At 43.5% G+C, this 144,179-nt stretch overlaps 7 protein-coding genes across 11 annotated transcripts; 4 read left to right on the top strand and 3 right to left on the bottom strand.

The window, feature by feature from the left end:
* Positions 1–2,669: 2,669 nt before the first annotated feature.
* On the top strand, positions 2,670–3,377 carry LOC311063391 (NAD(P)H-hydrate epimerase-like; the record flags this gene model as incomplete). The annotated part of the gene is made up of 1 exon (XM_084082813.1): positions 2,670–3,377. The coding sequence occupies exon 1, from the start codon at positions 2,673–2,675 to the stop codon at positions 3,375–3,377; it is 705 nt and encodes a 234-aa protein (XP_083938939.1). The 5' UTR covers positions 2,670–2,672.
* Positions 3,378–23,014: 19,637 nt separating this feature from the next.
* Positions 23,015–44,144, bottom strand: gpr176 (G protein-coupled receptor 176; the record flags this gene model as incomplete). Its single annotated transcript, XM_084082164.1, has 3 exons — positions 23,015–24,242; positions 30,208–30,460; positions 43,913–44,144. 3 exons carry the CDS (start codon positions 44,142–44,144, stop codon positions 23,015–23,017), a joined length of 1,713 nt encoding a protein of 570 aa, XP_083938290.1.
* An 8,195-nt stretch (positions 44,145–52,339) lies between these two features.
* susd6 (sushi domain containing 6) lies at positions 52,340–87,866 on the top strand. Its single transcript, XM_084082452.1, has 7 exons — positions 52,340–52,516; positions 60,886–61,062; positions 81,006–81,194; positions 82,248–82,442; positions 83,150–83,288; positions 84,331–84,794; positions 85,045–87,866. Exons 2-7 carry the CDS (start codon positions 60,927–60,929, stop codon positions 85,068–85,070), a joined length of 1,149 nt encoding a protein of 382 aa, XP_083938578.1. The 5' UTR covers positions 52,340–52,516; positions 60,886–60,926; the 3' UTR covers positions 85,071–87,866.
* An 882-nt stretch (positions 87,867–88,748) lies between these two features.
* Positions 88,749–97,070, top strand: srsf5b (serine and arginine rich splicing factor 5b). The gene is made up of 8 exons (XM_084082671.1): positions 88,749–88,855; positions 89,188–89,319; positions 91,399–91,469; positions 92,995–93,147; positions 93,763–93,835; positions 95,387–95,460; positions 95,699–95,806; positions 95,979–97,070. The coding sequence occupies exons 2-8, from the start codon at positions 89,188–89,190 to the stop codon at positions 96,295–96,297; spliced, it is 930 nt and encodes a 309-aa protein (XP_083938797.1). The 5' UTR covers positions 88,749–88,855; the 3' UTR covers positions 96,298–97,070.
* Positions 97,071–98,684: 1,614 nt separating this feature from the next.
* Positions 98,685–105,466, bottom strand: slc10a1 (solute carrier family 10 member 1; the record flags this gene model as incomplete). Its single annotated transcript, XM_084082672.1, has 7 exons — positions 98,685–99,096; positions 99,422–99,621; positions 100,019–100,197; positions 100,493–100,697; positions 103,672–103,784; positions 104,377–104,463; positions 105,425–105,466. 7 exons carry the CDS (start codon positions 105,464–105,466, stop codon positions 99,029–99,031), a joined length of 894 nt encoding a protein of 297 aa, XP_083938798.1. The 3' UTR covers positions 98,685–99,028.
* Positions 105,467–111,127: 5,661 nt separating this feature from the next.
* Positions 111,128–125,113, top strand: max (myc associated factor X). 4 transcript variants are annotated; one of them, XM_084083501.1, is made up of 5 exons: positions 111,129–111,293; positions 111,877–111,903; positions 121,163–121,270; positions 123,282–123,432; positions 123,612–125,113. In XM_084083501.1, the coding sequence occupies exons 1-5, from the start codon at positions 111,258–111,260 to the stop codon at positions 123,797–123,799; spliced, it is 510 nt and encodes a 169-aa protein (XP_083939627.1). In that variant the 5' UTR covers positions 111,129–111,257; the 3' UTR covers positions 123,800–125,113. The 4 variants fall into 4 exon arrangements, with proteins under 4 accessions (XP_083939629.1, XP_083939627.1, XP_083939628.1 ...); XM_084083502.1 differs by having other exon boundaries at positions 111,130–111,293; positions 123,282–123,420; XM_084083503.1 differs by lacking the exon at positions 111,877–111,903 and having other exon boundaries at positions 111,128–111,293.
* A 2,140-nt stretch (positions 125,114–127,253) lies between these two features.
* On the bottom strand, positions 127,254–142,350 carry fntb (farnesyltransferase, CAAX box, subunit beta). Of its 2 annotated transcripts, none has more exons than XM_084083370.1 (12): positions 142,120–142,350; positions 140,958–141,022; positions 137,798–137,870; positions 136,729–136,820; positions 134,971–135,117; positions 133,755–133,838; positions 132,720–132,806; positions 132,431–132,560; positions 129,844–129,979; positions 129,365–129,476; positions 128,645–128,759; positions 127,254–127,770 (listed from the first exon to the last, which is right to left on the bottom strand). In XM_084083370.1, exons 1-12 carry the CDS (start codon positions 142,216–142,218, stop codon positions 127,603–127,605), a joined length of 1,308 nt encoding a protein of 435 aa, XP_083939496.1. In that variant the 5' UTR covers positions 142,219–142,350; the 3' UTR covers positions 127,254–127,602. The 2 variants fall into 2 exon arrangements, 1 of the variants encoding a protein (XP_083939496.1); XR_014602646.1 differs by having other exon boundaries at positions 127,631–127,770; positions 129,369–129,476.
* Between the last annotated feature and the right edge of the window lie 1,829 nt (positions 142,351–144,179).

Here is a 144,179-nt window from a genome sequence, read left to right as displayed (position 1 = left end):
CCCTCGCTGCGGTTGCAGCCAATAGCATTAATTTCCATTAGCATTTCGGACCAGATGTAGAAAGATGGCGGGTTTGAAATCGCTGAAAAACAGACTTCAAAACGGGTCTGCAGAAACCAATGGCATCACTTTATCCATATTTTTTTTTACGGTGTATGGAATAAGCCCACTCGTCTCTCCACCTGTCAGATCGCCTGCGTCTCCATACCTGCCTGCCCACTTCTCATTGAAAATGAATTGCAAGGCACGTCAATTGCTCATGTTCACATGGCCTCCCACCTTGCCTCCCTCCTTTATGCCAATTCAGCAGAAATGTAACAGCCAATCCCTCGTGACACAAAGTGTTAATTTATCCATTTGTAACACACAGCATACAAATGTTACATTTGTACAATCTCATAATTAAATTAAAGCTGCAATCCTTTATTTTAGTGAAATAGACTTTTATTCTAACAGATCTGTATGGTAGATGTATAGTACAATGTGCAATATAACTAGCGGTGGTTGGAGGTGGTCTCCCTTTACATCCTGTGGTTGGCTCACACAGGGGACCTGGGTTTGTATCCCGACGTAGGACATAAATCTTACTTGATTGCAGTTTAACACTGAGGATTTTACTGTGTACCTATAGTCTACCTATAGTGCGGGCAGGTATGAAAACAACCATGGCACTTAACAGGCTCTGACAGCGAGACTTGTTGTTACGCCAGCTGTGCCCAGACATTTCCTCTATCCTCAGACCCAATAGCACGTGCAGTGGAAAAAACATCACCGTGCACTTCCAACATCAAGTGCACTTCCCTTTACCAACCTCCCAAAGAATGTCAGTGACGCATTACACGTCGCAGAATGAAACGTTAACTCTATATGAAAAGACAGGTACCTGACAGCAAATGGAAAACTAATAAAAGAGATTAAGTGAGAGATGTTTTTAATTTGGCTGACTGCTCACATGACTGATGACCTCTATGGAAATAGATAGGACAATTCCATAAACTCTGGCTCTGCAGTTTTGTTTTATGTAACCACAGAGTTTCATTTAGATTATGATTGTTTTTTTTCACAAAGGCCAGGGCTCTATCATTTCAATATTAAAATTGTTTGGTGTGCATAAGCAGAAATACAATTAGAAAAATATCTCTCATGTGCAAAGTCAAAACTGACTACACACTGCCCTCACACACACGTTGATGTGGGGAAGAACAGATGTGTGCGCATGCTGTTTGTGGATTACAGTTCAGCATTCAACACTATAGTACCTGCCAGACTGGACATGAAGCTCAGAGACCTAAGCCTGCACCCGACGATGTGCAGCTGGATACTGGACTTTCTGTTCTGAATATCAAGTCAGACCCTCTGACCCTCAATACAGGAGCTGTGTGCTGAGTTCTGAGTCCTCTACTCCATGTATACGCACGACTGCGTGGCCAGACACAGCTCCAATGTCGTCATCAAGTACGCTGACGACATGACAGCGATGGGCTTGATTGACAGCGACGACAAGACAGAGACGAGGTCAGAACACTTACACGATGGTGTCAGGAAAATAACCTCTCTCTCTTACGTCACCAAAACCAAGGAGCTGATAGTGGATTTCAGGGGGCTGAAGAGAGAGCACGGCCCAATTCAGTTGAGGTGGAACGGGTCAGTGACTTTAATTTCCTGGGAATACTGTACACATCTCAGAGGATCTGAAATGGTCCACGCACACAACGGCTCAGCAGCGGCAGAGTTTTTGTCTATCAGCTGTCAGGACCACTTAAGTTGGGAGCGATGTAAATCGGAAGCGGGGCAAGTAGGGAATGCATGCTGCACCCGGTTATCCAATACCCATTGTACCTATTGTCAGAGTACACTGTACCCGTTGTTAGAGTACCCAGTGCGATACCCATTACCAGTTATAAATGGGCACCGGCCTACTCTGGAACGATGCAAGTTGGGAACGATGCAAGTTGGGAATGTATGCCCCACCCGTTTATGCAATACCCCATGTACTTGTTGTACTTGCTGTATCCATCGTACGCATTCTCAGAGAACTCACTAACATAGTACGACCTATCGCCTAAATATGGAGATACAGGAATCTCTGATGTTGTCAGAAATTGCTGACGTGCGTTGATGATGCACATGGGCATGTACACGCTGCAACTTATATTGGCACAGCGGCACAAACAACACAGCTGGTCCGCAAAGTTGATGGGTCATGCCTTGTTTTAAGGTGATTTGTAAAGCATTGTACATACACAGGACAAAGAGTTGCTTACTTGCCATGGGAAAAACTAAAACACAAATGGTAATACATACATAGAACGTAACAGTAAATATTGTAAACAAGCTGTTGGCGCAGTGATACAGATGCATGCGGTCCTAGGTGTGTGTTTATAGAGCATTTTACAACAAGACTCATACAATCAGAATCAAGGACTAACTATCCGTTTTAGAAATACTACATAAACTGAACCCCCCTCGAAAGCACTTACATACATAAACAGTGCAAGTGCTAATGCTGCATGCTACACAAGCTGTATTTACTTTATTTATGCGGGGTAAGGCATTTGAAATTGTTATAAGAGAAAAAGACAACTAGGTGCAACTTGAGTTCCTGGTGATGTCACAGACACCCACAGTCCTTGCCCAGCTTGGGACGTGTCCATTGGCCATTAGCCTCTAATATGGCCCAGTCGATCAAATACCTTGGGCAGGAGGAGGCCCAGCACATTGATGAGGAGCTCTTCACTGAATATGGCTTCAGTGTGGACCAGCTAATGGAACTGGCTGGCCTAAGCTGTGCCACAGCAGTTACAAGGGCCTACCCACTCAGTTCTTTGGTCAAAGCCAGACCTTCACTGTTGGTGATCTGTGGGCCTGGTAACAATGGAGGCGATGGTCTGGTCTGCGCAAGACATCTTAAACTTTTTGGCTATGAGCCTACCATACTGTACCCCAAAAGGCCAAACAAGCCACTCTTCCAGGGCCTGACCACACAGTGTGAGAAAATGGAGATCCCCTTCCTTGCTGAAATGCCTGAGGCCAAATTGATTCATGAGGCCTACAACCTGGTGATAGACGCCATATTTGGTTTCAGCTTCAAAGGGTCTGTGAGAGAGCCATTTGGTTCCATCCTTGACGTACTGAAGAAGACCACCGTGCCTGTAGCTAGCATCGACATCCCCTCAGGTTGGGACGTGGAGCAGGGCAGTGCAGGTGGACTACAGCCTGACATGCTCATCTCTCTCACTGCACCCAAGAAATCAGCCACCCTGTTCAGAGGACAGTATCACTTCCTGGGAGGGAGGTTTGTGCCCCCTGGTTTGGAGCAGAAGTACCAGCTTAACCTTCCTCAGTACCCAGGCACTGACTGTGTTGTACAGCTGTAGGAGTACAATCTGTTTAGTGGATGGTAATAACAGGACACAATAGATAATATAATGGGCTTTGACCCTGGTACTCAATTGGTTTCTTGCAATGATGTTATTCCAAGAACGCCTGGATCGCCTTGCTGATGCCATGACACATTGAGATTAGACAACACACTCCATATTTGGGCGTAGCTGCATTGGGAACTCCTTATATGGTCCCCTGAGTCACACTAATTACACACCAACTTCAAGACACTGCATCAAGCTAATCAATGCTGCACACAGGATGAGGATACAGTCACAATTGCATGACTGAAACTGAAATCGAAACTGAAACTGGCACGTCCCTTTCACTTTCATTCTATGCAAGCAAAGGGGTGAAACTTCTGCATCACATGCAGTTGCGTTGCATCACATGCTGCTACTGTCCTACAATTGAGCCTGTCACAATGTCCTAAAGAAAGATTCATTTTAATCTGACCACACACCTCATATGGGTCTATTGATCTGTGTGTCTTGTTGTGTCCTGCCTGTCAGAATCTTGGCACCAACCTTGTAGAAAGAAGAGAGATGAGCCTCCTCCCCTGCTTCACAACAGCAGGAGGGCTGACTGACTGAAGGGTTTTAATTAGCTAAAGTTACACCAGCAGCGCACACAGCAAACACTTTCACATTATGGCCAGTCACTGACCAGTTGGTGCAACTAGAATTAGTTTATTGATGTAGCAGTTGACCTTTTCTGCATTTGGGGACATGTGGGCTTCAAGTTGAGAGCAAAGAAGGTGAAATCAGATTTATTGCCATGTTGGTTTAAATTATATTGATGGCTTTTTAATGACTAGGCTTTGTTGGGGCATGTGCACCACACATGACAGCTAAAACTAACTGATGGTTCTTCTGTCACTGAGTTGAGTTCCAACTTAATGTACCCCATCTCATGTTTCAAAGCCAACCTTGTGCTGAAAGACCCCATGCATCCTTGTACTATAGATACACACTGAAACAGTTTGTGAACGGCAATCTTTTTTTTTTCTCTCCTTTCTTTCATTAAGCATTCATACATTAAATCCCGGCCCATATAGAGGGCACTGTGAGGCACTGTATTTCACAGGATCACAAATGAGTCTTTGTTCAATTGGCTTCTGTGCCTTACATCATACTTAGGTTCCAATGCAAAGGGCCCACCACACTGGAGGGATCAGTCTCTGTTCCCAATGGTACACGTGAACCCGTAGTGAAACAGTCCACGCTTCACGTTCTCACGGAATGTGCTGTTTATTCCATCGGAACATGCAGTATTCCCATGGAAGGCGCTCCCAGCTCTGTCAGTATTTTTCAGCAGAAATGTCACCTCCCTCGATCTCGTCGCACCCTCCCAGCGTAGCTGCTTTGGATCAGGGGCTGTCAGGGATCTGGGACCCACTAGCACTGGGGTTCCTAAACTTTTCCATGCCAAGGACCCCCAAACAGCCATATCCTCTGGCTTCGGCTCCTATTGCGTGTCGCAATGAGTCACATTGTGATCTTGTAGATCTGGTATTTTCGCTAAATATTTTCTTTTTCCTCTCCTTTCCTTCCTTCCTTTGAATATCTGTGCGCTGCCTGTGTGACTTCTAAGCTTGCCTGTAGCTGCTGCTGCTTCTACATCTCACCCTGCCTGAGCTCAGCTATTCCAGCAGCAAGCTGGTCATAATTAAGTCAAGGGCTCTCGCCCATCCGTGATGGAACCACTTTCACATGGGAAGCGTCCTCCTTGTTTCCACCCCCTGGTGCCCAAGCAACAGTTAGTGATGCTATTAGACAAGTCACCGACTGAGAAAAACACAGACAAGCTATAAAAAATAATAATAATCTGCTCTTCCCGCAGGTCACTTTCAGTCTATGAAAGACACATGAACTCAGCTTAGCCACATATGTGAATGTGAACATAAACAATTGATGGAAATACTGAGGTGGTACTCATCTTTCATACAACAAATTAATCTGACTTGACACAGAGAAAAAGCAAAATATACTATATAAATATTGTGTCTGTCGACGTGCCTTTGCCTGGTTTTCCTAGACGAAACCCCTCTCAACAAAGTTCCATTGATCAAACCCTAAACACATTATTAATGATCTTTCAAGTTGACATTTTGGCTGTGACATCAGTGATTCAAAAGTTCCAAAGCTGCCTGCACTCATTCATTTGACTGAATGGCAAACTCACTGGTTGTAGGAAAACATTTAGATGCCCTTCAAATACCCTCCATTCATGCTCTTGTACTGTTCAGTTACATTGTGCTGAAATGTGGCCTTGACCTTTGCTCTTGTTACTGTTGATAATGTTGGCTATACCTGCTTTAAGTCAAGAAACAGTTTCTTCGGGTGGATTCATTAGAAGATTATTTTTGTAGATCAACTTCACAGTGAATGGGACACAATGCAGCAACACAATGCAGCGAGAAGTCTGGAATAGTGTTTAAATCTGTCCCTTTGGGACATTTCAGTTCATTGTGTACCAAACACACTCTTAGAAACAGAGAATACTCAGGACATTTTGCCCTTGAACATACAAAATTTGCTATGAGTATAATAGTATCAATATAAATGCATTATTGCGACACTGTGCCCACAAGCATTATATACATGCTTGCTTTTTGGCTGCATTTAGTAAACTGTCTGTCTTTATCATACACACAATATCCAAAGACAAGAACAACAACATCGTAAATTCACATCTTTTTTTTACTATGCCCCACTTTGGCCAGCTTTACCAGGCTCTAAAACCGTGTCCTGGTAGCAACAACAATCAGACCCTGGAATAAGACACCAAGAAGTGGACAGCTATGGGGTTCATCCATTGTGCAAGGTTTTAAATGAAACACAGTCAAGGCACTATTTCCTTGAGAAGAGGGGACTGATAGAATTTAATGAGGGGGAACACATAGTCCTAGACTCCGAGTTACCGTGGGATGGGACCCAGTTAAAGAGGATACCAGTAAAGCAGAATCTTTTCTTTAGTCTTAAAATGGGTGGAAGGATGAGAGAAAGAGATAGAGCAAGAGAGAGAGAGGGGACAGAGACTTGAAGAAACTGGAGTACACAGAACATCCCCACAAAATACATATTTTTCAAGATGTTACTTCATTGTTGAAATTAACCATCTGAACCCTAGCGTCCCTATTCTGGGCATGCCATAATAGGAGAGCATTCCAGAAAAATAGCCAATATCTAAAATCTACAAGCTCACCACTTGCCGTGTTTCAATACAATGTGAGCTTGTAGCTCGGTCAGCTAAGTACTGTATATCCTGTAGTGTTTAAGTTGTTAAGAGAATCTTCAGTGAACGTCTGAAATAGGGAATGCCTGCTGCGCGGTCTGGTATTAAAAACATTATAGTGCTCTGCTGGCTCCATAGTTTTTCTATAAAACCTAGCAGTATTTATGTCTTAGTTATGTCAAAAGAGCAAAGGCATGTGCCAACAGACTTCCCCTGGCAGAGTTGGTCAAAAACGTTCAGAGATATTGTTAATGTAGGTAATGTGTGTAATTTGCCATATGCACTATTTTAGAATTCCAAATACTATGCTGACCACCAATTTTTCTCTTTCCTAAATTGTGCTAAATGTGCGAAATCTCTGTCAATCGAATTCAAACTTGGCATGCATATCACTGAAGACCCGAGGGAGTGATGTGCAGAATGTGAAGTCGGATCAACAGTTGTCCACAACAGCCGTTGGACAATGGAATCACATTGTGAACTGTCCCGACCCATGTCAATACTATGACTTGATGACTTCAGAGATTTCCATAGGGGCAGACAGACAGACAGACAGATCTCCATACAACGGGTACTCTGACAGCAGGTACAATACTGCATAACTGGAGGGGCATGCGTTCCCAACGGATATCGGCCTAGTTATGTCAATACAGAGAACACACACACATATTATACCGTATGTGATTTGGGCGGCTGTAGCCTTAGTGGATAGAGAGGCCGTGTGGTTATAAGAAGGTCACCAGTTCACCTCCTGAGTCCTGCAAGACACCAGCCACCAGCTGGGTGAAGCTGAAACAGAATTTTCCCTGCAGGACTAACAAAGATCTCCCCTTCCCTTCCTTTCTTCCTTCCCCATTGGCTGGTAAATCAAAAATTGGCTCTGAAATCTTGCAAATACCATGTTTAATCATGCTGTTTTTTCAACAATGACCCAGTTAATTTAAACAAATTGTTGGGTTTAAATTGGTTATGTGATGGAAAAGGGTTGTCGGTTTGGCTACTGAGTGCCTGTTATAAGTCCTGCATGCTCCTACTTTAGTGCAGCTCCTTATTTAAAAGAAAAAGAAAAAAAAAGTCAATTTGCACTTGGCAGCAGCTTTTGGAGCTGAGGTGAGAGTCTGTTCCCTGGTAGTCACACATGTCCATTGTGACTCCAGCCTTTCTTCCAGGAGCACTTGCAAGCTGATGTCATGTCGTAAAACGACACAATGTGGCCTCGAAGCCAGGACAGTCATAAACCAGTAAATCTTAGTTTGTTTTTAAACATGCTTCAAGAATCAGAAGTGCCACATACCAGTGGTGGAAAGTAACTTAGTACATTCACTCAAGTACTGTACTTAAGTACAATTTTGAGGTATTTCCAATAGTATTTCCAATTTTCAATACTTTTACTTCTACTCCACTGCATCTCAGGCAAATATTGTACTTTTACTCCACTACAACTATTTGACAACTTTAGTTACTAGTTACTTTGTAGATTTTGAATATTATTACATGAAGTACTTAGATGAAAATGAAATGAAATAGAAGATTTCTGCATAATGGATACTTTTACTTTTGGTACTTTTTCATGCCAATACTTTTGTACTTTTACTCAAGTAAATTCTGAATACCAGACTTGTAGTTGTAACAGAGTATTTAAATGCATTGTGGTATTGAGACTTTTACTTAAGTAAAGAATGTGAGTACTTCTTCCACCACTGCCACATACAGTAGTTTTAGCATTTGCGACTGACCTTTATTTATTACTTCTCTGTGATTAACAACTTACCTGACACCGTGTGAACGGCAGGGTAACCTCCTCCCATCTGGGTTTTATGGTTGCCGTTACTTGATCCAGGTCTGGTACTCGAAACATGCACAGATCTTTTTTACTGCAAAGACACATGGGGCAACATTTCGATAAAGTGGTTGGGCAGTTTCCCCCCAAAATATGAATAACTTATTTTTCCTGTGCAGTTGAGCATTACCTACTAATTATGTGGTCCATTTGCCTTCCCTACTGAAGACAACATTGTCCTTCCACATTGCCGAAGGGAATCGTCAATGTCTCAAATATTTTCTGGCTCCATTGTGTTGGCCAACATGTGTACCGTAGATGTTCCCGTATATTATTGGTTGCAAGTAGCTATGAGACGTGCTAATAATCAGCAGTAGGCTACATGCTGTGTAATTCCTGTGGCATATTAGTGCATGAGGATACCTTAGTTGTTTGTGTCCAGCAGGTGGAGCTGGAACTCTAATGAGCAAGTGTGGGGAAAAAAGAAGCATACTGATTATCAGTCGCAACATGATGGAATAGTGTAATTGGCATGATAAAACATAAGTTTACATTGCCAAAGCAAGTGTCGAAACATAATAAAACAATTTAGGAATAAAATGGGGAAAGTATGTAGAGTTGGGGGGGGGGGGGGGTACAGCAACAGAGATATACCCTTAACTGATTGATTGATTGATTGATTGATTGATTGATTGATTGATTGATTGATTGATTGATTGATTGATTGATTGATTGATTGATTGATTGATGTACTTTATTTAGTAAGACCTGAGAACAGTACATGACAGTACATAACAGTACATGGAAGTACAAATTCACAATACAAGGTCTACTAAACTGGAAAACTCATTAAGCACTAAGCTTGTTTAAGATGAGATCCCCATGCACACAAATCATGATGACATATAAGAGACAGACAGATATACACACAACTATACAGAATGTCGTACAATCAGTTCACAGGTTACTGGTATGAAGAGTGAAGAATATGTAAAAGAAGAAAGAGAGAGGAGGGGGGGGGGTAGGGGGGTAGGTTAGGACTTGGACAGGGGCCATTTTTGAATTGCAGCCTAAGGTGTATCTTTAGGGCAGTTTTGAAAGTGAGTAGGGTTTTACACTCCTTTACTCCTTTTGGTAGGGCATTCCACATTTTTGATGAATAGCATGAGAACGAGTTCATTCCCTTTGTTGAGCTAAATCTGGGTTGAACATGATTTGTGGAGCTGCCTCTGGTGTTATGATCATGGACTTCATTAACATTTTGGAAGTATTTTGACAAATACAGGGGGATCCCAATGTTGTGGTGTATCTTGAAGACCAGGCCCATAGCAAGTTGCTGTACTCTGTCCTCAACCCTAAGCCATCCAATCCTAGCAAAATGAGCAGGGGTTAGATGGGTTTTGTGATTGAGGCCAAGAAGTAGCCTTACAAGTTTGTTTTGGGATGTTTGGAGCCTTGTTTTTAAGGCCTTGGAGGTGTTGTGATACCATGAAGTGCATGCATAATCATAATGACCTTGTATGAGGGCCCCTGCAAGAATCTTCAGAGTATTCTTACTGACTAGACGATCAATCCTCCACAAATAGCATGTTGTTTTGTTGACCTTTTAGATCGTTCTAACAGGTATAACGTTGCAATGTGACATATTATGTCACATAAACTGTTAAGGGTATAAAGCTTTTTGAAACAAGTAGCAGCAATCTTTCAGGACTTTGCAATAACCTTTTGAACAATTTGCACCATTTTCCACAAAACTATTCAAACTATACAAAAAGCCTCAGATTTCAAATGTGTTTAACTCATATGTGCAGTAGACCAGAGTTCCATCCAGTACAGAGGGTTAGGGTGCAGGAAACATGTGGAAATATGTATAGGTACATAATAATATAATACACTCTCTGCATAAACCAGAGGGAAGTTATTTCAAAGGATTTCAAACCAGACTTGATCCAAACCCAAACTGAGTGCAAGTGGTATTCTTGTGACCACAAACCCTAAACTGCGAAGGACAGAACCCCCTCAACACATTCTTTTTTAAATTGAGGCCACCCCTGAGAAATCCAGCCCGGTTGTATCTGAGTTCATCAGGCTGAGGTGGGTGCTGTTGTCTTTGGGTATAAATATCCATGTGTAAATTACACCTTTGGTGGAACAGTACCTGTGTTTCTCTGTGTTACTAGTACGGCTCATATGTTGATAGAAAATAAATCACAGTGTTTCAATCAGCTGAAGCTCAGGCCACACGTGAGGGGCCTCTGCTTCATGTAAGCCCATCTTTGTTCACACATACCGTCAGTGTTCACTTCACAGCACAGCACAGTAATTTCTTGCCGGCTAAGAATAGCATTGGTGGTCCATTGGTTTAGTGGTCTTGTCTATGGAGTGCAGATTCTGTAGATTTATGTGCCTGTCAGCACCTTCATAAGCCAAAACGATAACATTATAACACTGGCGTGTGTGTGTGTGTGTGTGTGTGTGTGTGTGTGTGTGTGTGTGTGTGTGTGTGTGTGTGTGTGTGTGTGTGTGTGTGTGTGTGTGTGTGTGTGTGTGTGTGTGTGTGTGTGTGTGCATGTGCATGTGTGTGTTTTTTTTTTCTTTCTCAGAAACGTACAAACATAGAGAGAGACAGTACAGAGAGATCAGACACCATGTAACTGGGTGCGCATCCAGGTGCCATATGAATCGGGAGGCATTCACCCACGCATGCACGCACGCACGCACGCACACACACACACACACACACACACACACACACACACACACACACACACACACACACACACACACACACACACACACACACACACACACACACACACACGCACAGTTATGTGCAGCCACTGATGTTGAGCTTGAGCCAAGCTGAATGAAAACCTTGTCCCCAGTGAGCCTGTGATTCGCTATTTTCGCAGCAAAGTATAGAGCTTGTAGAGGTTAACACTTGACCCCTATAACCATATTCTGGGCATTTCATGATAGGCGGACATACATTTTGGCAAAAATAAACAATTTACAAGTTTGTTGTTATATCTTTGCTATTTTTGGCAAAGACATTTGGTGTAGAGGGGAAAAAAAGGAATGGGCCTATAAGTGGTTTGTTAATGTGCATGTGTCTACTTATTTAATTTTCTTTCGCTCTACTCTATTCTTCTCTCTCGCTCTCTGTATTTGCTGCTCTTCCATTCTCTCTACAACTCAAGAATTGCTTGGATCTCTGTGGTGACAATGGTCTGTACAGGCCTGTGCGGGGGCTGTCAGCCTGTCTCCTTTTTGTAAACCGATCTATAATACAACGGCCCTGGCCTGGGTGCCCATGTTAATTACTCTCCCATCGATTTGATTGATCTAAGCCACTTCATACATTAGCTGGCGGGTGATTGAGGGTACTTATAGATTTCTTTCTCCAAAAATGACTTCACAGTCAGTGAGCCCAAGGCCTTAGTACTGTATGCTACTGTATAGCCAAGGTTGTCTCTATAAGGGCAGAGGCACTACATGGCTATGACAATGAGAAAGGACCATATGTGACATGAGCCTTGAGCCTCTGTATTGCTGTGACTCCACTGTGAAATCAAACAAAACGTGTCAGTCTTACGTGTGACAGCTGCTCTCTGGTGGTGGGTTGCTGTTTTTGTTCTCTTTTTAACTGTCAGGAATGGAGAGCAGCCAAGGGACAAGGTGAAGGACTCATTGTTACAACCAGTCATCAGGACAACTTGACCCTACGTACGCATCGCTCACATCTGTTAGTCACGCTCCTGTCTTACCTCTGACCACATACTACAAATCTACGTTTTTGTTGTTGTTGTCAGTTGGGTTATTGTGGGTTCTAACCAGTGGTGGAAGGTAACTAAGTACATTTACTTAAGTATTGTACTTGAGTACAATTTTGAGGTATTTGTACTTTACTTGAGTATTTCCAATTTCCAATACTTTTACTTCTACTCCACTACATCTCAGAGGCAAATATTGTACTTTTACTCCACTACAATTATTTGACAACTTTAGTTACTAGTTACTTTGCAGATATAAATGATTACATTTTAAAACATACATTAACCACTTTAGCCCTGTTTTATACTTGGGCTATTTGAAAATAGCCGATCTACAAGCTCACAACGCGTTGTGAGCTTGTAGATCTGCTATTTCTATTTTTTAGATCTGCTATTTTTTTTGGGTACTTTTACTTTTGGTACTGTAAGTACATTTTGATACCAATACTTTTCTACTTTTACTCAAGTAAATTTTGAATTTCAGACTTTTACTTGTAACAGAGTACTTCTACGTTGCAGTATTGATACTTTTACTTAAGTAAAACATTTGAGTACTTTTTACACCACTAGTAATAACATTGATGAACATAATGTGTGATTGACAGCATGCTGCATGTAGTGAGCTCCAACTAAGCAAATCCAGTGTCACATTGCTGCTTCTCAGAACACATTATTTTGACCATTAATCTATGCATTTTGTTTTCATTTATGTCAAACGGAGAATATGTGACATTTCCTTTCTGATGTATCATTAAAAAGAAACTAGCCTAACTGGTGAAAAAGTCCCTTATGCCCTTGCAAATGTAATCTATGAGACTCTAACGCCCCCTATTGTCAGCACACCATTTAGGACATAGGGTCACGCAGGTCCTGACTTATTTGGAGAGGCAAGCAAATATATCTTGGGCCCCTCTGTGTAAACAAAACAAATGATAGACGCTATGTAAGTTAGTATTTTATATAGTGCTTTATAGTGTTCAATAGCCTACAAAATGTTATCCTGTAGGTCTACTCACTAATAATACAGTAGCCACTGTAGATTCATCATACTATCTTCATCATTGGTGCTCGATCTAATAATCCTCTCCTGAGAATGCGATGAATCCTAAACAGTGCTAAGTCTTCAAACCTTGTCGCCTCCAATAAACTTGTCCATTTCCCTGTCCCATATTCCATATATCGGCATATACTGACGACATCAGGGATCTCCATATATAGACAAATGTGCATTAAAAGGAACAAGGACTAAATGGACACAGACAGGTACTCTGACAAGGCCCCCGACACTATATGACTCAGACATATCGGTCGGATCGGCGGTGTGAGTGCCTATATTTGTTAAATATTGGCCTTACCTTATTGAATGAGAGGTTATATATAATATTCAACAGAAAAACTCCTAGCTCGGATTGAAATGTCACACAGCGCAGTGCCATCTGTGCCAAATGTCTTTGAGGAACATAATTGCAAATTAAAGTAATGTCTAGGTCTAGGACCTCTTCTTCAGTGTCACGGCACAAAATGTCAACTCTCTTTGGCTTGGCAAGCAATAAGATGGCAAAATATCAAGCCCAGTACACCACATTAAAATGAAATGATTTGAAACATGCACAGGAAAATGTTCACAGCACACATTGTGTGGGTTTATTTTTGAATGACTTTTAATACTCCTGAATACAGGCAGTTCTCTATTGAATGAAATAACCCTGTGCAGAGCTGATATTCAACCTTGTCATCATTGTCTCGGAAAAGAAGTCTCATAACTTGCGGCATATGAATCCAGGCATACTTTCAGAATTTAGCCTTGTATTTGGTCCCAACTGTATATTAAATATGACACAACCACACAGTCTGCAAAGTAAGCAGTGTTCCACAATAATTTACTACATGAATTATATATCATCACCTCTGATACGGCAACAGCTGTATGACATCTCTGGTCCTATAATTTACGGCTTTGATCACGCATGGACCATAGCAGGAGGCTTCCCAGGGCTCTGACACCAGCTCTCCTAAACATCTCTGACAGGCCTGGACATTCTGGTCTTGGCTACAGTCATGCACTCTTTCTTTTCTGTGTGTGTGTGTGTGTGTGTGTGTGTGTGTGTGTGTGTGTGTGTGTGTGTGTGTGTGTGTGTGTGTGTGTGTGTGTGTGTGTGTGTGTGTGTGTGTGTGTGTGTGTGTGTGTGTGTGTGTGTGTGTGTGTGTGTGTGTGTGTGTGTGTGTGTGTGGTTGCTGTCTATAATGCTGTGTGCATCACCACCCTCCTCTACAGCTGTGAAGCATGGACCACATACAGCCGTCACATCAAGTCCCTGGATTGGATGCCTACAGCGCATCCTGGGCCTCACCTGGCGTGATCTTGTGCCACATACTGACATACTGGCAAAGACAAACTGGCGGAGTATCGAAGCTACAACCACCCGGCACCAAGTGTGCTGGCTTGGACATGTGATCTGGATGCCTCAAGGCCGACTGCCCCGCAGAGTACTGTATGGCCAGTTACACCATGGCCGGCGCTGAAGAAGTGGTAAAAGGACCAGCTGAAGACTTCACTGAAGAAGTGCAAGATCAGGCCTGGGGACCTTGAGGCTGCTGCTGCTGACCGTGACTCCTGGTGGCAGCGCTGCCATAAAGGAACTCACAGGCTAGAGGAGGACAGGACTGCCAGAAGACAACAACAGAGACTCAGGAGGAACACACCCATGACTGCCAGAACCACTACCACCACCACTACAACATACACATGCCCTACCTGCAATAGAACATGTGACTCCAGGATAGGACTCTTTAGCCACGTAAGAAGAAATCCCTCGCTGTACGCGTCTCAATGTCAGTGGGTAAAATGATAAGTGATGTGCCCTCCTGCCCTTACACTGCAGCACAACAATGAGTTACACCAATTAAGTGAATATGTTAGAGAAAAGAAACGAAAGAATACTGCATTGCGGTTGTATGCCTCCACCAACAGCCGTTTTCATCTGTCTGTCCAGACTAATATTGTATATGTATAGTGACTGAAGACATTGAAGGAATTTAATGAACCTTTTGTGAGGTCACAGTGACATTGAACTTTGACTGCCTACTTCTAATCTATTCATCCTCGAGTCCATGAAATTCCCTCAAAGAATTCCTGAGACATCGCATTCACAATAATGGGACAGACAAAGGGTCACAGTGTGAGTGACCTTGACCTTTAACCACCCTCATGGCGTTCCTGAGACATTGTGTTCACATGGTTGAGACGGACAGACGGAAGGACGGATGTACTTACGGAAGCATGGACAGACACAATTACTCCGGCCACAGCTGTCGCCGGTGGAGGCATACATTTTTTTTGATCAGAGACATTATTGCAACCCAGATCTTCATGGGGATAAGTGGTGAGGGTTACCATAGCATTTTCAGTTACCATTCACCTGCAAAGATAATTGTTCCTCTTCAGTATGTTTCGCTCTCTCTGTCTGTCTGACACTCTGAGGCCCGTTCCATTGTTCCCCGCTTTAGTCTCATCATTATGCCTCCGCTGGCGACAGCCTAGACTAGAAGCATTGTGTTACCTGATGATTGTCTGTCCATCCATCCGCCTTTCTGTGCATACGTACATCCATACAGTACGTCCATCTGTCCATCCATCGCAACCTTTTGAATGTCAGAATGTCTCAGGAACGCATTTCTTTTTAAATCATTTAAAATAGCAGGAAACGTTTAAAAAAAGAGACGTTTACTTGCGACCCACAAAAATGTGTCTGTGGCCCAATTTGGGTCACCCAAACATGGGTCGCGACCCAGTGTTTTGGAAACTCTGCTCTAGCAGTCTACTAAACTGTCACCATGCTGTTAGGAGACGCTGTAGAAGCATTCCTTTGTAAACGTGAGAAATTGCAGATGGGTTTGGCCACACACTACAGCTGTGAGCATGCATAAGCAGGCTGTTCGCCAAGTAGCCTTCTATGGTCCCCAATGTATTGGGATATTTTTGACACTGTACATTTGCACATACGGTAAACTTTTCCTCTGCATTTACCCATCAGAAGAGACGATGGGTGGGGCCCACTGCTCCAAATTAGGAGCAATGGGCTATTGCCATTAATACAACGCAATACAAGGGAAGGGATACTTCAACACTGGGGCCGGGGAGGGCGAACCGGGAACCTGTTGTTTCCCAGGTGGCCTTTCCCATTCAGGTATTGGCTACCTCCTTTTAGGAGATTGTTTTTTCCTGAAGGGGGCTGAAAAAGCATTTCTAGCTCCTGCCAAGACTTTTGCACACCTCCAAGGCGACAGTTGCGTAAGAAAAGCCTGAGAGACAATCAATGTAGAAGAAAAACTCCTGTATGTTTTCAACTGCAAAAAAGTTAATTTTCAAGCCTTTTATTTGACAGCGGATATAGACAGGAAATAGCAGGACAGAGAGATGGGGAAGGACATGCCGCAAAGGGCCTTGGGTCGGATTCGAACCCAGGTCGGCTGCACAAGGACTAAGCCTTAATGGTATGCATGGCATTCCCCCTGGTGAGCCACTAGGGTGCTAGCGAAAAAAAATGTTTTAATGGGAAACATGACATTTCGGACCAAAGACCATGATCAGGTTATCTACTATCTACTATCAAGATAACCCGATGAAGGCCTTTGAACCGAAACCATTACAACTTTTTTTTACCATTGACGGTGTGCAGGAGTTTTTCTTCTTACACCATCATACCACATCTCATCAGCCCAAGACCTATACTGTGATTATGCATAGAACTGGCTCCAAACATCTGTTGCCTGGCAACCACACAAATTAAATATGCCCCCACCTCCCAGTTAACAGAAGTAGTAGCAACCAAAAATAATCAGGTTGTTAAAAAGTAATTAATCTGTTCAGCATCTATTCATGGTCCTGATAAGTGGAGTTGTTGCTAATGAGGAGTCGGCGTGGTGCTGATAACAGCACTGTTGACTGCTGATAGATTTGATCATAATGAACATCAGGAGGATGCTGTCAATTTGACATCTTTGTATTGCATGTGAAATGTTATCCTCATTTGTTACACAAGCGGTTCTCAAACATTTTCATGTCTATAGGCCACCCTACTTGATATGCATTTGACCGCGGAAACCCATTAGAAAATGTTTTGTGGCAGGGACCCCCATAAGAGAAGATTCGTCAAGATGTTTCAACATTTCTTCAAAATAACCGATCATCAAGCTCACAACCCAATGCATGGCAACGTATTGTGAGCTTGTAGATCGGCTATTTTCGAATAGTACAATAGCACAATAGAATTTTAAGTTTAAACTGTTCCTCATTTTGCCTGGGACCCCTGGAACCCCCTCAAAGACCACTGGGGGTCCCCGGATCCCACTTTGAGAACCAATGAGTTACACAATGAGGAAAGGCACATGCTTATCTTTTCTCTGACTCTCTTACTGTACAGCTTTTAAGCATCTTCAGCTGATAGCTGCCTGGAATTACAAATGACCAGGAAGGATATCTATTTGACTAATTATAATTGGCAATATTTATAGAAGGTATACTTTAGTGTCAGGAGAGGTCGCAGCCATGACGCACGCCTACTATGCTGTCTGGAGTGCAATTATGGACCAAGAGCTTCCATTTGAACAATGGATCTATAGAATAATCACAAACACTCTTCCATTCCTTTTCCATATAGGGAAGTTGTGTTCTAGTGCAGTGCAGGTTCTCAACCTGTGAATATGATTTTGGGGCGGGGGGGGGGGTCCCAAGATGACAGTGAAGTGACAATTTAAGGACTTGTAAGACATTTTTAATACTTAAAAGAAAAAGAAAAAGAACCACAGAAAAGAAGACCATAACTGCATAAAAAGTGATCAACAAAATATGTATTTTTAAAAACTGGTAAAACATTGGCCAAATTGTGAAATAATAAAAGAAAGAGGCAAAAGATTTGAAAATAGCCGATCTACAAGCTCATCTGCTATTTTCACAACATTCATCTGTGGAACTGAGTCAAACAAAATGCCTCAACTCAATGCCAAGTGCTTATCAGGGTGGGGGTCCCCAGTTCAAATATGATTATTTTGGGGGGTCACGGCCTGAAAAGGTTGAGAACCACTGTTCTAGTGTAGTTGTTCCTTGAAAACTGAGATTATGAAACAACCAGTGACGACTGTGATGATAACAATGACGCCAGGAATAATACTCTTGACGACAATGGCTGCTCAGATTAAAAATAAACCAAAGCCAATAACAAATAAAGACATTGTTCCCTTGTTTCTATATGCCTCAAAAGCTCCTCATGTGCTCCCTCTAACACCTTCTTTGGGAGTTTTACCCAGACCGTAAAAGAAGATTAAACCATACTTTTGCAGTCTGGGCTGATGGCAATTTGTCACAACATTACATTACATTTTTTTATCCAAAGCGACATACAATAAGTGCATTCAACATAGGTAGGCAAGAAAACTACTAATCACCGAAAGTCTTAAGTGCATTCTCTTCTAAAACAAGCAACTAAGAGTATACCTAGCGCTAAGGTAAAATGCAATATATCAGCTACCTACTTTCTTAAACAGATGAGGCAAATAGGAAGCAAATAGGGAGCAAGAGCTAAAACAAATAAGTGTATCAAAATAAACAAGATCCAATAAAACAAGAGCTTGTACAAATAATTGAATAGGCAAGTGTTTCCTGAAGAAGTTGGTTTTCAGATTGCGGCGAAAGATGGGCAACTGTACGATTTTACAAGAGTGTGCTCTTGTAAAAAACTATTAACTGTTTACAATGACAAAAGGCTCTCTCCTTGTCTAAAACATGCTTCAAAATCACGGTTACAAGTTCTGAAAATCTTACAGAACTTTTATGAGTATGGGATAATTTATGCCTTATTTACTGTATCGGATGACAAAACTGTATTTTCAACTGAAAAAATGTCACCACAATTGCATCTTTGAAATGCAGCCACAGCAGTGCATCTCTGAGAGTGTATTAAGACAGCTGCAAGCCAGGCTCTGATCGCTCATTTACATCTGTAGACTTTCACCTCTGCAACAATGGCATCACTCACGGCAACAACAACCATGGCAACAAAATAAAGAAATAAATAGAAAAAAAGCTACGCAACATTTCAAGCTCAAGTGCTTTGGGCTCTCCAAAGACCACCAGACTCTCATGTTGACTCCAATACAGTTCTTTTGTACAATGACTATTGAAGAATGCCATGTCTGACAAATTATAAAATGAAAATCCAGTGTCAACCAGCAATTATTCACCAGTCCTGTTACATTTCACTGATCACTTACAAGAACAGTAAGTGATCATTTAATGTGCAAAGCAGTCTCCTTTCCTGTTCGTGCACGGGCTACCATAGAAAGAGCATAATATTGCTTTCGGGCAGAAACCTCCATATTTCACCCCACCCCCCTATAAATGAATGCCCTCCTTTGTCATACAAGGTAGTAAAAATTGCCGATCTACAAGCTCACAACATGTCGCATCGCAATTTTTGAGGTCTGTCTGTGGGTTTTATAAATCATTTATTTATCCAATGAAAAGTTTTAACAATAGCTTGTGATTGAACAACTACACTGGATTTAATGGAACAGTTTATTTTTTTTCATCTTCTGAAAAGCAACAGTTTTTCGACATACAAGGTTTCCACCGACAGCGACGTTAAGATGAATAGATATTCATCGGTTTTGTTCTTCAGCTGACCTTGCCACAGATGTACAGTACATTACCATACCCTTGAGCAATTGCAGGGGCAGCAAGTTATCGTGCAATGGTTATAGCAAATGTGAATAAAAGTAACTGCTTTGTATTGCATATATGCTGGTCTAAACTGGAATACTGGATGAACATTGGACCAAAGAAATCAACCATAGTCCCATGTAAGCCAACACTTTGAATCCCCCATGGCATTTCAGGCTTAACAGTCAATCAATGATGGCTACTGTGTACTGGCTGAAATACTCTAGAGAATTGCTCTTTGAGGTAGAAATGTCAGGATAAACTATCTTCTTCTCACCTTTGAATAATAGAGATAGATTTTTTTTCCATTCAGGCATGAGTGCACAATGTTGGCTGATAATGCTTTGTGGAGAGAATGCAGTATAGCTTCTGTTTCTTTGTGGACAAAGCAGGGGATTGTGGGTAGCCCTGAGGGGGTTGATGGCTTGACAAATATTTGAGGTGTGACCTGGCTGTGTTTACTTCAACCAAAGCATTGGTCAGGGCCTGTTGCTATCATCACGACATACATCGGCAGGAAATGGCCATAATACAGTATCAGAATCAGTTGAGATAGATTTTTCTTTTGAACGGAAAATGTCAAATGATTATAAACTGAGACATTTCAGAACTGAGGCTTGTACATTTAAATTCATGGATAAATGATGATGTTTGTATAGCACATTCATATATATTTATAATTTGTTCCGGTTTACAAACAGGTACATGCTAAATGACCCATTGATTTTTAAACTGGGTGGAATCAATAGGATGGATTAACTTCACATCAGGAGATCCCCAACCAGGAAGAAGGTAGTACTTCCTTATAGTCAAGAGAAAGAGAAAAAGAGAGAGAGAAATAAAAGGTTGATATGTTTATATAACGTTATCGGCTTCCCTGGTGTTGCTGGGGTTATTGTGCTGACAATACGCCAAGAAGAGACGAGTCGATCAGCGTGTTCAGGTTTCAGTACCCAGTTGGGATATTGCATGGGTCAAAAATTACTCCCTCTCCCTCCCTCTCCCATCCCTCCCAATCTCTCTCTGTCTCTCTATCTTTCTCTCGCTCTCTCTCTGATCATGTTCTGGTCTCATGTCACACACAACAGAAACTGCCTAACAATAATTTTTTTGATTTGCGCTGACGTCAGTCACGTCAGGGATCTCCATAATAGTATGGGCATTATCTGTGTGTGTGTGTGTGTGTGTGTGTGTGTGTGTGTGTGTGTGTGTGTGTGTGTGTGTGTGTGTGTGTGTGTGTGTGTGTGTGTGTGTGTGTGTGTGTGTGTGTGTGTGTGTGTGTGTGTGGTATAGACTAGATAAAACTGTTTTCCCAGGGCTCTCTTGGAAAACAGATTTTCAATCTCAATAGGATTTTTACCTCTGGTTAAATAAAGGTCAAATATACATAGATTGTTTTAAATGTATATCTTTCAGAGGACAAGTAACTTCACATTTTTATACAATACATATTTGTGTAATCTCAAATTTCAGTTTATCAAATTCACATACTCAGTCTGTACAAATGACAAGAAACCACATCTACTACAGAAAATGTATACACTGTACGGATGAGAATTGAGAGAACTACTAACAAGTATCTGGCCAGCAAAAGACCAATCCACTTCCAAATATGAAATTTATATTTATATATTTAAGAATCAAGTAACACTTCAAGTTAAAATATAGCTACCAGAAAATAAAACCCATATAGGGTCAGTGAATGAACAGTGTAGGGTGGGTGATGGCTTACTTAAGAAGTCACACCTGGCCTGACTAATTGGACAAACAAATTGGACTCAGATCTAGGTGTGACCACACACCTATGGAGTCCACAGGTGTTACATCCAGAACTGTTGAAAGAGAGAGTTACAACTTCATCTTCATTAACAGCCATTATGAGGATTCAATGTTTGGAACGATACCCAGTAGTGGTTGGAACTATTGGTTACTTCTACCTTCTTCTTGCTCTTGTTGTTATCTCTAAGCACAGCCGAAACAAATTCCAAATCAGCTGTAAGTTGGTTTTGGGAATGAATTATTTAAAATTGAATATGATTTGAATATTCCTAATTTACAAAGTAAGTCTATGGAAGTGTTGTCACTCTTTCAATAGCTCGCACACCTAGCTCTGCATTCAATTCGTTTGACTCAGGCTAGCTGTGACTGCTTAAATCAATCATCACCCACCCTACAAAATGATACAGAATGTATACATTTGTAGACCATCAGATCACAGTATCAAAATCTATTCAGTGAGGATTCATAATAATTAAATAGTGAGGATTCATAATAGCCTTCAATCATTCAATCTTGTGGTAATGTGTCGAGCTTCAGTGCATCTCTCTGTATTATTGGATTTGTACAATACAGTAACCACATGAACTCTAGCGTCCCTATTCTGCGCATGTGATAATAAGAAAATATTCAGCAAAAATAGCTCATCTACAAACTTACAACGTATCACATTGTGAGTTGCGACGCGTTGTGATCTTGTAGATCGTCTGTTTTCGGCGAAAGTATATAAAAAATAGGGCACTGAGTATAGATCCCTGGGAGACCCCTGTCAACAAATGTATATATAGTTTAAGTGTTTAAAGTGAATAAGTGATGCTAGCTCGCCAATCAAATAGCACAAGTATTAAAGTTTTAAAAAGGTATACCTTGTGTATTTACTGTACGTTTGTGGTGCAGTAGCTATCATGTCTCTATCTCAAAAATGTGTACTGCCACTGCCTGTTCTGCTTTGAAGGTCATAATAGAGGCATGTCATAACACAAGACGTCTCTCAGGGAACTGAACACAACTGAAATGTTGTTTCCCACAGAAAAACAAGTAGAATTTGATGTCCACTCTATCAAGAAACTACTTTCAAGCAAGTGCTTACAGTAGGGCAGAAAAACTGCAAAATAGGACTACTGCACAGCAAAAGTCTGAGTGTTATTTTAACTCTTAAGAGTGTAAACCTGGACGCTTACTAATTATTACTTAAACCCTGAGGGTACATGGACCCTTAGGATTTTGTCTGTACCAGCGAAAATCAGTACAGTTTGTTTTTGCTTAGAAAGGAAACACAGTAAGTCACTAAACACCAGTGACTGGTGTGCACTGTGCCCTCCAGGTGAGGCCTCAAGGGTTCCGTTTTCAGAGGTCCACAGTGGGGATGGTGCTGACCTTGTTGTTCCTGCTGATGCGGCGCTCCGGCCGAGGCCGGGTCTGCTTTGTCTGGATCAGTTCCTCTGGTGTGTTCCCCAGCGGCGGCAGCAGCCTCTTCTTACTGTTCCTGGTCTCGGGGAGCCACTGGGGCGGAAGTTCAAACGGACCGAACCCGAACTGTGTGACGTCCTCAGCCTCCGTCGGCGTAGCTGGGGCAACTTGTGACGAGGAGGTATAAGCACAGGCATGGGCCGGAGAGATCCTGGGCGCCGTGGGCGGAGGGGGAACGCCCTCCTTGGTCATTACCAGCGTGTCCCCCGCCCCCTGCTCAGGGTCCTTCTTCGGGATCCCCTCGGCTCGGAGACTGCCTAGTCGCGACTCGCCCTGGTTGTCCTCCATGGATTGAGCGCATGCTCCTGAACGCAGAGACGGGACCCCGTTCTCCTCCTCCTCCTCTTCAGAGGGCCTGAAGATCTGCTGCTGGCCAATGTTGAACATTTCTAGGAGCTGACTTCCAGAGCGGCCCGCCATCTCCAGGCCGCCTGACCCCCCCACCCCACCCTCCCCTCCCAGGGATGCCAAGCCCCCCGTGCTGACCACATTGCGGCGGCTGTAGCGTCTGTGGACCCTGGCCAGCAGGTCCATCAGGCTGCGGCGCGCCGAGCGGTTGACGGTCAGAAACAGTAGCGGGTTGGTGAGCAGCGACATCTTGGGCAGCCAGACGGCTGTGAGGTACAGGGACAGAGGCAGCTCCTCGCCCTCCACCAGAACGGTGCGGTAGACCACCAGGGCCCCGTAGGGGGCACTGCAGGCAGAGAAGGCTAGCACCATGGCCAGCAGCGTGGCATGAAGCTCGGCCTCTCTCTGCGACACATAGGGGATGGAGATGCTGCTCTGTGGCGTCCTCAGCGCGGCAATGATGACCTTCTTCTTCTGGCTGGCACTGAGCGCTCGGCGAATCAGTACCATGAAGACGAAGACCAGGGCGAGAGGAAGGATCACCGTCGTGACGTTGTAGACCAGCACGTACACCAGGTGGCCGAGGGATTGGGCGTGGGCGTCCGAGCAGGACGAGGTGACATACACGTCGGTGACATTGGTCACGGCGAACACAGGTACACTGACCACCACCGCATGGACCCAAATGTAGATGACCAGGTCTCGGGATCTTGCATCCGAGATCTTCCTCTCTAGCGGGTACAGCACAGAGTAGTATCTAGATACAAGCGAGGGAAAAAAACAAAGCATTATTACAGTGTAATGACCAGCAGAGGCATGGACATAACTAGAAAAGTGCGCTCCTCTGAGCGCAGATCTCCGCTCATCTGGGTTGCTAGTCTGAGGAGACTGCGGGGGATATGGGGTTTGTATGATTGTGGAACCCCCTATGGACAGAAGTGAAATTGTTCAATTATACATTGTGACCAGGTCATCTAAATTGTTTATTAGAAGGATTTGTTGAATATAATAATATGTTTTAGTCAATCAAGGCATTCTGCAATCTGTTATTTCAAAAGAACAATGTTGTGACCTTAAAAAACAACATATTAACACGGTGGCGCCAGAATAGGGGGGACTTTTGTTCCCCCCACTTTCTCCATTGATTACGGTCATTTGAATTATTATTACTCCCGCGGCCGACTGGCCGTGTCTATTAGCATCATTACGGTAACAAACACGGCCGCTTTCAGCTCACAATGCGATCTGAAGTCTGTTTCAATCAATACCTTTATCAAAAAGGCTGCGCTCACTGACTGAACGAACTGTTACTCATAACATTCCTCTCCCATCAACCCAATTCCCTATTTGTCTCTGTTCCAATCAGATCAGTCCAGCTCATGACAGTGTTCCTCTAAAACATGCCTCCTCCTTCCCAAACTCTCTCATGCTATCTGTTCAGATCACCCGCCATCTCCCCGACACCACCCAGCAGCAGGCACCAAAAGGAGTGGCCCTATCTACAGGGGCGGGCTCCGGAGCCCCCTGCCTTTCACCAGGCAGGATCTGATCTGAGGCTTCAGATCGATTCTCCTTCGATGGGGCCCGCCGCGCCAAAGTGTTAATTCATCTTGTCTCTTTAATGCTTACCAAATTACTTGTAAACATTTTTGTAATAAACATCATTGCATTCATTCTGTGTGGTGAAGTCTCTCTTAAGTTGAATGTGTTCTATCCTAGTTATAACTATGCTTAGATATCATGTAGTAGACTTCTAGTAGACCATGATATCAAGCATTGATCTTTCTGACACACCCATGAGTACCCATAATAATATTGATTGAATACTTTATTAGTCAGCAATGGAAACAGCACGTGGTACAGTGTGTGTGTGAGTGTGTGTGTGTGTGTGTGTGTGTGTGTGTGTGTGTGTGTGTGTGTGTGTGTGTGTGTGTGTGTGTGTGTGTGTGTGTGTGTGTGTGTGTGTGTGTGTGTGTGTGTGTGTGTGTGTGTGTGTGTGTGTGTGTGTGAGTGTGTGTGTGAGAAAGAGAGAGAATGAGAGACAGAGAAGAAGGAGAGATACAGACAGAGAGAGCGCGCACGCGTGAGAGAGAACAGTCTAGTGTATTTGTCTTTGCAGAGATAAATACGATTTTGAGATTTTCAAGTGGGCTCTGATCTAGAAAAGGTTGAGAATCACTGACATACACAATGCATTAAACACATTAAATTCCTACTGGTCTGAATTCAGTGTTAAAGCATGTGGGAGGTGTGCACAGTACAGATGCCTCAGCGTTCAAATAACCTTACAATTTATGTGAATAATAATAGCCAAATTGAATATTGATTATGAGTTATGTGATGAAAACTAGATGCCCACAGCAGTATCACAACATCAAGGTAGCTATTCACTAGTGGATTGTATACTAGTAGTATTGACCTTTTCCTATCCACAAGTTTCCTAGGGCGTTGTGGGCATCACTTCCTGTCGATTTGATCAGGTATCAGCATATGAAATCGACAGGAAGTTATGCCCACAACACCCTAGGAAACTTGTGGATATAATTATTTGTACTGAGTGAGTAAGTACAGGTTACAACAAAGGCATGTTTGACAAATCAAACGATAAGCGTTTCTTCAAACAAACATTTCAAGGGCAACAAGGGTTTTGTTTCCCAACATAATTGTGCAAATATAGTGCACAGTCAATAGACTCTAGTATTAACCAACATAGAGTGTGAGGGAGAGGGCAAGACAGGTAGAGAGAGAGCGGCAGAGAGAGAGAGGCAGAAAGAGAGAGGCAGAAAGAGAGCGAGAGAGAGGAACGCCAATTCTTGCTACATGTCCTTAACACCATATTGACGATGCCTCATCAATTCATCTAGCCAGTTTGTATCAGTAGGTGGAGATCGTCGATTGTCTGGCTGTGTAAGACTACACTGTAATTGGTAAAATCCTGAGTGTTAATTCAACTTGAGAGTGTAGAAATAGACCCGTCAGAGTTACCGGTAATCACTTAAACCCTATACGTATGGCTCTTTTCCACTACAAGAATTAAGTGAGCATGAAACATTTCAGAGGTTCTGGATTTGTTTCCATATTATGCTATGGCTCGCTTTCAGATACGGTTCTCAGAGCCTAATTTGGGTCCTGCTCGGGAGAGTAGCCTACTAACCCTGAGTTCTAGGAACCCTGATGTCAGAAATAACAAAATGATTGTGTGTGTGTGTGCGTGCGCGCGTGCGTGCGTGCGTGACTCTCCCAGAGGGTTCTGTGTGCTTTTGACTGCAGCTCTGAACACAAGTCTTGGAACATGTCTTCCCAGCATGGGTATACACATGCTCCATTGATCTCCTCCCATCTCACCTCCATGGGGGGTAGATGAATGTAGCAAAAAAGACTTTCTCTGTTTTTTGTACAAAAACTGGTTCGAAGAGCAGAGCTCTTGTTTGTTGCTGGTCCTACTGTGTAGCATCGATTTCTCTTGTACTTCTGAGTCTCAGGTTCTACAAATGAATTGCTCCAGCTGACTTGGCCGGGCAATATTGATTCATTGATTGGGCCATTGATGCAAAACATCCACTTCTTTTAAGAGGTGCTTCCAAGTAGAGCAAACTAAGCTAATGGGCAGTGGTAAAAGTACTATTTTTTTTTACTTAAATAAAAGTAGTAATACCATAATGTAAAAATAATCTGTTACAATTAAAAGTTCGATATAAAAAATGTACTTGAGTAAAAGTTTAAAAGTATTGGCAATTTGGCATCAAAATATACTTAAAGTACCAAAGGTACTCATTATGCAGAAATGTTCCATTTCAAGTTTTCAAACTGTATAAAAATAATTTGAAAATAGTAGATCTACAAGCACACAACGTGTTGCATCGCGATGTGTTGTGAGCTTGTAGATTGGCTATTCAATTAGCAAAAGTTTAAATAGGGCTGTTGTGGTTAATGTATGTTTTGTAATAACTAGAAGCTCGGCCCTGCTACGCAGGGCCTCGCGTCTAGCCCGCCGCCACGCCCACGTAGCGCCCGCGGCCACTTGGCAGCGCATATAAGTGGCATAGCGTCATGAGGGCCAGTGGGGCCGTGGCTCGGTCAGTGAAGACCCTGTAGCGCGGATGATATGTGGCATAGAGGGGCAGATTTTAAATCTCCAGAGGAAACATCCGTGGGCTACCATTGGTTCAGCGATGTGTGCGGGCGCCCTGCGGGCCCTCCTCCTCCACCAATGTGCAGTATTGAGAGCCCTGACGTCACAACATTTGGAGCGATGGGCACTGCACTCTGGTTGGTTAGGGTACACCTAGGGCCCAGGTAGAACCCAGTTAAAGCCTGCATGGGCAAACCCAGTTAGGACCCGCCTTGGTCCCACATAAACGTGGCTAGTTGGGGCCCACCTAAGGGCCAGGTAGAAGCGACTTATAGCCCGCATGGGCATCGCAGTTAAGACCCACCTCGGCCCCACATAGAATTGCCTAGGTGGGGCCCACCTAAGGGCCAGGTAGAGTCGGTGGGGACCCCCACAGGCTAATGTTAAAATGGTAGCACTTGTTCCTCAACATAGTGTGAATGTGCGTGCAAAGTTGACCACAATCGGACGCTGCATTCATGATTTGCGGCATTTTGTGCAAACTTTAGATGTGAATCTTAGCCAATCGGGATGGAATATGAAAGATTAAACAGATCGGTCTTGATCACATGACTATAGAGATCATGTGTACCGATTTGCGTGAAATGTAGATAAAATCGGATGGAGTAATGTAAAGAAATATGTTGTACATAAGGCGGCCTCCTGGTAGAGCTATAAAAGGTAGATGTGAGAAATGCAGGGGAAAGGTTTTTCCTTGACCTCTAGAGAGTGCACATACAAAGTTTTACACAGATTGGTGCAGGTATAGGTAAAAACACAAATCGGACTGTTATAGCGCCACCATGAGGCTGATTAGAAAAATCTCAAGTGGAATTTCTTGCTCGGCATAGTGGGAATGTGGGTGCAAATTTGCACGGAAAGTGCATGCTGTGGTCATAATTTGAGGCATTTTGGTCAAAACGGAGCAGTCCTGGAAACTTTGGAAGCCATTTTTAGTCAATCAGGATGGAAAATGAGAAATCTGAAATACCGTGTTTTTTTTTATGACTATAGAGATACTGTGTATCGATGTGCGTGATGTTAGGACAAAATATGTAGCAGTACTGTGAGAAAATGTGTTTTGCAAAAAGCGGCCTCCTGGTGGCACTATAACAGGGCCATGTGAAAGAAATGGGGCAGAGGTTCTGAATTGGCATCCAGGGAGTGTGTGTGCACAGTTGCGCTGCGATCAAGCCAACGATGCGGGAGATTAGCTATCCACAGACCGTCGGACGGACAGGGGGTAAAACATACTCTCGCGCCATCCCTTTCGGCCTGGCGGAGACAATAAAAAAGCTAAAGTAAAGGAAAATAGCATTACTGCAACAAAAGTAGTCAACAAACTATACTATAAAACATTGGCCACATTGTCAAAAAATTTAAGAAAGAGGCAAACATGTTGAAAATAGACGATCTACAAGCTTACAACGCCTCTCAACGTGAGGCGTTGTGAGCTTGTAGATCTGCTATTTTCACAATATTGACTTGTGGAACGGAGTCAAACAAAATTGGGGGGGTCCCCAGTTCAAATATGATTATTTGGGGGGGGGGGGGGTAGCCACTGCCCTAATCGGACCGAAATGATCTGAAATTACTACATGACCATAATGCAGCCTAAACGTGCGTTGCACGGGGCGGTCCTGCCATTACGTTAGTTACTGGAGTAAGTTGCTGTGGAGCTACACCAGAAGACACACACAACATACACCATCTACAATGGACTAACGGAGCAGCAATAATAACAGTTACCGCACGAACGTGCATTGTTGACAAAGTGATTGCACAGCCGCTGCAGGCATGACAACCACGTTAGCGTTAGCTACGGCAACTATCACAGCGCCCTGTCCGTCGTCGCTGCGACTGAGTCTGGTGGCTACAGCCATAGATATATAAACACTACAGCAAGCTCTCTGAGATGCCATTGTCTGGGAACTGCTCTTAGCGTGACACGACCAATGAGAGTGAGCGCTTTCGTTGTTGCTAAGATACGGTGCATGGCACACGGCGTCTCTGCCCCATAGCTTGTAGATCTCACACATGATTGGCGTAGGCTGCGTTGCCGTCGACGCTGATTGGCTGCATTTTGCTGTGACGTTGAAATGGGGTGCCAGGTCTGCTTTGTGTGTAAGCGATTTTGGGCTCATTTGGGCGCGCTTTTGGACTGTTTTCCATAGAGCACGGCAGGGCTTGTTTCTGTCCCGTGACGGATGTGGCAAAGAAGGTGCAAAACGAACCATCCGGAAGTAAAGTGCGAGATGAAATATATAGCACTTTTTGATTATTAGAGAAGGAGACAGATGTGAAGGTGGAAAATGGAATGTAGGAGGTTATATATTTTTTCATGAGCGATTTTTGTAGCAAGTTGTGAGTGAATTGGGCCACTCCTGTGGGCGGGGGGCTGATTAGAACCATTGGGGTTTGGGAAGGAGACGCTCTCTGTTTGAGTAGTAGAGATACAAAGTAACTAGTAACTAAAGTTTTCAAATAATTGTAGTGGAGTAAAAGTACAATATGTCTGAAGTAGTGGAGTAGAAGTAAAAGTATAGAAAATTAAAAACGTAAGGCAATTGGAGCTTTCATTTTTCTCTGTAGTTAAAGAAGATGAACTGACCTGTCGAGAGCGATAGCGGCAAAACTGAGCACGGTGACGGAGCAGAAGAGCTTATGAAGGAACTTGATGGCCTTGCAGAGGAACAGCGTGTGCAGCCACCAGCAGCAGCGCGGACTAGCACCTAATGCCACGTCGAAGGGCACGCACGCTAGGCTGGCACAGAGTCCAGAGCATGCCAGGTTCTTGATGAAGCGGCTGGTCACCGATTTAAACACGTTGGTGCAACAGGTGCACCACAGCACCGTAGCATTGCCTATAAAAGAGAGAGACACCAAGAGTTTCAATTCTCCATTGATTTCATTTTAGAGCAGTTAAACAGTCCTGAGTGTTCATTTTTTGACTCTGAGAGTGTACAAATGTAACCAAACGGACCTGTTTATGAGGATTTTAATGTGTATGTCTGGTGCAACTTTACAAAGAAATATCATCATTGTAAATTAGCAGAGCAAGTGTGAGTACAGAACGGTATGTATATCGAAATCACTTAAGCCCTATATACTGCACTTGGTTGTGCCATACATGCATACATGCATCTTATCTTATATTAAAAGATACAACCACGTGGTCACGCTCATGTCACTATGACACAGCCATAGCCATATGTGGGCACAAAAGGGGGCATGCCCATATGGGCATAATACTGACGTCATCAACAATCTCCATACAGTATATGGTCATAAAAGGGGCAAGGACTGACAGATACAGAGATCAGGTTGTCTAGAGCCACAGATCCAACCACTATGCCCATATATGGGCATGTGCATAGTAATTTACGGTAGTTAAATATTTATTTGATAACCATATATCCGCAATTTCGAAATGTATCCATAAAGCAGAAACAGAAGAAAACATCCAACATACGCCCCTGTGATGGATCGTACTTACTTACTCCTAAACATTGAGTTCTTTGTATTGTATATGTCACCTTGTCTAAGCTAACATTCAAGTCTGTCTTCTGTTTATTCTCTTCTTGTTCTTTTCACTCTCTCTCTCTCTCTCTCTCTCTCTCTCTCTCTCTCTCTCTCTCTCTAGTTTGAAAATAGACAACTAAACTGTCTCTGTACCTTTGTTCAGAGTCATGTATACAGTATGTGGTATTTATTTAAATTATTGTGTTTATTATTCTGGTGTCAGCATGTTGCAAGTGGAAACATTGTGTTCTTTAAAATGTGTCTGAATAATCCCGTAAGGGATGGTCTGTGTTGAGGCAGCCAGATACGAAAAAAAAAATTCCTTCATGATTCATTCATGCATATATGGGACCGATGACTTCAAACTCGGTGCACAGCGGCAAGGACTCGAGGGAGTGCGGTGCCCGACGTCGAGTAGGTAGGATATCCAGTATAGTCCAGAATCACCAATCCAACCATATGGGCATATACTGATGACATCAGGGATCTCCATATATGGGAATTAAAGGGATACGGACAGACAGATGCAAAGATCTCCACAAATGGGAATAAAAGGGACACCGGTAGACAGACAGAAACAGACATCTCCATATATGGGCAGAAAAGACAGACGGGTACACAGACAGACGGGTACAACGGTTACTCTGACAAAGCCTCTGACAGTAGACTCAGACATATTGGTCGGATCGGCGGAGCGACGTAGGTGTGAGGGCCCGAACCTCTAGTAGAGTAAATATCCGATCTACAAGCTCGCGATGCACTGAGATACCATGCGTTGTAAGCTTGTAGATCAGGGATTTTCACTATTTTTTACATTTTGAAAATCACATGCTCAAAATCGGGACTCCAGGGTGAAAGAGATAAAAAGTCAAAAGAAACTCGAGGTTACGAATGTAACCCCGGTTTCTTTAGAATTCGGAGTAACATACTCACTATGGGATATCAGCGCCTCCTGGCGATGAACAGAGCTACATACCATAAACTCCCGGGCCATTCATTGGCTGAGAAGGGTATGTCACGTGTCCGGTAACCCGGAACCGGCTTAAAGCCGCTCTCGTGACGTGGCTCATCCTCTTTAACAACCGCTCTCTGCATGCAGATGTACACAAACAGGGGTGTTAGGTGAGTATGTTACTCCGAATTCTAAAGAAACCGGGGTTACATTCGTAACCTCGAGTTTCTTGTCAAATTCTCCGTAACATACTCACTATGGGATACATAAACCCCCCTGGGGCTTATAGCCATACAGAACCCTCCCAGCCCCGCACGCCCCCTAGCCGCAAGGCCCCGCCCCCATGGGCGTGACCTTTGGCCTCACGGGCGCCCCGGCCCCAAGGGCCGGGGTGCGGGATATTAGGAATAAAGAAGACCCTGACAGACCAAGTCTGCCTTATTCAGCTAATGAACAGACACGAGTCTGTCCCATAAGTGAAAACAAGGAAACAGGGCCCTCTCCCCTAGAAACCTACCAACGGTGGTTCCGAGGGGACTAGAGAGAAAGGAAGGAAGGGAAGAGAACAAAGGCAGGCTAACACAAAAACCCTGCCTAACCTCCCCCACCTTAACTAGAGGCAGCTGCTACGCCCAGAACAGCGTGCGCCACTGACGCCGCCGCCACATCCAGGCTGTAGAAGGCCGCAAAAGTCGAAGGAGACGACCAATTAGCGGCCGTGCACACCTCCTGGACCGAAACTCCTCTGGAGAGGGCCCAGGACGTAGACACACCTCTAGTAGAGTGAGCCTTCAGTCCTTCTGGAACTGGAACGCCACCACTGACATAGGCCAGCCTAATGGCATCCAAAATCCAACGACAAAGCGATGCCTTAGCCACTGCCTTCCGCCTACCACCTGGGCCGTAGGAGACAAAAAGCTGCGACGACGACCGGCCGACAGCCGTCTTCTGGCAGTAGAGCTTCAGAGCCCTCACTGGACAGAGACAGTGCAACCGCTCATCTTCCGCCGAGGCGAAAGGAGGCGGATGAAAAGCTACCAGCTCAACCGGTGTCTGAGTCACCACTCCGTTCTTGGGAACAAACGCCATGTTGGGTTTAAGCAAGACCCTGCTGCCGTCTCCCGAGAACCTCATGCACTCCGAGCTCACTGAGAGCGCATGCATGTCGCTGACCCGTTTAGCTGTAGTCAAAGCCACCAAAAGAACCGTTTTGAGACTAACGATCTTCAGATCCACAGACTCAAAAGGCTCAAACGGTGGGAGGCAAAGTGCCTCCAACACCACCGTCAGGTCCCAGGCCGGGAAAAGGGGCCTAGAGACCGGCCTGGCTCGCCTGGCACCGTTCATAAAACGGCGCACCAGATGATGTCGGCCAACCGTTATGCCATCGAAACCTTCGTGACAAGCGGAAATGGCCGCCAGGTACACCTTCACCGTCGAGAAAGCCAGGCCCTGATCCAACTTGCCTTGCAAGAAAATGAGGATGCTGCGCACTGGTGCCTGGAAGGCCACCACCGGCGGTGACTGCTCCAGACCCCATGCCACGAACATGTTCCACCTGTCGTCGTACGCAGCCATCGTGGAGACGGCCCTCGCACCCTGGATGGTAGCCACCACCTCAGGGGGCAGGCCATACGAAGTCAAGGTCTCCCTCTCACGGGCCAAACCCACAGGTCTAGGTCCTGAGGCCGTTCGTGGTAGATGTCGCCCCCTCCCTGCTGTAGCAGGCTCCTGTACAACGGGAGGGGCCAAGGATCGGCGTAGAGGAGAGGCGTTATTTCCGACCTCCACACGCCCCACGCCGGAGCCACCAGCAGCACTGACCGACCCTGACGCCTCACCCGCTCTAAAGTCGGGGGAATCAGGTCCAGTGGCGGGAAAGCATACAGCAGCTCGTCCGGCCAGTCGTGCGCCAGGGCATCCAGGCCCAGGGAAGGGTCCCCCACCTTCACAGAGAAAAAGCGAGAGCACTTCGCGTTCTCTTTGGAGGCAAACAAGTCGACCTGTGCCCGACCGAACCTGGTCCAAATCAGGTCCGTCACCCACTGGTCGAGGGACCAATTCTCGTACCGAAGTCTGCCCCTGGACAGCAGGTCCGCCCCGCTGTTCAAGAGACCCGGTACATGCGAAGCTCGTATTGACACGAGGCGCGAGTGGCACCAATGCGTCAATCTGCACGCCAGGCTGTCCAACACCCGGGAGCGCAAGCCCCCCTGTCTGTTGATATAGCACATGGTCGTGGTGTTGTCTGTCCTGACCATGACATGACAACCGCGGATGCGAGCCTCGAAGTATTTGAGAGCAAGATAGACCGCCATCAGCTCCAGGTAGTTGATGTGGGCCTCCCGTAGACTGAGGTCCCACACTCCCCTGGTCGAGCGGCCCTCGTGAACCGCGCCCCAGCCCGACAAGCTGGCGTCCGTGGTGATGACTTTTCGTGACGTCACAACACCTACACTGACCCCCTCGGACAGAAAAGCTGCTTGTGACCACGGTCTGAGTGCTTCCACGCACCGTGGAGGTACCAAAACCTTCAGAGAACCCATGGTGGACGGGATCCCGAGAGCCAGCATCCACCTCTGGAAAGGTCTCATGTGGAGCCTGCCCAAACGGACCAGGTGTATAGCCGAGGCCATGAGACCTGCCGCTTGCATGCACAACTTGTAGCTGACTTGACGCCCCACTTGAAAGGACCTCACACAGGCCAAAAAGCTGTCTATCCTGTCCTGGGATAGGCGTGCCATGAGCGTGTTTGAGTCCAGTAGGATCCCTATGAAAGTGGTCCGCTGGGACGGGACCAACACGCTCTTCTGGGCGTTGATGGTGAAACCCAGCGACTGCAGGTGGGAGATGGCCACCTTCGTATGTTGCGTCACCTCCTCCCTCGAGCCCGCCGCCAAAAGCCAGTCGTCGATGTAAGTCGACAGACGGATCCCCTGCTGCCTCAGTGGAGCCACCGCCGCGTCGGTGCATTTCACGAACACCCGGGGGCTCAGAGACATTCCAAAAGGGAGGACAGTGTACTCGTACACCCTCCCCTCGAAGCCGAAGCGCAGGAACTTCCTGTGCGGTGGGTAAATCGGGATGTGGAAGTAGGCATCCTTGAGATCGATGCTGGTCCACCAGTCGCCCTGGCGGACCGTCCGCAACAGCGCTGCCGTTGTCAACATTCGAAAGTTGAAAACCGTCAGATATTTGTTGAGACCCTTCAGGTTCAGAATGGGTCGTACACCCCCCCCCTTCTTTTTCACCAGAAAATATTTCGAATAAAAACCCAAACGGTTCTGGTTCGGAAGCACTTCCCTGACAGCGCCTTTGCTCAAGAGGGAGGCCACCTCCTCTCTCAAAGTGTTGGCTGCTGGACCTTTGGCCTGGGAAAACAGCACTTTGTCTGTCATTGGGGGTTTTTTGGAAAATTGCAGCCTGTAACCCTTTTGTATTGTGCGCAGCACCCAAGGATTCGGCTTGCATAATTTCCATTGCTCTACACACTGAGCGAGCGGATTGGTCGATGACGTCATCGGCCGCTCGGAATGTGTGTGCGTTGTCATGGGAACCATTGACGCTGCTACTGGTGACAGCGGTGCTAACCCAGAGGGTCCCGCTAGAGACAGTAGGGGTACTAACGGTCTGTGCTGAGGACTCGGAAGAGTCAAGTGACTGGACACGGGGACCTTCCCTGACGTCAACATTCGGTTCGTCCGTCGTCGCCGCTCGCCTGTTCCCACGGAAAACAACGGCGCCGCCGATTGGACAGGCGGGGCTGTGCGCGTTAGTAACGCTGGCCTGCCTGAGGGACTCGGAGGAGTCACGTGACCGGCCACGGGAAAATTTCCCGACGTCAGAAATAAGCCTACCTCGGCCGTCGTCTCTGCGCGGAGCGTCGACAAAGTTATCCTCTCTGTAGGAGGCGCCCTGTCGTATTCCAGCGGCAGACGAGGCCTTCTGTTTCCATGGAAACCTGTGAGGTGTGACAGCTGAGGGGTCGTCTTTCCTTCCAAAATGGCGGAGACAGAGGTCCGCTCTTTCTGACTCAAGCACTTCCGGTTCACAGTGACGTTTGATCGCTTCCTGTGAGACGGAAGGCAAAACCGCCGTGACCCTGTTCCACTGGCGCTTCGGCGCCCTCTGGCGGACAAGGGTGGCGTCGGTTTTTCTATTACCTCCAAATGATTTATTCCCTTCATATGATTCAAAACATGCACAGATGTTGTCCCAGCGATGTCTGCCGCACCGGAATTCGGGCGCCGCAGACATCGTGGGCTCATGGGATGATGACACTGATCCATTGCATGCACAGATGTTATCCCAGCAACGTCTGCCGCACCGGAATTCGGGTGCCGCAGACGTTGTGGGCTTATTGGATAACAACATTGATTCATTGCATGCACAGAGGTTACCCCAGCAATATCTGAAACACCGGGGTTCGGGCGATCCAGATATTGTGGGTTTATGTAATGAGAGCGTTGGGGCAGAGATGTCTCGGGAACGGGGACACCACTGCTCCTCTGCTCTAGGCCACGTGAAATAATGAGCGGGTTTGTAGCATTCAGCACATTTATTTTCTCCAGAAAAAAGGGTTTCACATAAACCGTGTTTTGAACACACATGTTTAGAACACACACATCTTTTTGCACACAAAAGTCCACATTTTGCACACAAAGTTTTTTCGCGCTCGTGGAGCCGTCCACGACTCTGTCCACCGAGGCCTGTAAAGCCACTGTCCTCTTCCCCAGCATGAACGGCCGAGGGGGGGGCTGAGCCGGTCTGTGCACCGGCGATAGAGTGTCACTTACCCCGCCCGCCACGGCGAGGCTTCCCGCTGTCGCGACGTGGAGGCCTGTTGGTGTTGGGTGCGGGTTGTTGGCGGGGTGGAGGTCTGGCCCGCCTGTTCCCTACCTCGCGAGCACCTTCCTTTGAGCTCGGCCGAGCTGAGGAGGAGGACCGGGAGGTGTTGGCCTGTCCACGGCGGGAAGAGGAGGAACGTCCTCTGGCCACTGGCCTTTCGTTGCGGGGCCGGGAAGATGGTGGGGGGGCTGGTACCAGCACGCCGGCCGCTGCTTCCCGCTGTGCCTTCCTGGACTCCGTCGAGACGCGGAGGAACTCTGAGGCGCCCGCAAACAGATTATCTGGACATAAAGGGAGCGCCATAACGCTCTTTTTTGCATCGGTCACTTCTGCTCGAAACTCAGTGAGCTCGAGCCACCGAGCCCGTTCAATCGCTGCGCTGTCCGCCATGGATTTTCCGGTCCATGCTGTAGCGTGGCGAGTCACTTTTATGGTGAGCTGCTGAAGGGCTTCCAGCTCCTCAGCGTCCTCGCCCCACTTCTCCTTCAGCTCGGTCAGGCGCCGCGCGGTCGAGCCCTGGAGGATGGCCACCATGTTTAGCGCGCGAGCCGCCAGCGCCGATGACTTGTAGGCTTTTTTCACCGCCACGGAAAGTGCTTTTTCCTTCGGCACGGTGAAATGAGGCTCAGGGGTGAGGGCCACTGCCTGTCGCTGGTCCACAATGCCCTGGGCCAACACGCGGTCCATGGGGGGGCAGGCGATCAGACCCATCGCGGGAGCTCCCACTACGTCGAGAGGAAAACCCAGCCTCTTAGGCTCGGAGTGGTTCGCCCAGGTGGACATGAGGACCCTCGCGAAGCCCTTGGCGGGCGGAACCTTCCTGGACCTGGGCGCGCGCTCGTCTTGTTGGGTCAGACCCTGGTACTCATCATCAGGAGCGCTGGAGGATGCCTGCTCCTCCAGCGGACGTTCGAGGCCACATCTGGCTAAAGCCCTGTCAATAATGGCTGAAACTGGTTCCTCGCGCTTGGCGGGGTCGGATTCCAGTTCCTGCGCGGCCGGCCAGCTAGGCGCCAGGATACTGCCTGAAGACTCCATGTCGCCGTCCCGACGTGGAGTGGAGACGGCGGCCTCCTCGGGAGCCTCCTGGTAGGAGGGTAGTTCGCCCTCCTCCTCCCCCTCCTCCATGCTGCGAGCATCGTCGTCGTCGGAGTCCTCGCTGAGGTTTGCCGACGCACCGCTGTCCCGGTACGCCTGCTGTAGCAGCGGAGTCGACGGCTGGGAGGAGGGGGAGGAAGGGCCGCTGGTTGGCTGTACCTGAGTGGACCCCCCAGGCACAGCATTCGCGGCCGCTGTCGCGCTGCGTAGCACGGCTGGTGTAGCAGGCTGGTGCTGCGGGCGGCTGCTCGCGCCGCTCTGGAGCCCCGGGGCTGCTGGAGGACCCATGGTGACGCTGGGACGCACGAGGATGCCTGCACCGCTCACATTCCCCGGGCCGGAGTCGGTTGGAACCCTGGTCGGGGACGGGGCGTCGCCTCTCCCCTCATGGAACTCTTGCGCCCTGGCTAGGCGGCAGTCGAGATGGAGCCTTGAGAAGAGGGCGCAGTCCTCACAGCGTCCCTGTGCCTTCGGATAATGCCTCGCTGCATAGGCATGGTGTAGGCCGAGGCAGGCGATGCAGAAGCCATGGGGGTCATCTCCGGCGATGAGACGACGGCAGACCTGCAAACCGCAGGCGCGTGGAGTCTCCATCGTTGGTGCTAGCGTCGAGTGGAGAGAAGCTAACGCTAAGCTAGTTAGCCTGTAGCTAAGCTAGTTAGCCTGTAGCTAGGCTAAAAGCCGGCCGGCTTGTCACCGTGCGAGAAATAACTTTTTTTTTTTTTTTTTTACACACGGAGGAAACCCGTAGGTCGGTACAGGTACCACCTTGGTGGGCTAGAGTTGTATTCTGTCCGTTTTTAAGGTAATTCAAAAGATATCGTTCTGGTATGTCTGTTAAGCTGTATTCATCTGCCATGCAGAGAAGCGAAAGAGGATGAGCCACGTCACGAGAGCGGCTTTAAGCCGGTTCCGGGTTACCGGACACGTGACATACCCTTCTCAGCCAATGAATGGCCCGGGAGTTTATGGTATGTAGCTCTGTTCATCGCCAGGAGGCGCTGATATCCCATAGTGAGTATGTTACGGAGAATTTGACAAGAAACAGATCATTTTAGGTGAAATCCTCCATCCAACATCATCATTGATTTCCTGTGAGGCTTCTAATCATGATTTGACAGATAAACTTTCAGGGCATGTACATGTATCACATACATGTTATACATTTACACAGATTTTATTGATATATTATGTTTTTATCTATATTTTACATGTACCTCACGTACATATATGTTATTTCAACTGCTGCAATTTTAACTGCCTCATCGCACTGCTATTTTAAAAGATGCACCTTATGTACCATGCACCGTATGTATGTATATATGTCACACTGCCCTTATTGATATCTGAGTCTGACCTGTTTTTCAGTTTCTTACTTTCTCTATCTCTTTCCACCTTTCTGCAAATGCAGCATCACAAAGAATTTCACCCGAGAAAACTATCCTCATGAACTGGAAATCAAAGGGAAACATAAATATCGCTCACTGGAAAAACTTAATAATAGACTACATTTCCCTGGACACTAACAAAATAGAGACACATCTGGTCTGGATTCATCAAGTATCTTCAATCGTAAGTTCATAACCCAGTGATTCTCCTTGCCTGGTCATTGTCAAGTCAAGACTCAGATCCATAAGCCTTACTCCAGTTAGACCTATCCAGAGGCAATAGAATTGCTCACACACACACACACACACACACACACACACACACACACACACACACACACACACACACACACACACACACACACACACACACACACACACACACACACACACACACACACACACACCCCTTACCCCCTTATGGTTGTCCATCGAATCCGATGATGACGTCCACTTCTATCGGTGAGTTCTTTGGTGGCTGAATAGCCCTATCCTAGACCCACAAATCCTATTGCAGGTAGGACAAGTGTATGTGGTGGTAGTAGCAACGGCAACTGTAGGTGTGTTCCTCCTGAGTCTCCTCTCCTGTCTCCTGGCTGTCCTTTCCTCCTCCAGCATTTGGGTCCCATCCCGGCACAGCTGGCGCCAGGTGTTACGGTCAGCAGCAACATCCTCCAGGGCCTCAGGTCTGATTTTGCATTTCTTTAACGCAGTCTTCAGCTGGTCTTTATAACGCTTCTTCTGCCCTCCAGCAGAGCGTCGACCATGGTGTAGCTGGCCATATAGCACTCTGCGAGGCAGGCGGTTTGAGGGCATCCTTACTACATGGCCCAGCCATCGTAGCTGGTGCTGAGTAATTGTGGCCTCAATACTCCTGCAGTTGGTCTTCGAGAGTACTTCAGAGTGAGGCACACGATCACGCCAGGTAATTCCCAGGATGCGCTGAAGGCAGCGTATGTGGAACTGCTCTAGGGCCCTGATGTGGCGGCTGTAAGTTACCCAGGCTTCGCAGCTGTAAAGGAGGGTAGTGATGCAGATGGCTTGGTAGACACAGACCTTCGTGCGGAGATGGAGGTTCTTGTTTTGAAACACCCTACGCCGGAGTCTCCCAAAAGCAGCTGATGCCTGCTTTATCCTGTTTTGGACCTCATTGTCGATGGTGTTGTCTTCAGAGAGAATGCTCCCCAGGTATCTGAAGGATGGTACAACAGACAGTTGTTCACCAGCAGCAGTGAAGGTAGGTGGTGTAGATGGGATGTTGGCACTCCACTGGCAAACTACTTCCGTCTTGATGGTGTTGACGGTCAGTCCCATCCTGCTGTACGCTCTCACCGCAGCAGTAAGAACAGACTGGAGGTCTTGTGGACTGTGAGATACAAGAGCACAGTCGTCTGCATACTGTAGCTCAATGACTCTCTCCCTTTGCAGTTCACACACACACACACACACACACACACACACACACACACACACAGTTGTCATTTTTTGTTTTGTTTTGTTTTTCCTTTCATGTGTTTTTTTTTTCCTGTTGTGAATGTATCATTCCATTTATATATCTGTGAGATTTTGGAAATCTTCTTATCTAATTATTATTATTATTTTGTCATTTATGTCACCTGTGTTCTGTTATGTCTTTTCACCCAAAAAACAACAACAACAAAATAATTTCACCTGCTATATACACCAGTAAACCTGTGATGTGACAATAAAGTTTACATAGGGTACATGTCATGGAATCTAAATGATCCAATAGAATTGTAAATCCATGACATGGATATACAATTATACTGGATCATTTGAAGGGCTTTGTCATGCCTTTGATTAATCTCAATTATGTACACACCAAATCAGCACAACTGATTTAGTATTTCTATTTTTAAATATAATAACCACTTCCATCAACAACCTTCCATACAGACACACATCACGTTGATTCAAACCATTGTGCTTACAGTTGAATAGAGCATTCAGGCCTCTCAATCAGACGCAGCATGTGAGGCCACACAGCAATCAAACAGGCTAATATTGCACACAGGTTAAGCATTATACCGTTAAGTCATGAAAGAATAGGCCAATAGGCAGCATGGCCTATATGTTACGTCAAGAACCAAGGAATTCAGTGGAAAATAAGATTTTAAGTCTTTGCTATACGGTTCGAGACTTATAGGCCAAAATGTCATGTGGACTGGTATAGCAATACCATCCTTGGCCTATTGGCAGGATGCACAAGAAATTTGGCACTGATCGGTCAAGTAATTTGCAAGATTAGCCTGCTGTCTTTTATAGTCACTGCCTGTTTTGAATGTAAAAATCCGCCTTTATGTTTCAAATTCTAACCTGGGAGTTGAGGAGCACCTTGCCACCTTTTATCACCTACAAAATGTCAGTCCAGCAATAAACAACAACACGATAACACCCGAAAGTCTTTGACCTTATGCTGATTCAGGTACCATACAAAAAGAATGATGAACTTGTCATATCACAAATGGAGCCAGGTGTTATCTACCTCACTGGGTGCTTTAAAAAAAAGGACAAAAAAAGAAAAGAAAATGATGCATCCAAGTGTTTCAACACCACATTTTGTTACATGTGTGAAACAACACATTCAACACACTTATTAGCAGCTGTAGAAGAACCTCACATAGCTTCACAGTGCTGTAGTGTACTTCACTCTGATTCTTACTACATGTTTACATTCTTACTACATTTTTTTTTCTTTCCATACCTTTTCCATTCTGTAGCTACTGCATAATAATAATACATGCAATTTATATAGTGCTTTTCTAAGTACTCAAAGTCGCTTTACAAAACCAAAAACAAAGTGAAGTATGCTACCAAACATTGCAAGCACTGCAAGGGTAGGCATGTGACAAATAAAACCATGAACCTTTTTAAGCTTTTCAAAAAACATTACTTGCTTTGCAGCTGAGCCATTTTCTGTTTTAAAAGAGTGAACACTTGAACACTCGAATGGCATTAATAATAAAATGACAATCCATTTGAATTCCCTCTTACATAAGTCCAATTCTGAATGGATAAAAATGGCACAACATCTTTGGTGAAGGCCAATTTCATACCGATCAACACAAATACTCCTTTCAAGTATCTCAAAAGTGTCTGGATGGATCATTGATGGGTGGATGACTTTATTTTGTCATTGAACACAAGTGCACAATGACATTTTGTTGATGGCATCAATCCAATGCAAAAGGAGCGACATAATGCATAGGTGTCAGTGTATGTACAGCAGTGGTTCTCAAACCTTTTCATGTCAAGGACCCCCAAAGTAGTACGGAGTACTATCACTTGGGTTAAGATCTGGTGGTTGAGGTCTTCAGACATCAGTAGCCCTTTCACCTCTGTGAGCGGAGGAAGATAACTTCATCTTCATATAATTGATCATTACTAATGTTTATAATAAGATGGTACCATTTCCATCTACTCACCCTGTGTCTCATTGGTGGGCTGTGGACAGTTCAGAAACCTGCCTTCCAATGACATCATCGATGGAGAATCCAAGCTAATAGTTTCTATTAGCTACAGACTCATGCTATATTAGAAGCCATTATTCTTGCATTAACAATGATAATAAAAAAAGATTTAACGCTTGTTTGAAATCAGCAACCCTGGCTATCTATGATGTCAGTTTCTGAACTGTCCACAATCCTCCTCTGAGACATAGACACCGTCAGACAGAGTAGACACAAATTGGTCCTTGCCAATTACATGAAGATAGGTTGAAAATGGGTGAAGTGCTCCTTTAAGGCCCTCACCCTCTTTATTCCTTGGTCTAATATCTCATAGACTCATACAGCTCAACAACCAATGGGCAGCTCATAATATATTATTAACAACAACTGATTTTCATTTGCTCAGATTGGAGATGGGAGCAGATTATGTCAGCTAAAGGCAAGTGGGGGGTGCTGGGCACTTTGGGCAGCAAATGCACCTATCTGGGAGACATAGGGGCAGTTGCTTCAGTAATTTCATTAGCCTATTGTGTTTACTTGAAGGAAACTGATAAATAGGCTACGACCAGCTGTAGGCTATATGGCTTGATTACACAAGCTATAGCCTTCTTCTATTAGGTCAGTTGTTTTCTCACCAAGTTATTGTCTGGCATATACAGGCTTATTTATCACATGCATTTCTGTTTATGACCGGGCCCATGGCCAAGTCAAACTGTGAATCAAATAAATACTTGATTCGGTCTTAAGTGAGTTGACATTTTCGCCAGAAATTCATTATCCATGTCCCGAAGAGGAATTATGCCACTGAACATATCATATAATAATATGTGGTGCCTGCCATGGTGAGTGCCACCTCTTCTCCCAAGATTGTATCGTATTTTGTGGGACAACTCAAGACAGCAAATACCCCAAATCGGGTGCACCATCACATCATCCATCAATCAAGTGAAATGCGACCCCCCCCCCGGGGACATGTGGGGCTGGGCCTGGGTGTGAAGTGAGTGCATGTGTAGGAGGATGTGCAGTCTAGTCTCTCACCAATGAGCGATCCTATGAGGATGAAAACTTGTATGGTGGTGGTGAAGTCCCTGTAGGCTCGGTCTTCGATGAGTCGCTGTTGGTGAATGTGATCCAATCGAGTCACCTCGTTGGATGGCCCGCTGTCCCACTGCGTTGGGCTGGAAGAGTTGAGGAGGAGGAGGAGGTTGGCCGGCGTGACATTCGCTGCACCTCCATCCCCGACCGTCGGAGGCCAGCTCCCAATATCCATGTTCGTTCACAAGACTGTTATGTGTTAGCCTACATGTTTTAGAAACATGGCGTGATTATTTAAGAGCCCACACTGCAACGGCACACACACACACATCCCCCCAACCCAACTGACTGCGCTCGGGAGCGCGCTGCCCAAGGAGGTGATGCTAGATGCCTTCCTCCCAAAAACATAATAACTCATGTCAACACATGTCAGGTGGTCTATCTGAGATACGAAGAAACGAACGAATACTCACAGCAGTGGCTGGTTAAAATCATATCAAATATAAAATAAATAGGTAAAAATGTTTTAAAAAGAGAGAAACTAATACCACAGCTTAAGCTTGGTGTCTAACCATTAGTAGTATTTCCATCTACGGATTTTCTTTTCCAGGCTATAGATGCTCAGGTCAGGGCAGCATCCGTGCGCAGCGGGTGTATCACACACACAGAGCATGCGATCGGACGGTGGACGATGTTGAGGACCGATTATGCTGTCCGCGAGTCTCGCAGTAAACGGATTATAGCCTATATTGTCGCTCAGCGTCGAATAAATCGCTGTGTCCACTGTCCAGGCTCCAGACGAGCTGACAAACCGCTGCTGCCCATCGCTCTGTCCATTTTATTGGTGGACTCAGTCACTGGTGGACTCGCTGGTGTTGGTAGGCTATTATTTCAATGCATGATGAGGTGAGAGACTGGAGAGACGGCTCCTCCTCTTATTAACGACCAAGAAATGCTTCAGAACCTTATGAATGACACCGGCTGAATGAATTTTAAATTAAATAATAGCCTACCAAAAAAAGAAGAGGACAGAGGAGTCATTAAGTGTCAATTCCACCATGTAAGTCATCTTTGTAATTTTGGAGGCAAAACTTGCAACTGAAGTGTGTTATTTCTCGCAGACCTTTGAGACATTCCTCTTGGGTGAGCTGAATTCTCTCCTGAAAATACCCAAACATGGCAGTACATTCCATGGTCATGCCAAACAATTTAAGTTTAGCTACTGTGAAGACAAGTTGAAGTTGTTGTAGTGGACCGAGAGTAGGCCTAATGCATGCTCATCCAAATTACAAATGGCCAGTGGAAATTTATAGTGATCGATCAATCAATCAATCAATCAATCAATCAATCAATCAATCAATCTGCCAGCCAGCCAGACAGCCAGGTCAGTCAGTCAGTCAACATGTTATTTATATAGTCATACTGTATTACTGTATGTCAGATGCAACTCTTATGCTGATGAACATAAACAGTGTAATAAGACCAGTCTAAATCATGGTCAAAACAACACATCATCATTTCAGCACCTTTTCCCCATGTGATAAATGCTTTAGCTAACTGTTACAACTTACCTATAGCTTACATTGAAGTTTTTGACTTACTGTGTAAATATCTACGAATCGTTGCTGTTGGGCAGAAACCTTGTATCTCCATATTCAACCTTTTATATATTTTTCGTAAATGAATGCCCTACTTCATCATACAAGTGTCGCACAAAAGTAATGAAAATAGCAGATCGGCTATTTTCTTTATTTACAAAACAAAATATTTTAAAAAGGAACGGTTTTGGACATACAAGGTTTCCACCCGACAACAACGAAATGTTGCTTAGTTGCTCTATAGCATGCAGCAGACAGTAACCCATGAGGCTCTATATGCTTCAAAATATCCATGTTAAAATACATATATGCTATGTATTTTCCTGTCTGCTTCTCCTTCCTACACCCTTCTGTTTATATTCTGGTTTGGTTCCCTCTTTGAGCAAGCACCTCAGACAGTGACAGTGAGTGACAGGATACTTGACCTGACAGCATGAGAGCCGTCTGTATACTGCAGGCTGTCAAGCACATCTAATGTACAGAGACATGCACCATATCCAACATGGTCAATACAAAGAATTTCCTGTGAAATGCTTTGTCTACATCGAAAGAAGCCACAATCATGTTACATAACAGAGTTTTGGGGGGAAATCTTAATGTTGACTCAGAACTCTGGACCAAGCGAGAGCCTGATCTCATGACTACTAAAATTAATTACCAAAATACCAGCAGAGAAAATGAGACTGTGTCTCTCTGAGACCTTAACGGAAAACGAAAATGTACATTTATTCTACATTCATTTGTCATAATTGACACACTCACATCAGCAATTCAGTCAGTAGTACAAAGCCACAATCTTTAATAATGTATGGCCTACCCAAGATAGCTGTGAAGGGCTCAGAGCTCATTTGATCAGATCAGAGCTCTGTTCCTGACAGGGGCTACAGCTTATTAATAATGTGTACTTACTGATCAGGATGAAAATTGCCTTTACCTTCACTTGGCAGATATGGCATAGAGAACATCAGTAAATCAAGTCAGTAAACATTTTCGACTGAAATAATATATTTAGAAACGGAAATCTGCCACTGGTGGCAGCGCTTCCTAGTGGATGTGACATGAGTCCAGTGTTCATGTCTCGAGGTGAGGAGGCTAATTGGTATAAATGTTTTTTATAGATGTTCTTTGTTGCCATTGGTACCCTGTAGCACCTCCCAGAGCATAGCCTCTCAAACTGTGAAACAAGGGATTTGTAGAATCATCCATTATACTCAGAGATGTGTGTTGTGTTGTGTTGTTATGAGTGCATACATGCCTCACAATGTCTTTGAGACGTTTAATTATAATGCTTGAACATGGTTCACATATCCTTTTTCACCTCTCCCTTCAGCAGAAGACGAACTGATGCCATATCATCTGCTTATTTATACATAACATTAATACAAACCGTTGAATTCTACTCTAGTAAAAAACGTAGTAACATGGCGACAGCCACTGCAAACACGCTTTGTGACAGTCATTCTTGTCTATGCCATGGTGTGGAACAGGACTATGAGCTACAGTCTGATTATAGCTGCCCACTGGAGAGCAGCACATTCTAGCCATGTTATCATCATTGAAAACAATTCCCTCAGCTGTCTACAAGTTTAGACATCAGCTCATTCTAAGTCTACTTGCAGTTATCAAAGCTGTATGATGAACCAGCTATACAATGTCTTAAACATTTAAGCCCAAATCTAACTGTCCAGAATGAGTAAAAAGTGCAGAACACAACAACTTTGCCTTCACTTCCATTAAGTTGCATAAAGTCAAAAACATCAGGATGGCCTTCAGTATTTGTAACTTTTTTGTGTCTTCCTCCATTTCTTTTCCTTATTACTTTGAGACTACCACACCAGCAACACCACCACTGTGTAATTAATCATCATAGTTAGGTCATATGTTATATTATTACTAATTTATCTGGTGCACACGTTCAGTGTTTATCTCTCAAGTAGGCCTACCTACTAAACTGTGTGGGGGAAAATACACAAATAGACACATTTGTGCAATTGAGTGAAGTAGCCACTAGATGGCAATGTCAACACAAAAGTTAAAGATCAAAATCTTGGAGCGTTTACATGTAAGAATTAAGCAAACACAGCAACATTTCATACATTTTAGTCACAATAACACCAACACAATCCTAGTAAATGGACAAATAGCAAGAAAATGACAGGGAGCAGGAAGGGACGATCGGGATATATGATGAGGCTTAATAATAAGTAAAATATAAAAGTGCATAATTGGGTATTGGAAATATGCTATGTTATTTGCAGTGGTGGACAGTAACTATTGAGTACTAACTTGAGTACTGTACTTAACCACTGTACTTAACCACGGGACTACTTTTGAATACTTGAGTATTTCCTTGAGTATATACTTTGTCCACCACTGGTAACTGGTAACCAAACAGAATAGTCTCAGTCATAATTCAGTATGTTGATACTCTGTTACCTTGTCTTTCATTCCAGTGTCTACAGTATCAAAACAAAAGTCAGTATTAGTCAGCAAACAAAGGGTATCCTTACAGACTAGTACTTTTATAAATTACTAAATATCGTCATCCGTAGGCATCATAATGTTACTGCAGCATCATAGTGGATTGAAGAATTCCAGTAAGAAGCTGAGAAACTGGCAAAAGCAAGTTTATTTTGATGCAGTCAGTCATGATTGGCACGCACACACACACACACGCACGCACGCACGCACGCACGCACGCACGCACACGCACACGCACACACACACACACACACACACACACACACACACACACACACACACACACACACACACACACACACACACAGGCTACCCACTGTCATCTGAGTCATTTGTAATAAGTTACCAGAAATGTATTGAAATGTTGACTGAACTTGACTTGCAAAAATAGTAATTACTAGGGACTCCGCACGGACCCTAGCGGAGTCCCATCCGTGTACATCTGGACTATGAATTGGCCTTTAGTCAACATGCGTGCCACACTACCTTTCAATGTGTTCTCTGTCCCTACTTGTCTCTACTTGTACCATATTGACATAATTATTCTATTCTTCCCACCACTGCCCAATGCCTTTTCCAATTTAATTACATCTCTGATATCTCCACGCAGTGATGCCAGCATTGGTGGCAGCGGTGGCCTAGTGGTTAGAGGGGCGGCCTTGATACCGGAAGGTCCCTAGTTCGATTCCCCAATTCATCACATCAATCATGAATCACCGCTGAATAGCCCTTGAGCAAGGCTTCCATGCAGGGTCCGGCTGGAAACAAGCTTCGTGCTTAGTCCGACACCCTGGGTAAACAACAAACTTTGCTTTGCTTTGCTTAGCATCTCTCGTCTGAAGACTTCGGTAGCTAGCCCTGTATCTGCGTTGTTTTGGCTTGGCTCGTCATGTTGGTCGAGCTGGGTGCATTAGGCCTCAGAGTAGATGTAGTTGTGGTATGCTTCTTATTGACTTGCCTACCACGTCTTCTCACTTATCTGATATATAAATGTTTAATGAAACATAAATTAAATAACAGCAAATTCAGCAAGAAAGTGCTACTGCGTAGCTTGCTCTCTGTCTCCCCTCAGTCGCCCCACGCATTTTCATACATGCGCACAATGCCAAAACATTGTCATCACATAGACCAGATAGACAGAAGGATGGAGAGAGGTGGGGCACGCCTCCTGGCGGAGATTTGCACTCTACTGAGTGCATCTCTCTAGTTGGAGATGTGTACTCTGGTATACAATTCTCTTTCTCTTCCAGCACACACAATCTCTCTCACCCACACAATAACTCACACACACACACACCACACACACGCATGCGCACGCACGCACGCACGCACGCACGCACGCACGCACGCACGCACGCACGCACACACGCACACACCATCAAACCATGACAGCTTTCCCTGACATTTTGCCAATATCATCCCAACAACACCATACAAAAATTGAACTTTCTATTTCAGCACTGATGGCAAATAACATTGCCGATATTGTATTTCAGAGCACCCACCCAACACAACAGTAGTAGGCCTATCTTGTGATACGTCTGGGCGATCATGTAGCTAGCCAGCCTCCGACCTTCAACATAACAACAGTACATTGGGCAGATGATATGTACAGTATGTGTGCTGTCTGGCAAACAAACGCACGCACGCACGCACGCACGCACGCACACACACACACACACACACACACACACACACACACACACACACACACACACACACACACACACACACACACACACACACAGAGAGAGAGAGAGAGAAAGAGAGAGAGAGAGAGAGAGAGAGAGAGAGAGAGAGAGATCCATAGAAGAAAGTAAATTCCTATACACTTATCAAGGTCAACATTTTGGTCTCAAAGACATTTCTCAAGACACACACAGAGGCAGAACCGCAATTGCCTCTGCTTGCCCTCATCATTAGGCCTATGGTTTCTGCTTGGTTCAACAGTGGCGAGAATGGCCGCTAACAAACCTAAGTCCACTGCTTTGAAAACAAATCATATCACCATTCCAATTTGTTCTGCAGCGCAGTTACTGTACATTTTTCATTTCCTAATTATTTCTACACAGTTTTAGCCCTTACATTAAATGTAGATATCACAAGACATATTGAATACAGGAACGTGGGCACTAGGGAAATCTGGGCACAATTTTTTTTTTTTTAACTGGGCACTAGAGAAGAGTGGGCGGCGAGAAAGGTGGGCACACGGAAGAGTGGACACTTTGGGGGTATAAGAGTGGGCACAAGAGATGAGTGTGCACCAGGAAGAGTGGGACCTTATGGGGGAAGACTGAGCACCTTTAAGTACAACTATGCTTAAACCTAACCTTAACCCTATATCAGACAGGGAATCCGGCACTGGCATTGCAACCAGCAACCACTAGTCTACAATGTTGCTGGGATCCCCCAAAAGAAGAGACTGATGTAGCAAATTCAGCTCCCTTATTAAATCACTGATGGCAGAATCTTTGATCTAAGAGAAGAGGTATTACTATACTCCAGTGATAACACGTATAAAACATTCCATGCACATACATACATACATAGTATGTATTCATACATACAGTACATACAGTACATACATACATACATACATACATACGTACGTACGTACATACATACGTACATACATACATACATACATACATACATACATACATACATACATACATACATACATACATACATACAGTACATCATACATAGGAAAATATGTGTGGAAGGCAAATAGCCACTAGAGGGCAGAATATGAACAGCTAATACAAATCTACTTTTTTATTTTCTAATTTTATATATATATATATATATATATATATATATATATATATATATATATATATATATATATATATATATATATATATATATATATATATATATATAGACTGGCTCTGGCTTACATATTTCTAACAAAAGTGTATACATCCACAACCAGTGGGAATTTACCCTTTCCTGCCCGGATGAGGCAGAAAAAGGTCAATCAGGGGGCTCAAAAAGGTGACTGTGGAGAAAGTTGTAGAAGGGGTTGAATTAAGAGAACATTTCAAAAACAGCTGTTAACCCAAAGCTTCATGATAAAAGAAGAGTGTTGAATTCAATATCATATTGCACACACGGAATGGATCAACAGGACTCACCTTATCTTAACTGTCCTGTCGCAGAGGTGTCCTCATCATCTCTTCTTCTGTCATGTGCTCTCCCTCATTCTTCTCAGAAGTCTCAGAAGCCAAGCGACTCACCACTGTCACCAGTGTCCCCATTCTGTCCACCAGTGTGTTGGACTCAGCACATTCCTCTTCGTCAGCTTATGTGGGGAGTGGGGACTCTGGGGAGTCTCTGGGGCCATCGCCCAGAACAAACCCATGTGTTGTACTCCAGTGTAGCTTCCTCCCCACATCCACCTGACCGCTTCCATCTGCAGTGCACAGGGCAGCAGATGCCTTGAAAACGACCCCTTTAGACTTAAGCTCCACTCACTGGAGTGGAGTGAGTTATTCCCATAAACTGTTAATGCATTCGTCACAACGATGATGGTTGGGAAACATTTATTTTCTTTCTTTGTTTTTGTTTTGTGTAAGTAAGTATATTGATGTCAAATTCCTTGAGCCCAGAAAAGTGCCCTGGCCTTGATCCCTGGCAAAACCTTCATCTTTTACCTTAAAACCTGGTAAAGATGAAACTGCTGCCTCCTATATCTATTGCCCGGTAGCATTTGTTTCAAACAAATCCATAAACAAATTGTTTATGTGTGTAGGTTACCCCACTGATGTTACCTTAAACCACTCACACATTACACCATGCAAATGTCAATGCACTTAAAGGAGTAGTTCACCCATCCCCCCCCCCCCCCCTTTCTATCAATTACACTCGCCATGAAGCCTTGAGTTCATGGAGATTTTTTTGTTTTTTGTAACATTCCTAAGCCAATAATTTGATAGTCTCCACCCAATTGAGAGTCTCCTATTGACCGGCGACACGGTCATCAAATTATTGGCTCAGGAATGCGACAAAAACTAAAAAATCTCCATAAATTCAAGGCTTCATGAGGTGTGTAATTGATAGAAAATAAGTAATTGTTGGGGTGAACTACTCCTTTAATACGCCATGCACAATTTAAATGCACATAGCCTACTGTAGCTATATAGATTACATAAATTCCGTTGGCTTTTTTATTTATTTTTTACAATAGACCACCTTCTTACTAATATACAATTCCTACAGTGTACTACGAAGCTGCGCCCATTGGTGTGTGTACGTTTACTGTATGGACCCGCCCCTCGGACGTGGTTCCTATGGCGACGAGGCAGCGAGGCTGCTGGTCGGGTTCTCACACAGCGTTTCCGCTTATCTAAATAAAGAACTGGCAAGCAGCGGACGAGGAAGGAACAGCCTTACTCACACAGTCGATCCGCTCGTTTTTTACATTTAATACATTCAATACAACCCCGGATAGTTCCATCTACACCAGAGTTAATGTCGCGGTTGTGAACGACGAGAGGGGGGCTTTGTGTTAACCTTCAAATTGGTGAGTCTTGTCCTTTTTTTCGCCAGCTAAGCAGCATAGGCCATTCTAAAGACCAAGCAGTGTACCGTATGCAGTGTTGCCATGTCGGCTTATTATAAGCGACCTTGGGCTTCTTTTTATGTAAAGTTGCTTGTTAAAAATTGGTAGTTTGTGGGTTGCGTTTTTTTTTGGGCTTGTTTCTAAAGTGTACTTGCTTATTTAGGCTTGCTTCCAATTTTTGTATTTATTATTTAAACCAGTGCTTCAAAAATATTTCCATGAAAATGCTTTGTGGCACAGGGAGGGAGCATTGTGTTAGAATATTTAAAAATAATATTCCAAATATTCCACATTTTATTGCGAGAGTTTTTGAAAATAGCATACATACTCATGTGGCCTAAGTTGCTTCTTTTGGGCTTGTTTTCCTTTTACCTGGTCGCTTATTTCTATCATAGAATATGGCAACACTGACAGTGTATCGTATGCCTGGTTCTCTGTGTGTGTTGCTGTTGTTCCAAACAGGGATAATGTCATTAGGCTGGGCCAGTGTGTAATCATTTGGTCAAATATTGTGTATTTGAAAACTTCTGTCCCCTTATGTTTGTAAACTCAAGGTCTTATTGGGAGTGGTGGATCCGTTTGTTTTTAAGTATTTTCTTTTGCTCTTAGACAGAGCTGGAGTGTATGTATAGAATATTAAAGCATACATACCGGTTATCAGAAGTCATGTCTCCACTTGCCAGTCGCTTATTTGTGGCAGTGAAACTTCAAACCGGGTGTCACAATGTGTCCAGTCTAGTCGTTACAGTGTTGTTGCTGCTAGTAGTACTCTGTTACTGCAACATTGTTATCATTGGGGAAACATTTCCCCCAATACAGCAACAGGCCCGAGGCTGTTCTGAAAGTGATAAAGATTGTTGCCGTTGTTAACTTGTTTCCGAATACTGAATAAAGTGCCGTAGGTACTAGGTAATGTCTTTGGAAGGAGAGATTGAACATACAGGGACTTCGTATCATGCGTTGGGCTGTAAGCCTTTTGTTTTGTCTTTGTTTTTGTCCGACATTGTGCATTGTGTTGCTCCCCGCTGTACAGTCTGGCAGCCCACCGCACTCTTTGTTTAAATAGATCCCTGTACTGTCGCACGTGTCGACGCGTGTGACTCGGCTCTAGTCTCTGGGCTGCTGCTGCTATCAAGGCATTTAACCTCCGAGTTTAGAAACATTCGTAGAGTACGGACGTCATTTTTTCATTACTTTTTTGCCCTCTTTTTCTAAGTCAGTTTTTTGGGACACAGCGTTCCATTTCAGATCTCATGAGTATTTTCTATTATCTCTCTAGTATGTTTATTGATGTCCACACCCATGTTTGATTTGTTCTAAGTAATGATCTGTTATTCTACTGGCTGGTTAGTGTAATCATTTATTGTGGCTTGATTGAAATCGGAACACAATTTCTTATTTAGTCCAAGGGTCACATAATATCTTCTCAATGGACTTTCAAGTGTCTATAGGTATTTTACACATATTCACTTACTTTTGCAAACTAATTACTATTAGGTATAGATAAAAATATTTTCATTAAGGATGCATGGCGTTTGTCTGTCTGTCTGTTCATCCTATCATCCTTAGTTCCAACACAGTTTTGGTCCCTATTAACAATTTATTAGGGACCTCAAACTGCAGGTTGGATTACCATAGAATTAGCTGTACACTTAATGCTACCCGCCCCCGGATGATGAACCCTACTGATTTTGGTTACTCCATGGCCTTTCCTTTAACGCCATCCTTGTCAGACCAATATGTACACTTGCTTACACACACAATATTTCAAAATCGAATGGGAGGATTTGCATGAAACACAGGAGCGCATTTGTGCTCCCTAGAAGATGAACCCTATTGATGTCGGGGACCCCATGGCCTTTCCTCTTCAGCATGTCCTCCTCGGTTCGACTTCCGGCCGGCCGGCCTATTTGCTGTGTGTCTCTCCCCTGCTCTCTGTCTGCCATTCCTGTCTCTCTTGCTGTCACTATCAAAATAAAGCAGAAATGTTGAAAAATAATTCAAAACAACAACAACTAATGTGCAGATTACAATGACACTTGCTGGGTGCTCCCTGAAGGATGAACTCTAACATTTGAGTGACCGTGACCTTTCCTCTGTCATCATCCTCAGGCCAAAGTGTCACCTTTGCACACAAGATATTTCATAGAAAGATTGCAGGATGAACCCTTTTGAACCCTAATGATTTTGGTGACCCCATGGCAGCATGGCCATGCCACCGTTAGGCCATCATTTCAGATTGGGTGCCTCTAGTGGCTACTTGTGGCCGGGGCTTTTAGACTCTAGTCTTGTTTCTATTTGAGAGCATTTGAAGAGATTGCCACCCGATAGGCCCCAGTGCTGCTAATGGCCACCAGAGGCTGGGGCCATTAGCAGCACTGGGGCCTATCGGGTGGCAATCTCTTCACGGCTGTTTCCCTGGCTCACTGAGCCCTCTCTCTTCCTGGACACATGTCTGTGACACAGCTCTACCCAGCTCCCTTTGAGCACCCAGAGCCCCAGGCAGCTGAGAAGCCACGGTAGCAGCCTGGCAGGCTAGCTGGTTGCTTTCTGAAACAGGGTTGCATATTGTTTTCAAAATCTCATAGCTGCCAAGATCAACATGCATCATGCTGAAGCGTGGAGTGCACAAGTGGTGAATAAGATCCTTTTTTGTGGTGAGACTGAGACTTTTAGTTTCATTGACCGTCTTTCTGTATGGCTTTACCTGCACCCTTTGTAATCTGATGGAGCTAAAACGCACAAGACGTCTATCTATGAATTGCAGAAACCTGTGTGTGTGTGTGTTTGTGTGTGTATGTCAGTCTGTCCCTGGCATAACCCCGGCACCGATCAACTTCAAACTTGGCCTGTGTGTTGCCGAAGACCCTGGGATGGTATGTGCTGATTGGGAACTCGTCTGACCGGCTGTTGTCCAGAACTGAAAAAACACAAATGTCTTCCCTGATTGGCCAACCCAACCCATTGGCTTTGTGGATTGGCCAAGCTTTGTGATGTTTTTGTCACTACACCAGTATAAGTGATAGCGTGTACAGCGTGTACAATGGAATCTATCTATACATTCCAGGAATGTGTGTGTGTCTATCTGTCTGTGTGTCTCTCTCGGGTATAACTCGGGCACCGACCCACCGGTCGACTTCAAACTTGCCATGTGTATTCCCCGATGACCCGGGGATGGTTTGATGGGAATGACATGCATTATTCCCAACTTGGATTGTTCCCACGAGCGTGGTACCTGAGTAGGCCGGTGTCCCATGTACAGTAAATGAACCTAAGGTGCATTGAAGATCTGATCACCTAGCCATGTATGGAGATGGTCACAAATAACAAAAGTATGAATGCATTGTTTTTACAATCCACACACGCTCGAACAGCAATAAATGGTGTAACCACAGATCCAACAGCCACACAAACCTGTCTAGTACTGTACATATAACGGTGCACGCTTTCCAAAGCAATTGCCATCTTTCCAAAGGAAATAGCCAACTTATTATTAGAGCACGAGAAAAGCACATTGGCACTCTGCATTTGATATAGTGAAGAAGATCAATGAGAGTTTTGTAAACCAGCTAAATAATATCTCAACATCATATGAGGGTTTGTCAAAATTGACAGATCTTTACCCAAATATTAATCTTGCACTGAAATGATAAAATAATATGACTAAAGTTGGCCTTATTGAAAGAATGGGGCTCAGTTAATTCAATGATATTTAGCTTTTAGAAAATTATTATCACTGTTGAACACATTATGTTATGATGCAGCACCACACAGCCCATCTTTTTACAGTGCTCCCTTTTTTAGAGTGAACAGAGGGCGACTTCAGTCTATGTTTTGGCAGTGGCAGCATTTCTCTCATAAGGACATTCTCTGCAGTCCTGCTGATCCTGTAATCTCACAGAGAGCTGTGATCAGCTGCATCTAGTGTTTTGGACTATGTTTGGACTGAGTTTGCAGCTCCTAGCAGAAGATAAGTCATGATAGGTCACAACTGGGCCATCCGGTTTCCCGGTAAGGCTTGTCGGGTTGTTACTGACAATGGATTCTGCTTCCTTTTTAGGCTATGACTGAGAACAAATACTAGTCTGATGTTGATTATGGTGTCCATTTAAACACCACACCCAGTGATTTTATGATTTCATACTGTCTGTCCTTTTATGCCAGTTGTGTTTTGTTGACATGCTGCTGAATTATAGCGAAACAGTTTTTTGTACCTTGTTCCAGTCAGCATAGCAATTTATGACATATCAAACAAGGAAGTAGGCTTGTTCTTTTGTCTATAACTGGGTAATGGTTAACGTCATTGAAGCAAGCCAGTGCAGTGAGCACACATAGTGTTTCTTGTAATTATACACTACTACACTACATACTGTATGCAACCACCTGGATTCGAACTTCATTGTGCGATTAATAAGTCATGGATGTTTGAATATCCTTGGTAATTCAGTCTTTCGCTAGATTTTTCAAATCAATCTGTTTTGAAATTCATTAAAACATGATAACTTAATTTTGACAAAAAATAACCATACCATATTTAGTGTATCTCTAAAAAAGGGAAGAGGGTTGCTGACAGAGTCTAATTGAAGTGATTAAAGGTGCTCATTAGAAGTTCTAGTAGTAAAAGGCTGGTTCATAATAGAAGATTTAAAAAACTCCAATATCCTTTGGTCATTTATAGAGCAGGGCCTACCTCTCCATGAGAGCCTAGTTATGATTGAAAGTGGAGGAGCAACATTTAGAGTAAAACTATTATGATCAAAAAGTGGGGATTCATAAACACAACTTTACCCCCCCTTTAATAGTGGGGATTGGGCTGCTTTGCTTTTTTCCATTTCACAGGCACCAATGCCTACTACCTAAAGCAACTTTCAAGTTTCAGCAAATTGCTTTTCATTCTTTACTGAAATGAATGGAATCGAATGACTTCCTCGAAAATCAAACAAACCGTGATATGCTTTGGAAACGGTTGGCACTGGCAGTAATATCAAAGTTGTTGTCAATGGGCTAAACATGCCAGACCACCAGTATGATCCTTTAAAAAACAAATGTTGGAAGACCGCAATTACAATCATCTTTGCTATTACTGCTTCACAACATATAGTCTTAAAGCAAATCTGTTTCACCAGAGCCTTGGAATAGCTCCTTTCTCACAATTTTCAAAGGAAGGTCAAATAAAATACTTTGACCTGGAATGACCAAAACCTAGACAAACGCAAACCCAAGCTAAACAGCTGACTTTCAGTTCATGAATACATTTAGGCTAACCCATGCTAATGCTTTTGCACTCTATTTGCCCTCTAAATCATTATCCCATTGACTGCCTCACTTATATGGCAATGCAGTAAAGGACTGCAAATAAAGAGAAGAATACAGAGCTTGTCAACTGAGTTTCTGGCAAATGAAGGAGGTATTAGATGGGGGAAACCAAAAAAAGGGGGGGGGGGGGTCCCGAAGGCACCAAGCCATCTTGTTCTATTTAATTGGACTGCTGTATTTTGCAGAATACCGTAACACACAATTAATGGCTTTCTCCTCTCTCAGACTCTTGTGTGAAAGCAATTAAGCTAATTCTGCTTAAGTTTTCACTTTGCGAATGTCCCGGCCAGTCAATACTCAGATCCCAGCTGCCTCAGGGAGTCAGTTTTACATTTATAAACACTATTCCAAGTGATTATTTACATCCCGACAGGCAGTTTACACAAAGTGTAATTTTTATCTGCATTTAACTTTTGTGTTGTCCTTGTCGCAGTAGGGGCTTGCGTTCTTCAGACTGGAACTCATCTGAGTAATTGTAGAAGCCTTGTGGTGTAACCTTGGCCATAAGCAGCGACGATCTAATGATGCCAACACGGAGAAAGCATCTGTGATCATACTGCCGATGCAGGTCTGGTGCGCGTGTTCTTGACTATCTGCCCTTTGGCAGGATGCAGTAGCCAAGCTGTCCTGCCAAAAGCAACTTGCGTCATTCTCTCCCACCAGCTGGCGCTACATGCAGGTACCCCTCTCCCCTTCCCTGCCAAAAAGAATGGAAAGGTGGCAAGCAGTGTGGTAGCAACGGTGCTGGTTTTGTATTACCGTGTGTGTGTGTGTGTGTGTGTGTAAGCAAGATAAGTGTGTGCACGCGCGCACATGCCGTCTCATCGCAGAAGCCCTGAGTCCCTCTGTGGCAGTGCCAACGGCAATGCAGCAGCTCTGCAATCGAATTGGCGTCTCTCACAGTGCAGCCGTGCCATTACCGTAGCCATTAGCTCAGCAGCCCCGTGTAGCAGTAATGGACCTCCTGGCCTCTCCAGAGGATATTCGCTGCCTTCTCGTCTCCCAACAAGTCCAGCTACTGTTACTGGCTAATTCACTGGAATCTCTCTCACACAACACAACCCACGTGCACCTGGATCTCATTTATGTAATGATTGTGTACTTCCCCTGCACCCCCCTTCCCCATCCCCCACTAATCAAACAACGATTGCTTTTGGGAAGTGAAGTGAGTCTGGTTAGTGGGTGGAGGGGTGTTAATGTTTCTCAGGCCACCAGCACTTTTCAAAGTGGTGTAGCCATAAGCCATAGTATGCTCTTATACCCTTTCAGTTTTCCCGGGAACCCAGCAGACGATTTACATTTAACTCATTTGAGCAGATTCTCTTATCTGAAGCTGCTGATAACAAGTACAAAAAACAATGAGCTTGAATTCACACATCACAAAATGTACATTTTGACCATAATGAGCATAGGGGCAAGAGAGTAAAGCTGCAGCTCTGTTATCGCTGAGACTGCAGGGTTTGATTCTCAGCTGAGGTGCTTCCAGCTTGGCCAGGCGCTCCACCAACAAATATAATTTCCAGTGTTCGACAACGGGGAAGCCGACAGGGTATATGTCCTTGTCACTGCACTAGTGAGTCCTATTGGTTGATCGGGACCCCTGTTCAAAGAGATGGCACTAACCTCCACATCATGCATTTCACTCTCCTGGTGAAACTCCTCGCTTTCAGGTGAAAATAAGCGGCTGGTGACTTCATTGGCTTTTTAAACCTGGAACTTTCCACAAAAGTAGCAAAAATAGCCGATCTACAAGCTGTGACGCGTTTTGAGCTTGTAGATCTGCTATTTTTGCTATTTTTGAATTGGAATCCAGAAAAGTAACAATTTAATTTCAAATGCATTCAGTTATGTTAACTTTTTGCACTTAAATACAAATACATTGGACATAAAAAAGACTAGTATTAAATAGAATTTCAATACTAGTCATTAAGCTACTAATATAGACTGAACTAATTAAAGCGGGTCATGTTTGCATGTTTGGAATTGTAACAGCTGAAATCAATAATATATCAGTATTCCCATATTAACCTGCGGGCCGCATTAAGTGAAGGTGGGCGCCGCCAGTTGCCCATGTATGACTTAGTACAACCTCCTCACCAGCAGGGCCGAAATGAAGTGCTGAGAAGAGAACCTTATCTGAAACCGAGCTGCAATGTATGGAACCAAAACCAGAACCTGTGAAAAACATTACACGACATGCCTCGTTGCTTAGTTCTTGTAGCCGAAAAGAGCTACATGTTTATCAGAGGAGGCATGCGGTTGTCTACACCCTCCACAGGACAACAGTCACCACAGTACACATGGGGGGAATTGACAGCAACTAAATTGGGAGAAAAATCTGGAGAAAACGTACAGAAACTGCTGCTCTCTCTCTCAGCTGTTGTCCCTGTAATCCTACCTTTTTTAATACTTGTCTTGTACAGTATCTTGTACATCTTTGGCAGCCCGTTACATCATCCACAGTGGAGTAGTATCCACATAATGCCTGATTTATACTTTGTTGCTGCCATGCATTGTCAGCTTGTAGATCTGCTATTTTCAGTGCGCGACACTGGCGTTCGACCAAGTGTACTGTAAATCAGGCGCAATGTCTGGTTGATTCAATCATGAGAGGGATGCTGATGTTATGACAGAACGGCGAGATCAGAGCGAGCCTCCAGCTGCTACTGCCGCTGCTGAGAGGCAGAGAGAAAGACACAAAGTCAGAGAGACGGGAAGGGACAGCGAGCTGGAGAATGTTTATTGTTGGCTGTCTAGGGGGCTTGCTGTGGGAGGGAACAGGCCTCTGTCTGCTGAACCCCAGCATGAGAACAGGAAATGCGCGAGCACAAGCGCAACCATCCACTCAGTCGTGCATTCACTGTAACAATAATCCGACTACTACATCATGAGCAGGCCCTATTTCTCACTCTCTCTCGGTTGCTCTGGGTTATGTAATCCCCACTGTACACTGATAGTAATCCACCTCCTCTCTCTCTCTCTCGCTCCATCCCTCCCTCCCTTCCTCGTGACAGGTTACGACGAAGAGCACTCGCCGGTCGCCTGGAGGGAAAAGATGTGCGATGGAATGGTAGCGTTTCTGACGAGATCCCCGTCCTCCACCTTCTATCACTCCTCCTCACTAGCCCACAGGCTGGCTGCCTCCGTGCTCTTCCTCATCCTCGCCCTGCTCCCTCATGGTCACACATCAGGTAAGATAAGATGTAGCCTACACACACACACACACACACACACACACACACACACACACACACACACACAAACACACGCTTACTCTCTCACACAAACCCACTGCGCACAAACAAACGACTCTACCACAGCTCCTCTCCGCACATCGACCTACCCTCTGTTCACGCCTGTCTCTTATGAATTGAGGTTAACGCCGCCCCTCCCACCTCCACCACAACCATCATCTTGCGGGTCAGTCATATTAAATTGGTTTCCTTTACCCTTGGGCCGGTCGAATTTCCTCGCTTCTAAGCACTGGCCGAGAGCAGAGGGCAATTCCAATGCCCCCCCGCCCCCTATCTGACGCGACTCTGTGCGCTCTGTCCCGACTCCTAATGAGTCACGGTTTTTCCTGCCATTTCATTATTGAGTTAAATAGAGGCACTCGGTCTGCGGTCACGCCACTGTCATAAGTTTTTTAATCAGCGGCGACATTCACTGTCCTCAGAGGGCTGTGTAGCTAGCCAGCAGGGTTAGCACACCCGGCCAATCCCCCCATCCCCATCCCCATCCCCCTCGCTTTATCATTTTATCTCACCATGTCACGACGGGCTCCACATTGAATTCAGCACAGTAGGTTTTTTTGTCCTGACATTTGGTTCACAGTCGTTGCAGGAGCCACGACTAGATGCACCATTTTGAAGGCTCGTGCTTGGAGTTTGTATCACATATAGCCTGGTGATGTGCCGCCTGGCTGAACCCCTTCACTTATACCAGTTTTATTTTCCCATCACTCATCTGACTTTAGGCTCCTCCCCCACACTCATTCACTCACACACTCACACACACACACACATACATACACTCACGTGCTGCTCAACCCTTCCCCACACACACTCCCTGCGCACATATCCAGCTTGTGAATGCTGCCAGATGTCCTTGTCACAGCAAGAAGGCGGCGGATTGTGTGTGTGTGTGTGTGTGTGTGTGTGTGTGTGTGTGTGTGTGTGTGTGTGTGTGTGTGTGTGTGTGTGTGTGTGTGTGTGTGTGTGTGTGTGTGTGTGTGTGTGTGTGTGTGTGTATATGTGCGTGTGTCTGTGCGTGTTCAGAGGGCAGTGCAGGGATGTTGTGGCCCCAGGGATATTTTTCAAAGCTTATAAGATTTTTCCGGCAACACTTAACCTAATAGATAGATGATGGAAATACATGACTCTATTGCAGTATAAGCATCATAATTGCATCATAAAATGTCAATACTTTATAAAACTGTGTACCGACTGTATAACCGTGTCATCATCATGGGACATGTACCACAATGCTCAGTATATTTCTTTGTACGATAAGACATTATGAACAAAAGTACCAGGCCAAAAACACTGAAACAGTTCATACAGTATGTACTATGATGGCGGTATTAGAAACACTGGGCAATATAAATGATTTTGGGTCACGTGGAAAGCAATTTGTTTCATGTGTTTTAAGAGGGAAGCTTCAAGCAAGCATGTAAAAGCACTGCATGCACAGAATAAATATTCGGTCATACTTTTTGTCGTTTGTATTTATTCAGTACACACAAGCTGATGATGTGCGTACAATATCATCACGATGACTTATAATGCCTCATAGACGACTATTCAAGCCAGGCACTACTGATTTTCCTGTTCGATGCTGCATCAAGTAATGCTTAAGTAGATAAGTGTACAAGCCTATTATGACCAAGAGAGAGAGAGAGAGAGAGGGGGGAGAGAGAGAGAGAGAGAGAGAGAGATAGAGAGAAATGGGAATTAAGGGAGGGGAAAAGAGCTAAGGGATAGTGACAGAGAGAGGGAGAGCAAATGAGCTCAAGAGGGAGAGAGAACGGAACACTGGTGATCCCATGTGTATCTTCTGTGACGCTCTTATGTAATTCACATGATTCATGGAGCGCCCAGAGGAGCACGTTTCCCACTCACGTTCTGGCTTTCTCACACGCACGCACGCACACACGCACACACACCAAAGCACAAGGCTAGGTATTTGACCCACCTATCATTCTCCACGTGTTGGAAGGTGGTGTGTCTCTCTGTTTGTGTGTGTATATGTGTTAAAATGCTGTGAGGACATTACGCTCTATATGCCCAACACCAGTATGCATGCATTGCACTGCTGCCTTTTTAATTAAATCTCCCTGCTACTCAGCCAGGTGGGCGGTGGCAGCATCACCTGATTCTTTCTTCATAACTCTCATTGATTTTTGAATCCGCGTTGTCTTGTTTTGTTTCCGTTGCCGGCGAACACATCTCTGCTGCTGAGACGGGTCATTATGAGAGATGACGGACTGACGTCTTATTTCACAGGATTCTGTCATCATCTTCTTGGGTCACTAATGGTTCCTCGGTCCAGTGGCACTTAATTTCCATTCTTTCTCTCCCCCTCCATACATAATTCAAGCAGGTAATCCCCCTGACATATAGGCTATACCGGGAATGAAGATTGCCCCGGACGTTTCTATGAATATGAAATTTCATCAGCGCCGTGTGACAGGCTTATTTTCGCGGCCGACGCAAACAGTGTGCACAGTATGAATAGGAATGGATACTGCACAATAGAATCCTCAGTGTTAATTTATCCATTTGTAACTTTGAGAGGGTACAAAATGTAACGAAATGGACCCATGAGGGTTGCATTTGTTTGAGACAAATTGACACTGAGGATTTTACTGTGTGAGAAATTATGGATTTGCATTCAGATAGAAAGGCATAGGCAAGCATAGAACTCATATAGGCTATATTGCATATCGTCGGTGTCCAGCCGGGACCAGCTAACTCCATTTTCAGTTTTTTTTTTCATAAATCAATGCTATTGAACCCCCTTTACATCTGTGTAAAGTTTTTTTTTATAATAACCTATGAAAAGTATTAAAAAGCGCCTCTGACGAAAACTCCCAACTCCATTGGATCCTCAAACTGTCCGTCAAAAACAAACAACTCCACCCTCCTCTCATGATCTCCACTGCTGCATACTATATATACACAGGGTTTTTGCCAATTGTCAAATATAAATACTACAGATTTAAAAAAAAACGTAATTCAGACTTTTTTTTGGACCAATTGTCAGATATAAATTTGGACAGTTTTCACTGTGTAATTTCAGCGTTAAACCAATATGCAGGATGTGACTGAATATCACTCATGTCAGACTGCGTTCATGCTTTACCCTCCACCTTTAGCAGAGACTTTAAGTGAACAGTCATTTGCTCTCGGCTATAGTCACCGTTTTGCGGGGTGTTTTCACCAACCCAGTGACTGGAAGGTTTAGGCAAGACACAACACACAACAGTGTAATAATAAAATGTTGATGGATAGGTAAATGCAACTGTGGTTGTTATTGTTAGTGCAGTAGGTTACAGATTTCATATGCTACAGATTCTATTATTCATGAATGTATTTTTTTTTATTGATATGCCATTTATTTATTGTTGGTGTGCCATGATTGCTTTTGTTAAATACATTTAGTATTGAGGCAGAATTGTTTGTTGTACTCAACTGTAGAAGAACAACAGTGGTAACAGTTAGATCCATGGATGTTTCCAATGCATGTTAAAATAAAAGTTGTTTAAGTACAGTATTCAGCTTGATCTATACTATATGAGGATGGCGCACACCATAAATAGCTGATCCCCAAGCTCACAATGCGTTGTGATGTGTTGTGAGCTTTGAGATTCATTGTCAGCTGTTCTTATCAATGATGGACAAAACCTCCTAACTCCACTCAATGATGGACAAAACCTCCTAACTCCACTTGAGCTGGATTTGGGTAAAGTGGTGATAATATAATGACACATGCAAGTATCTGATAATATATAAAGTCACAATACCAAGTTTGATGAGGCAGTATTGCTTTGTTTTAAAAATATAAGGTTTTCTTCATTTTCTGAAAAATGTATATTTTGTTTTTCATTTCCTGAACAATTACCATTTTGGAGTTAGCTGGTTCCGGCCGGACAGCAGAGATATGTATATTGTGAGTGTGCGTGCGCGTGTGTACACACACTCACACACACAGTTCCGTATAAAATGGTGCTTTTACATCATACACCCTGATAGGGTGGAGCTGTGTTACTTTATCTCCCATTCGTTAACATGAAATTCTACCTTAAATACGTATATTATAGCATGGAGTGGTGGGGAACTTGAGAGAGAGAGAGAGGCAGTGATGGTAACAGAAGGTTGTGAGTCATACTTCTTCCCCCCTACTACTATGGCTTTGCACTCCAGCATGCTGAGCTACAGGGTACATTCGGCTCCCAGGGGGGTAGATGACTTGAACCACTCTCGTATTGGTGGCTTTGTGTTCTTTGTGAAAAGGTCACACCAGAAGACCACCGTTTATAAGCTGAAGCCGCATTAAGATGCTGCCACCCACCACAGTGCCACTTCAAAGCCAGCTTTAGCGTTACCAGACATGCACTGTGAAATCTGTGATAGTTTACCTCTGAGCGTGTGCAAATTGGTTACATTTGGTCCATTTCGGAGAGTGTACAATAATTGTTACATTTGTAACAAAGGTTAATTTATTTTTTTCACTATCCGGTGCTCAGCTGTTCACTGTAAACGCAGGGTTAGCAAAGATAGCATCTGCAGCGTCCCTCGAATTATGCGCTTCTTGCTTTGTTTCATAATAACACAGGCTCCCAAAAGCATGAGAAGCAGCAGCAAAGCTAAACAAATCCTCCTCTGCACTCCCATTTGGGTGCCAGTAAAAACGAACACGCTTGGCATTTGTTTTGTGTTGCTCAGCAGCAAAAAGCAAGGGCCAGCCGGTGGCCGCTGCTGTCCTGCCTGGAAAACGATGGGTGGCTGCACTCAGGTGGCCTTGAGGGGGGCAGGTTGATGTTTTTACCGCTGGCTTGTCTCGTGTCATCTCATGATGTAACAGAATCTCGTCCTTGTATTGTTAGAGTTTCGTCCCCTATGCCACAGCATCACTTAATGAAAAAATGGCCCAACTGAATGTCGCATATCGCCGTTTTCTCTCACGTATGAATGTATAAATGTACCTTATCTGTCTGTTTGTCTATCGGCAGACAAGAGTGATAGTGTAGTAGAGAGACACCGCCGAACCCAGGTCCTCGTAACTCACAAGCAGCAAGTGGTCAGTGCATTAACTGGTTGACCTACCAGGCCCCCGATCTGCCGACATAATTACTCACAGAAGTAGTTCCTTTTTTGTGGTTTAGCCATTCCTGTTACAGAGGATATGGTCGTAGACAGTGAGTCAGAAATGGGAAGCTTTAAGGAGAGCAATGATGACGGGAACTTGGAAGCTGAGCTTTCGTTTTCGACATGCTCACCCGCCAAGATCCTCCATCGCAACAGTGTTATATGACATTAGGCAAGCCGCGTTGGACTGTGATCTATGTAGGTTCCGTCAGTTAGACAAACAATGGCTCTCTGAATTCAGCACCCTTGTGAAGTTGAAGAACGCTGTACAGGAAAATGCCATTGAGGGCCAGAAGTCTCTCACGCACAGGCCTGCTGTGTGCTCTGTGTGGGGCTGACGTTTATGTATGTGCTTGTGTGAGAACGGGAAATGGCTTGCCTCAGGCCCTGAAGAGAACGTGAAGTCACTGTGTACAGACAAAAAGAGAGAGGGCAACGAATGAGAGCAAGAGGGGGAGCTTAAAACTGAGCGCTGCCTTCCTGTTTCCCCTCTGACGTTTGTTTTTCGTTGGCCAATCGATTGTTATCCATTCTGGGGTTGACTTGAATAATATTTTCCCTGTGCCCAAAGAACTCGTCAATGGCTGTTGCACAGACCGATCAGCCTCTGTTTGTATTGGCAACACTCGTCTTGATGTGTATGACGACTGACTGGAAAGGGGTGTCTCAAAAGTCGAGTTGCGAAAGAAAAAGGCTTCGACAACTCCCTTCTCTCTGGTTAATAACAGACTAGGCTTTAGTGGCTAGCATAACGTCACTGCTCTGACCACAGAGGAAAATGTCAAAACGAGCCATGCGCCCCACTTCTGGCATCCTTAAACAGCTATGGTCTCTGGAAGGTTTGTCGCTCTATCTGAAGCACTGCAAAAATTGTTAGATGACTTCTAAAAGCCACAATAATTGCTGTGGTCCTGCCTTCTCATTCTTGGTTCCTCCCAGCCCTCACAGAAAGCTTGCTAGCTTGGTTGGGTTTGCAAGCAATGAAAAGGAAGGGGGGGGGGTGCAATTGGTCCTGTTCAGTTAACTGTTCCAAATGGTCCCCTGAAGACCTGTTAGTAAAGCAGTAAAGCAATATGCTGGCTGCTGGCTAATTTTTTTTCTTTCTTACTTTTTTTGAAACGTGAGAACAAAGAGGGCTTTTAGGAGGGTGTTGGATACCATCGGGCCAAACCACAGAGAGCTGCCTCTCCACAAGAGATCACCAGTTTGCAATTAGGACTGCTGGAACCACGGGCGCTCGTCTTTTGTGCGTGCGTGTACCTCTGTGCACGTGTGTACCGAGCACACAGCACAGCCTCCTTTTCCGTAATGCCCCGTCCTCGTTTTTTTCCCTGCCTTTTCTTTTATTCTCTCTTTCACTCTTTATCTCTCATTCTCTCTCCCCTCTGAGCTGGCAGCCATTAGCCAGGTGAGCCAGAGGCCATTAGAAGCAGCCCGATAGCAGGAGCAATATGTCTTCCTCCACTTCCATTACCTGTGTGTTTATCAGTGGAGAGGGACAAGCACCACTCTTTCTCTTCCAGACGCCCACCCGCCCGCCTTGTCATTTAACCCATTCGATCCGGGAACGCATCTGTGTCATTTTAGATGTCGTTGGCTATTCAAAAATAGCAGATATACAAGCTCATAGCACGGCAATGAGCTTGTAGATCTGCTATTCTTTCGAAAAATCGTGAAATTTGTGCAAATCTTTGAATCTATTTTTAAAGCGAACATTTTTCGAACTCCAATCTTTGCTTCTGGGAAGTCCCTGGAACAAGATATTTTGACTTTTGAGATGGAGGTCCGCGGCCAAATACATACAATTCTGGGGGTCCTTGACATTAAAAACTTGGAGCACGACTGTATTCAAATATTTGCACACATTTTCACAATTTTTCAAAAATAGCGGATATTGCAGATCTGCTATTTTTGAATAGCCAAAGAAATAAAAAATGACACGGATGCGTTCCCGGATTGAATGGTTTAATGGCTCTCTCAACCAATCAAGTCCCATAGTGGAAACTTTACAAACGGCCAGCTACACAAAAGAGACACTCCTCAGGGAAAACAAAGAGATGCTGCAGTGCAGACGGACAGACATCGCAAGTCTTTTTTCCCCCCACTTTTTTTCAAAGGTTTTTGTGGTTTTTTTTCTAGTTCCCAGATGGTGTGGGGGGGTGGCTCAGACAGAGACCTAGCTGAGCATCATCCCATTCACTTCCACTTCTCTACAGCTAAGCTACACAGCTCATCGCAGCGGTGTGAAATGAATCTGGTCTTCCGAGTGAATGTGCATTGTGCAAATTGCACTTGAAGATGCACGGTGCAACATCTGACTTCCTGCCTAATGGTTTGCGGGAGGTAAGAGTGGCCGCTTGGGAATCGGAAGGTTCCCGGTACGATCCACGGCTCTTCCTGGCTGCTTGTCGAAGTGTCCTTGAGAAAGACACTACTTAACCCACTAACTGCTCCCGATGAGCAGGTTGGTGCCTTGCATCGTTTCGTTGTCGGTGTGTGAAATGTGTGTGTAAATGGGCGAGGGTAATGCGCATCGTAAATCGCTTTGAACAGTCGCTAATTTGTCATTTGCCATGTGTCCTTTACCAAATGAAATGCTCTCATCGTCCACACACAGGTGTTGGAAACTCTGCTGTGTAGACTGGTCTCTCTGTGGTGTGTCCAGTCTTAACCCATTCAATCCGGGAACGCATCTCTTGTCATTTTAGATTTCTTTCGGCTATTCAAAAATAGCAGATCTACAAGCTCATAGCGCGGCACCGAGTGCCGCACTATGAGCTTGTAGATCTGCTATTTTTGAAAATAAATCGTGAGAATGTGTGCAAATCTTTGAATATATACAAGTAAGACGCGCGAACGCTGGAAGCGAACGCAGCTCGAAAATATTGTGTGTGTGTGTGAGTGTGTGTTTTGACTGTAGCTGCACTCTGGCGCACTCTGTTGGCCGCACCCAGGCAGTGCACTGCACACAGACACACGCACACACACAAGCCGAGCAGAGTTCGATAGTAGGCTCCACTTGGGCGGAGGCGCCTCCTTCCGCGTTCGCAATATACATTTTTAACTATTTTTTGGTCCTGAGGGTCCCTGGAACCAAGTATTTGGTGTCCGACCCGCGGACACTGACATGACATGAAAGAAGTTTGAGAACCACTGATATTATAGCAGCATACATTTTTTTTCCAAAAAACTGTTCTATTCATTGACATATAAGAAATAAAGGATATAACAAAAAACCCAGCTGCTTCTCGATTATTAGATTAAGCTACATGAGCAAGATTAAGTTGGTTATTGGTTGTAAATATCGTCTTTTATGACTAGCGATGCTAGTGTTCATGTGGTTAAAGGGCGTTTTTATGTGAGGCCAAAGTGAGAGTCACGGAGCTGCACCTAATAACAAACCTGTATTCTAACTTCCTGAATGAATTTTCCCTGACAACACAGATGGACTTTGGGTCAAAACTTGTGACTAAGAATCACGTGTCATGGTTTTCACATACAGTTCAATGTTTGTATTGCACAGTCAAATCCTCAGTGTTTATTTATCCATTATTTTGTGACTCCAAAGTCTTGTGAGTCCAGAAAGTGTACAAATGTAATGGATCAGTTTGGTTACCTTTGTACACAAATTAACACACTTCCGTAAGTAGAGGCTATTTTGCAGCGGCCTGAAGGATGGGGTGAGAGTTGGCATAGAGATCGTTAAAGCAGTGGTTCTCAAACTTTTTGCCACTTTATGCTTTATGCCAAGCACCCCCAAATTGATAATATGTATTTGGCCACAGACCCCCCGCACACGCAGCAAAGGCCGTCGAGATCGGGACTTGAACCTGTGATGCGCTGTCAGGCTACATTGAGCCTAGGTGCCCGGACTGCTACACCAGCCGTCCGGGCCATATCTGCTATTTTTTAAATAGCCACGGTAACACATTTTGCTGGGGACCCCAGTGGAACCCCTCCCAGGACCCCTGGGGGTCCCCGGACCCCACTTTGAGAACCATTGCGTTAAAGGCTTCCCATTGAAACGTGTGGCTGTGGAAAACGCCAGGCCTAATGATTTCTAAAGGGCCTCATCTGAGGGACCAGCCGGCTGAGCAGAGGACGTCTCTCTCTAATGAGCTGCTAAATATATCCCCCAAGTCTTCAGTCTCTCTTTCTTTTACTTTAGTTTAGTTTCTCTGTTCCTGCCCATTTATCCCCTTTCTGTCTTCATTCCTACTGGTGGCTGTCAAATTCTCTCTCCTCATCCTCTTCTTGTTGCAACACGAAAGACCAACATGAAACTGCATGTTTTTTTAGTTTTTCATCGCGATGCGAGTTAACAGTGTCATCCTGTTCAAATAGGATGATAAGCTAACACATACCACACCTCACGCATCCTGCACACAAGCCCTTGTGCTGGGTACTCGATGGAGGTTGATCTAAATTCAATAACCTTCATCTATGCCCTCTAATGATGTTATCCATACTAGTGCTCAATAACGCCTCGCTCACAGCGAAGCGACAGCCAATTGAACTCAGCACACAGACCGTAAGAACTCCTTGCCCTGGCAGCTGACAGTGAGCCAAAGACGAAGGGCTGGGCCTGGGCTGCACACACGTGTTCTGTCCTGCTGTCTCACGTTTGTTGTCCATTGACTGAGGAATGAGGGCTTTTGCTGCAACAGGAGTGTGTCGCTCCTCGTCTAGTCCGTATGTATACACCAGGAGTGTGCTGAATAAACGATCCGAAAATGTGTGAATATTTCACAGGAAACTATTCATTAATGTCTCCTTTTATTCTCTGTGAAAATCACTCCCTGTAATATCACCTGAATAGGCTATATAGGCTACCATTGAAGTGAGGCAGCCCCTTGTCCTGCTGCGTTTACACAAACGCTAGCCAGGATGGTTAACAGTGGGTAAACGTATAATGTAAAATTTCCGCACAGGATATGCTATGTATATATAGCGTTTATTCATGGCCTACACTGCTGTGTACAACATCAGCCAGGGAGAGTACTGTACTGTACTGTAAATCAGTGGTTCCAAACGACATCCAGGTGTGCTGTGCTTTGGGATTATGCATACTAATTTCCCAATACAGAGGCTAATTCTATACCCTAAAAATATTTTTTAACTGCTTTAACCCGGCATCCCTAGCATCCCGGCATCCCCTAGTATCCCTTGAGCATGTACGTCATTGTAGATCTGCTATTTTTGCTATGAATGCAGGTGATTTTTGTCTTCCCCATTGGTAAGTTTGAAAAGCTACTGCTGTAGATATAGGAGCAGTTGTTTCAGAAAAGATTACACGCTGCGTGTTAGAATTAATAATAAAAGAAAAAGTACAACAAAGCTTCGGTCACCTAAATGGAAACGTTCCGCAAATGTTTGACAACATGTCCAGAAAATGCTCAAAAGCATTATGCTCAACCTCTTGGTGACTTGCCAAAGCAGTTGCTCTGTCAAAGTCCAGTCCAACTGTGATCGTAACAACTGCTTTATCCAATTAAGACCTGAGGCTGACATATGCCTTCTAAAGCAGTAGTTCTCAAACCTTTTTGTGCCAAGAAATGATATGTATTTAGCCGCGGACCGCCATCTGAAAACGTTTTGTGCCAGGGACAGAGGGTGTAAAAAAAATATATATATATATTCAACAACACTTTCAAGATGTTTCAAAAATGTTCAAAAATAGCAGATGTACATGCTTACAGCACGGCACGAAGTGACGCGCTGTGAGCTTGTACATCTGCTATTTTTGAGCACCGCTGTTCTAAATCCTAAGCGTTTTCTGAAAAACTTGCTATATAGCTATAAAATCTAAAATGACACGTATGCTTTCCCGTTTATAATGGGTTATTTAGGCTCTGCGGTAAAATTAGGCATTCCACAGGGTTTGGGATTATAGCTACAGTGAACTAATCCCAGGTTTTCGTTTTTTTAAGTTAATTAATTATCAACCTTCCTGCTTTCTGCAACAGTTAATCGATTATAAAAAAGAAGCGACTTAATCTAAATGACAAACTTCCAGTAGGTGCAGTTCTAGATGACTGGCTATAATTGAGCAGCAGGCGTTTGCTTTTCTATTTCTTAGGGTTAGGGTCAACACGAAAGAATTCTATAGAATAGAATATAGGAAGAATTTTATAGAATAAACTAAATCGATTAGTCTTATTAACCACTTAAACTTTTTTACAAAAATTGTGAAAAAATTGTGAAAAAAGCCGATGGACAAGTTCACAACTCGTCTCATCGTGACACTTTGTGAGCTTTTTATTATTATTATTATTATTTTATTGTTCATTAACCGTAATTGAGGCAAAAGTTTGAAATAATCATGATATTGATTTGAAGTCATATCGCCCAGCCCTAACACGGCCCACAGAATCCTGCCTATCAGCCTTTTGGTCGGCAGACAACCTCCATGCCGACAGCAGTGCCAGCTTACACGACATCCTAATCATATTTACCACTGATACCCTTAGAAGGACGTGACCTGCTGCTGTTGAGTCTACGGCTGCAGTACTGCGGTCAGCACCTCCACGTCACTGGCTTTGCCAAGCAGCCTCTGATCTGAGATTTGCTTTAGTGACTTCCACCTTTCACCTTCCGACAAGGAAGCAATGTCCCGGGTAATGGCACTCGTCGTCTACTTCTCTTCCCCCAACAGGCAGGCTGCTGGAGAACACGATCAGCACAGTTGGAGTGACAGATTGTAGGCTGTGGATGTATGTGCGCGTGTGTGAGTGTGTGCGTGTGTGTGTGTGTGCGTGTGTGTATGTGTGTGTCTGTCTGTCTAAGCACATGCACGTGTGTGGGAGGGGTTTCTCAGAGCGTTGTCTCTTTGTCTTGTCCCTGAAAGCTGAGAAGAAGGAATGTCTGCCTCCCAGCTGTCCTCGGGAGTGTGAGCGGGGGGTGTGAAAAGAGAAAAGAGAGAGAGGGGGATTCCTCCTGCCACCCCCCCCCCCTCCCCAATGTATACCCATCTGCTCCTAGAGAGGGGTTGGGGTGGGGGGGGCGGGTGCGCGTGTGTGTGAGTGCGTGAGAAGACCAAGGGGGGTTGCTCATCTCATGCATTATTTAACCCTTCAGTTGCAAAGTTTTCTGTGCTTCCATTCAGAGGCACGCTGCTTAAATCTGTCGCCCCCCCAGTCACTCACACCCACTGAGGTGAAACAATTGGTGTAATAACACCACACGTGGCCTCCAGTTAAATGCGTCAGCGGGGAGGACGGGTGTTTCTTGCCTGTTTTTTAGAGACTTCCTTCAAGCGTGTGTGTGTGTGTGTGTGTGTGTGTGTGTGTGTGTGTGTGTGTGTGTGTGTGTGTGTGTGTGTGTGTGTGTGTGTGTGTGTGTGTGTGTGTGTGTGTGTGTGTGTGTGTGTGTGTGTGTGTGTGTGTGTGTGTGTGTGTGTGTGTGCGCGCGCGCGCGTGTGCGTGTTGGAGAGGTGGGAGGTGAATTGTGCAGCTGCAAGAAGGCTGTATGCTGCACTGACACAGGAGAGTTCCAGGGAACTACATAGTTCAGACAAGGGTTCTGGGAAAGTAGCATGTACTGTTATTCTTTTTCTTTTTTTTCTCTTTTCCGTGGGTGATGCACACCACGTCCTGTTGTTGTACTACTGACATGGCCCCGGACGCTCTTATGCTTGTTGTCGGTAAGCCCTAGTATCACTGCTCTACCATAGTATAGGGCAGGGATGAGGAGAGCATTTTGTGTTTTTGTGTGTGTGGGGGTGTGGACACATGAATCACGCCATACAGTCCTTTACACTGTCATTTATACAGTATGTGTAGGTGAGGCTACATCTACCCAACCCTGACTTTCAATAAGCAGACTTGGCAACACTGAACGCGTGTACCATCCTTCCGCCTATGGAGTGGGAGGTTGCATGATGTACACAGCAGCACATTTGCATACTGTGCAGAGCACACTGTTCTTCCTGTGTGCGTGTGCTGCTCAGGCATGTGGCTTTTGTACAAACGTGCCGGCACCGCCCTCGCGCCGCCTCCACACCCAACAACCCCTCCTGCCCCTCCCCCCGGCCCTCCTCCTCCTCTCCTTAGTCAGGGACCTCCGCCTTCCCCCAGAGGTCCAAGAGATGGAACAGAGTGTCTGGAAAATATACCTCACGCTTTTTAAGAAGGCAACGGTCTCCTCTGTCCTTCTCTTTTTCTCTCTCTCTGTCTGTCCTATAACAGACCTTTCAGAGGCACATGACTCGGTACGCGGTGCATTCCCCTGTGTTCATTCATCCATTTGTTACCCAGAGAATATACAAATGGACCCTTACGGATCCATTTGGTTCCATTTGTATACTCCAAGTTAAATTGACAGAGTAGTTTACTGTGTAGGGCCCCCACAACCGTTATGTGAGCAGAGTGAAGCTGTATTGGTTGCGGCGATGGCGTGCATAGCTGGCCAACATCTCGTGTGTCTCGGTGTCAGACTTGACACACTCACACACACGGTGGAACATTAGATGACTAGTATCACTCTCGCAGACGGCGCGGCCCCCTGTGAACTGTCCCGTGTCTCACACACATACACACACACCTAGCTCAGAGTCAGAGTATCACATTTACGTCACTTTTTGAGTTTTAACACAGTATAGTGTCAACCTCTCTGAACGTGTGAACGAAAAAACAGAGTTAACCGCAAAGCATGTGCACAGAAACTAGGTGTGTCATATTGGGATTTCAGAAAGATTGCAGCTGCAGTAATATCTTGGGACATGACTTCTAACACAGAGATCAGCCTTTTTCGCTTTTAGTTGGAGAGTGTTATAGGGGATAAGGGGAACGCCACTAACTGGACATCCCACCTCTGTTCTCGGTTACATAGCATTCTCGGAACACTCCCCATTCTCTGACTGGTCATTCATATTGCACAAAAGTTATTTTCTTAAAATATGCCCTAATGTGGTTGTGTCTGGGTGGCATAGGTGTGGCCTGGGTTCAATTCCTTGTGTTACGTGGTGCCTCAGGCTTCTCTAGGCGCTCCAACAAACACAAATCTGTAGGATTAGGAGTTTGGATGCAGCACCATGTGGTTGTTGTCAACGTGGGGTCCCTGATGGTCCCCAGCTTAATGATTGATAATTAGGCACAAAATGGACCGTTAAAGGTCCATAACTGTCCCTGAGAAAAGAAAAAAAGGGTATAAAATGGGGGTCTGTGGCCTAATTCATATCAAACTGGCGGTCCTTGAAATGAAACAGGCTGAGAATCAATGTTCTATTGTACTGTATTGCTCTCTAATAATGACAGCTTGGCTGAAAAAAAGGTGCTGGATTAGCACAAGAGATAGAGGAGTGTGACACAAAAACACCCTCTGTCCCCATTTCCCAAAACAACAACAACAGAGGGGTCGGCCCGGTCGGGGATTGACCAACGAAAGGAACAAAAACATATTTACTAGGCCAGAAAGAGTATCATCCTCCTCTTGGTCTTTAGCTTAATCCTCCCACACACACACACGCCCCCCCCCCCCCCTACACACACACACACACACACACACACACACACACACACACACACACACACACACACACACACACACACACACACACACACACACACACACACACACACACACACATCGCTGTCATCTTACAGTGGGACCAAACAGCTGGCTCCAGAATTCATCTGCAAAATAATGTGATCTGCTCTAGAGAGTGCTCCCAGCATGTAATGGAGGATAATTAGAATTTTAATTTGTTCGGGCGGAGAGGGTGAAGGCCCTTGAACCCCCCCCCCCCACACACACACAGACACACACAGACACACACAGACACACACACACACACACACACACACACACACACACAAATACGTTGACACTATCTCTCTTCTCCGTCCCTCCACCCCTAGCAGGCGAGTGGCACTGGTGACAGATGGACAAGGGGAGAGATATTCGCAGCCTAGCCCAGTTGAGTGCATGGCAAGGGGATTTTGACACCCCATGCCCCCCGCCGTGGCCTCCAGTGTCCCCTGGAGAAGTCCCAAGGCAGTGGGTGTCAGAATGAGCAACTGTACTCCCAGCCTAATCCTCCCACAGTTAAATGGAAAATGCTTGTTTTTGTTTTTGCTTTTCTTTTTCAGTATGATCTTTGATCAGTTGGCAGTGCACCCGCTGTACTAAATAGTTATGCATACTAGCGTTTTAACTTTTCTTTACTGTGTGTCCTTGAACACCGCCGATTGTTGCTGTAACTTAAAATACTGCACAATACTATACAAAAATACTTAATATCTTCACACATACGATCCTACAAAACAAGAGAAACGGACACAACCAAACAAAACAAACCTATGGCAATTCCCAAAGGATTTATCTTCCAGTTCACCTCACTAACTGGAATGACAGCAGTCTTGAATTCAGAATCAGTGTTATTGTCACTTCCATAATGCACACTAGGCATACAAGCGAGCAAAATACCGTTCTCCTCAACTCATGGTGCTCGTCACACATAAAAAATAGGCAAAGCCATCTAAAAACATTAAAAGGTAGAGAGAGAGCAGACAACATTGGTTAAAAAAAACAAAGTAAAGAAGTCATCTGTTCTGATGGTGAGGAGCAGCCATTGTTTTCCCGCACATGATTCCATTTTTTTTTGTTTTTTGTACTTAGCAATTCCATCTCCACCCTCACTATTGGAGTTTTCGGTCTTATTAATCATCAGAGGAATCAGTGAGTTTGTAGCAGCTTGTGTTGAACAGTGACTCATTCCAGGCCTCATACTCGACACAGGCACGGGCATGTGCCAATTCCACCACACACCAATCCACATGTAGATTAGGGCTCCAATAATGAAAGTGCACCCTCTTTACGTAATACATACACAGTACATTACAATCCTCAGGGTTTATTCAAATGCATTTGTTGTAACTCGGGAGTGTGTACAAATGTACCCATGCGGGTCCATTTGGTTACATTTGTACACACTCTGAGTTAAATGAACTCTTCCCTCCCTCCCCCCAGTGTGGTATGTGCTGTGGCTGGCTGCCGCCTTCTCCCACCATTGTTATTGTACAGAGTGTTTCCCTCACTTCAGAACTATTGCCGGGCCTGCCACAGCATGCTGCTTCCCTTCGCTCAGGGCCACAGGGCTGTGCCAGTCTCTCTCTCTCTCTCTGTCTGTCTGTGAGTCTGTCTGTCTGTCTGTCTGTCTGTCTGTGAGTCTGTCTGTCTGTCTGTGAGTCTGTCTGTCTGTCATTCTCTTTCTATCACTCACTGCTGCTGTTTTCCCTCTGTGCATTTGTTTTTCTTCTCTTGGCTCTCATTAATCTCTTTGTTTTTTTAGACACACATGTGCACCGCACGCACACACCTCCATATATCCTCTCAGTCTGCTTTACTTTTCCGTGAAATCACTGGAGGGTTTCCACCTCTCCTGTTGACATTTAATAGGACAGATCGTCCCCAAAAGACAAAATCTCCCTTTGCCAACTCACTGTTGGCAGATACGATATGGATTTCTCATCCTCTCTGTCATATACACCACCTCTCTCACTCTTAGGCGTGTGTGACTTGCGGTACCTTTTTTACAAGTGTGTTTTTTACATTTCATTTCATTTCTTTTTTCTTTTCTTTTTTTGCTGAGTTCCGCTACAGATGTCGAATATATTTGCCTCACGGCCTCGATCATCATTAGTGTCTACCCAGCCTGAGACTACTGTATACTTCCATTACTGCCATTTCCCCATGGAAGTGTCATCCCACACAGGGAAGTGGGTTGATGTCAAAATTCCGCGCTGCTCGCAACTTTTCCACTGCAGTCTCTTTTCTCTGACATCGCGTTATCGATGTTTCGCTCCGTCTCCGCCGTTCTTACTGTGAGGTTGTCATGGATTTTGAGTTGTGCAGGTTTTCTTGGATGCGTAGCCTATACACGTGTGTTTTGTGTACAGATCTGCTTATTATTCCCGCAGATCACTGTTACTTACTATTATTATAGACGAGACCATTCAAATCCACAGTGTTAATATTAACTCTGAGAGAGTGTTCATAATGTAACCAAATGGACCTGTACACTCTCAGTTAATGCAAATCTATAGGTTACCACTGAGAATTTCACAGAGTATACTCGCCCCTCCAGCAGAGTGGTCAGGTGCATATACGCATGCCTTTCTCCTATGTGCACATGGTGTGCATATATCTCCATGGCAACCCCATCAGTTGAGTGAGAAAGCTCCCCGATAGCGCAGCGCTTTCCATTAGCACCCATCTGTCACCTATACAGTTCTATTAACCACAATACATCAATGGAAAGGCCAGCAGCTAAAGGCTATTGTCCCCGGCCTGTTCTAAACTGTCCCCCAGGCCTGTTTGTCCCCCTGCTGCCTCGCACCCGGAGACCATCAATTCATCAGCGTGTCCATTATCACCGGGGGGTGAGGGGGATGGGGTCATGGTGATTATGGCCTGAAGCATCTTAAAGGAAGGCCACTTGGGTCACGGAGTCAGATGTCATTCATAGCCGGAATTGGTGTGTGTGTGTGTGTGTGTGTCTGTCCGTCCAAATGCATTAACCACTTAAACCCTATATACTTTGTTGACCAGGGTCCCCCCGGGTCTGTGCACCCCCATCCTTTCCCCTCTACAACAAACCTCTTTGCCAAAAATGGCCAATGTTCAAGCTCACAATGTGCCGCTTGCCTATTTTGTCAGAATGTTCGCCTGTTATGCCCAGAATAGGGTTCATGGGTTTGCGGTTAAAGGAAGGTCACTTGGGTCACGATGTTGTGTGTGTGTGTGTGTGTGTGTGTGTGTGTGTGTGTGTGTGTGTGTGTGTGTGTGTGTGTGTGTGTGTGTGTGTGTGTGTGTGTGTGTGTGTGTGTGTGTGTGTGTGTGTGTGTGTGTGTGTGTGTGTGTGTGTGTGCGTGCGTGCGTGCAGGATAAAGACCTTTGCTGTAACCTTGTGATGGTTTCCAGTGTGGCCACACACCCACACTGAACATCTGTTCCAAACAGAACTCTGACACTGGTGTCACACCAGTCCTTGCTGGGCAGGTCTTTGTTACCGACTGTTGGTTTTAGAGTGTGTGTGCGTGCGTGCGCACATTTAAGAGTGTTTGCTTTTAATCATGAGTCACCAGCTTAACCATATTTCCCCCTTGAGATTAGTTTTGTCAGTGGAGGTTGGTGAAAGTTGTCTCTTCCTGTTTTTCAACAGGAAAAGCTAAATATTATTTCATATAGTCCAATTCTTATGAAGTAAATCTCTAAATATTAATGTTGAAGTTGTTTGTCTGGTTTTAATTGATTGATTACTTTATTAACACGATTGTTAACAGTACAGTTTCCATTGTGGCCCACTGTACTCAATTCATCAGTAATACATAATGCATACAATACAATACAAATACAATACAAAACATATTGGAATATTTGTTAGGACAGATATGCCCGCATTATGGCGATAAGCTACCCAAACGACCCCAAGTTGGTGCGTCATATTTGCCACACTCTTGTGATTATTTCGCCCTCGCAATAACCCAGGCAACGCTGAGTACCCCAGCAAATAATAAATGTTTCACGTCAAATTAAACACTGTCTGAAATGTATTGAAATTGACAGGATGGGGTATAAAATCAAAATGAAAGGATTTTGCAGTGCAATAGAATTCAACCGTTCTGAAGGACTGAACTCCACTCTAGCCCCAATGGTTTCATTACCAACTGTACCCATATGGAAGACAGAACAGTTGGTGTTTTGTACCTTTTTTTTGCTCTCCAAATGATCTGGGTCAGTCTGTAAGATCAGTAGCACTGACAATATATTCAGCCACCTGCATGGTCTTGTCTCTGCGCAGGTGGTGTAACATTACCTCAGACATGCCGGATTTAGGTGTGTGTGTGTGTGTGTGTGTGTGTGTGTGTGTGTGTGTGTGTGTGTGTGTGTGTGTGTGTGTGTGTGTGTGTGTGTGTGTGTGTGTGTGTGTGTGTGTGTGTGTGTGTGTGTGTGTGTGTGTGTGTGTGTGTGTGTGTGTGTGTGTGTGTGTGTGTGTGTGTGCGTGGCACTGTGATAGTTTCCTGGCATGAATTCCTGCAGATAATTTGTCCTTCCATACATGAACCCCCGAACACACACATGTGCACACAGAACCCACCCATCCACATGCATATACGACATTTCAACATCATTAGTTAGGCATGGGAAAATGAATCAAAACACAATTAACTTTGGGGAGCCGAGCTTTGTCCCGTTCCTATTGGCTCAGTACAGAGCTTCGGCTTGTCATTAGTACACAGTAAATGAGCCCATCTAAAACTACTGTCCTCCTCGCCGTCAAATAGAACCAATCTTGGCACACGATGAAGAGCGCTCAATGAGCAGAAGAGAATGGGGAGGCTTAGTTAATTGAGACCTGGATGGTATTAGTTTTGACACTTTAATGCACCATAGTCATTCCAGGAGCCTGTTCTGATCAGCATGTCTATGTATGTTTCCAGGGTGTTTGTGCCAGCGTTTGTGCACGTTTGTGCCAGCTGGACCAGGTGTTGTAATTTGCGTTTGCATACTTGCATGAACTCCGTAAAGTATGTATCAGCCTTCACACTCCGAAATGAGCTGTGTACCATGTATGGTTATACATTTTACAGAATTGTCTAGATTGACTATGAGCTTGTAAGGTCCCACATGACTGGAGTTAAATCTGGTTAAATTAGCCCCGGAGTCAGAGAGACATTAATCAAAATAAAGATAAAGTCTTCCCCACTTCACATGTAGCCCGTTGGTCCGAAGCCACACACTAACCGTGCCCCTTAACTCTGCAGGTTGTCCGCGGCCTCCCGGCATCCAGCATGGGTACCTGGTTAACCAGACGGAAGCCAACAGGGGCTCCTTCCCCCTGGGGACACTGTTGGCTTACAGCTGTGACTCTGGCTACACCCCAGAAGGAGCCACCTCCATCACCTGTACCTCTGGAATATGGTCCCACCAGCCGCTCTGCATCCGCAGCAACGGTGAGGAAAAACACATTCATATACTCAGTAAAATTCTCCGTGTTTATTCAACTCTTAAGTGTGTACAAATGTAACGAAATGGACCTGTTGGGGTGCATTTCGTTACATTTGTACCCTCTCACAAAGTGATGAATTAACACTGATTTTCTTGTGTACATGAGACAGCTTCAGGAATCAGGATACAAGCTATATTAATTGCCTTATTATGAGAGAACACTTTCGCTTTGTTTGAATTTATGGTTTTGTACTGAAAGCTCACGTAGTGCTTTGTGGTCTGTTCTCCGTCCATGATCCTTATATTTATGTGCTGTGCTTATTTGAAAATAATGTGCGCTGCTGACTGAACTACCACACAATAAAGCTGTGACCCTAGGGCCACTGAAATCTATTTATACTAGTAATTTTAGTTATGTCAAGTGTTCATACTCATTACTGGTAATATAAATCTTCCACAAATCCTAAAAAGTTATGAGGTTGAGTATTGCACTCTCATACTTTGCCTGAACTCCCTGAAGGCACCCAATGTAGCAATACACCCTCATAAACACACCAACAGTGAGGATACACTTATATCAGTCTCGCCTAGCCAGACAATCAAGAGATCTCTGCCTACTGAATAGGTCTGGGGAAATCAAAATTCAATGAATGGACTTGGATGCTGGAGAAAACCAGTGCTACGCCAAACCTACGCCCACTTCTTTGAAAACCAATCCTGATACCACCCATATGAAGGACCGCCCTTAAGTTTTTTAAGTTTGTATTGGTTCTGTAAAACTGTAATTTTTGTAAATAACAAAGTTATTGGCCCAGTTTTAGCCCAGTGTATGGTTCTTGGGTGCGCTGATTCTGAGACAGTATGTCACAGTTGCATAGTACAGTAATAGTGGTGTGGGATCTAGAAACAGGTGATTCTGGGACACCTGGAATATTCTACGGCAGTACATCAAACAGTTACACAGTACAAAACACAGTGCATAACACCATAACTCTCCTTAAAGAGATCCTAACTCTCTCTCTCTCTCTCTCTCTCTCTCTCTCTCTCTCTCTCCTCAGTGTGTATGCCCCCCACAGAGCCAGAGAACGGGGGGTACCGGTGTCACCCGTCACCCTGCCACCACCTCACCCAGAAGACAGTCATAGAGTACTTCTGTGACGAGGGCTACGCACTGAAGGGAGACTATAAGTTCCTCACCTGCGAGAATGGAGAGTGGGACGCCCCCATGCAGATCAGCTGCAGGCTCAGCCAAGGTGTGTGTGTGTGTGTGTGTGTGTGTGTGTGTGTGTGTGTGGGGGGGGGGCGGGGGGGGGGGGGGTTGTGTGTGTGTGTGAGAGAGCGAGAGAGAGAAAGGAGTCTACGTTGTGGTTATAAGCACATGCATGCATCTGCCCCATTAAAGTGAATTTGGGTAGAACCTTGGGTTGTATAGATAAGTCCAAATATTGTCCATCATCTTAATCTGTTGCTTCTGTGCTTGGTGATCGGGGAACGGGAAGTACGGTAGTGATTCCATTCACTCTAATTGTACAGTGAAAAAGTTCTCAAAATCAGCACATAAACTATGCAGATTTGCTGGCAGATTCTGCCAGCAGTGAAACTAGTCCTGGTACATAATGTTGGGAAAGTTAATTATTCATGTCATATATTAACCATGACGCAAGGTTTATTGACTTCATCATGCCCAGGTAACGATACAACCCAAGGGTCTACCAAAGTTCAACATTATTTTAAATGTACAGTAGGCTGTAACTGTGTGTCCATTGTGTTGCCACTTGCATAGCTTTGTGCAATGGCAGACAGGTAGTTTTGGACAGTTTTTTTCAAGGTGTGATTGCTGCTATTTGAATGATAGGACTGTCCTTGCACAAGCTTTGGTGGAATCCTTTTAACATCTCTCTCTGTGTTTTTCTGTCTCTCTTTCTCACCCACTCTTTTTCTTTGTTGTTGTGTCGCTCAGACAAAGAGCCCAGCTCTCCGCTAGGCATGCCAGCTCTGTCTATCGTGGCATCCACAGCCAGCTCTGTGGCACTCATCTTGCTACTGGTGGTGCTGTTTGTACTGCTGCAGCCAAAACTCAAGTCCTTCCATCACAGCAGGTAAGCTGATGATAACCAACCAAATCTGCCATTGTCAACATTTTGCTGTATTAGGCTCTCCCACCCACAAATCAACAGTGCTAACTATGGCAGGAAGACTTTATGAGTGGATGTGATTTTCACATAGTGGATATTTAATTTCAGAATGAAATGCTTTCTATCCTGACTTGATGACTCATGTCTTATATCATAAAAAACACAGCCCTGGCTTCATCTTTAGGTCATACATTACCTCCATAGTAATTAATACACTCAAGCCTAGCAAACCATTGAATCATTAATTGTTCATTTTCCTGGGGGTCAGTTGAGGGGCCGTTTCCCAGATAAGATAAGAAAGCTTCACATCAGGGGACTGATTTATTTAAAACATACACTCCCATGCACAGTCCCAATGGCTCCCATTTCAAAGTGAGGACTGACAATATCTCTGTTCTTTTGTAAAACATGGCTCATCTTTCTTTTATTTTGAGAACATTCAGTTGCGAGAATACAAGAAAGCATATCGTCTGTCGGGTGGAAACCTCAGAACTGTTACTTTTCAAGATTCAAATTCTAAAATAGCAAAAGTAGCAGATCGAAATGCACAAACGCAAACGTGTTTCGAGCTTGTAGATCTGCTACCTTTGATGCTTTTGTGTGACGCTGTAGTATGATTAAGTACAGCGTTAATTTACAAAGAATTTGAAAAAGTTCAAATATGGAGATGAGAGATATCTGCCCGACAGCAACGATATGTAGTATCGAGTACTCCAGATATCCAGTAGACCAGCTACTCTATGCAAATAAGTAACTGTATTTGCTCATGGCTCAACTCTTGTGAAGTGAAAGTATTAGTTAAAGCAATCTTTCAACCATGGCACTGTAATTAAAAGGCCATAATAACAATCTGATCTAATGCTCATTGGCAGTCATGTTGATTAGCGGGTCTGAGGGCTTAGTGGACCCTGTCCTAGAAGAGATTGTACAATCAAACCTTGATCACCAACACAGAGAGCTTACCTGCTGGTCTGTTTTCTGTCTCCCCGCCCGCCCTGTCCTGCAGGAGAGAGCAGGGTGTATCGGGCCAGTCCAGCTCCATCATGGTGGAGGGGGTGCAGGTGGCCCTGCCCTCCTACGAGGAGGCGGTGTACGGCAGCAGTGGAGCACAAGTGGGTGCCGTGGCTCCTCCCCCACCCCCTCCCGCTCCCCCGGAGACCCGTGTCCCCATCGTGCTCTCCGAGGGCCTCCCCCGGGGAGCGGAGGGAGGCGCAGGTCCCAGTGGAAGCCGTGGCCATTGTGGAGATTTGGACTTCTGCCTCCCTTCCACTTCCTCTTCCTCCCGGCGTCACGCCGAAACGGCGCTGGTTCATCAGGCCCCCTCCACATCTTCCTCGTCGTCCTTATCGTCATGGGCCAGGGACCACCCCAGGGGTGCGTGTGCGGCCCCCATTCCCCTCCGTAGAGACTCTGACAGCAGCGACCAGCACAGTCTGCTCTCCGTCACCTCTGTGGATGAGTTCTCTGACGGTAAGACAGACTCCATAAGACATTAAGATCAGGTTATTTATGCGGAATTGCCGATAAACCTGTTTCTCTTGTATCTATTATTTCGAAATAATTCTCAGTTATAACACAGCATTTGTGCGAATGTTTTAGGCTATTACCTGAAATGGATGTAATGATTCTGAGCTCCCAGAATACAGAGATGTCTAGTTCTCTGATGCGTGTCATGTTTTCCGTTGTCTAATAAGTCTTAATGTGTCGTGGTCTCCCGCAGATATTCCTCTGTTGAAGGAAGCATGAAGCCTGCCAGCAGCTGACCAGGATGGACTGTGGCTGCCCCTGTCATCCCCCACCCCACCTTCCTAATCTTCCTCCTCACAGCCTGTAGAGCAAAGACAAGAACTATGCCTATTCCCCATCCAACACTCCTATGCCATTGATCCGCCCCCACCCCCCTGCACAACAATGATGGCCACCAAAACCGTTCTTGCATCCCTGTTCTCCGCACCCGCTTAATCGATGGGATGGAGGCACTGGAGCCGCTGCGCTCCAAGATACCGGACCGAACGCAAGACGGACATGCAAGCATTAAAGTGGGAGTTGAGCTCACAATGAATCCTGTAGATGTAATGTACATGAGCAAAAGAATACATATTGAGTCAAGGTTTTGTATTTAAGTAGGCTACCATGTATTACTATGTGCATTCTACTCTGCCCAGTCAGTGGCCCTCACAGAGACTTTTCTGGACAAGGCTACAGCAATTGAGGCCTATCAAAGCCTGCTTTGTACTTGATCGTACAGCGGTATTGAACATATTTTCTTCTTCTTAAAAAATAAATAAAGAATCAGTTATTTCCAGCGAGTGACACTGTCGTACGACTAAGTATAAACCATGTTTGACCAGGAGTACTGCAGATAGAACATAACGTGTGCGTTGAGCTTCCCTTAACTCCTACTGTGGCATACAGAGACTGCACTTGAAGAGTGACAAGATGCCCGGGTTTGTGGTGCTCTTTGTGAATGCTGCATGTTGTTAGTAGTTACCACTGGCACAGGCACACAGTGACACTCTCCCCCTCCCTCTGTCATTCTATCTCTTTCTCTGGGCTTTCTCATTCTTCCACTGTGCATTTCTCTCTCTCTCACTCTCTCCTTAACTCTATCCTGGCGCCTGGCGTATGTATAATGGGAAGGACAACCACATCACAAGAGCAAACAGCAGGGCTCAGGCTTTTTACACTGCACCAAATCGTGACAAAAAAAGGAAAAGAAAAAAAAACGAGCTTGCCTTTTCTTTTTCTGTCGGCCACCAGTATCTGCACCTTTTCTTTCGCATTCAGTGTGACTGGGATTCAATGGTGTTTATTAACCACATAAACCGTAGCGTCCCTATTCTGGGGGCGAACATTCAGCGAAAATAGCTGATTTGCAAGCTCATAACATCACATCGCAGCGCGTAGTGAGCATGTAGATTGACTATTTTTGGCAAAGAGATTTGGCCTTGAGGGAAATACTAGCAGAGCTAGTATAGAGCCCTAGGGGACCCCGGTCAACTAAGTATATGGGGTTTAAGTGTTTTAAAGCACATCATGGCCCACACGTGTAGCTATTTTTTGAGTGTTTCAATCATGTAAGAGGGGGGTGAAATGTGGTTTTGTTTGAGAGCCAATCGAATGGGTCATCTTTGAAACTGTTGGTTAGGCATGGGACTGAACTTTGGGGTTGCTTTGTAACTTTTTGGTTTTTATTCTTCATTTTTCCCCTCACTCTTATTTATTGTTTGCCGTGTGGCAGAATTTGGTCTGCTCTGAGATGCTGAATCTGGCTTTGCAACATGGTGTGTGTATGTGTGTCTGTTCATCAGTTAGGCGAGAGAGAGTACACGTCCTTGTGTACCAGCCCCCCAGTAGGGAAATAAGCTTTTACCAGGTGGCTTAACAAGGACCTGCTGTCTTGCAACACTGGGGAAAATCTCCCTTCTCTGCTTTGAATAAGTCACACGAATAAACCAGCATTTCCGTAAGCAATGAAACCAGTACACAATGTGTGTATTATTAGTCTGTTTCACAGACTAGAACACGTATCATTTCTGCTGAGTGGCTGGGAAACACAAGCATTGTCGGTGTAACTGGGTCACATCCACCTTCACTGAGCTCCTGGAAAACTTCCACTTCAGAGTGTTTATGTTCTTGACACTACTGCAACTGGTTGCAGTGAAAGAAAGTAATGTTTTTATGTATTGCCACCCACCCACATACACACAATGTTTCTCTATTGTCAAGTGTAAACATGAGAGAGAACCATCATACAGTTTAGTCATTGTTAATCACCTTCCATTTATAATCACTTGATATGCATTAATAATGGTCACCCCCAGAAACACACGACTCTGATGGCATAAGAACCGATGAATCTATTATCATTTTATCATTTATTTTCATCCACTGCGGCCATCCGTCATTGTCAACAGCTACATGGAAGCAAACAGAAAATGGTTGCCTTAGACTCACATGTACATTTCCCTATTTTTGTTTGATACTTTTTGAGCCTCTGCGTTTGTTGCTTTACAATGTTGCGATGTCTTCTGTGTTCCCAAATGGCCTTACTCTTATTTCTTTTCTATTCTCTATGCATAAAACTCTGTTGTTGTGTTTTTGTTTTTTATTTTTTCATTGAGTTTACTTTTTTGTTTTGGACACGGCTAAAAGAATGTCCATCTTTCTCTGTCCTCCCTAAGGCTTTTCCAGCTACTGTGATGGTGAAAAGCCCTATCGGCCCAAATATATTTCACAATATCTTTGCTTCTCTTATGCTAAAAAGCATTTAAATGTTAAGGGATTGAAAGAAAGAAAAAAATGAATTTTGCGTCCAGAACTATGGTCCAGAAGCACTGTTGTACAGTGTTGCTTCCCTCAAGATAACAGAAAAATGTTCACATCTTGACTCTTAAGTTTTACTTCTTTAAGCTTTGGTTTTTCCTCTGTACATGGCAGTGGGTGTGAAGATAGTAATTTAATATTTGTATAAAGTTTATTTAATTCTACATTGTGTATATAACTTTCTAATTAAAGCTTTCTTTTGAAGTGTGAAATTAATATGTGTCATTTATTCAAGTCTGTCTCTGTCTGTGCCCAACTAGGAAATAGTGGTGGTGTTGATCACAACCAAACAAAGTTTAAGAAAGCTGATTTAACTTTCAGTAGGCTACATTGGCTACAATTTGGGAATCCAACATATGCCTTAATTACACTATAGAAAGCAATAACATGGATTGCGATATTAAAGTCATGTTGATAAAGTGAAGTCAAATATTTGCAATCCCAAAGTCAACAACGCCCTTTATAGTTGCATGAAGAGGCCTGCTGGTCCTGGTTAGTTCTTGTTATGGTAGGGTTTACACCCCATAGTCCGGGGGAATGGTCGGACTGTAATTGGCTTCTTGATTGTCAGCCTCAGGCAACCACTCAGTATTCATACTGTACATGTAAATATACTAGTAAACAAATACAACAAAATACATAACATGCCTTTGATGAATAGACAATATTGCGCGAACACTGTGCCCTCAGGACACATTGTCCATATACTGTGGTTGTTTTTCCTCTGGCGTTTTTGAAGAGCAATCAATTCAAGAAAATTAAGTGAAGTTTTATATGATATAAAACATTCTGATTCTGATTCTGATTCTGATATGTCTATAAGTATGACTTTAGATGTTCGTGTAAAGTCTGAGGCCAGCTACTCAAGTGTGTGTGTACAGTAGTTCCAAGTGCATTTTCGTTCTACGAAACCGTAATATGATGAGGTAATAAGCCATCCCTCCGGCCTATGGGATGTGACCTCCGAAGGACCACAGGAAGGAACGTTCCCCCGCGTCTCTCTAGACTTGTGTCAGAGCGCCATCAAGTGGTCATAAAGAGAAAACGCATCCTTGTTGTTCCTTCCCTTTTTGGATTCTTCCCCCCATTGGTTCCTCTCCGTGAGAAAACAGGCTCCATTTTGTGATTGTAGCAGCAGCAAGTAGCTACACACACCTTGCCAGTGGCAATACCAAGAAAGCCGTTTCGCCTGGACAACAGAAAAGGTATGCTTTCACGATATAAAATGCACGATAGGGAATAATTTAACCCTTACGTTTGGCTGTTTACTTATCGTCAATATTCTATTATGAACAGAAATGCGTCGCGTCGATATATCTTAAGACTGTTGTGGGGGAGAAGAAGGCCCGACTTGACTATTTTGTCCAAGCGACAAAGGTCGTTATTTATTACTGCCTTTTTGCACATTGCAAATGAAACGCTCGTTGTACGTGAATGCCTTCGGCTAGTGAAACAAATGGCGTTTGTGTGTGTTTAAGTGCATTTGTGTGTGTGTGTGTTTGATGCATAACGTTCGTTGTTCCCATCATGTCGACAGATGAGTGGCAGTGGCTCTCGTATCTTCATCGGCCGCCTGAACCCGTCCGCACGGGAGAGAGATGTGGAGAAATTCTTCAAGGGCTACGGTCGCATCCGTGACATCGACCTGAAGAGAGGATTTGGCTTTGTGGTGAGCTTTGATCATTTAAAGCCACAATCCGTTTATGTTCAAGTCCTACTTTACTCGTGATCCGATTCGAACCCATGGTCTTCTGCATGAGAGACGAACCACTGTAACCCAGGCCAGGCCCCCCTCCCCCCGCATGGCTCTATACGGTCCACTGCTCCCCCCCTCTACACCAAAAGTCTTCGCCGAAAATAACACATCTAGCAGCTCTGTTTGTTAGTTTGCTTGTATTTGTGCTATTTGCACCTTAATGTACGCCCAAGAACAGGCACACCGTTGTTAAATGCATCAAGAACGAGCGACCCCTTCCCCCCGTCCATTGAATTCAATCAAAGATGGTGGCTATAGAAACATGCCATCCCAATTGTAGCCACTAGAGGCAAAATTGTAATGGCATACAAATAACCACGCATCACCAGTCTTTCCACCTCAGAGGAAAGCCTGGTATTCGTTATTAATGGCCCGTGTGATCCGGTCTAGGCCACGCCTACTGAAAAAAAGGGGGAAAAAGCAATTCCTCTTTCCTGATTTTGCGGTTCCGGTTTGGCGGAGCCTCTTTGTTTTGGTTCCCCCAGTTTGTTTCCCCAATCCCTATTTAAATGGAATACAATTTCCCCATGGGAAAACAAAGGTAGACAGTCGCTAAATAGTCTCCGGAAAGTACACTCACATTTATATTTTAAAAATAAGCTAAACTACGCCGCATCAAGGATTTTATTAGATAGGCCCTATTACAATGCCCTTGATACCAGCCGTAGTTATTTTGGGGTGAAGTCTTTCCGGATTTGCCGGTTCCGGCCGCCTGATGACGCGCCTGGTGACGTAGGGTCACTTCCACTCCCGACCGGATCACAAACCCTAAAAAGTATTGATCCCAGGCTAGCATACAAATGGTCTCCTAGATGGCAGAACGTCCATGTTTACTGGTACTAGATCCTGCGAGAGTGTGTTGCTGGGACAGCGTAAGGTTTATATCAAAGTTGATTTTCTCCTGATGCGTCTCTGAAAAGAGCCATTATAGTGACAATGTTCTGAGTATTGTAGCCTTGGATCAAGACTATCATAGATGTATTTGATCGAGTCTGACTTTTGCTTTTATCATAGTCTTGGTCTCTACCCCCGATTCCTTGAGACACACATCCAGGTTTTTGACCAATAAGCACCTTGTTTGGCCCGATTTTGGAACAGCTGACGTTTTTTTGGGCTATAGAAAGGCATCACCTGACGTTTATCCCCTTCTCCTATTCGCTCTTACTAGGACATGTGTAGGCAGAAGAATAGTCCCTGGAAATCCGCGTGCAAAGCCTGTACTTCTCCGTACATGTACGCCAAAATGGTATTCTGAAATGTAAAATGACGCTTGCGATGTAAACAGGATGTCAACGAGGAAATAGAACAGCGTTCAGGCACAGGCGGGATTAAAACGCATATCTATTGAAAATTGCAGACTAATACATGCACACAGGTTCCTAATTTCTAGTTAACATCCGTGGCTACAGGGTCGGCACTTAATACGTTTTTATATACATGTACGGGCTTTGCGCGTGGATTTACAGTGACGATAGGGGGGTAGAGACCAAGACTATCATAGATACGAAAGTAAAAGTCAGAATCTATAAAATGCATCTATGATAGTCTTGATCCAAGGCTATGAATATAGTGTGACTTGTGGTGATTGGGTCCAATATTTAGTTCAGTGACCATGGGGTAAAGAGTCGTTCAGAAGCTTTAACTCTGGGATTGTGCAAATATAACCAAATGGATCTGTGTCAATTTGGTTACTTTTTTTTTCTGAGTTACAAATGGATCAATCTGGGAACCCATTCGGTAAAAAAAAGGAAACAATTTTTTTTTCCACTTGATTTACCTCTGGGGGCATCACCTCCTTTTTGTCTAGAGACAGGAACTTGGTTTGGCCCCTCCCATTTCTTAGTCCACTTCCTCCCGGGTGCTTCAGTGTTTATGCCTACTAACAACAACATTACGTGTTAAGGGCAGTGGGGCTGGCAGATTCTGCTAACACTGAAGATTTTACTGTTCAGTGTTTCTGTACTGAGGTAGGTTTGTCTGTGCTTCCTGCAGGAGTTTGACGACCACAGAGACGCTGAAGATGCTGTGTATGAACTTGACGGCAAGGAGCTTTGCAACGAGAGGTAGGTAGTCTATCAACGTGATGGTACTAAACAATCTTTTTATGGCTCAGAACTTATGGTGTTGCCAAGAGGCCCAATGCTGTGAAACGGCCTCTAGTCGTTAGAAGGGAAAGGGGGCATTTTCTGGTCCCCAGGGGAGAAGTCATTGCCTTAACAGGTTCACTCAGCTGATGGCTTTTTATGGATCAATATGAAATCTAATTTAAGTATTATCCTGGCAAAAAGTATGGATATTAATGATATTGTGAAGCTCTAAATAGGCTTAAAACACAAAGAAATACTGGAATCACTTGAGGGACGTTCACACTGGACACTATATAACTAACTATATTGTTCACCATTGTAATTTTTATAGTTGGTGTGAACTCTGCCAGCCACATCATTTTAAAGCTATATCTTTATAGTTAAAGTGTTAAGTGTGAATGGCCCTTTAACATGACATTTTGTTAAGAAACAGATATATTTAATGTCTCATAGGACATAATTTGTGAACATCCTTTTTGCCGAAAAACAAACACAAGATTCAGACTCGCCAACACCTAGCAGGTAATCGCATTGAGAGATATTATTTATTTTATTATTCAGCTGTAAACAAAGATGATCTCTCTACTGTTCGTATGTGATTTTTTTTGTATGTTTTCTTTCTTAGCCCATTTTAATAAATTCTATCACTCAAAAGAACATTGAAAATGGTTTGGTAATGTTAACAAGCCTATATACTTAATTGACCAGGGTCCCCCAAGGCCTGCATTAGGACTGAAATCCCGTGGGACCCAACTCAAATGGTACAGGAGATACCTGTGGGCTATTTTTGGCTATAAATGTTCTCATCAGAATATGGATGCGGGGGGGTTCAAGTGGTTAAGCCACTTGAGTACAAGAAATGTGCTGGCATTTTCATTGGTAACAATCATTGCAGAGACGTGTGTGAAAGCCTTTATTTCACCATAGACCCACGCTGGTGAAAACCTAGCCGGTTGAGTGTCTAAAGTTAGCGGAAGTACCGCACAAGAAAATTTCAAGAAAATGATCTGTGAGTGAAACGAGTGTTGTGATTTGGATCGAAAAAGATTTTTTCCAAGGAAATGCATGCTACGGAAGTCCCGTCCCTATAGACACTCTTCATTGGGTCGTGACCAGGTTTTTCTCCTCAGGAGATGAGTAAAGGCTGTGAACGAGGCTACCATAGACCACACGTATGGTACAAACATGATGTGACGTCGCTTAAAATATGTTTATGGTGTCCATGTTACAATGCAGCGAATTTACTGTAAAATATTGTAAAATGTACATTTCTCCATTTGTAACAGAAAGTGTATATAATCTGTAACTCAAAGATGGAGTCTACATGTAACTCACAGATGGACCCTTAAAGGGTCCGTTTAGTTCCATTTGTACACTCAGTTAGATTACTGTGTAATTTTCCTCTCTGTATTCAGAATTTTGGGCAGTGTGTGGCCTATCAGCGGGATTAGAGTTATTGAGCTGATGAGCATTTCTGAGTGTAGTACTCTGTAATTCCCAGGGTGACCATTGAGCATGCCCGTGTGCGTCTGCGTGGCGGCAGAGGTAGAGGTGGCGGAGGAGGAGGTGGTGGCGGAGGAGGAGGAGGAGGTGGAGGAGGAGGCGGAGGCCGTTTCTCCGACCGCTACGGACGAGGCTCCCAGGATGGACGCAGGTACCATTTTTCACCTTTTGACATCTACATTTTAAAGGGACTACACCATGAATGGACCCTTTTCCTTCTTTTTTGTGTGTTTTTGGTCTCCCCTAGCTCTTTTCTATCCCAAAAAATACCCCAGTTTGAGCACTCAGGCTTTCACAGCATATCTGGGGTTTTATGTAAATTGGTCTCAAAACAGGCCAAACTGATTTGGCCCCGAAAGTGACGTCACTAGCAGTACAATCCCTCCCGTTTTTCAGTTCCAACTTAAGCTCAAACCTTTTGAAAAACGTTTGAGTGACATAAACAATATGATATTAAATATATTTTTTAAATTCATGGTGTAAATCCTTTAAGCTGACATACGACATTTCAAGGCGTTCAGAGAGTTAACCACTTAAACCCTATGTAATTTGTCAACCCAGGAGTCTCCACCCTCCTTTTCTCCCCCCACTACACCAAAAGTCTTTGGCAAAAGTAGCAGATCTACAAGCACACAATGTGTAGTTTTTGCAGAATGTTTGCCTATTATGATACCCAGAATAGGGACACTAAGGTTCATCAAAGCTCAGAGGACCTATGCTGAGATGTCTATCCATTATGTGATGGAGCCACAATTCTGTGTTTCAGTCGGAACCCTCCCCCCATGCGCACAGAGAACCGTCTGATCGTGGAGAACCTGTCATCTCGCGTCAGTTGGCAGGTGAGTTTTCCCTCATGCCTCGGAGCCCCCTACATGACTTCAACATACAGCACAGCCTCTCTGCTGCTGCAACAACAGCAACTCTTGTATCCACTTATACTCAACAGAATATAGTTCATGATGCCAAAATACCAATTCTTATTTGCAATCAGTGACAGTGATCACATGTAGAGCTAATATGATCAAGAAAATCTATTATGATGAGGCCCAGTGTGTTCTTTGAAAAATCTGCAAATGCTCTATTAAACTCTACATTTACACAATTAATTGATGAAACCGCAGTAAGCGAAGAAAAAAAAAACTTAATTTGTTCGTGTTTTTTAATTTTAACCAATTCTTCACCCCTTTATTTGCCAGCCTCACTGTTGTGTCGTATGGAAGAGTTGCCTTATGGTGGAGCAAACCCCCTCAGGGTCCGTCTGTCTGGGTTGAGCCCGTGGCGTCAGCCAGTGTGTCCCCTCCCCCACTCCTAGTTGACACCTGATGGTCATGTGAGCGCTCGCTCACCCCTCTAGAGGCGCTGGTGACAACCCTTCGCTCGCTCGCTCGCACGCACCGTCCCCCCCTTCCACCTTCCTGAGGGTGGGGGAAGAGGCGCCAGGTGTGTGGGACGGCGGGCAGGCCTTGGCCCGAGAGCCAATGAGAGAGAGAGAGGGAAACACAAAGAGAGTGGCAGAGAGGCAAGAGAGTCGATGGTGCTGGTGATGACGATGGTGGCAGCGGCAACGACGGCGTATTGATCGATGGGTTTCGTTAATTTGAGAGGCTTCGATCGATCGATATCTCTACCCCCCCCACCATCCAATCCCCCTCCCTCCCTTGGCCCCCACCCTCTCCCTCCCTCCCTACCCCTCCCCCCCCCCACCCACCTCCCCCACCTGGTGTGTTCCCGCAACGTCACAAACGAGAGAGAAACAGAGAGAGAGTGTGTTCCACCCAGGGTGACCGAGCGAGGATAAAAATGCTGCTGTTATCCTGAAGGGTACGGTCTTTCACAGGTAGTAGTTTCCTCTCTTCCACCCTGTTCACTCTCTTTACTGAGGCGGGGTGCCGAGGAAGGGGCGGACACGGGCTCGGAGTCCCGTGCCCTCCTCACCGCGGGACAGTGGGGCTCTTAGCGCCACACGCTGCCCGCGTGGCGCCTCTGCAACTCATGCAGACGGTATATTGACCTCTGTGTAGTCTCGTACAAGGAGAGGAAGGGCGCAAATACCCCAGAGCTGAGGCACACGTTTGTAAATATGCCTTTAGCTTGGCACACATTTGAGGTAATTAATTCTCATCCCGGTAGGCACATGCGCTCATCATTAATGCGCCCACACACAGTCAGTCATTTAAAAAACCCAGCCTAAATTTCCTGGTGTTGAATGGGGTCCTTCAGGTTCTTGCTCCCTTCCTCTTTCTGATCCGCAATAGCTTGCGTAGTAGCACCTCAGAATATCTAACCATCTTTCTCTTTTGGATAAATTACAACATGTTTTAATTAATGACTCAGACTGTGCTTGTGTGTCCTGAGCGCTGCTTTAACGTCAATGCTTTTCATACGGGTAGGACCTGAAAGATTTCATGAGACAAGCTGGAGAGGTGACGTTTGCTGATGCCCATCGCCCTAAGCTCAATGAAGGGTAAGAACATGAGACTTCTTTACACTGCTAATGTTGCTTTGTCACTTGACTTAATACATGGGTTTTAACCACCTACATACTTTGTTGACTGGGATCCCCCAGGGGTCTATACTTGGTCATCTACTTTTTTCTCTCTTCACCACAGAATAGAGACGCTAAAGTAGATTCAATTCAATGCTTTGTCTTGAAGCATCTTTCTCATATTAAAGTACTACACACCATGATTTTATTTCTGCAGAGTGGTTGAGTTTGCCTCTCACAGTGACCTGAAAAATGCCCTTGAGAAGCTGTCTGGAAAGGAAATCAATGGCAGGAAAATCAAGCTCATTGAGGCAGCCAAGAAGAGGTGAGTTTTTTTTCTCAATCCACAGTGACTTATTGATGGGAGTTTCAGAGAAATGAACCCTTATGCCGTTGATGCTAAGCTAGCTCCTACGACCTAGCAGCACACAATATGGTTTCACGATCCGTCACGGGGAGAGAATGAGTGCTCTTTCTCTTCTTTCTCTCTGCTCCAGATCCCGGAGTCGCTCCCGTTCCCATAGCTCCTCTCGGTCTCGCTCCCGCTCCCGTTCCCGTGGGCGTTCCCAGTCTCGCTCACCAAGGCGTTCACGCTCCCGCAGCCCCAAGACGTACAACCGCTCCCGGTCACGCTCCGCCAGCGGCACGCCGCCCGCCGCCAGCTCTCCAACCAGAGAGGGCCAGAGAGACAAGGAGCCGGCCGCCAAGCGCTCCTCCAAGAGCAACAAATCTCCCACACCCTCGCCTCCCCCTGCCCAGAGAGGCTCTGCCTCACGCTCCCGCTCCCGCTCTCGGTCTGCTGATAGCCGCCACTAAGAGCAGGTGGGAGGTGCTATCGGTCTGCGTGCACACACACATACATACATGCACACACATACTCGCACACATATACAGTTCATGGTATTATGTCACAGTCCATATCTGTGAGAATTACTTATCTCATTGGCTGATAGTTAAAACCTGTAGTTTAGTAACACCAAGATGGCCAAATGATGTGATAGAATACTGTGAATTCACTCAGGCATGTGAGCACACCTGTTCTATATAACATGCATACATACACACATACGGTATATATATATATATATATATATATATATACCTATTCATATCTCCGAAGGAAGCTGTGTGCTCCTCAGTAGTTCTGGGCTGTCTTTGGGGTGTCGAAAATTGACACAATTTGTCCTTCCCTTGTGGACACTTTTAGTGCATTGGTTCATATTTTGAGGGCAAGTTAGGGAGGAAGTATTTTGGACTCATTCTAAAAGGTAGCCACATTCTGCAAAAATCGTGTCTTCAGATCTCTTCACATAAAATGTGTTGGTTAGCTTTTGTTTGTTTTTCATTAATTTCACTACAGTGGATGTATGAAGTCCAGCCTAACCAATGCTTGACTTTGCTTTGCTTTTGATTGTTTTTACTAGTAATGATGGGATAGTCGTTTTTTTATTCATCTTTCCAAGTACTCTCGTGAATCCTCTTCTTTGATAGCATGAGCTACTGAAATTAATTGTGTGCTTAGTTGTGGTCGTATTTTTGCGAACGGTTTTGGTTGCAGCTATTCTATAATAAATGTTGATTTAAAGGTTGAGGTTTGTTGCCGTTTGTGAAAACCTTGTAATGTGGCGGGGGGGGGGGTACATTTCAGGATTAAATAATGCTCTTCATTGACGGTCTACATGGTGCAGTTTTTTTCCTATACATTGCATTTAAGAATGTTTTGCTTGCTTTAGGGATTTGGGGTAAAGCAACAGTTTGTATTTTTTTTGTTTATATCCTCCATGTATGAACTCTGAAAAGAGTGCTTAAATGTTACAGATGATCAAATGAGTAAGAACATGTTGGAGAAAAAAATGAACATTTTGTACTCTAATGTACAGTATAATTCTTTTTTAAATTATAGATACTGTTGGACATTTGTATTGTACACCCACACATACAGTTAATGGTATTTTGTCACAGTTCTAATCTATGAAAATGAGTTATCTGGTTGGCTGAAACCCTGTACTTAGTCACATCCTTTCGATACCAATAAGGCCAAATAATGATGTGATCGAATACTGTGAATTCACACAGGCATGTCAAAACACCTGTTATAATGTGAGTGCTGTTGCACAAGGAACATGTTGGAGAGAATGGTTTGAAAGAATGTTACATTTTGTACTCTAGTTTTAACTACATGAACCTTGGCATGTCATAAAAGGCAAAACAAGGCAACCAATTGGTGGAAATTGCCACTCTACATTGATGCGAGTGTGTAGATTTCTTTTTTTTTTGTTAGTTTTGATATAGGGTGGAAAAAAGGACCAATTATGGAGCCCTTGCTGACCCTGGTCAATGAAGTATTTTATTTAGCATTTAATGTATAATTTTCTTTATAATATGGACATTTGACTCACAAGGACTGTGACATACCATTACCTGTGTATGTACCGTATACCAAACAGGAAAAACAAACAATTTTAAACATTTGCTGAGTATATCAGTACTTAATAGTAAAGTCAAGGGTCAACAAATACATACTTATTTTGAAGTTCAAAGTAACAACTTATTTCAGAATATCAAGTAGTTGTGATTTGAAAAAGAAAATATATACATTACAATATTACATAATATGAAGCCATAGTTCACACAAGATCAGTTGCAGCATAGTGAAGTCATACAATATGGCAAAATAAAATCAGGCACACAGAACCATGAAAAGCACACAAAAGTGACTGTTTCAGTTAGGAATGATGACTGCAACATTGGTAGGGTGGAGGCTGAGTTAAACAGTCACGCCTGGCCTGAGTCAAATTAATTGGACTCCATGCTAGGTGTGACCAGATCAGAACTGAGACAGATCAGTCACCCTCTTAATGCAAAATGGGTGTAGTCACTCTGTATGCGGTCACACTCCCAGAACCCTAGTCAGTGGGTCTGGGTGTGTAACACCTGTTGTGCATCGAGCTAATCAATGCATACCGGATAATCAGCCATCCCCCCACACTCACATACAGAGTCATGTCTTTGTCATGACAAGTCCTGTATCTGCTCTTGTATCGTATTATCTTATTTCCTTGTGGTTAGCTACCATATGATTACAACTAAGGCATGGCAAGCAGTATGTTACTTGGAAATAAAGAACTTTGTGATCCAAGAACCGTGGCTGTTGTCTGTCCAAACTCGAGCCTGTCACAGTCTGTATTGATTTGTGTGCGTGTGTGCGAATTGTTTTGTTTCTAATGTCAGCTTTTCAGACACTGCATACAGAGTACGTAGTGATTTCACATCAACGGTAATGTAGACACTGACAGCCTATTAATTGCTGCATTTATGTGGTCTCACAATGCTATTCATTTTCTATTCCAAGTTTGTTGAACAATACACAGTAAAATCCTCAGTCGGTACAAATATAACCAACTCTGAGTTAAATGAATACAGGGGATTTTTACGGTTTAGTACAACAGAAGGAACAGGTACTGTAACAGCTTTTTCAGTATGCTTGGTTAGCGAAAGAGTTCACACAGCTGGAGAGAATGTTGAAAGGTTCTGTGAGATTCATCCATCATACAGAATCGTCAGCGGGCTCCTTTACCTCCTCCGGAGTGGCGGAGGCTGGCTGGTACATCTTCTCTGTAGGAGGGCAGAGGAAAGATAGTTCACCATGGTCAGATTGTTTGCGAGGAGCCAGGAGTTTTGGAGAAGCCAGCAGAGTAAACAAAATGACTCATGTGAAATTATGCCTTCAACTGTGCACGCTTGCTGAACATTGATATATGCACTTGTGCTTTTTCAGCTGGATTTTAGTTTCAGGCTTGTTTTTTGTGGGTGTTTTTTTGGTTTTGCAATCAATTATGTTTAGAACTTTACAAAACTTTACGAGACTTAAGTGACCTTTATTCCTCATTGCCGCCAATCTATCACGTCCTAGCTGTAATTTATGGCGTGGATGACCCACCTTTCTGTTTGACCTTGAACCTCTGGTGACATCTAAACAGCACAATGAGCATGCCCGCTTCCATCAGCTGGAAGGCTATGTAGACCATGGGAAAGATGTACAGAGGTCCGATCACGTCTGCTGGAAATGCCACCTTCAATACAGTGGTGCACAGCTGGATGTTCTGACAGCCTGTTTCCATGGCGATGGTCCTCCGGCCCCTGAGGGGAAAAAAGGCTCATTCATAAGTCATAGTAACACAGAGAGAGGTACATGATTATTTCATGTGTTGTGACATGATTCATGGGTACATAAATAACAGCTTTGGGCCAAATATCCATTAGGGCTCTGATTTGACCTGGAAAGCTATTGAAAAGCTCCATAAAACAGATTAATCATCTATACGAATCAAATATAATGAATACTTTTGACATATTTTCTTGAAAATCTGTTCTTTTCTGTGAGCGGCACCAACGTGTGGTAACCATATGCTATTTTTGAAAAATCTTGTGAGATGTGTGAAAAAGTGTTAGAGCTACTGATTTAGAAGGCATTTGTAGAATCGGCCTCAGGTCTTAATGGGTTAATTGGGCTACAAAACATTGTTACACCACTCACGATCCATTGAGTCTGAAGATGGAGGAGAGGACGTAACCAAACGTAAAACCTATGAAGGGCATTAGAGCAGCGATGGCCATGAGCTGAGGAGACAGCACTGTCATGATGGAGCCACCGATCCCAACACTGGCCATGATTCCCACAACCAAGCAAGCAGTCCACATTATAGACAATCCCACCTGAGCAGTGGAAAGAGGAAAAATGTGACTGGTGACTGGTCCCATGAATTGTGTAACTAATGCTTCAGGTGTTTTTGGCAGAATGTTCAAGGGACTATGACATAACATGGACAAGAGACATCATGTGATGGAACGTGGCAGCTGGCAACAGTAAGCTTAAGTAACAGACAGGGGGTCAGGCCAACAGTTTGGCCTTTTGGGAAAACAAAAAGGGAATGATTTAAGGTCTTAAGCAAGGCTATGCATCACATCTCCATGTCCATCTTACTTCAGTCTCCCATGTATACGCTCTGACCTTGGTGATGGTCTTGGAGTACTGTGGCTTATAGTAGTTGATGAGGATTCCGAAACCACACGGTATGAGGGTCATGACCAGGGCCAAGATGATGCCACCGTAAGGCACAGCGTTCTCCAGACCGGAGAAGCCCTGGCAGTACAGGTAGAGCAGCAGGGGCATCATTCCCAGAGCCAGCACAGTGGAACAGGAGGTCATCACAATACTGAGACAAATACACACACACAACAATGTTCTCACCTGATTTGGTTTTCAACTCGGTCACTTGCTATTCTTCAGTCCTGGCTAGTGCAAACTACGCCTTGTTGGACACATTTTGGAGTTGGAGGTCATAAACAAGATAAGCAAAAACTGGATTCCTACATGATCTTAGAGATATAAATGGACCGTTACAAATAGGAGTGACTCACTAACCCCCACCCCACACACAAACAGCAGGAAACCAACAAATCTAGACTCCCATGGAACCTATTTTATACAGTATAATGTGAAAGACAAACACACATTGGCTACTGGGATGTACACAAACAGAACTATAACAGATGCCTGGTAAGGATAACTGCTGTAAATGTTTCATTGTCATAAGATGGTATATTTAGTACTTTATATTCACTGTTGATAAGACTGTACATAATATTATCCATATACTCACTGTTGTAGGCTGGCTGACACTATATAAATCCTCATATTAACTGTAGATAGTCTGTACATATATCCATTAATACAAGTATGATTTATGAATTTGTACTGGTGATAGATTATACATTATATTTATGATTAAGGATAGAATATACATCAGTCAGTCCCAAGTGCAAATGGCTAGGGTCATACTTAAATTATCTTCGGGTCACCTACTTATATCTACTTGTTCATATTCACACATTTCGAGTAAATGGATCCCTAACATTTGTCAGTTGTACATAATCAAATCAATAGAATGCATCTCCCATTTCTTACAAAAAGAAACGTCTGGATAGTCTGAGAGATTTATGTTATACACACCAGTATAACCTTTCACTGCAGGAAAGGTTGTTTTCAGAGCATTACTGTCTTAAGTCTAAACAATCTTACAGTATGTCTGAATATTCTGTGCTACAAGGACATGGCTCAAGGCCAGTTCTTCATAATGTTTATGGAAGCCTTTCTGTTGCCTAAGAGTGACCCTGACATTCTTAAAATGTCAATACTACTAATACAAGTGAACTTTTGGCAGGTGTGCTATTTTCAAAACACCATAAACTGTGATTCTATGTGAGAGGAAACAAGTCGTGTAATCTCATGTCCTTTGTAGTGTGTCTGTGATTCACTCCATTTAACTCATTAGTCAGTGAATGTATTAATGGCTATAGTTGTCCGGCAGTTACAGATAAGAACCATAGAGATCTGATAGAAACGGAATGTTCTGATGTGTCGTACCATAAAGTACATGTCTAGGAACTCAAATCAAACAGGAACCTAATGGGGTGACTGACCTGGCGGTTAAAGTAAAAGACAGCATGTTGGATGGGGGGGGTTCCTATGGCATTATTATGATAATTTCACGGCTTAATGACCAGGTGGGCGATTGTGGGTGTCCAGCAGGTCATTCAACTCTGATAATAAAATGAGGGCTGCCGGGGATTAGTGGTACATGAGTCATGACATGCACATTTTATTGCCGAACGGCATTAGGGCTGCAACTATTGATTATTTTTCTAATCGTTTTTTTTATAATCAACTAAATAATTGATTTGTCTGATTAAGCACTTAATCCCTATTTTATACCATGCCATACACATTGTCATACAAAAAATGTTAAGATAGCAGATGTACAAGCTCACAACGTGTTGCATCCAACTCTTGAGCTTGTAAATCTGCTTTTTTTGGCTATTTTTGTTACTATACCTAAAAACAAACAAACAAAAAATATAATTGTATTAAATTCGCTTATTGTTTTAAAACTGATTAGTTTGATTAAATGTTGCACCCCTATAAAACAGCATTTTGGATGGTTGCTTGCTCCTATGGCCTTAATATGATAGTTTCATGCCTTAATGATCAGGTGGGCGATGTGATGTCCAGCAGGTCATTCAACTCTGATAATAACGATGAGAGCCGCCCATGATTAGTACATCACATGACATGACATGCACGGAATTGGCGCACGGCATCATTGCAAAAAAACAATCCCTGCAGGCCAAGGCTACTAAACGTCGCCATAACAGAGATGGCCAGGAAAGCACATGATGTGCAACTAATTATCAGCCTTGCCTTTTATGAAGTGATAATGCATGTCTGGTGGGGATGTGAGAGTGATAAATGCTACAATACATAATGTCCCGCTCCTTGGCATGCAGCCTACTATTACATTGTTTAATGGTCTGGCAGAAACCAGCCAATTACAGTTATTATCATATTCATCTCTTTCATCAGACAGTCACCCCAGCCCACATTAGAATGCCCAGAAACGGAAGGTCAAAAACTATTCTAGACTTTCATAATGTACTGTTGGCAAACATATTATCCACATATTCTTAGCTTTAGTCTCAGATACAGATGTGCAGGTCATGTTTTTACTGAGTAGTGATCCGGATAGAGACTGTAATTTTAAAGGGATAGTTCACCCCCAAAATGACTTTTTTTCTATCGATTAGTCACCCTATGGAGACTTGAATTCATGGATATTCTTTTGTTTTTGTTGCATTCCTAAGCCAATAATTAATGACCGGCAGTGGTTCCGGTAGGAGACACAAAGAGTATCCTTTGTGTCTCCTACCGGAACGGCTTCAAGTCTCCATGGGATGAAGAAAAAAAATATTTTTGGGGGGTGAACTATCCCTTTAATCTGACTGTGGCTTATGTGAAGTATCTGTATGATTGTAATTAGCTTAACCGTAGCTGGATGGGTAAAAAGGCCCCCCAGTCTGCTTCTCATATTCTGGATTAATAGCATCCGCTACCCCTAATAGTTAGGATGGGTAAAGGCAGAGGATGAAGTTCACGTATGTGTAAATGTACTGTGAAAAATACCCCAACAACAAAGGAGATTATTATTATCCATTATCCATTAACAAGACTTTCCATTTCACAGTGCACAGTGTATTTTACCATTGACAGGAACCGATCTAAACCATTTGCAGCAAATGACCTCTACAAAACCACACATCAGAGATGGACCGGATGTGCTGTATATACAGTACCTGAGGTTCATGTCTCCTTTGAGAGCCAGGGCCAGGATGTTGGAGATGTTTCCTCCTGGACAGCATCCACAGATCAGCACTGCTACAGCGGCCATTGGGTCTAACTGGAACACCTGGAGCACAGGGACAGCACATATGAGGGAGACACTGACTGATGCTGATAATAATGATTGCCATTGATATTGATAAAGGGGGTGGATATGAGATGGCAGCTCTTAAACAGACGTTTAAAGCTTCAGGTCCTCTTAAACAAGGCCAGACAGTGGATAGGGCTGCCATGATCATGAACTTTTACTTGACGATTAACTGTCACACAAATAACTGTGATTAATGATTTAATTGTAAAAACATTACATAAGTGTTTGCCTTTTAGGCTTTGTAAATCAAAATGTGCACAAATAACTTGTGCAAATACAAAGAAATGACTGACAATTGCCGGTACCAATAATCAAAATAAGTATATTGAATAATGTTATACTTTCAAAAATGATTAGAAATTGTGGGAATAGCCGATCTACAAGCTCCAAGCTTGTGAATCTGCCATTTCCGCTATCTTTGAAATCAAATTCAACAGATGAATTTATACAGATGAATGGAAACGATTCTGACGATTAAGCAAAAATAATTGCGATTATCTGAAATAATTGTGATCAGTCGATTATGTAATATAATTGTGACAGGCCTAACAGTGGATAGACTACTAACCTTAGCCAGGCAGAAGGATGTGAGAGGCATGACTCCATACTGAGCCACCACAGCTATAGCCACACCCTTGGGTCTCACTATGTGGGCCTGAATAGAGAAGAGATGGTTCATCATAACACCACCATGTCTTTCTTACAGTGGTGGAAGAAGTAGGCCTACTGACATTTTTTACTTAAATGGATAGTTCAACCCTAAAATCACTTTTTTTTCGACTAGTCACCCCATGGAGACTTTAATTCATGGATATTTCTTTTGTTTTTGTCGTATTCCTCAACCAATAATTTGATGACCGGCAGCAGTTCCGGTAGGAGACACAAAGAGTCTATTTATTCGGATGAACTATCCCTTTAAGTAAAAATATTAATACCACAATGTAGAATTACTCTGTTACAAGTAAAGGTCCGGTGTTCAAAATGTACTTGGGTAAGAGTGCCAAAGTATTGGCATCAAAATATACTTAAAATATATCAAAAGTAAAAGTACTCATTATGTAGTATGTCCCATTTCACAAGTTCGTCATGTATAAACATCTTTTGAAAATAGCTGATCTACAAGCTCACAACACGTGAGTTTGTACGATACGATGCGTTGATGAGCTTTAGATCAGCTATTTTCGCTATTCATCATACAACATATATGACGAATACCGTATACTGTAGGGCTAAATCTAGCCCTATAAGTGTTTAAATCTGTGAGTGTACAGATTAATATAGTTAACCAAATGGATCTTTACATTTGTACACTCTCTGAGTTATAAATGGATACATTTACACTGAGGATTTTATTGTTTATCAGTTATATTTGTCTATGAGAATCATTATCAGACGTTTTTGGGACTTAGTGCACTGGCCAAAACAAAACATGAAATCATGAAATGGATTGACCTGTCACACACTGTATGTACTGTATATGTTAATGTAGCTACAACCTCACCCATTTTATGTATAATATACAATATACAAAAATAATCTAAATGTCCCCTATAATGACATGCTAAAACAGGGACACTAGGTTGAAAGTAGTTACAGATGGGTGTGGGCAAGATTACCTTGATTTTGCCAACCTCCATGGTGCAACCCAGTGATATCATGGTAATGAACAGGATGACCACGCAGATGAGGCTGATGGCCTGGTCCATGGCTGCTGATATGAGGCGAGGAGCTAACAAAATACTACTGGTGTTGGCAGCTGTGATGTTATACAAGAAGCTGTCATTCTGCCACAGCTCTAAATCATCAAATAGCAGCTCCATTGAGTATTCCATGATGGGGACGTTTCAGGGTAGCATCAGTTCTTGGGTTATCCTGGGATAGGTGGACGTACAGGTAGACGGGCACGTACACATGTACCCATGGATTGGGGACACACATTCATAGTAAGGGAGGGAGGAAAGATCAGTGAATTGTTCTTATACTTTAGAAGTATGATTGCATCATCCACTGTAATGATTACACAGGCACATGTGTAATGCCTCTTCTGCTCTCTGTACAAAGAAATATTTAGAACAAGACATGAATTCTTAAGTATGGCTTGGATCCCCTTTTTCTTTATCTTCACAAGGCCTTGCTTCATTGCATCATGGCAGCATTCTGACAAGCTGCTATGACAAGCTAAAGACTGAATGAGAGATCATGTCTCATCTCATCCTTGTTGGAGAGAAAGATTTGCAGTTGGTCAGCCCAGCATGCATCTCATTTCATGGTCTTTCATCTAAGAAGAGATTTTTGAATCCCCCTGAATTTTGAATTCTGGTGTCAAGTTTGATCACGACACAAGTTAACAAAACCACACATGAGGGTGGTTCATTCTTGCACATCTTAAATCTGTACAACCATTGTATTACATTATTTTGATATCCTGGATAGATCATTTTAAGTTAACCACTTAAGCCCTAGTTTATAATGTGGCTATTGGAAAATAGCTGATCTACAAGCACACAACACATTATATCATGATGCGCTGTAGCTTATAAATCTATTATTGTTTTTAAAGCTACAGTTTTCTTAGATTTTCCTACCACAGTACCTTACCCTACTTTGATAACAAGGCACCCAACTTTTTCCAAAGAAGATGAGGATGACTGACAACCACTTCCTCTCTCACCGTTGTGAGTTGTGTGTGTGAACTGACTATGCTTTCACAATATATTTTTTGCACTGCTTTTTCATTCTCCTTATAAAAGAAACACTGCATTATATAAAGATGATATAACCTAGAAAACCTCAGTGAAAATGCATTGTCTTATTAGCTACTCTCTGCTGAAAGGAAACCTATTTGGGGGGACAAAATTATGCAAAAACTGAAATCTCTAATGTATCCATGGCGATTAATATTCATGCCTGCTTGTGCAAACATGGCACAGAATATGAGTAAACCAAAAAACAATGCAACAGTATTCACCACAAAGTTCATAGATTGTCTTACCTGGTGGGAGAGAGCTTCTTCTTTCCTCTGATCATTAAGACAAATGTGCTCCTCTGTGAGGTTTTCACTGTTCACTTTTGAAATCTGGTTAATTATTGTCAACAAATACATGACACAGGTAGTACTATGGTCCACTCACCTGTTCATCTTATCTATTGTTTTCCTGCAGAGATATCCAGGCAGCTGCAGACAGCCAACATCAAGCCTATGGTTTATCTCGGGTAACAACACATTCTCAGCAGTCACAGGAAGTTGGTAAACATGAACATTGGTAGACATGCTAAAACAAGTAAATCTAACAGTTGCTGCTCTTTGAAGTGTCTTGCATTGCATAATCAAATTGCTGCTTTATGCTCTGCAGTCCTAAACTTGAGGTTGCTTTACGTTTCTTTTTTTTACAACATAGATTTTATCACAATGAAATTTTATCATATAGTGAACAAATTTGTGATGTGTATATATTCTTTATCAGTTTGAGGGTGGTGACATTTCTTTGTGTCAAAAAGGTTTGAACAATGGGCACATTTCCCCACTGCAGTAATTGCAGAGGTGTAAACATGGATGAAACCAAAGTCTCGAACTTTTGCCTCCTTTACAACAGAATGTATGGCTTAGAGATGATGCCATTGAACTTAATTGAGGTCGGATTACATTGTAATAAACAAGACTAGGAACTTAAAACTCACCAAGTTTGTGAGATATGGTATTGCACAGTAGCACCACAATACAGTGGTAAATTACAGTAGAGTAGACCCATCACCCTTATGATAAATGTGTATGGAAGCACCATCTAGTGGACGCTTGATTTATGCATGTTGCTTAAAGTAGTTCTGAGCAGGCTAGTTTTACATCACCTGCTTCCATGGCTGTAAAAGCAAGGAATATGAAATAACCCAAATTTATTAGATTATTTAATCTCTTGCAAACCAATGAAGGGACCAGGATTATGAACCCAAGATCAGATGCACTTTCTCTTGAGCATGCATCCTCTTGACTTATTGCCAGACAAAGAAAAAGTGGAATTATATTATTAGAATTGGTTTGGATTTAGTTTTTGGATTTGGGAAATGCTATAACATTAAGTAACTCATTTAGTATGCTTAGATCCTTGGCAAAAACAATACATTCAAAAAGAACATTGCAATAAAATACATTGAAAGGTCAGCAAGGTGCAAAACGATATAAAATGGGAAAAATACAAACATGAGGCAGGCCAAGCACATGTGAGACTAACAAGTAAAAATGTATTTTAAGACACGTTTGATCCTTAAATGCAGGGATGAAAATAAAGATGGGCAGTTTAAGGGTTTCACATAATCATGAACTAGGAAACATGTGCAGTACTGTATCCTCAAACTATCAGGCGTTATTCATATGAGCAATATTCTACATATGCCTAATGGCATATACTGTTTCAAAGCCTTAAACTCTGTACATACAAAGGATATGTAAGGATAACTTGAATTGGCCTAGATATAATGTTGATCAAAAGCATTTTACATGCACGACCACAAGAACTTGACACTAATTTGATGCTGTGAATGCTGTTGGATGGATTCCCACCAGATCCCCTACTCTCTCCTCCCCCTTCCATAAGTCATGCATAGAAAACAATAGCAAGGACAAAAACATCCAGGCCTAACAGTGGCTGAAGGCTGGGGGGTGAAAAGCCACAAAAGAAGGGCATTTTAAAGGTTTATCAGGCCAGCCCTATGAAGGGGGAGGGGAGGGAGACTCCACCCATGGCCTGGACTGATCAGTCTTTCTGTAATTACAGGCCTGCACTGGACATGCCTGCATGCCTCCTCCACTCACTGCCCCTGTCAGCCACAGCTAATCAATGTCCCGACTGCTCTGTGCAGGCAGGCCATTATGGACTGAAGGGCTGATCAAATGCAACATAACTCACCATGGCCTCTGTGTGTGTGTGTGTGTGTGTGTGTGTGTGTGTGTGTGTGTGTGTGTGTGTGTGTGTGTGTGTGTGTGTGTGTGTGTGTGTGTGTGTGTGTGTGTGTACGTGGAGGGGGGGTCCTCCAGTTTCCGTCAGAAAGGTGTCATGATTGATCCCACGAGGGAGAATCAGTTGTCACTGCAGTAAGAGACACAGGACAGATACAGATAGGGGTAAAGACACACATCTGCTTCAAGAATAATTAGAAATTCAAGAATCCATTTGAAATAAGGTACCAAAAACCAAAGAGGGTCTCAGGATTTGCATTGTGTATATGAACTGGAAATTGGTTTAAAAACAAAAAAACATGTCAATCCAAACCAAAGAGATGCTAATCTCTTTTATTATGCGTGAAGACCTTGGTTCAAGTCCATGAGTTTCAAGTGACCACCCTCTGCTAAAGCTCAAGGAAGAGAGAAGGGGGGCTTCATGTCATGGCAGTGAATGCATTATTGAGGCCCAACCTTATTGTGTTGTCATGCCTTAAATAGGCTATACTGTTACAGACCTAATTTCTGGGTGACCCTGTTTGTCTGCACTGCTGCGGGACATATAGCTGTATATAATAAAGGGAATGAGAGAGGGGTGGACGGGAGGAATGGAGCGGGAGGTGAGGGAGAAAAGGGGGATGATAAAGACAGAAGAGAGGGAGACCGAGGGAGGAGACTGGAGGTAAAGCTAGGAGGAGGAGGGTCATAGCAGGTCGCTATTATGTACTGGCAGGGTGTCGGCAGCAGCTGCTGTGGCCTGCTGACCTGCCAGGGGAAGGGTTGAGGCTGCTTTAGGCTTTGTTTTTACGCATTTGTTGATCCACTGTTGCAGGGCAAATAATCCACCATGTAAGCTCCTTATGTACAGCATGAATTTTGAGAGAAAAAAAAAAGAGAAAAGAAAACAGATTATTTGCTATTTGGTCCAACACCATCCCCCCACCCCCACGTGCAGCTGATCTACTAGCATAAAGGGGAAATAGTGTAATAGAGTCTTAAGCATGATTTATACATTGTCGTATGATGGTGTCGTACGCTGAAAATAGAAGAGCTACAAGGAAGCCTATAGATCTGCTATTACCGGTGTGCAACACCGTCATATGACAGAGAATACATGAGGCATAAAAAATGTTGAACCTCTCCTGAAGTCTGGGCTATCCAGGGTTGAAGAATAATGGTGAAACAAAAATATAAAAATGACTACTCAAATAGTGGTGAAACTATCTAGTTTTAGGTCTGCAACTGTCAAATTCCCTGAAGAAAGAAAGAAAGAAAGAAAGAAAGAAAGAAAGAAAGAACAGAAGGATGGCGTCCATAGCTGAAGGGGTGTGACAGTGTGTGTGTGTGTGTGTGTGTGTGTGTGTGTGTGTGTGTGCGTGCGTGCGTGCGTGTGTGCACGCACGCACGCGTGCGAGAGAGAGAGGTCTCTGTCAACAAAAACGACATTCCTCACTGAAAAGAATGTCCTCCTGAGCAAATCCAAAATAGTCTTTTCACCAAATTAAAAAACATATTTCCACCCTCAGCATAAACAAGAGGCTACGTGGTCCACATCACCACATGTCTCAACTATGGCCCGACTTCTGGTCCTTCTGTTCTGAGTTCTGACACACAGACACGATTTGAACTACAATTTCCATGGTGCAGCAGGGAGTACAAATCCTCAGTGACGCCTACAACGTAATAGGCTCCGGAGTCTCGTAGTTTCTAAATAGATTTTTTTATCCACACATCACTTGCGGCTAAATAAAAGACGAACGCATCTATGTTGAAAATATTGGCAAATTATACGTCCTAGGTGAAAACTACAGCGCAACGAAATGAAACTACAAGTCCCAACGACGCGTGCCGAGCGGTCGCACAGGCGTGTCGCACAGTGTTGCCATGTCCGCTTATTATAAGCTATGTTGGGCTTGTTTTTCTGTAAATATTGTTTTTCTTCCCGGTGGCGGTGGCTGCAGTTTTTTGGGATTGTTTCTAAAGTGTAGTTGCTTATTTGGCCTTGTTGTTTAAACCGGTGGTTCTCAAATATTTTCATGTCATGGACTCCCAAATAAATGATGTATTTATTTGTCCCCTAACCCACCATCTGAAAATGTTTAGTGCCAGGGAGACCTGCATACCAGATTCGTCTTGTGGTGTTAAAATGTTTCAAAAATATTTCAGATTTCTCTCATTTCCCCCCTTTTTATTTTTATTTTTAAATAGCTATTTTCAAATAGGTTATGTACCGTTATATAGGTTTAAAGTGCTCATGTGGCTTCTTTTTGGCTTGTTTTCCTAGACCTGGTTGCTTATTTCTCTCACAAAACCTGGCAACGCTGGTGTCGCGGAACAGAGTGTGTCCGTGTAGACAGTGTAGTCACGTGTAAATCCAGCCCTGTGCTCCTCACACTGCTGTCTAAACAGAACGCTCTGCCTCTGCTCTGTAGGAGGAGCGCCTGCTCGGTGTTAACGTTGATTCATGTTGTTTTTCACTCGCCCTGTTCTTCTAAAATAGACCCTTTCGCCGAAGAATGAGTGATAATGAAGATATCGATGTCGATAGTGACGTGAGTATACTCAGCAATAAGTTATTTTTCTGCTCCCTGCCTCCCCCCCGTGTGAATATGATTTTTTTTGCTAACCTAGCTGGCTAGCTGGCGTTAGCCAGCCTTTAAAGGAGTAGTTCACCCAAAAAATGACTTATTTTCTATAAATTACACGCCCCATGAACCTTGAATTCATGGGGACTTTTTTGTTTGTTTTTGTCGTATTCCTAAACCAATGATGACGCCGGTCATCAAATTATTGGACCAGGAATGCGACAAAAACAAAACAAATCTCCATGAATTCAAGGTTTATGGGGTGTGTAATTGATAGAAAATAAGTCATTTTTTGGGTGAACTACTCCTTTAAGCAAGACTAGCTTTGCTGTTGTTTTCTGAGTGAGAGAAGTATTTCTGACTTTGAGGTTCTGGGGAACCTCGGTTCATATAATTTTGGAAGGCAGTGCTACTTAGTTTTTGCCCCCCAGTCCTTTTACTAAATTGCTAAACTGTTTTTAGAATCTGGTTTAACTGCAGGTATAATTGGTCAAAGTGTGGAGAAAAATCGTGGCTACAATTGCACTTTTTTGTTCTGTTTTCTTTGCAGGAAGACTCACCGAGATATCACAATGTGGTGCGTAATGAATGATGGGGGAATTTAATGCCCCCAACGTCGAAAATGTTATTTTTCCTGTACATCATGTTTGCATTTATCTCATTGATTCTGTTTATTCAGTTGCTTTATCAAAGGTTACATCTGCTGTATGTTGTTGGTTGGTGACGTTACTCTTTAGAAGGGGAGACAGACGTGACAACTAGACTGCTGCGTCTATAACCGAATAAGAGAATAACTGAATTAATTCATGAAATCAATAATATTCACTGCATGCAAACTGAATGTGTTTATATGCGTTGAATTGGTGGGGTTAACTATGCAATTCTGCCGCGATTTGAACACGGGTACAAAAAGCTATAACCTTAGTGCAATGCAGGGTATCCCCCCATCCATCCTTATGTGTATGTACGCGGCCATAGGGAGTCGGTGACACGACTATCTATATTTAGACCCAAGCTTTATAACGCTAGAATAGCTGCATTGGGTTTAAGAATGCACAATAAAGCATGCTGTGTTTTAGCTGTTCGGATCAGCCGTTTCCTTCGTTTCACGGGGACTCCGTTCATGATCAGATGCGCCAAGCTCACGTTAGACATCTAGGTCATCTCGGTACAGACTCAGAGTCACCATTTGCATTCATGTTCCGTCGATGATTTGTTTGTTTCTGCTGAAAACGAACGTGTGTAGAAGAAGCTGCAGCCGCGCCTGCAACTCTAGTGTAAAGTGTCGTGTCAGGAAGGGTGCTGCAGGATGTTGTCCTGTGTTGCAGCCAGTGATTAGAGCCATCTTCCCTCGACAGGCCATTGAGTCCTGGCAGGCTCAATGAATGACGTAGCCGCATCGCATACCGGGGAGAAAAACACCCTGCACGACGTTTTTTTTATTTATTTTTTTGCACAGCAGAACGTGAAGGAATAATAATAAGCCCGCTCAAATAGATAAATCATATGCAAACTGTGAATGCAAAGGGGCATATTGGTTAGGCTGTCACCAGTGTGTTGATGGCAACTGATACTGATTGTTGTTATAATCAAACCTGTTCTTTTATTGCCCTCCAAAAAGCATGAGGTCATTCTGTCAGCAATGTTAGCTTTTGCACTCTTTGGTATGAAAGCACATTTAGAGCACGTTATTTGACAGTTAATGAAAATACAATAACTACCTGCCTTCAGTCTTACAAATAAGTTGCACATGCTTTATTTAATTTGCGAACACATGACTCAATATGCAACGTGAGACCAGCCACTACAGTATACTTGAAAGTCAGGCAATTGCATCTAGCTTGGCCCACCTAGTCCCATAGGAATGCTGCTGTGGAATAAACACTTGGCTTACACACAATTGAGATGAGAGGAACCATTAGTACAAACAGTGGACAGAGAATTGCAAACATTGGTGGATGGGCATCTAAAATGGCAATTGGTTCATCCGTGTATATAGTATATACAAACTAACATAACGTGTCTTTGTATGGTGTTGGGCCACCAAAAGAACATTTTCAGTGCACCTTGGCATAGATTGTACAAGTCTCTGGAACACCATTCCAACCAAATATATTCCCTCATTTGGTGTTTTTGTGATGGAGGTGGAGAGCGCTGTTAACACATCAGTCCAAAATGTGTAGGTGTTCAAGTGAGTTGAGATCTGGTGACTGTGAAGGCCATAGCATTTGATTCACATTTTCATACAACCATTCATTGACCCCCTCTGAACTGCCGCAATGACGGTGTCAAGCATTCAGGCATGTACCGTTCTCTTGGTGTACAACACACATGCACTCACCCACTTGTGGAGAATATGTTGGAAGGATGACTCATCTGACCATATCACATTTTCCCACACTTCTGTAGACCAGTGCAACGACTGCGTATGTTTTTTGTAATGTTTATTCACTGCAACACAACCATATCTTTTGTGTAGTTGTCATTTGACTCTTCTTACTAAAACAGTCTGATCCCATCCTGTATTGACATCTCACCTGAGGAAGAGTTGCTCTTCTGTTTTTCGTTACATATCACACAAGCATCATGGTCATCCAATGTGGGCTTTTGGCCACAATTCCCGACCCCATTTACTGATGTCTTTCCCATAGATGGAATTGCAGACATCACATTCAAAATGCTGAGCAATTGGTTCTGCTCAGTATTTTTATGAGGGACGTTAATTGCTTAATTGCATCATGCGGTACACCTGTATGGAAGCACCTTTTCCTTTTCCTTTTACTTTACATTTGTCACCTGTCTGTACTTCATTTATCCGTCTGTATACAGTACATATTATAGATGTAATTCATTTATCTGTGTATGTACATTTTAGTCAAGGAACATGTATTTATTTGTGTCCATAATCATATTAGTCAGAGATAATGTATCTATATTGCACATTTAGAGAAATAATTAATGTATCTGTCTATGTTAGTCAGCAAGATACTTAATTTATCTGTCTTGTATTGGAGATAATTAATTTATATAAGTCTAAAATATGTATTAATCAGAGAGATACCTTATATTTACAATAGAAAATAATATTTATTCCATACATTAGGGCAAATACTGTTTTTCATTTACTGCAACAGCATAAAGTTGATACAGTACAGTGCAGCAAATGTTTTCTTAAAAGGAATGTTTTTATTTAAAAAATGAATAAGTAGTCACAACTCTCTTTCATTTTGATGCTAATTTGTTCAATGGGCTATATCTGAATTTAAAGTGTTTATGCTGTATGACTTTTCATGCCTGAAGAAATCCCTCCAAGGGGAAACCAAAAGTGAACATCTTTAATATTTCACTTTTGGCACTAAACTCAGTCAATGGAAAAAGCTTTCAAGAAGATTGCAAGGAGACCACGGGTAGTTGGGAAGCTGTAGCTGTGAGCTTTTCCATTCAGCACCTGGAGTAGCTATGTAATGTCTCAGCCAGGTATGAATAGAATGGGAAGGCAGGTTGGCTGCCATGCCCTCTGAGACAGCCAGCAACAGGGATCAGTTATTTGATGGCAGGCATGATAATGGTTGCACTTAGGAAATTTGACACCTGTTTTCAAGGTGCTTAATGACCCAGATACCATATCCCACTCACAACCTAGGTAGCATGAAGAGGCAAGTGGATGTCCCATTGAAGAGAGACTTGACACCTGTAGTAAAGTTAACCTGGCACGCAGTATAGTGCCCGAGTGAAAATTAAATTTGGTGTGTTTGCCCAGGCTGTCGAATAGGGCACTTGTCGAGCAAATGTCTGTGTACTCATTTTGACGTTTGCAGTATACTGGGGTGCTTACTGTTGATCTCACTGCACCCTTTACAGGGATGTAAGTCAGCTGCAAATCACTAGAGCCCATAGAACATTCACTTTTTATGTAGTTTTCAGTCTGAAATGGAATAGCCACCTTCACATTTAATTGTCATAACATGATAGGTTTCTGCAAGTATTGCAAACAAGAAATGCACATTATTCGATTACTAAAATTGTATTTTAATGTTCTGATGGTGAATTGATTATGTCATTATTTGTTGTATATCTAACACACTACAGTAGCAACATGACAGGGCAGTTCTGGTTTATGGTGGATTGTTTATTTACATATTTCTACGTGATACCAGTTGGACGTGAGAAACCATCTACTCCGCCTCATATCAAAATGGCTGCCAGACTCATAATTACGCATGCCATCGATACCAGTCATCTGTTTTTTTACAGCAGGATTAATGGAGGGAGAGCTGTCACGCCTCATGGTTGAATTTGTGTATATTATGAAGACGAGGCACATGGCTCTCGTAGTGGAAACGCCTTCGCTAAACGGTTTTTACTGTTGTGCAATAGGCAGCAGCTGTCTCCATACTTGCATTCCACATTCTAGTGCCTTGTCATGAACTGGGTATGGTGGCTGGGTATTGCAGATCAGCAATTGTTTTTTTTTGTCTGCAGGCCACAGTGGGTGGTAATTCGCGAAATTAGCCAGCCACTGGCAGCCACTTTTTGAATAAGGATTGTTTTTCAAGTCCTCAGGTCTCAACTCTGATCCTAGGCGCCCAGAGTATACTGTACTCTAGCTGTTTTTCATTGCTGCCCTCTAATGAAGGAGGAGTAAAGCTTAATTTATAGTACTTAGTTGCACGATTGTTTGTTTAGAGACACGTCATACAAGGAAATATAAATAGGCTTAATTGAGACTTTGGGTAACCAGGTGAATCACTCACTTTAATCATAATGCTGGAGTCCTGCATCCTCCATGACTGCATAGGGCTGCATATGTTTAGCTATAAAGCCCCCAATGGTTTAGTTTTGTGAACTGTGAATCTCCATGGAGACACTGTTTAAATGTTCATACCTGACTGTCCTTGTCATTGGACACGGTAGGGTGATGATGTCTTCATATATGGGTCATCATATATTAGAAGTAATGGTAGCATAAACCATTTACTGTATGTAGTATGTTGCACAGTGCTTGCACACAGTGAGTGTTTTATCCACCACTTTTTGTCATTGTACTACATCCGTAGAGCATGATTTGATGTGCCATGGTGTTGTTCGCCGAAAGAAGTAGATCTATAACAAGCTCACAATATGTCACATTGTGTGACTTAACATCACAGATGTAGATGCTTGATATACAAACTTAATGCTGCATATTCTGCACTGTTTTATTAACTAGTTCTTTTTATCGGTCTACATCACAATCGTGTTATTGACAACAATACAAATATAAGAAGATTACAAAATTGGTAATAATAAAAGCAGAAAAACAAAAAAAATCATATGTGTATTAATGTATACTTTTCAGTAAATGGAATAAAGAAACCTGTGATCCAATTTAGTTCAAGCTCTCGTTAATACTTTTCATTGGTTCAATTATTGAACTTCAATGTTTATAAAACCCTCAGACACACTTAACCACTTTCACGTTGGAAATCTTTCAAACGTAGCAAAAATAGTACATCTACAAGCTCACAATGCGTAGCTAGCAACGACGCATTGTAAACTTGTAAATCTGCTGTTTTTGCTATTTTTGTGTGACACTATTGTACTATTGATGTAGTAGGGAATTATTTTATGAAATAAATATCAGATGTTGAAATAGTGATACGAGAAGTCTGTATGACAGAAACAGTATGTGGCAGAAAAATTGAATAAAAGGAAGTTAAATTACATCTTCACAACTGTAGATTGTAAGGCTGTAGTCTGTAGTGAGGCTGTGCTATGGTCAGAGCATGTTATTAAGCACTTAAACCCTATGTACTCCGTTGCCCGTGGTCCCCCATCGCTCTATACTTGGTTCCCTCCTATTTTCCCTCTATACTAAATCACTTTGCTGAAAAGAGCCGAGCTACAAGCTTACAGGTTAACATTCACAAACGTGTCATGACGAGTTGTGAGCTTGTAGAGCTGCTATTTTAGCTGAAACCTATTGCCATTACCAGACTCGGGACGCTAGGTTACATGTGGTTTCAACTCAACAAACACTTGGGTTTGAATGCACACAACCATACAGTCATCAAAAAGTACTGCTAAGCCTTGTGGCCTAGAGATTGAGTCGTGCCAGGCCAAGTGCAAAAATGTCAGCATGTTTGCTTTTTGTGGCATTAGTTGTTCTCGTAGAGTTGTGAGAATATGCCCACTGGCATTAAGCACCCCCTCGGAAAGAACACTGGTACATTAATGAGGTAGATAGCTTTTTCAAGTCCTTTGTGAGGATATTCACGAACTTGTGAGGATATTCACTTTTATTCTGATAATGGAAAATCGCCATGATCGATAACATTATCTCGAGTATTTTTATGGCGATAAAGATGGAATCTTATATCCTCCATCCCTAATTTTGCCATTCTGCACAATGTAATAAACTCATAACGCAACTTGGTTATGGGGACTGAGAAAAGGTCGTTGTAAATTGGCAGTCAAATATCAAAGCAGTCAAAGCAGAAATTTAGGATGTCCCATGACTTTTAAAAAGTTACTTCGACACCCTAATTTGAAAATGATTTATGATGCCGCAAAGATACGATTATAATGGTGCAGCAGCTCCATTCTTTGGGGAAAATCCTGCCATGGAATATGAATTTTTACTTCCTGGTCTTGTTAATCAAACTGTACAAACTTAACTAGGTCAATTTCAGTCTGCCGTTGTACTTTCAGTTTTATTATGACTAAGGAAGTGACAACAAAGTCACTGAGTATAAATATAATTGAACAATTTTATACTTCTACCGTAAAGGCTAATTTATACTTAATGAACGGCTAACACTTTTTTGCAGTTTTTCTTGTACAGCATTGTATACTATATCCTTACCTTAAGAGGTGACACACGAGACTTGTTTTCTTCTATCTCTTGTATTGGTTGTGGTTAGTTTGGTTTTGTGATACAAGGATAGTCATTAAGAAAGCATGAGAAATTTCCACCAGCCATATGCTGTTATGCCAGCAGCTTGGTCAGATAACTAAACGGTGAACACACACACAAAGAAAAGAGATCCCTAATGATGGTCGTGTGACTTCTACCATGTCTCCCCAATGCTTTAAGATATGACTTGCCTTGAATGCATTACGATAGTTGGCTAGCAACCGTGACTTTATTGGGAGTGTATTATCATTTGGATTGGAGCAAACGTGATTGGGCCCTGGGCTTCTGTCTCCATCTAGAGAAGGCTGGATTGGTTGGTGGTTTGGCTAAACCCAAAACTGTATCTTACTGAGTGCTAGTAAAGAACTGAGATGGTATGATTGGGACATGTAGTGTTTTTTCCTAAAAGCTTGGACTGCAGCAGCAAACTATTCTGTTGTCTCATGGTGATGGTCACATGACTTTTGCAGCCATTTTCTGCCCTTACGCTTGAATTGAAATGCAAATGTATGTTAGAAATATGCAGTCACTTGTCTTGGACACAGTGGATGGAGTAGTGTAGTTGGTACTTACACATCTTAGTGAAGTGCATGAGTAGTGTGGATTTGTTTACTGTAATATATTGCATTGAGCTGCCTGAAAAAAAACTATGACATTGGCCTAGTATGGGAAGCTTAATTAACCCTGTGACAGAAAATACAATACATACAGGAGGGGTCAAGTATTATCCATTACAACAGAGCTGCTGGCCATGCATGGCAAACCAAGACACTATTGAGAAACCCTAGACTCCTCTGAAGGACAGGCTTTTTAGCCAATACCATTTAACAACATTCAATCTAACCTCCCTATTTGGGGCATTAGTAATTAATAAGCAAAAATTGTCCAATAAAATATACAAAAATAGCAGATCTGCAAGCCATAGTTCCTAGCTATTTTCATTTTCACAATTATTTTCTACAACAAAGTATATAGGCAGGGCATAAGTGTTTGAAGAGGAGATTAAAATGTTGAACTTTGCACTCAAAACTGTACTTATTTGCACGTAATTGTCAAAAATGGTCAATGGTGCTAACTGGACTCAATATATAGCACTACAGGTTGGCACAGGAATATATGAAACGGCTGAAAAACGCAAAAAGAAATACTGAAGGGGGGCTTTAAGAACATTGCATAAGCGTTCATTCCCTGTGCAACAGTCTTTGCAGTTAGCCAACCGGCTTGCTGGTTTATTCAGTTGATGCAATCCTCATGCAGGATCTGGCAGCCTCCAACTCCTCATCTCAATAGCTTTAGTGTCTTCACTTTGACTTGACCAAGACGTAGAGTAGCCACTCCTGCATGGCACACGTAATGAAGGGCAGTGGTGGTGGGTCGAGAGAAAAAAAACTAAACTAAACGAGACGAGTACATGGATGTCTCTCTTGCTTACTGTAAGAGACACAACTCTTAGTTGAGTCTAGAGACCGAGCTAGCATCCCCCAGAGGTTGTACTCCAAATTTGGACAGGGTTTCATCTGATCAGGGCTCCATTGTCTTACATAATTATAACATTATTTAAAGGTAGGGTCGTTATTTTCTTAGTTTAAAATAAGTGTTAATAGCTGTATATTCTGACAGTACTCATTGCCATAGAGTGTTTGTTCAGTAACAGGAGTCTCCATGCATCTCCAGCTCTTTATTAAACAGAAAATGCATTTTTCGGGATACCAATTTTATCCAATCACTATAGAGAACTCAGACAGGATACAGATTAAACAAGTGAAATTGTAAGCGATGACAAATAAATGAGCAGACACAAAAATGGAACTGGAACATTATAAAAATGAAGCTGATAAATGGTACTCTCTCCTGATTGGCTGAAATTGTGTATCCTACTTGAAAATGTATTTTCTATTTATTAAAGAGCTGGAGAGACAGGAAGACCCCTGCGACTGAACAAACACACTATAGCAATGATTACTATCATAATATAGAACTTTAACCTTTTAAACAAAAAAACTATTTGTTTTAACCAAAAAATATCACTTACCCTACCTTTTTCATTAAATATGTCAGTATAAAACATGTGGAGGTACGTACTTCAGTGGCCTACTGGCAGTATGCACAAAAAAAATGGCAATGATTGGTCCAGCGTTTTGCGAGATTGGATCCGGACACAAGTCACGACACACATGCACACAAACGCTCTTAAAGACGGCTAGACTTCTTTCAGAGCCACGCTGTAAAACCACTCGGACATATAAAAGTCACATGGACCTTTCAACATTGCTGTCTAATTTGTGATTTCTTAACTTTTGAACATGCTTCCTAGTTAGCCTAAATCTATATATTTAGGATGATATTATGGATTCATAATGGTTCATGGATTATTATGCAAGTTAACCCATTCAATCCGGGAACGCATCTGTGTCATTTCAGAACTCTTTGGCTATTCAAAAAATAGCAGATATACAAGCTCATGGCGCAGCACTTGAGCTTGTAAATGTGTGTAAATCTTTGAATATATATAAATTCTTTTTTGTAACTCAAATCTTTGCTTCTGGGTGGGGGGTCCCTGGAACAAAATATTTTGAAATGGGGGTCCGCGGCCAAATACATGGGGTGGGTGGTCCTTGACATGAAAAAGTTTGAGCACCACAGATATAGCAACATACGTTTTTCAGAAATCAGTTGGGATTTAGAAGACGTTTGTAGATGCGTTCCCGGATTGAATGGGTTAAATGCTGACCGTAAGCTGAAATGTAGACTGCACAGGTATCGGTGTTGTTTTATCTGTCTTGTCCTCATGGTATGATGGGTCTCTGTTTTTGAGCCAGTGCAGGGGACCTGGGGGCCAGTGGGGGGTGTGAGTCCACAGTGTGTGCTCCAGTCCTGACCCCCCTCCCCACGCTGGTCTGCTGCCAGGCTGAAGGCCCCCCTTGTGACTTTCTCATTGCAGGCAGACAAACGGGCACACCACAATGCGCTGGAGCGCAAGCGTAGGGACCACATCAAAGACAGCTTTCACAGCCTACGGGATTCCGTGCCTGCCTTACAAGGGGAAAAGGTTGGTAAAGCCTGCGCTGGGCAGCTGTAGCCCTCCAGGAGGTCAACCCCAACCCATTTTGGAATAAACTTTGAGCGGTTTGGGATTTGTATAAGATGTTTTGTCAATTGTGTTTAGTTTTGTTTGTACTTTGCATATTTTGATTGAATGCTTAATTTTGCTAGATGATTTAACCTGTACATTTAGTTACAAAATTGAATGCATTATCTAAGTAACACATTTTATTGATTTAATTATTCTGCTGTTCACTGCTGTTGTTACTGAACCTGTATGTATGTATGTATGTATGTATGTATGTATGTATGTATGTATGTATGTATGTATGTATGTATGTATGTATGTATGTATGTATGTATGTATGTATGTATGTATATATATGATGCTAAAGCCTGAGTTATACTTAATTGTGCGCTGGTGTCGCATGCCAAAAATAGCGGATCTACAAGCTTACAACGCATCGCGACACGTTGTGAGCTTGTAGATTGGCTGTTTTTTTAGTGCGCAACACCAGTGCGCAAAAAACTATAACTCAGGTTTGAGACCCACCTAGCTGCTTGTTGCACTTGTGCTCGTCCATGGAGAATAGGAGATGGAAACAAGAGACTAGGATGAGGGCAGATGGTAGAAGAGTACAGAATGGCAGCCAGCGACACAGTGATGTGGTCTAAATACTTGGCCCAGCATCAGGAAGTTATTATGAGGACATTTTGTTGGTCTTTTCCTGTTTTGACATCCCCGACATTGAGAGCATTTGGATTGTTTTCCCCCCACCGCGCCCCAAAGTGCTACGCCTCCCTTCAGTACAGTAGACAGGAAGAACTGACGTGGGGAGATATATAGGGTGTTTCTCAATAATTTTGTTGCATTAACAATATATATTATATGGAGTTCATCTGACTTCCACTGCCCAAGTTAAGTTCCAGTGTTGTCCAATTGTCTGATAAGAACGGCCAGAAATCCCTCACATTTACTACAGCAGACATCTACATATTCCATCAAAAAGCAGCAGACTCTAATCCGCTGCGGCTTGGCTGAGCGTCTATACAAACAGAATTGGCCTGTTCATAAGGGAGGGAAGCATGTTGGGGGCGATGATATTTGTCACTGCACATACTCCTATGGACTGCGGTTGTGCCTGTCAGCGGGGAATGTTGACCAGGACGAAGGCTCTACGTCCTCCCCGTCGGGGTTCCTCACTGGCTCCTAGCCAGTGACAAGCAGTGGGAGGAATTAATTGCCATAATGATTACAAATTTGGGAGAAAATGTGTTAAAAAAATATATATAGGTCACATATGGACAATAGCATGGTACATTGGTACAGATGTGCTTGATTGGCATTGATTAGAGATCTTGCAAGTGTTATAGCCGTCGAATCAAACCCAAGGATCTCAAGGACCCCTTGACCGCCTGTTGGCCTTGTAGTACTAGCCACCATTTCTTAGCTGATTGTTTAGGCATGAGTAAGCCAGCCTATTGGATTTGTTCACCAAAGTGGCTGAAACAGTGTTTGGTTAATATGATGCGTAAACACAGGCATTCATAACAGGTGTCAGACAGAATGCCCCCATCATTACGTCATATGCCCAATTTATACTTTGTCGTTTAACAGTGTCACTTGCTTAAAATAGGCAATCTGTAAGCAAACAACGGGTTGCAAATGCGGCACATTGTGAGCTTATAGATCTACTATTTTCAGTCCATGATGCCGTCCCATGACGGAGCATAAATTAGGCTCAAGCCTGTGTCTGAAGAAGTCTGAACATCCAGAACTGTTCAGAGGAGGCAAGTTGTATATTAACACAATTTGCCTCTGAACAGCTAGATTATTGTTGTCCTAGATTTTCTGCACCCTGCTGCAGTACAGTTGTCCCACCAGGCGGACTGCAGCCTTGCAGCCTGTGGTTCTGTCTTGTGTTGTGGCGTGGCAGAAACAAGGGCTTTGTGTTAGAAATGTGATAAGGACACTGCAACCTTGCGTCATGCTTTAGGTTTTCATTTGTCGCTGACAGCAATCTATCAAACAGGCGTCCCGAGCTCAAATCCTAGACAAAGCCACAGAGTACATCCAGTACATGAGGCGGAAAAACCACACGCACCAGCAGGACATCGACGACCTGAAGAGGCAGAACGCCCTGCTGGAACAGCAAGGTAAGGGCATAAGTAAGTTGCAACGACCATGTACACGGTACACCCTAATGTTCCCCACTTGTTTGTCTGCTTGATGGAAGTATCTGTGTCACCTACCTCATCCCCCACCTTGGGTGGTTGTTTTTCCTCTCTCCTTTGATGGTCTCACCACTGCATCCTTCCTCTGATTTGTTCTGTACTGTTCTGTGCAGTGCGTGCTCTGGAGAAGGTGAAGGGCTCCACCCAGCTCCAGGCCAGCTACTCGTCGTCCGACAGCAGCCTCTACACCAACCCCAAGGGCAGCGCCGTGTCGGCCTTCGACGGAGGCTCTGACTCCAGCTCCGAGTCGGAGTCAGAGGAGAGGCCCAACAGGAAGAAGCTGCGTGGGGAGACCAGCTAGAGAGCACAGCTAACCCCTGACCCTGTCCTTTTCTCTTCTCTCTCCTTCCATCTCTTGTCTGGGGTGGGCTCGCACTGGAGGCTGTTGACCCGTCAATCCCTCCTGACAACCGTCTGTCCGACCCCCACCCCCCCAGCCCTCCACACAATCTCAAAGAGAGGAGGGGGGAGCCAGCAGGGTGGTAGACGACTGCAGAAATCCACATACAGTAGAGCTTTGGTTTTTCTCTTGATTATCACCCCTTCCTCTTATCTCTCTCGTTTTCCCTCGGTCACTCGTTGACCCTCCAGCATTGGTGCCCCTCCCCCAAACAACATCAACAATCCAAAACCCCAAATGAGGCAGCTTGGCTACTTGAGGACTTGATGCTTTTTGTACCCTCGATACACTCCCCTCTTTCCCAATGAGGGAGGGAGGGCGAGCCTGGCGTACTCCTCCAAGCACTGCTATATATATATTTTGTTTTGTTTATTTTGTTGATTATTCTTGATAAGAAACCAGTTTAGAATTTACACACACACCTAGATGAAATGTCCTGGAGAAGTTTACCTTTTTAAAAATGATAAACATTTGTAGCCTACTTTTCCACTAAAGAATGTGAAGATGCTTTGAAGCAAATGTTGATGTTAAAAGTGACAACCCACCTCAGGCCCACTGGATTGCAGATGTTTTCCATTTTGACGCGTTTGTTAACAGATGACATAAAGGACATATAGCTCCTTGGTTGAAATTGATGTTTTGGAAAAAGACGAGGAAAAACTCCTAAACTTGTATTGTATTTTGTCCTTTAGCTTGAACTAGTGAATGACTTTAGATGGCTGAATACGTTAGGCAATATCGGTTTTATATATTCTACAGCATTAATTGGATGTTTTCAAGTTCTCTAAAAGTATGTTATGCATTTTGTAGTATTCTCACAAATAATGGGGAAAATACCAATTTGTCACGTGTTGTTTTCCTTAAGGGTATAAAATAGGTATTTGAATGTCAAAAAGTAGTCCCCATTTTTCAGTAAGAGATGAAAAAAAAGTCTGTTAATGTGTTGTGCTTTACAAAGTCAAATCTGTAATGTTGCTGAATCTCCCCCCTCCCACCGAGGAAAAAGAAGCATTTTTGCTTGTCTAGGAAATGTGTGTGTATGTATATCGTTTCCATTTTATTTCCATTTAGGAGGATATAATTAGTGTTATAGTCTTTGTTTGTCCGATTCCATTCCATGGAAATTACAGGTATGTTGTACATACTGCCAATTGTCTTGCAAGTTAAGGCCTACCTTTACTATGAGACTATAAAATAAACTATTTTATCCTTTAAGACGATGTCTTTAGTTATTAAGATGTTCCAAAACTAAAGTTCATTTGGGTAAGTGGGAATGCTTTCTAGTCTCCAATTGCCACTTTGAAAGGTACCCTTTTCTCATGAAAATGGTGACCTGAGGCCTATTACACGAAAGGAGAATTAAATGAGCCTGGATTTAAGTCAAATTCAGGTTTGACAATGTCTGGTCCGTACAGCCTGGTTTATTCCGTTCCATGAACGCCAAGCCAGGCTGAAAAGAAGCAACTTTGTCAAGTCAGGCTGTGTCGAGCCAGGATGGTAAAGCCAGGCTTCACGTATTCCTATAAAAGACCATGAAAGTCGATAGCAGAATCCTTGAACTTGACCAATCATGGATTTTCTAGGGGAGGTGAGATTTTAGTTGCTGCCTCTACGGCGGGTACGCCACTGATAGCGTCACAATCATTTTTAACCACTTAGCTTTGGCTATTCAAAAATAGCAGATCTACAAGCTATGAGCTTGGACATTGCTATTTTTGAAAAATCTTGAAAATGTGTGCATATCTTTGAAATATATATACATTTTAAAGCGAACATTTTTAACTCAAATCTTTGCTTCTGGGGGTCCCTGGCTCAAAACATTTTCAGATGGGGGTCCGTGGCCAAATGTATATCAATTTATGGGTCCTTGGCATGAAAAAGGTTGAAAACCACTGTTCTAAATGGCAGTGGTTCACAAACTTTTTAGCTCAAGAGTCTTGAGGCTTGGGTCCCGGCTCCCGGGGAGACATCAAATTTCTCTTTTGGGTCTTGAGTCCATGGTAACTAAGGTAGGATTGCGTAAATTTTCTTCCGTGAAATCGAGTCATGGATAAACTTATCCATGACTTATCTTAGCCTCTGGCTAAAATAATCTGGCAAGATAATTCAGCTTTCATGAAACCCATCGCTAATCCTGGCTAAATTAAGCCAGGATAGGTGTTAAATCCAGGCTTAACCCCTATTTCTGCTTTTGCGAAATAGGCCCATGATAGAAACCCCACAACCTGGCCACCGTTTTCCCCTATTGCCTTTATAGCCTCACTATTGAGCACAGTTGGACTCTACAAGGCTGAAATGTGATCATCACCTGCGTGCTACAGTGTTGTGTAACTACTGTTCACAAACGGCGTCAGGTTTTTCTGGTTTATATCGAAGCCGACATGTCTCTGGTGTGGAGAACTACAGTAGACCCACCACGTACTGTCTTGATGTATGATTGTGTAATATATCTCCCCTTAATAGTATGCCTTTAAACATTGTGAGTAAAGAAAAACACCAGTTTGATTCGGGTTATATTAAGTTACCCCTCCACTCTTATGCATCAGTCACACATTTCTAAGCTGGATAGAAACAAATGCCGTAATCCTATTACCTTCAATTTTGTGCTTTCATCCCTGGAACGTGGCACTACCACGGCAGTTATTTTACTTCTGTAACATACCTGAGTCAATTCGAATTCTGTCCAGAGCAAATTCACCAAGGCCTTCAGGCCAGTAAAACATCCGTAATTGTAATATCAGGTCTGGTTTGCATCTCCACATGCAGTCTAAGGTAGTGGCCTCTGTGATTCATGTCTGGGCTAAAGATTTCAGAACATATTGAGGACACAAGGATTGGAAGGTTCATTGAGTTTGTTACGATTTGTGAGGTTGATCCAAATTTTGTGTTTAAATGCCTGGACCGGGCCTTTCCAACCCATTTTGTTCAATCTTGACGTGGGCTCAACAATTGTGAAACTGTAATGAAGGTGTATATGCAAGTATATCACTCTGTCCACAATGACTCAATTATACACTCAAATCACAACGCAAGGCCGTGAAATCATGCAATTTAGTGGTTGAGGTCAAGGTCAATTATTGACCAGACCATTATCCTATGAACCATTCTTCATAGGACGAAAGTCACGAGACGGATTGCAGTTCAAAGCGTGTCACCAGCCATTTCACTTCTCTACAGTTTCCTTGACTGATGTAGAAGTTTGGCATTTCTATACTACCGGTACTGTATTTCACCTTCAAATGAATAACACTACCAGACCTCCCAAATGAAAGATGAGCCACACCGCTCAGCAATGCACACCTCTAGGTTACCTTTTTTCATGCTCAATTTGATAATTTACCTCACACACACCATATTGAAAAAGCACAACATAGTTTATTACTACCATTGTTTGTGGTTAGACTGAAACTCTTCACATAGTTACTGTACATTTTTACTTAACACGACCTTACAAAAGAGGCCCTTGAGGAAACCTTTATGGCTTTACAAACAGATGCAGTCAAACAGAGCTTCCCACACAATTCTACTCCTTTATTCAGACCGCCCACCACCCTACAATCCCGATCCTCTGGTCTGTCGAGGGCCATCCGAACAATTACTGGAGGCTTGTCTACACCTAGGCCTGACCGCTGTAGGTGGCTTCAGGTGCACTTCCCAGAGCTAGCTGGCTAACGGCATGGTCACACATCCACTGGTCCCTCCCTCTAGGACTGTCCTTCTGCAGAGCCACAGGCAGCTTCAGTCTCTGATGGTTTGTGAGAGTTTGAGGCTCCTTGTCTCTGGTCCTTGTCAGGGACAGGCAACTGGTGAAAGTGCTGCAGGGCCTGCGCCACCTTTTCCGGGCAGATGTTGTAGACCGGATGGGTTGGGGCCTTAAAGCGGGAACCAAGGTAGAAAAGAGACACTTAAGTTACCATAGTTCGCTGTGTTTTAACCACTTAAGATCTATACTTCATTTACTGGGGTCCCCGACGGGTCTACAGTACCTAGCCTCAGTTTTGCCCTCTACACCAAATCTCTTTGCTGAAAATAGCAGTTCTACAGTTTAAGCTCACAACGCGTCGCAATGTGATGCATTGTGAGCTTGTTGATCTGCTGTTTTTGCCAAATGTTCACCTATTTTGACATAACGACTTGAACCTTAACGTCCCTATTGTGGGCAAGCCCGGCCTATATACTTAAAAAATGTCCGAACATTGTCAATTTACTGTACAAGCTCACAACGTGATATTGCAACATATTATGAGCTTGTAAATCTGTTACATTTTCACCTATAATGACATTCCCACAATAGCGATGCCATGAAAGTGGTTAAATGTGTGTAATATTTTTTGTTTAATCTGATTGTGAAATCGTAGTCTGAAAATGATACAGTAAAGCTAGTTCTGGTCTGGACCATGTGTAGCATGTCCATAAAGATGGCTATTATTATTAATTATTCTATTAGAATCAAGACCTTTCAGCTCATTTGCACTACAAAATCATGTATAAAATGAATACATTTTGAGGAATGACATATCACTAAAGGAGGTGCGCAAGCACCAAAAATGAATACATTTGTTTGTGAAAGAGGGAAAACATCATCAGTGGATAACTACTTAATCTTTAGACACAGTGCTGAGCACCAAGTCAGACTGAAACCAAGGCCTCTACTTATATCTTGCAACTCGATCGACCATTTCTATGTGCCGATCCATGCATCCATCCAGCTATTCTCTACTCCATCCATCCCTGCTGGAGCCTCACCAGTCTGTTCTCCTCTTTGCCAAGGATCATCTCGTGGTGGAGGTCCATGTTCCCAAAGTGTTGCGCTACAGAGAGGCCACTCAGGCAATAACAGGTGTGATAAAAATCCCTGGACCTGGACAGAGTAAGACAAAGAGCAAGACACCTTTAAGAGAGACCATCAACACCATCACTACTGATTTTGTCTGAGTTGCTGACAGCCAGGGTGATGTTCGTCCACGTGAGCCAAGTGCCCAAGTGTGGAGCAATTACTGGCAGTGGGCATCAGTTCTGAAAAAGGTATGCGTTTGCCTTCCATAATTGTCTATAGGAGGGCTGGGCAATTAACCAAAAAGATAGCGAAACCGATATTTAGAACCAATAACCAACGTATAACCGGATAATCGAGAAGCAAGGTTTTTCTTAGATTTTTTTTGCATACATTTTGTTCGTATATTATATCAACTCAACACGAAAACATGTTAATACAATTATTTATGATTGACTACGGTAAATTGAATATTCTCATTAACCACTTAACCTTGTATTATACTTGTACAATGGTGGCATACAACAATAGCCCATGTGAGCTTATAGATCTGCTATTTTGGCGATTCATTTTTTAATTTTTTTTATTCATTAATCGTAATCAAGCCAAATGTTTGAAATAATCGCAATACTGATTTCAAGTCCTATCGCCCAGCCCTAGACTATAGTGTGTCCAGATGGCGTTGTACTGACTTGCCAGGTTTATCCAGAAGGCCTCCCGCTGGGTTCTGACAGCACAGGAGGATGTACTCCTGCAAAGCCTGCTGCTCAAACATCCACTTCTCTCGGCTCAGCTCAGACCGCCCTGCAGACGGACAGTTCCATTAAGCTCTGACCTGTGATATAGGCTGCAACTACATCTTTTCATCAAGATTATTCTATAGATTACTTCTTCGATTAACCGAGAAGCACGTAAAAAAAACAGTTTACGTTCTTTTTTCATATAACAAATGGACGCGATTTGCCCTCTTCTACACAAAAAGACTATATGGCGAAACAGGTCTCAAGATCAAACTTTTAGCACATAAATTAACGCAGACAAAGCAGATTCTGCCAATATGAAACAAAACGCCTAGTGGCTGTTATATTACCCTTAATGGAAGTTCTTGCAACATCAGTTATCAGTTTTAGTAAACAAATATCATAGAAGTACCACAACCCTAGATGAGTACCTTTTTCTCTGAAGACAGCTCTGTGGAGCAGAGGCAAGAGTCCAGCCTGCCAGAAGGAATAGCAGCCATCCACTAGTTTGTTACAGCGGCCCTGGAAGCCTCCCTCAAAGCGCATCTGTCTACTGACCACCCACCCCTGAGGAGACAGGGCAAAGTCACACAAATACCATTTAATGTGATGCTAATCGACTGCCACACAATCAAGAATCAAGGGGTTTCATTTGCCACTAGTAGTGAAATGCAAATGTAGTAAGGTTCGGCCTGTCGTTGGTATTCGACTGAATCGTAATGATGGCATCACACACTCAACACATTTCGCCACCTATTTGTGCATGGGTATCAGAGGGCTACTGATATCACACCTGTCCAATAACTTAATCCTCTGTCACGTCTAAAGCCTAGTTCAGACCAAAGATTCACAACGAGGCTTAACAGTTTTAAGCCCGACTTACACTTTGTTGTACGTCAATCTACAAGCTCAGGACATATCATGGATGCGACACATTGTGAGCTTGTAGATCTGCTATTTTCGGCACGACACCATAGTGTATGACGGAGCATAACTTACACTGGAGTCTCATATGGCACCGGTGCAGAAAAAAGGATAGTCATTTTGTATTTTAAAGAAAAATGCCAGATGGTTGCGTGTTAGAACGTTGCGGAGAAAAATCGCAGCGTCTGAAATACCCCCAGTGATCACAAAAGCACTTTTATCTGTAGCGAAATTGCGTGCACATGTAGACTTACTGGTTTGACACCATCAGTGGTGTGAACCATCAGTGCATGTATTTGAAACAAAGTTTTATTTTCAGCTCATAATCTCACTATGATTACGATTGCATGCAACCCCTGAGGCTGCCATTACAACAGGGCTTCCGGCTTCTCTGTTAAACAAGCCAGTTGAAATCCCATGAGGCCACACAGCACCAGGGATACAGACACGATGGAACAGAGAAGGAAAAGGGGAATTCATTAATATTAGCGAAATAGAGGGGAATCTGTCATAATGTCACCATAGAAACCGCTAATTGGAGCCCTACCAGTCTGTGTGGAATGGACTGAGTCATTATGGGATTGTGTTTTAATACCAGCTGGGGTCCTTACTGTCTGAAAGAAGGAGGGGGGTGGGGGGGTGGTGAATGTTTAGATAACTAGTCCATGAAATCATTTTAACACAAAGCTACTGTGGTAATGGAAAAATCTGTGTGAAAGATTCCACACCATGGAGGTCAGTGAACACTGGGCGCTTGCTGTTGTCACGGGTCTCTCATGGAGCCCAAGTCAGTGTCACAGTACCGTCACCTGCCTCCCTCATGCACTTCCCTGGATGTGGAGGACTCGAGCCACGTCACAAGCAATAGGCATGTAGAAGGTTACAGTAACAAAAGAGATGTTTACATTAGGAAACACCTATTTCATATGTCTGTTAGTCTGTAGACAGCCATGTGGCATTTTGCATATTTGGCTTCTTTTGTAAACAAGGGGTATTTTTGCTATTTGTTGTACAGCGACGTATATAGTGCTTAAGTGGTTAAGTGGTGATCTGTCGTCAGTCACATTGGAGTGCATAAAGGCGTGTGTCCTCAGTAATTCAATTTATAAAAATCTTCATGCATGTGGACTGTGAGCTTAGGGCAGTTCTTGGGTGATGTGACCAGGTACATTTCAACCACTGACAGCTAGACTGGTCAGATGCATTATATTACTGCCCTTTCACTGTAGCAAAAATGTATTAGCAGTTAACAGTCCTCTGTGGCACATTTTTGTCATTTTGACATGGCTTTCATCATGCGAGCCGTTGTTCAAAGACTAACTGTGGGTGGTGGTTGTTTTTTTTATCAGGTCAAAATGGAATGGAATGGTCATGCCAGACAAGTAGCCACTAGCCAGCATTCTAAAATGGTACGTCATGACAAGTTCAGTTAAGCCGGCTGTTTTTCCCCTCTAGTAAACACTCTGTACTGAACCCCAGATACACAGCTAAATTAATGCACACTGCTCCCTTGAACCAAATAAATTCTAAAAATGTTATATCTGCTTCAGTACGAGCTTTCTTCTCTGATGGCTGAAAGGGATAGCATCTCTGTGCCTGACACGGGGGCATTATGGGATTGGAGTGTTTCCCATCAACTCTAATAAGAGTTCCCTTCATTAACCACTTAACCCATTTATACCGGGAACCCCTATACGTAACTATACCTTTCAATCCGGGAAACCCTTTTGGGGTAGTTGTTGCTATGTACAGTATATAGCAACATATATTTTTTGAAAAATTTGAATAAATATTTGAAGTTTTTCAGAGAACTTAGGTCAGGATTTAGAAGGCGTTTTAAGAATCGGCCTCAGGGATAAATGTGTTAATCCCACTAGTCTCAGTAAAACTGACCTGAATTGCAACTATACTTGGTGCGCTCATTTTCCCCTATACACCAAATCTCTTTGCTGAAAATAGCCAATCGGTAAGTTTCTGTGACCCTCCCAGAATAGGGATGCTAGGGCTCAATTGGTTAAGGTGCTGGCTGAATGTGACTCTACTGAAACGGGTTTTTATCTTATCATTATTTTGAAACCACACAAGGACCCTCACCAGCAGGGATTTGAGATCCAGCATGTGCTCCTTGCCCAGGATGACCATGGCAGCTGTACCACAGAAGGTGTAGCCTCCGTGGGCCTCTAAGCCTGGCACTCCTCCAAGACCACCCTCCCAGTTCTGACACCTAGAGTCACACAAGGAGAGCCATTGAAAGATGTCAAAATGAGAACCAATTCACTGGCTAGCACCAAAACCAGTAAATGTTTTTTTTATTGACAGGAGTATTCTGGTTGACTGTATAATGGGACAGAGGCAGGATGACCTCGTTAGTGTTGTGTAGTACCTGAGGATCCAACTCGGTGTGTCTTCAAAGAGTTTGGCCGAGAGAATGTTGGTAAGCGATGCCACCGATGCCGCACAATAGGCACTCCTGTGGAAACAAAGTAAACCCAGAGTCAGACATAAGGTAAGTATGGCAAGGTTGGCATAATAAAACACACCGCGACAGTGTAGACTCTTCTCCATGGCTCATTCAATACCAAGTCTATACAAATATTTTGTTAGCCTGTAGATAGTGTTTAGCCATGTCAATCTCTGATGTCCCACAGACTGACATTACAAGAGCTGATTACTTAGTAATCCATGTATGTAGCCATAGATAAGCTAGGTCATGCTACATGCGAATTAGCGCTACCCTGCAAATTCCTGGGATGCTTCTGTCTATGTACAGTAAATGCTATCACTGGCCCCATGCTGGCCAACAAGTGCTGTCCCTGTGGGAGACTGACGATTTTAATTAAGATAATGATGGGTAATTGATACTTTCAGTAAGAAACATTTAATACATTTCTTTGAGGGTGAAACAGAGATTTTGACATTAACCATCTGTTTGAGTCGCCTCACTGAAGAACGGAAAGACAATTGCACATTGTATGTAGAGAGTTAACAAAATGCACACACACAAGCAAATAATATGATTGCAATCGCATGTCAGAGAGACATCTGGTGTATCTCTCTCTTCTCCTTTTCTAATTCTTCTCTTTTTAATCCTGCCCCTTTTTCCAAGGGGGCAGGATTAAAACAATGGCTCTCGACTCAATTGGTTAGACCTACAACCAACAACCAATTACAGTCTCCCATATTTGAATACTGGGCCCTGATTGGTCACCCCAGACTTCGGGAGCAGGAAATGGATTCACAATGGAGCGGTGCCAGACCCTAATCGCCGAGATCACATTTTTTTTGCACTGGCAGATTCGTCTGGTCCCAGGCTAGAAAAAGTCAGGGAGTCGGAGAGAGAGCGAGAGAGAGAGAATTGAGAAGAAGAGAGGAGGGTGGTAGTGTTATCTCCCAGTGAAACCATGGCGATGGCCCTCACCTGACATCCACCTCCCCTCCTATGTGCATCACAAAGGAACCATCTGGCTGCTTCACTGACCATAGGAAGTCTAGAAGCCTCTCCCTGGAGACAGAACACATCACAAGTAGGGGAAAGGAGAAGAGGGGAGATGAGCACGTCAAACAGGTTGAGCGGGGTGTCAAACAAGGGTGATATGCAGAAAGGGAATCGACAGAGAAAGAACATAGGGTAGAAAGACAAGAAAAGGAGGGAAGGTGGGGGACGGAGAGAAGTGGGGAGGGAAGATGGGCGGGGTAGAGGAAGAAGGAGAGAGGAACAGAGGAGAGGTGCATAAGCGGGAAACAAAGAGGGATGGATACAGACAGATGGCGGTGGAATGGTGAATCAGCATCAACATACACAGTAAAATCCCAGTGTTACTTAAATTAACACTGTGTAGGAAAACACAACTCCACCTGCTTCTGTTTACACCTGGCTCATACTGAAAAAAACAGATCAATAAGATATGAGTGTGTATATCCTGGCTCACACTAAAGAAATCAATATCCCAGGTACAACCGCCGGGAGTCGAGAACATCTTGTTATGCAACCCACCATCTTATAGATGTAATCTATTGTGCAAATACTGTTTATGTCTCACACTCTACTTGTGTGATAATATCATATTTTGATGTTTAATGCTCTGCAGGTACCTGTAATCCTCCCCACAGCACAATCCTGACAATATCTCCTAACATAAGAATATGTTAAACTTAAAGATACTTTTAGTTAGGAACTAAATGCAAATAATATTAGGTCAAGTAAAACTTGTGACTAGTAGCGTGCACCATTTCCCTGCTAGCCAGGAATGCTCTATATCCCGGTGTGCAACCTTTTCAGGCACATGATCACTTGGTCGTTTTTCAAGGCTGGCGTGATCATCCTATGCCAGACAGTGAAAACCACTATTGCTATTAGGTCTTATTTTATGCTTCAAATAAAATAAAGTCAATAATTTAGTAATAAAACCTAACAACGAATGAGCCAATAATGTAATATGAATAATAAAGGTACATTACATTACAAGGTACATTTTATGCACATCAAACAATAATGGTTCATTTTGATCAACTCAGTTGATCACTTCAATGGCCCTGATCACCTGATAAAGTGAGTTTGAAATCACTGGTTTTCAAACTTAGTTTTTCATCAGTGTGTTATGGATTCGTAGAATAAAATGCAGTAGGTGTTGTACCTGTTGATGACGTTGTAGGCCTCCTCTGTGCCGATAATGCAGAGGGCGTTAACAGCGGCGTAGGTGGGAGCCAGGTGGGCGTGCTGACCCGGTCCCCCGGCGAACCCCCCCGTCGGCCTCTGGCACCGTGCCAGGAACTGGCACACGCTAGAGCGAGACACAACCAAAGACATAGACCACAACATGACAAATACACACACATGTAGTATCTTCATGGTTAGAGAAGGCCTGATTTAAATCCCTACAGACAAGCAGGGAGAATCTGTTTTTTTTTTGTGTGTTTTCTTTTATTATAAATTAACGCTCGATTTTATACATCATTTGACACTGTTGCACAAAAGTAGCAAATATTTTTGAAAAGCTTTACAAAATGTCATCTATACCTACATGCCCAAAATGGGGAAGGGAGGTTGAAAGTGGTTAAGTCTGTCTGTGGGGTTCATAAATATTTAACAAATTAAAGGTCTTCACGAGCTTGTGACTAAATATTAACTACACTGGATCGATTGGAACACAGGTGCATTTGGTTTCCACCCGATAGCGACGATATAACAGTCTAAACTCATTCAGTGACTTACTGACTTTACACTGAGAGACCCTTGAGCAAGAACAATAGAACAACACATACTGTAGTGCTGTTCGAAATCTCCTGGGGGTTAATGTGCGACTGAATGAGAGTAATGAGACGAGTTGTTGAACAAGAACAAGCATGCTCAGCAAACCTTTCTCTGCAAAGATCGAGTTTAAAAGTATTTTATTGTGCCTTAGGAGGGAGATTATTTTAAAACTGAATTGACGTTTGTTCCCCCTGATCTCTTTCAATTCTGCTCATTATCTCGAAAAAAAAATCACCAGCAAATCGGAGGTCAGAGCTGTAGGTCTCTGTCCGTTGCAGTGAAGAGGAGGGCAACAGAAGCCAGCGAGGCGGCGAAGCGCGGGCCAAGGCGACAGAAGCTCACCGACATCCAGAGGGCTGGCGCCCCTCTAGCTGACGTGGCAGCGAGCAGAGACCATCTGAACCACAGTTTCCTGTCAACATGGCCCTGGTCTCCGTGCACCAGTCTGCTGCCCTACTTTAAAGTACACTGGTCGTTTAAACCCCAGTGCAGCGTTAACGCTGACATGCCTCGCCAATACTGATCCAGCGACGGGCCTCAATGCACAGTGGGAGGAGGTGAAATGACTGGCGGTGGGGGGTTTCGGGGATGATTCGAACAGAGCCTCTGTGTGCAGTTCATCCGAGTGCAAGGGCCTAACCCTGGCACAGGGTAGTGCCAACCGGTGGGTTGGCATGCTTCACGGCTACTGAAAGAGCAGAAGCCAGTGGGTTGGGCAACCTGGCATGGCTGTGCTCCCTTCTCTGCTTGCTGCTGTACTTTCTAGAGGCTGCCGTTCAAACAGATGGGTGACATTATGGTGGCAATAGTGCCTTTTGACATGTTATGTTTTGAACGGATTTGATTGAATAAAAGACATTTGCACCTAGAAACATGGCTGCTTTCAAATACTGTCAGGAGTGAGTAGGTTTCAGTGCATAAATGATCTTCTACAGTACATTATACTATACAGTAAGTGGTATAACAAGTGCAGGAGAGTCTATGCTAGCACTATGGCAGTAATTATTTAAAGTTGCTAGCATGAAAGCACTGCAGAGGCGTTATGTGGGTACCATATTATTAACATGTTACATTTTTCTAACACAGTGGTGTGAAAGAGAGAGAGAGAGACAGAGAGAGCGAGAGAGAGAGAATGACTCACTCTGAGGCCACAGCAGTGGGGATGGGCTCCTCCAGCAGTTCTAGACTGTGCAGGATCCAATAGCACAACCACGGTCTGCTAGCATCCAGACACTACACACACACACACACACACACACACAGGCATCAGATGACCAATTTTAGAATTAAATTTGATCGTTAAGATCACTCAATCAGAAAGACAGATGGACTGACATGGGGGAAAAAACACAGGCCGTCTGCCAGAGGCAGAGGAGAGGCTGAGCTTACAGGAGGAAAATGAATGAGGTCTGCACTTTACAGCCAAAATATATTTTTCACATTTGTGACGGTAAATAACCATCACAGTAGTGGTTTGGAGTGGTGAGATTCACCATGGCACACCTACAGTACCAGTACTACTAAAGGGGTGGCTGTCAATCCACCATTTATTCAAACGGAACTGCGGTCAAATCAAGAGCTCAACTCCTACATTTCCTAACACAAACTAATAACTATAATTTTACATACAGTATGACCAAGAGCCCAGTAATATGTAATGTCATTGTGGGTCTGTAATGATATCACGCAGCATACAACTTATGTCTCTTGTTTCTTGCTAGAGGGAATGCCAGGCACTCACACAATAATTGACTGAACTGCCCTGGGAACATATGAAACACACTTAAGCGCTAACATTCTATGTAAGGTCCCTTTAATGGAGTCTATAGCGGACACACACTTACCAGCAGACAGTGAGACAGTACTGTTTTACAGGCCCATCATTAGTAATAATTACTAACACGAAAGGTCTGATATAACTGTATGCCATAATGTAGCGTGAGATCTTAAGCAGACACCTGGCTGGGAGGTTAAAGGGTTTACACCGTTGCGCATGGTGTTGCGCGCAGAAAATAGCCAACCTACTAGCTCACAACGCGTACCGTATCGACGCGTTGTGAGCTTGTAGATCGGCTATATTCCGTGCACAAAACTGGGGCACATAAAATCGTACAAATCTGGCCTAGGATGTAGGTATGTCACGGGACACCGGCCAAAAACAGACATTTCAATAACTGTTTATATTGTTGATGAGAAGTGTGCTTCTGTACCTCATAAGCGTCTGACAGATTACGTAAGCCCTTCTTGAGATATTGGTAGTGTTGTTCTCGCAACAGAGTTGGCCTAAGGAGATAAAAACAGTTATTGAAATTATTATTATAGATTATGATAAAAAGAATAATAGATTATTATTATTATAAGATACCAAGCAGGCATCTTGTAATCATAATGATCATGGTCATAATGGTCAACAGCAAAGAATTCTAGGCACACGTGGGTGAAAGCTCATGGTTTTGTAAACGTGCTTTGAAAGTAATTTGAAGCGGTCCTCTTTGAAATACTGCACATTTTCATATGGGGGCTTGATCAATAGCATGGGATGGGACTCATTCTGAGAAGAAGTTAGAAGTCCTTGCCTGCAGAAATAACACCTTGGAACACTGACTCATAAGCTTGTAGATAGCATCAAATTAAACAGTTTATCTTTCAAAATGATCAACCCCCCCAACCGGCTGCTTATCTCCCCACGCTCAAGGTTCAGTCTTATATTAGGTATATCATATTTGACTTTATCATTCCATTGTGGCTGGTGTGTGTGTGTGTGTGTGTGTGTGTGTGTGTGTGTGTGTGTGTGTGTGTGTGTGTGTGTGTGTGTGTGTGTGTGTGTGTGTGTGTGTGTGTGTGTGATCGAGAGAAAGAGATTGCGTTATTTGTATTTGCCCTTAATTTTGTCTGAGGTGCAGGGGGCAATACATGCCCAATATGTTACAGTATGTATATGGTCGCTGTCAGGCATTAACCTTGTATCTCCATTGTAACTTTTTCACAACAGGTTGTGAGCTTATAGATCAACTAGTTTAGCTATTTATGATTTTCTTTGTGAAAGTGACAGTGTTTAAGTATGTGTGGGTTTTATGAATATTGAACGAATGGAAAGTATTAACAAGATCTTGTCACTAAATAATAACTACAATTGATCCATTGGAACAATGGTTCTTTTTTTTATGAATTTCCTGAAAAGTAACGGTTTTGGACACGCACAGTTTCCACCAAACAGTGACAATTTGTGGGTGTATTAGGGTTCGGAGATGCAGGCGCTAGTTCTGACTGCTTGTATAAGCACAGGGAGGTTCAGACCTCCATGAGTCACACAGCTGAGCTGACACTCCCCCTACTCCTAACATGTGGTGTTTGCCCTTTTCAATCTGATTCTGCGGTGGGCCAAGTCTGCTGTAATTAGTGCCTACCTATGCTGGGTTTAGTCACAGATCATTGCCCCAAAGGATTCATAGCGGCAGGGCCACACCATGGCAACAACAACAACAAACAGAGAGAGAGAGAGGGCAGGACAGGACTTCAGCCCTGAAAGGCCGTGTCCACACACACACACCTCACCTGTGCTCACCCGCCCAGCTTGTAAGTGAGTTTGGTAAAGGCAGACCGGGTTAGAGATTGCAGTGCACAAATGAACAAAACACATCAGTTATCTAGGTGTCTTGCTAAGCAAAGAGTGCATGTGAAGTTCTGAAGAAGACATGCTCCCCACAGTATAATATGCCAGTCTAATGTTTTATAGTCAAGGATTATTGTACGGACTGTTTAACAGGTTCGGGACTCGGAACACATAACAGACTAAACAGATAAGTTCCAATCTCCAAGAAATCTTTTGCATATTTTACGCCATTGCACTCCATCTACATCAGCTGTCATATATTTATTTCACAGCATGTGTCGCGTCAGGGAGTCAAATAGTGTTACTGCTGGCATCAGGTCATTCTTTTATTTTGTGTATTTATCCTTCTAGTGACATGTCTCTTGGGGGCGCTCTAAGTGTGTTCTATGTGTTGTAAGTTTCCAATTAGGTCATTTGTCACATCTGTGTGTTTTTTTGTAATCAAGTATGTTTGTGACACCTGTTGTGCTGGAGAAGAGAGCAGCACTCATTCCATTGTGGGAGAGCAGGAGGAGAGAAGGAGAGTTTAACAGAAAGAAAGAAATTAAAGTAAAATAGAAGAAAGTAAATTGAAATAAAAGAATAAAGAAGAGAAAAGCAAAGGTTTTGCAGAAAGACTGAAGTATCCAAGTCGACCCCACCCCCATTCGTGTGCAAGCAGGCAAAGTGGTCAGTAATTGCTGTGAGTCTTAATGTGAAAGTCATGTATATATTTGTGAATGTCAGAATGCCCAAGTTGATTGTTTTTTGTCTTTTCTGTATGTATTGTCAGTTCTACGTTTTCAAAGAATAAACACCAGTAACAGGAACTCTGAGTCTTACATGCGTCGGATGGGAGTTACAAATAGTATCTTTTCCACTTTAGACAGTGTATCACTCAATCGCTTGATGTGATGTTTGCTTTGACAGACGTGCCAGTCCTATTTTTTATCATTTTATCAAATAGCTAGGTGCAATGTATTGTACAATCTACAATGAACGGAATGGACAGCAAGTTTGCTTGTTAAAAAGTACAGACGCACAGTATATACATACATTAGTTCCCATAGGCTATGAAGTTTTCTTCGTAAAAAGGTCAGGAAGGCACATTATGCTCCCATTGACAAGTGAGACATACAGTACACAAACACACAATGCTCTGTCACTGTTCTTCCTACAATCACTGTTCAAACGTTGTCGTGTTCAGCAGGAAAGATGACTTTGCATTTGGCTAACCATTTCATTTTTGCTGTAATTGTCTAGTTATTATTAGTGTTTTTAAACATTTGGCTGCTGCCTTGATGAAGGATCAAATGTGAAGTGAACTGTATTGACATTCACAACACTTTATATCTGAAAACAGAAGTTAACCTGAACTTGTACAGATATGAAGAGCTGAAGAATGTGAAGGTCAGATTGAAAATAACATGTTTTCGTTGATTTAGTGATCAAAAATGTAAGCAGTCCAACAGCCTTAGATACAATAATGCTATTGGACCATTGAATATCAGGTTCAGTTAGAGAAGCTGAATCATATTGATTGATTGAATACTTTATTAGTAGAAAACTGAATTTAGCAGACATTTGTAGAATCAGCCTCAGGTCTTAATGGGTTAAGATAAGGTGGTGTTCACTGCATGGATAAACTACTATGGTCATTGTAACTTTTCATCAGTCTCTCCCTCAAACTCTGTCCTGGCCTAGAAATGCATGCATATATTTTTGTTCTTGAGGTGGAGGACAACATTCATACAACAATTCAACAATACAGTACTTACTGCGGTAAACTGTGCATTTGCTTGTAAATACTGACGACTTCATCGATGGTTCTTTCAACTTTTTTCTATTCAACATACAGACATGGAAGAGAACATGAAGACAGAGTGAACAGTTTGTGCGTGGTAGCAAAAGAACAGAACACACATGGGAATATACATTTGATATATAAAAGTTAACAGTCATGCTTTTTAATTATTCGATTAATCTGAAATAAATGACAGTTGTAGCTCTATCTACTCTAAATGATCAACAAGCATCCACTGCCACATATGTTGCCCGAGCCTGACTGGGTGACAGTATCACCCGCAGGACTTCTGCTAGTCTTTTATTCCTGTGGTTCTCAACCTTTTCAGGCTGTGAACCCCCAAGAGAATCATATTTCAACTGGGGACCCCCACCCTGACAATCACTTGGAATTGTAGGAGTTGAAGCATTACATTTAGTTTGACTATACCAAAAATTCCACAAATTGTTAAAATAGCAGATCTACAAGCTCACAACGCCTCGCACTGCGGGGCGTTGTGAGCTTGTAGAAGAGTTACTACAGGGGTCCGCCAAATCTTTGTGTAATAGGATTTTTTTCCCTTAACCACTTGAACCCTAGCATCCCTTTTCCGAGGAGAACTTTAGCCAAAAATAGCAGATCTACATGCTCACAAGGCTATTATTGGCAAAGAGGTATAGGTGTAGAGGGGAAAAAGAGCAGACCTAGTAAACAAAAAAAAAATCTGATACAATAATCTGAAACACACTTTTATACAATATAGAGGGGGTCCCTGCTTCATCTCTCTCTCTCAGCTAGGGGGTCCTTGGGCTGAAAACGTTGAAGACCCCTGAACTAACACATACACCTGCTCCGTGGGCAGTGGGCACCACAGCTCCCAATCTGGATCATTCCTCATTAATCTTGTTAAATGCTGGCAAAGCTCCAGCTTGCTAGGGTTGAATTTAGCAAGCTAACGCCTAGAACAACGAGTCGCCTATTCACTTAGTTGTTCTTACAACAGTGTAGAGACAGAAGACACGCACCACACTAATGCGGTGAATTATTATTACATCATTATTATTACTACATTATATCCAGAGAGTCAGACAAGCCTTCATTAGCAGTTCATCCCTGTCTCTCTCCGTTAGCCACACGGCGGCTAGGCTAATAATCACCTGCTCCACAGAAGTCACTGTCTCCACGCCGTCGTCGGTGAGCAGTTCTGCGGGGTGACATTCTCTGAAGCAGCGGAGAGGCGGCGGAGGGTCTTCCATGACTCTGACACGGTGGTGGCGGACGTCTTTGTTTCTGCTGTGTGTGTGTGTTGTACAGTACTTATAGAGTTAGCAGCTGAGCTCACACACACACACGCAACGCCACTTTGACACACCGTTGTGTATGTTGCTGATGCCACTGCTGCCCTGTGTTGGCAGGTTTGCGAGAGAAACACGCAACCGGGTCTATGAAAACAAGCCCAAAAGAAGCGACTAAATGGCCACATCATGAGCACTTTAAACATCGGCTATTTGAAAATACTCGATCTACAAGCTCACATGAGCTTATAGATCTGCTATTTTCAAAAGAATCTTGAAGAAAAAAACTGAGCATTGAACATTTTAACAATACAAATGTGGTACACGGGTTCCTCCGTCCCTGGCACAAAATATTTTCATTCCACAGACAAATACATATTAATTTGGGGGTCCTTGACATGACAATGTTTGAGAACCACTGGTTTAAACAACATAATGAAACAAGCCCAAATAAGCAACTACACTTTAGTAACAAGGCCAAAAAAACGCAACCCGCAACTACCAATATTTACACAGACTTTACAGAAAAACAAGCGTCGCTTACAATAAGCGGATATGGCAACACCGCTGCTGCCGCCTACTTCCTGCTGACTGTGCAGTGGTGGGCGGAGACTAGGTGCGTGCGCAAACTCACGTGCACATACACGCACGTGTACGCGCCACGCACACATGAACAGGCAGGCGGCTACGGCAAAGCCGAAGGAACAAACTACTTTAGTACCCCCCGATGACGCCCGATCTACTACACCCACCAGACAAATATGCACACACGCACGACGCGCGCGCGCTTAGTGTCTCACACGTGCGTGCGCGCGCGCGCACACACACGCGTGCTCTATATTGTGATAGTACTCATTGAGTGTTTGTTAAGTAAAAGGAGTCTCCCATGTCTCTCCAGCTCTTTATTAAACAGAAAATGCATTTTCATTGCTCTCTCCTGATTGGCTTATTGTCACCTACCTGAAAATACTACTATAGCCTATTCTGTTTACTAAAGAGCTGTAGAGACCCCTGTGACCGAACAAACAATCACTTACCCTACCTTTAAGTACACTTTTAAGGTACTTTTTACTCTTTTCTTTTTTCAATTTTCAGTACTTTTACCTCTACTCCAAATATGGTACTTTTACTCCACTACAATTATTTGAAAACTTTAGTTACCTCTTACTTTGTAGATTTTGATGATTATTACAAAACACTTCAGCCCTATATTTAAGCTATTTTTCAAAGGATTTTTATACATTTTAAAACTTGTGAAATGGGACATTCTGCATAAATAATTGATTGATTGAATTTTGATTGATTGAATACTTTATTTAGAAAGACATAGTAAAAGTACATGGAAGTACAATACACGGTCCTCTAAACTGCATCGCTCATAAGCACTTGGCTTATTTAAAATGAGATCCCCGGCCCGTGCACTCAAATCATGATGACATTTAAGAAGACATATGATACAAATATACACTACTATGCAGAACGTCATACAATCAGCTTACATGTTACTGGTATGAAAAACAAGAAATATGTACAATAGACAGTTTTAGGAGGAGGGAGGGGCAGCCTCCTGAAGGTGATTCATTAGGGAAGTTTTGAAAGTGAGTAGGGTTTTACACTCCTTTACTCCTTTGAGTAGGGCATTCCACATGTGTGTTGAATAGCATGAGAAAGAGTTCATTCCCTTGTTTGTGCCAACTCTGGGTTGAACATGAGCAGTGGAGCTGCCTCTGGTGTTATGATTGTGAACCTCATTTACGTTTTGGAAGTATTTTGACAATACAGGGGGATCCCAATGTTGTGTCGAATCTTGTAGACCAGGCCCATAGCAAGTTGCCGTACTCTGTCCTCAACCCTGAGCCATCCAACCCTAGCAAAGTGAGCAGGGGTTAGATGGGTTGTATGATTGAGGCCAAGAAGTAGCC

The sequence above is a fragment of the Gymnoscopelus microlampas genome (assembly GCF_963454915.1).
Source record: "Gymnoscopelus microlampas genome assembly, chromosome: 16".
Classification (NCBI taxonomy): domain Eukaryota; kingdom Metazoa; phylum Chordata; class Actinopteri; order Myctophiformes; family Myctophidae; genus Gymnoscopelus; species Gymnoscopelus microlampas.
This window is presented reverse-complemented; position numbering and strand designations above follow the sequence as displayed.

What these genes read in the sequence shown, in the direction of transcription:
- fntb (XM_084083370.1), bottom strand. Translation starts at nt 142,218, where the DNA reads ATGGAAGACCCTCCGCCGCCTCTCCGCTGCTTCAGAGAATGTCACCCC. An exon ending in GCCTACAACGTCATCAACAG is followed by an intron (nt 133,839 to 134,970) that starts GTACAACACCTA and finishes TTCTGTCTCCAG; the next exon opens with GGAGAGGCTTCTAGACTTCC. An exon ending in GCAAAGAGGAGAACAGACTG is followed by an intron (nt 127,771 to 128,644) that starts GTGAGGCTCCAG and finishes TCCCGCTTTAAG; the next exon opens with GCCCCAACCCATCCGGTCTA.
- susd6 (XM_084082452.1), top strand. Translation starts at nt 60,927, where the DNA reads ATGTGCGATGGAATGGTAGCGTTTCTGACGAGATCCCCGTCCTCCACC. An exon ending in CCCTCATGGTCACACATCAG is followed by an intron (nt 61,063 to 81,005) that starts GTAAGATAAGAT and finishes TTAACTCTGCAG; the next exon opens with GTTGTCCGCGGCCTCCCGGC. An exon ending in CAGCTGCAGGCTCAGCCAAG is followed by an intron (nt 82,443 to 83,149) that starts GTGTGTGTGTGT and finishes TGTGTCGCTCAG; the next exon opens with ACAAAGAGCCCAGCTCTCCG.
- max (XM_084083501.1), top strand. Translation starts at nt 111,258, where the DNA reads ATGAGTGATAATGAAGATATCGATGTCGATAGTGAC. An exon ending in CACCGAGATATCACAATGTG is followed by an intron (nt 111,904 to 121,162) that starts GTGCGTAATGAA and finishes TTCTCATTGCAG; the next exon opens with GCAGACAAACGGGCACACCA. An exon ending in CTGCCTTACAAGGGGAAAAG is followed by an intron (nt 121,271 to 123,281) that starts GTTGGTAAAGCC and finishes TGTCGCTGACAG; the next exon opens with CAATCTATCAAACAGGCGTC.
- srsf5b (XM_084082671.1), top strand. Translation starts at nt 89,188, where the DNA reads ATGAGTGGCAGTGGCTCTCGTATCTTCATCGGCCGCCTGAACCCGTCC. An exon ending in AGAGAGGATTTGGCTTTGTG is followed by an intron (nt 89,320 to 91,398) that starts GTGAGCTTTGAT and finishes TGCTTCCTGCAG; the next exon opens with GAGTTTGACGACCACAGAGA. An exon ending in CATCTCGCGTCAGTTGGCAG is followed by an intron (nt 93,836 to 95,386) that starts GTGAGTTTTCCC and finishes TCATACGGGTAG; the next exon opens with GACCTGAAAGATTTCATGAG.